This window comes from Corythoichthys intestinalis, chromosome 13, assembly GCF_030265065.1.
Source record: "Corythoichthys intestinalis isolate RoL2023-P3 chromosome 13, ASM3026506v1, whole genome shotgun sequence".
Taxonomy (NCBI): domain Eukaryota; kingdom Metazoa; phylum Chordata; class Actinopteri; order Syngnathiformes; family Syngnathidae; genus Corythoichthys; species Corythoichthys intestinalis.
In genome coordinates, this window is record NC_080407.1 from 22070064 (window position 1) to 22214242 (window position 144179).

General features: G+C 39.7%; 3 protein-coding genes and 1 pseudogene across 4 annotated transcripts; 2 read left to right on the forward strand and 2 right to left on the reverse strand.

Annotated features, from left to right (window-relative positions):
- Positions 1-6586: 6586 nt before the first annotated feature.
- Positions 6587-30723, reverse strand: LOC130928082 (oocyte zinc finger protein XlCOF6.1-like). Its single transcript, XM_057854309.1, has 2 exons — positions 30256-30723; positions 6587-12617 (listed from the first exon to the last, which is right to left on the reverse strand). Exons 1-2 carry the CDS (start codon positions 30389-30391, stop codon positions 11503-11505), a joined length of 1251 nt encoding a protein of 416 aa, XP_057710292.1. The 5' UTR covers positions 30392-30723; the 3' UTR covers positions 6587-11502.
- A 14612-nt stretch (positions 30724-45335) lies between these two features.
- On the reverse strand, positions 45336-61969 carry LOC130928065 (gastrula zinc finger protein XlCGF57.1-like). 2 transcript variants are annotated; one of them, XM_057854283.1, is made up of 3 exons: positions 61675-61969; positions 55558-55662; positions 45336-48493 (listed from the first exon to the last, which is right to left on the reverse strand). In XM_057854283.1, exons 1-3 carry the CDS (start codon positions 61679-61681, stop codon positions 47064-47066), a joined length of 1542 nt encoding a protein of 513 aa, XP_057710266.1. In that variant the 5' UTR covers positions 61682-61969; the 3' UTR covers positions 45336-47063. The 2 variants fall into 2 exon arrangements, with proteins under 2 accessions (XP_057710266.1, XP_057710265.1); XM_057854282.1 differs by having other exon boundaries at positions 55519-55662.
- A 511-nt stretch (positions 61970-62480) lies between these two features.
- Positions 62481-95624, forward strand: LOC130928051 (gastrula zinc finger protein XlCGF57.1-like; annotated as a pseudogene).
- A 10054-nt stretch (positions 95625-105678) lies between these two features.
- On the forward strand, positions 105679-107627 carry LOC130928093 (THAP domain-containing protein 10-like). Its single transcript, XM_057854326.1, has 4 exons — positions 105679-106180; positions 106531-106641; positions 106864-106951; positions 107022-107627. The coding sequence occupies exons 1-4, from the start codon at positions 105803-105805 to the stop codon at positions 107027-107029; spliced, it is 585 nt and encodes a 194-aa protein (XP_057710309.1). The 5' UTR covers positions 105679-105802; the 3' UTR covers positions 107030-107627.
- Positions 107628-144179: the final 36552 nt, after the last annotated feature.

Sequence of the window (144179 nt, forward strand, 5' to 3'; positions counted from 1 at the left end):
CGCATCCAATGAGTTTAGAGTGTCTGAAAGCACCGGGGCTTCCATGAATTGCACTATAAATTGCACGACAAATTGAAACCATTGAGAATACGGATAAACAATGACGGACAATATGGGGGCCAGATACAGTGACACGTCATTGTGTGACGTTGGTGAGTGGGGTCTATTGCTTTTGAGTGAATCTTTGACCACAAACTGAGCAGGAAAATGGTTTTTTCGCCAGTGTGGGCTCTTGTGTGTATTTTTTTAAGGTGCTCTTGTGACTGAATCTTTGATCACAAACTGAGCAGGAAAAGGTTTTTCGTCAGTGTGGATTCTAGTGTATTGTTTTAAGTGTTGCATTTGAGAGAATCTTTGGTCACAAACTGAGCAGAAAAAAGTTTTTTCACCAGTGTGGATCCTCATATGCGCATGAAAAGTTTGCTTGGTAGGAAAGGTATTCCCACACTGAGAGCATTTGCAGAGTTTGTCGTGACTGTGAGATTTCTTATGACCACCATCATTGTAAGGTGAGTGTGATGTGGTGCCACTTCTGTTTGATGGAGTAATGAAAATGCAATCCTTCTGTTGAGTTGCTGCTGCAGCCGTTTGGAGGCTCCGCCCCTCTGCCAGCCTCACTCGGACCATCTTCACTCTTCAAGGGCTCACCATTTGACCTCGTGATATGCTCCTCCTCTTCCTCTTTAACGCATGGCAGCTCATCCTCCTCCTTTTTAATTGGAAGTTGCTTCTGTTGACAGGGCTCTGGCTCCTCCTCCTCTTTGATTTGGGGGAGCTCAACATCCTCTTTAATGCCAGGAGATTCTGGCTCGTGCCACTCAGCAACAAGATATCTTCTCAAACCTGCCAGAACAAGTAAACTATTGATATATTTTATGGACTACCACCGCGTCTGAAACAAGTACATTGATCCCTTGCGGTTTCGTTGATTTTCAGTGCATGGTGCGGTTCTAAATTAGCAATTACATATTATGTAAATTCAACACATAACGGGTATTTTCAGTTATACAGTTATTGTAACAAAAAGTTCTATGCATACTGTAGATGTTTTTGTTGTTGTGACTTATTGCCTTATTCAAAGCTCTAATTATGTCATATGACATATTTGAAATTACTGTTACTATTGTTTATATATATATATATATATATATATATATATATATATATATATATATATATATATATATATATATATATATATATATATATATATATATATATATATACACAGCACAGTTAGTTGTCTTCATACCCCATTTTTTGGGTTTTTGTGGTCCTAAGTGGGGGGAGTAAAATTTAAAAAATTAAAAAATTACATATGTATGGATCGGTCTGATTACAATAAACAGTTTGAGTGATTGACAGAAAAAAAATATTGAAAAATGACTGAGTTATCACTCTTCAAAGTAGCAATTACATATTATGTAAATTCAACACACAAAGGGTATTTTCAGTCATACATTTATTGTAAAAAAAGTTCTATGCATTGATGTTTTTGTTGTTGTGACTTATTGCCTTATTCAAAGCTCTAATTATGTCATATGACATATTTGAAATTATTTTTTACATATATACAGGAGAGTTAGTTGTCTTCATAGCCCATTCTTTGGGTTTGTGTGGTCCTAAGTGGAGGGGGTAAAATATATATATTTTTAAATTACATATGTATGAATACGTCTGATTCCAATGAACAGTTTGAGTTATTGACAGAAAATAATATTGAAAAATGACTGGGTTATCACTCTTCAAAGTAGCAGTTACATATTTTGTAATTTGAACTTTTCCGCATTCAAAAAATTTTCATGGCACGGGGGTTAAAAAGTATTTATCAAAAAAAGATGCGGTTTAATTTTGAAGCGCAAGAGACATTGTTTTGCAAAGAGATGTGCCCGCAAATTCTGCGCTAAAAACTGTCGGCCAAAAATAGCTATAAGTGCAATTTCGGGTGAAGTGCTTTGAAGACGAATCGTGTGAAAAACCATAGTCCTCTTGTGATGACGTCATTAAAACAGCGTATTGCAAGCATTATTGACGCAAAAAGATTCATACTTGCATTCGTGTTCGTATATAAAAAAAATTGTCCCCATATTTACGCATTCGTGTTTGTATTTAGGCATTTGTATCTATATCCACCAAATACTGACGTCAGATTTTTTGGGGGGAGTGCATACATAAAAACTCTCTTTTCGACGACTAGGAATCTTTTCATGTGGACTAATTCAAGTTTACGGTCACGAATCAAAAGCGTTGAACTCCTTCACATTGGTCACAGGGAAAACTAATGGATCCCAAAAACAGCACATAACTATTAATGGTAATAATAACGGCGCATATGCCAAAAAACCATAACTGGCTGACTGCAGTGTTGTGCGCGGAGCTAACCTGTCAGTTGGAAGCAGGGCCGGAGTGGGACTCATTTTCGGCCCTGGAATTTCATGCCTCAGACCGGCCCACTCATTTAAAATAATGTCATTATGCATACACGTGTTAAGTTCAGTGTTCTCTAAAGCCGTGTACTGTAATTCTGTGTATTCCAATTCAGTGCAGGTAATGGTTGTTTAACAAGGTGGCTTTATTTTAACAAGTGCTACACAACATATTTTGAACAAATTTAAAAAAGGATTTAAAAAAAAAAAACTATATTAAATGATACATTTGAAAAATAATTTAGGGCTGTCAAACGATTGAAATTTTTAATCGAGTTAATTACAGCTTAAAAATTAATCGTAATTAATCGCAATTCAAACCATCTATAAAATATGCCATATTTTTCTGTAAATTTTTGTTGGAATGGAAAGATAAGACACAAGATGGATATAAACATTCAACATACAGTACATAAGGACTGTATTTGTCTATCATAACAATAAATCAACAAGATGGCATTAACATTATTAACATTCTGTTAAAGCGATCCATGGATAGAAAGACTTGTAGTTCTTAAAAGATAAATGTTAGTACAAGTTATAGAAATTTTATATTAAAACCCCTCTTAATGTTTTCGTTTTAATAAAATTTGTAATATTTCCATAAAATAAAAAAAAACTAGTAGCCCGCCATTCTTGATGTCAATAATTACTTACACAATGCTCATGGGTGCTGAAGCCTATAAAATCAGTCACACCCAAGCGCCAGCAGAGGGCAGCAAAACTCCATAAAACACAATTAACAAGCAGTTCACTGTACTGTCATTTAAATCTGTCTGAGCGGGGGGAGTGCGTTAATTGCGTCAAATATTTTAACGTGATTAATTTCAAAAATTAATAGTGCCCGTTAACGCGATAATTTGACAGCCCTAATATAAATTAATAAATAAGACATTTTCTGCAACATCAAATATTAACAAAATGAGTGCTTACAGATAAAACAAACATAGCAACATAACAATATGAAAAATAAAGAATACGTATTGCACATTGTAACAACTTCTAATGATACTATTATCCATTTTCCATTTCCACTTTAAAAACGCCACGTAATTGATTATATTAATTCTAATTTTCACTCGCTGAACGACATGGCAATCCTACCTTCCAGCTCTGCACCTGTGGTGTGTTCATTATGGCTAATGCTTGCTGCTACATATCCCTTGTGAGGTGCTACAAGAAGCCAAAAGTTTCCACAATTACATATTGTCGTTTCACACGGTGCAAGTCGCATTTTATTCGCCATCTGGCCTTACCACTTTTGTTGTAATCCTCTGTAGTTTGAGGCAGCAAGGTCGTTGCATGAAAAAAATTATCGCGCATTTTGCCGATTCTTTCACGAGTGCTTTTCTCTTTTTAATTCTTATTTTTCAGCGCCACCCTTGGTCTTTTTATCCATCCAAGCACCGAGATAGCAGCTAATTTGGCTCAATACGGACTACAATTAGGGGGCGGAGCTGCATGCTGTATTTTTCGTCTGCACACGTGAGGATGAGTCTGGAAAAAAAATACTGCATATATATGTATATATATATATATATATATATATTTTTTTTTAAAAAAGACGGCCCATAGGGACAGCGGTAACAGAATGTAAGTTATATTCAGTGACACTGTCATTAATAAATACCAAACAAAATATTATAACAGTGTAATTTAAAAAATAAAATAAAACCCGGACCGGCCCATCTGGCCGGCCGGCCCATCGGGAATCATCCATAAACTCCCGATTAGTCACTTCGGGCCTGCTTGGAAGCAATGAATCACTGGTGAAGTCAAAAACGTGCTTGTCTAATATTTATTGGTTGAATATAAGCATTTGATTCTGACTAAATGAAATGATTAGACTAATAACCCAATGACCGTAATTTTCGGACTATAAGGCGCACCTGACTATACCACCCATGAAAATTTGTGCAAAAACGGCATTTGTCACTGTCATAAGACCAAGTGAGCCTCCATGAAGCTTTGAACAAATTGGCTGCAAGCTTCATTTCTTCAACAAGCTTCATTTGGCAATCACTGCTCCCTTAGAGGAGACAATCAACCTCTGCTGCCACTAGCTGTCAACACTGTTGTTCTCCAACCTGCCTCCTAGCATGCATTACAGCGCTACAGGTGGAAATAACAATCCAAATTCATGTTTTGTGCTCATTTTTTCTTCAGTTACTGTTCCAGTTGTTTCATGAATTGCTAGTTATGGTATTTGGTGACACTTAATTTGACAGTGGCGCCATAAGACTGTCATAAGACCATCATAAGTATGGCATGACACTGCTATAACTGTTATTCAATGCTTTTCACTGAAATCATTCGGTGTCATCCGGCAAATTATCTCACTTTTGAATGGATGTAAAAGATCCGAGCTGGATATAAATGAGTTAGTGACATAATTTGCCGGATAACACTTAATGACATCTTTCATATGCACTCATTAACGCCCGTGATAGTGTCATGTCATAATTATGACAGTCTTACGGCAGTCTTATGATGTCGCTGTCAAATAAAGTGTTTCCTATTACCCTAATAAATCAAAAAATAAGCCGCATTGGACTATAAGCCGCAGGATTCAAAACAAGCGAAAAATTGTAGCGGCTTGTAGTCCGAAAATAACGGTACCTAAATTGTGATATCGACCTACCGTCGTTACCCTAATACCAGAGGTGGGTAGTAGCGTGTTACATGTAATCCGTTACATTTACTTGAGTAACTTTTTGAGAAAAATGTATTTCAAAGAGTAGTTTCACTAAGCTCTACTTTTTACTTTTACTTGAGTAGATTTGTGAAGAAAAAACTCTACACTTACTTCGCTACTTTGGGCTACACAAGAGTTGTCACATTTTTCCTCTTTATTCTACATATTAGAATCATTTTTGTTTTTTGCCAGCGATGCTAAGAGTCGAGACGTGCCTGGTGTATAACCGGGCTACCTCTACTTATTTCATCAATGAGACGTCGCAAAAATAATCTCAATACTCCATTATACCAATCAGACGCCATCTTCACGCCTGACCAATCATGTGGTGTCTTTAAAGCACCGTAAAATGAGAAGTATTTGATATAGATTGCTGCCCTCAACATGACTCGAAAGCTTGGATTTGAACCTCTCTCCCAGTTTTTAATTTGGCACCGATTGACCACGGAAAGCCGAAGCTATCATCCTTTTAATTTCAAAATAATAATTATGAAGGAACACTTCACTATTCAAACTCGGAAGTATTTTCTCCACTAGAGGGCAGTCATGCTCTTTGGAGGAATAATGCTTCATTGATTTATTTTTTTCCCCCTCTCGTTGGATTTCAATGATTTTTTGGGGGGATTTCTTTGGCTTAATGTAGTTATGTAATGTGTTATTGTACAGTATCATTATAACAACAGTCCATATAGATAATTTTGTGCTCAGTTTAAAAACCCAACAAAAGTATAAGCAGTTACTCACAATGTTACTCATGACTTGGGGATTCTTTTCACCAAGTACTTTTTTTACTTGTATTGAGTACATATTTTGAAAGTAACGCTACCTGACTTGAGTATTAAAATTTTGGGCTTCTCTACTCAACTCTGCCTAACACTGCTGATTCACACTCTGTTATTGTGCTAAAACCTTAAAATATGACCCAGACCAACAAGAGTACTAAATGTTGTTTAGTGCCAAGTTTACAAAATTCTTGATGAAAAATGCCTTGGGCGGCAATGTAGGTCAGGTGGTCAAAACTAAGACCTCCTAATGAGTAAAATTAATCAGTGGTTTTTCGCCGATTTAAAAAGAATGATTTGAATGCAGTTTATAAACTATTCAATTTTTGTGAATTCAGTTAAGTTACATTTATACTATGTATAGTATACGCATATTTATTCTGTAAATATTACTGAACCCTGATCAGTTTCTACAGTACATTGCACGTTTTATATTATATATATATATATATATATATATATATATATATACAGTGGGGAGAACAAGTATTTGATACACTGTCAATGGGTTTTCCCATTGGCAGTGTATCAAATACTTGTTCTCCCTGATCGATTTCTGATTAAAGTGAAATTTATGATAGTAATTTAGCGTATCCCTTTTTTTATTGCATTGTTTACAGACTGATTTCATACCTTATGCCCTGTGGAGTTAGAATTCCTCATTTTTTGTACATCAAGGACGATTTGGATGAATATTAAGCAAATTAAAGCCATTTAAATTCAGCAGTGGATTCATGTCACTTTTCTACCTGTGCTCTGATCGGCACACCATCCTGTTTACAATTAGTCCTTACGACGGTACACCTCAAGAACAGAACAGTTTTAATTCTCCTTTCCTTTAAATCATTCCAAAACCTCATCTGTTCCGATCTGCTGGGAGGGAGTGGATGATCTAGGGGCGTTTGTTGGCCTGAATTGAACTGTCACAGCATTGTCAACGCATGAAATCGCCCAGATATTGAATCTGTTGGCCTACTCCCACCTGCATCCATCTGACGAGGCTTCTCCAAAATATTCATTAAATCAAAAAAGAAAACCTTGCCTCGGCCCTGGGGAACTTTTTGCAAGTCTGCTGGTTCTGTGCCTGACCAGCAAGCAGCTGAAAGTTTTGTCTCTGAGTGCTTTTGTCTATTTGCGTGTGTCTCATCTGATAGCAGTATACTGACAACAGTCTTGCCAATTCACAGACTCTTCCACTCTAGAAGACCAGGAGCGTGAGGCAAGAGGGGAAGCCCCGAAGAAAAGGCGATATAAAGAAAATCATCAATACCAGTGCCAAAAATGTGGAAAGGCAAAAAACTAATCATAGCCAAGTAAAACGGAAATATTATTGTCCTGTTTCTGGACAAACCATACAGGAGTGGAAAAACACACTCTAAAAGTGCTGACTATTGTAAATATAATTTGGAAACATAATTGCTGATTTTTCAAAACTAAATATTGTGAATTTTGCTTGTGAATAATTGCCACTTTTTTTCATATATAAGTATTTGCTTGAAATTGCATATTGTACATACTGTTGGATGTGAATAATTCCCACTTTTTTCTTACATAATAAATATTTTTGGATATACATGATGTTGATACTTTTTGTTGTTGAACAATTTCCAGGTTTTATTATTGTTACATTCGTGGCCATGCATAATTGCTTTTTGTTTGAAGTGACATGATGCTGGAGGTACAAAAATGTCATTTTAATGTTTATATTACATTGTAAACATTTTTGGAGCTGCAAAATTGCAATTTCAAAAAAAATCTTTCACAATTATGCATTTTTTATTTCAACTGCAATTCAAATTTCTCCTTATTACATATATCTAGGCCCCAAACAAACACATAAAACAAAAACAGTCATGATGTGTTGTGTCAAGGATTAAAAAAAGAAAAAACACATGAGTGCAAGTCACCGCTGTTCTGTCTGGCGGTTCTTCGATTCCAGCTTGTGTCGCAGCTCACCTCAGTAGACATCTGCACAACCCCCCCCCCCCCACCTTTCCTTTCCCTTCTTACCCTACGTGGGCTGGCTTTTATGCCCTGGTCCCGGCATGGTGGAAGAGTAATTAGCATATATGCCTCTCAGTTGTGACTTTTGAATTTTGTAACAGTGCCTGTGGAGTTTTACGTCGGGTACTTCGCTTTCCTCCCACACCCCATCCCAAAAACATGCACACTAGGCTGATTGGACACTCCAGTTTGTCCATAGTTATGAGTGTTTGCGTGACAGATTGTTTGTCTCCTCGTGCCCTGTAATTGGCTGGCAAGCAATTCAGGGTGTACCCAGCCTACTGCCCATAGTTGGCTGGGATAGGCTCAGAAGATGAATGAATGAAAAAAATTTACAGTGTACTTTTTAAATGTATGTAAAATACATTTCTTAGTTTTTTATGTTTTTTTTTTTCTATTGTTGCTATTGTTTTATCTCTTTAGCAACAAGTACAACTAGTATTTTTACAAGTTATTATTCCTTTCTTATATGATCAATATTTTTAAAAAATAACTATTTGGGCCTAATGGCCATATGAACAGATCGTTTTTGATATTATTTATTATTTACTACTATTTACCTATACTAAGATACTCTATTACAGTTAATATAAATTATACAGTGAAGAAAATATGTATTTGAACACCCTGCTATGTTGCAAGTTCTCCCACTTATAAATTATGGAGGAGTCTGAAATGTTCATTGTAGGTGCATGTCCACTGTGAGAGAAATAATCTCAAAAGAAAAATCCACAAATCACAATGCATTATAATAATAATAATAATAATTTTTTTTTTTTACAATTTATGAGTGTGATACAGCTGCAAAGTATTTGTACCTGTCTATCAGCTACAATTCTGACCCTGAAAGACCTGTTTTTCTGCCTATAAAAAGCCCACCTCCACTCCATGTATTATCCCGAATGAAATGCACTCGTTTGAGGTCGATGGCAGCATAAACACACCTGTCCATCCCATACAATCAGTAGGACTCAAACTTGTAACATGGTCAATACCAAAGAACTGTCCAAAGACAAAATTGTTTAACTTCACAAGGCTGGAAAGGGCTACGCAGCAATTGCCAAGCAGCTTGGCATTAAAAGGTCCACTGTTGGAGCAATCATTAGAAAATTAAAGAAGCTAAACATTACGGTCAATCTATATCAGAGTGTAGCCCCATGTAAGATATCACCTTGTGGCGTGTCAATGATCCTAAAAAAGCCCAGAACTACACGACAGGAGTTGGTCAATGACCTGAAAAGAGCTGGGACAACAATTTCTAAAGTTACTGTTGGTAATACACAAAGACGTCATGGCTTGAAATCTTGTATGGCATGGAAAGTTCCCGTGCTTAAAACGCACATGTCAAGGCCCGTTTTAAGTTTGCCTATTACCATTTAAATGATGCAGAGGAGTCATGGGAGCAAGTTTTGTGGTCAGATGAGAGTAATTCCACTAACCGTGTTTGGAGGAAGAAGAATGATGAGTACTATCTCAAGAACACCATCCCGACTGTGAAGCATGGGGGTGGTAGCATCGTGCTTTAGGGGTGTTTTTCTGCGGATGGGACAGGACGAGTGCACTGTAATATCGAGGGGATGCCTGGGGCCCTGTATTGTGAGACTTTGGGGAACAAGCTCCTTCCTTCAATCAGAGCATTAAAGATGGGTCGTGCCTGGGCACGATAAGGTTCGAGCATAGCCTAGTCCAGAGGTTGGCAACCCAAAATGTTGAGGCATATTGGACCAAAAAAAACAAATACGTCTAGCGCCACAAAAAAGCCTTAAATAAGCCTAATCATGAAGGCAACACATGCTGTATGTATCTGTATTCGCTATATTAGCCTACGATCGAAATGACAGTCGGCTAAAAATACATAATGAGCCTTCATTATTTAATGTTTATTTTCCCTGCAGTGTATCCGACATACCACTGTGTGACTACTCTATTGTATGATGCTACCTCAAGTTTAACTTCATTATAATATTAATGAATTGTTTCATGGCTTTTAGGAAATTATAGAAATACAAAATCGAACGTGCATAACATGCCCCTTATCTGGGCATGTCTTTGATTTTATTTTATTTTTCAGTTTTGTTTTTAAAGTCTGCAAATAGGTGTTCCGATATGTTGATGAATGTCTCCTGGTGTGTACTCACCATCTGTGAACCGTTTTCCACGCTTTACTATCTCCCGGGTTGCAACAAAACATGCAGCAGTCGCAGTTGAGTTTAAAGATGCAATCCACTTCTTAAATTTATTTTTGCACTCCTCTAAGTTCTTCAGAAATAATGGAATCACACTTTTTCTCTCACTCCCAACTGGGTACTCTACTGCCGATTTGTTTACAATAGCCACCTACCTGGCATGCCCACCTGCTGATATAAACATGTGTCAAAGGCTATGACACAAATCTTAGTTGACAGAAATGTTGAAATTTGATATTTATTCTGCCCCTTTTTACAGCATTCGAAAACATTACGAATGTTTGTGTCACTTTTATCCTCCTACAGAAACCATATAAAAACAAAAAATATATTTCCTTCAACCATGTTTTTCCTTTTTCTAACATTTTTGAAAATGCTCCATGGAGCCACTAGGGCAGCGCTAAAGAGCAGCATGCGGCTCTCAAAACACAGATTGCCGACCCCCGGCCTAGTCGGTCTCCAGACCCAAATCCATACGCGGAGTTTAGGGGGGGACCAGCACACAGATAACAAACAGCGATCTACATGGCAGAAGCTAAACAGCAACAACAAATAATACTTTAGCAAATTTTTTTTTTTAAATCTACTTATTTGAAGACACCAACGATGGATTTCCTTTCTGGCCACCACAGTCTAAATCTGCAGCTAACTTTTCCTCACTGGGCACTATTAAAGAACTATCACCATAATCATCTTCATTTTCGACCTTCAACTGAATTTTAGAAAATTTGTCTGTTTTTGTATAGTAAAAAAAATCGTTTCTGCGCCATGGTAACGCCTCCTCTGTCAACAGTGAACTTTTCCGTTCCAATAGCGTCTTATTCAACGTGACCCTTGTCGCAAACAATGTATCAGGTGGTAACCATGTTATTAACAAACAAAAACATTTTCAACGTAAATTTCGTCTCTAAAGTTGAATACGCCAAATTTTGTGTGTTTTGTGTATTACAGTAGATATTAATTTTTAACAAAAATTAGATACCAAAACCCGCCCCCCATACCGTTTTTCTTTATTAGGCTCTCATACTCCGTTGTAACATGCCTCAGAAAATGACAAGTAGGAATGCAATAGTAATTGTTAAAAATGAAACAAACATTAATCCCACAACAAAAAAACTAATTTGGGAGCCAGTATTTCTTTCATTATAATTTTGCAACATTGAACAATATATCCTAATTTTGCATATTTATTTAATGACATTATTTATGAATGATTTTGAATTTTTGGAATTTGGGGTCTGCTGTTTCAAATAATTAAGGTTAACAGTATCGTTTCAAAGGGAGAATATTATATATATATATAAAATGCTACTTAACTTGAGAGAGTTCAATCAGGTGAGGTTTTGGCATTACGGGGAATGCACATCATACAACAATTGGATAAAGCAAGGCACCAAAAGTGCCAATCCTCAACAGGATTTAAGAAAGTTCAACGGAATACAATCGTCCGGCGTGCAAAATCTCATGAAGCCAGCATGGATGACAGGCAAAACAGTCACACCAACACACACGTGTGTCTTTATCCTATCCTTCCGAGTAAATCTTTGACCACAAACAGAGCATGAAAAGGGTTTTTCACCAGTGTGGGTTCTTGTGTGAGTTTGTAAGGTTTCTTTATGTGCGAATCCTTGACCACAAACTGAGCAGGAAAAAGGTTTTTCGCCAGTGTGGGTTCTTGTGTGTTTTTTTAAGCTTTGCTTTTGAGCAAATCTTTGATCACAAACTGAGCAGGAAAAAGGTTTTTCACCAGTGTGACTTCTTGTGTGTATTTCTAAGTTTTGCTTTTGAGGGAAGCCATTACCACAAACCGAGCAGGAAAAAGGCTTTTCACCAGTGTGATTTCTTATATGTGCTTTCAAGTATCGCTTTTGACTGAATCTTTGACCACAAACTGAGCAGGAAAAAGGTTTTTCGCCAGTGTGGGTTCTTGTGTGTTGTTTTAGGGTTTGCTTTTGAGCAAATCTTTGATCACAAACTGAGCAGGAAAAAGGTTTTTCACCAGTGTGGGTTCTTGTGTGTGTTGTTAAGTCTCCCGACTGAATAAAACATTTTCCACAAACTGAGCAGACATAGGGTTTTTCACCAGTGTGGATCCTCATATGCCTACGACAACTTTGCTTAGTAGCAAAGGTTTTCCCACACTGAGAGCATTTGCAGAGTTTGTCATCACCGTGAGATGTCTTATGACCATCATCGTTGTAAGGTAAGTGTGATTTGGCGCCATCTCTGTCTGATGGAGCGTTGTCAATGTCTGCTTGCAATCCTTCTGTTGAACTGCTGCAACTCCCCTCGCTTGGAGGCTCCGCCCCTCTACTGGCCTCACTCGGATCATCTTCACTCTTCAACGGCTCACCAGTCAAACTGGTGATACCTTCCTCCTCTTTACCATATAGCAGCTCCTCCTCCTTTTTGATTGGAAGGTGCTCTTTACAGGGCTCAGGCTCCTCCTCCTCTTTGATTTGGGGGAGCTCCACATCCTCTTTCATGCCAGGAGATTCTGGCTCATCAAGATATTTTCTGAAACCTGCAAGACACAAGAAAACCACCGATATATTTATTGACCACCACTGTGTCATCGGTCAGTCTTTTCTTTGTGCAAAACTTGGAGAAGATGACTACAGTGACCGAAAATTCGGCGCCAAAAACTATCGGCCAAAAATAGCTAAAGATGCAATTTCGGTTGAAATGTTTTGAAGACCGAAAGTTTACCATTGAATTGTGTGAAGAACCTTAGTCCTATTGTGATGATGTCATTAAAACACGGCGAGAAGCAACATGCTAACTGACGCCGTCTTGCAAAAACGCCTGGCTCACAGCCAAAATGTCCACGGTTTTGGAAGTACTTTCAGGTATCAAACATTTCGTTAACGAACATTTTTTTCATGACGGTGACGTCACGATGACTAGCTAAAACGTCTTTAATGACTTTAACGTGACGAAAAGATTGTAAATTTATGTCTGACGAGACGACAACATGAAACTGTGCCATCGTACCCGTCATATGTTCACAATGCGTGACATTTGATAGTTGTGCACATATATATAATTTTTTTTAATCACGCAGCACACCCTTTAACCTGTATTTGGATTGTCTCATAATACATAGTGTAAAGACATGTTGCTGTTCACCATAGGTTTGAAAATGACAGCAAATCTTAATTGACCAACTGTATTTAAGGTTGTACTTCGGATTATCATAACAGTCTATAACAGAGCCCATTTTTTTCCCATTGATTGAAAGTTAACTCGACTTGCATTGACAGTAATAGACGTCCAAACGTTTTACTCTTTTCATCCTTCTGCTGTGAAGTTGTCAGTTTGTAGGTTGGCAGCGAATATTAACATTCTTTGCCAGCTCTCTCACTTTTAATGAATTTGACATCTAGCGTCATCAATGGCAGCCAATGAGATTATATAAAACCCTCAACAGGCCAGTTACAGACTCTTTAGGCTTTTTCATGGTCGAGCCAATATGCGTTGAATTACAACATGCTTACTACTGTAAATATTCAGATACTCTTTTGGTGTATATCATACTGAATGTTTCAATTGGAATTGTAAATGCATACCTAGCCCTGCATCCAGATCCCTGAGGTTGAAATGCCTAGAGAACAAGACGTCAACAGGATACAGTCCTCTAGTATTGCCAGTGTCCAAATACAAGCCTGACTCATTGGAACAATGTGCCATAGAAAATGTGCTTGCTCTTTGGATTGGGCGTACTGGGCTACCTGCTTCCACAGGTGAGTTACTGCAGTGCAATTCAATTTGGACTTGTTCTGAGTGGGCCAGGAGTTGGTTATTAGTTTTGTGTTGTTTTACTTTTATCAGGGTTTGGCCTATTTTAATTTTCAACCATGTTATGTATGCTTCCTAAAGTTCTTTATAAATTGTAAGCTACATATGACTTGTACAACCCTGCACAGCAGGAATTATATTTTCGTGCATTCATTGTGTAAATTTCACCAAAATAAAGCTAGTGTTGTGAAATTATGTGTTTACTTGACCGTCAATGTTCATTCGAAATTGTTGGCAACCTTTAAATACCTGTCCTGTTCAGCTGATTGACACGGCCGATTGGTCAGTTTTAATGTATCACATGGGAGTATGACATACTCCTATTGTGATTATTCAACGTGCCACGTTTATTAGGTTTATTATTATGTACTACCAAAAAATAGACAAACACTGAAAATATCCAAAAATGTAAATTGTTGTATAATGGTCTGGTCACAATGTCATGACATTTACTGACAATTTTTGTTGCTGTTCATGTAGAATTGTTGTATATATAATGAGAATTATTATTGATGAGCCAACTCTGTTGGTCTCGTTGGTTGCCTACTGGTTTAGTTGTTTTTGTCTTCTTGTTTTTTTTCTTTCCCGTTTCTTCATTGTGTGGACTTAAAAGTTGAAGGACAGGAGTATCCCAGGAAATAAGACTGCTGGACGATGAGATCAGGGGTGGGATTAAATTACGCTATTTTTCGGACTATAAATCGCACAGGAGGATAAGTCGCATTTTGGGGGGAAATCTACTTGATAAAATCCAACACATAGAACAGATATGTCATCTTGAAAGGCAATTTAAAATAAAAATACAATAGAGAACAACATGCTGAATAAGTATACAATATGATAATATTACATGATGCATGAACAACGAAATGCGAACATGGCCGGTATGTTAACTTAACATAGCTATTAAGAGTTATTCAGATGACTATAGCATAAAGAACATGCTAACAATTTTACCAAACCATCAGTGTCACTCCAAAACACCAAAATAACATGTGAAATGATATACAGTGCCTTGCAAAAGTATTCGGCCCCCTGGAATCTTGCAACCTTTCGCCACATTTCAGGCTTCAAACAAAGATATGGGTAACACTTTATAATAACTATCCGTTTTACTAGTTAATAGATCATTAGTAAACTGTTGATAAATGATTTATTGTTGATTTGTGAAGTATTTGTTAACAGTTTGTTAAGCATTTACTGGGTGTTTTCCATAAGGTTGACCCCATTCTAAATGTTCATGCTAGTTGATGGCTCTTAAAACTATATACACTTTATGTTGAAGGTCATAAGTTTTATTTGTTAAATATACAAAGAAAAGTACAAATATTTGTTGGTTGTATGGCAGATTTTCATAAATGTGCAACATGAGCGCTGCCTGCAAAATGCCTTATCAAAATGCCTTTTCTTTTGAAGTGAACGGCATTTCTTAACCTGAAAAGATAGAAATGCTAAACGTTCCACACAAAAACTTGAAACGTTTCTACACAAACTGTGTTTCAGGTTAAGAAGACCCTGTAAATGCTCAACAAACTGTTAACAAATACTTCACAAATCAACAATAAATCATTTATCAACAGTTTACTAATGATCTATTAACTAGTAAACGGTTAGTTATTATAAAGTGTTACCAAGATATGAAATTTAATTTTTTTGTCAAGAATCAACAACAAGTGGGATACAATCGTGAAGTGGAACAACATTTATTGGATAATTTAAACTTTTTTAACAAATAAAAAACTGAAAAGTGGGGCGTGCAATATTATTCGGCCCCTTTACTTTCAGTGCAGCAAACTCACTCCAGAAGTTCAGTGAGGAACTCTGAATGATCCAATGTTGTCCTAAATGACCGATGATGATAAATAGAATCCACCTGTGTGTAATCAAGTCTCCGTATAAATGCACCTGCTCTGTGATAGTCTCAGGGTTCTGTTTAAAGTGCAGAGAGCATTATGAAAACCAAGGAACACACCAGGCAGGTCCGAGATACTGTTGTGGAGAAGTTTAAAGCCGGATTTGGATACAAAAAGATTTCCCAAGCTTTAAACATCTCAAGGAGCACTGTGCAAGCCATCATATTGAAATGGAAAGAGCATCAGACCACTGCAAATCTACCAAGACCCGGCCGTCCTTCCAAACTTTCTTCTCAAACAAGGAGAACACTGATCAGAGATGCAGCCAAGAGGCCCATGATCACTCTGGACGAACTGCAGAGATCTACAGCTGAGGTGGGAGAGTCTGTCCATAGGACAACAATCAGTCGTACACTGCACAAATCTGGCCTTTATGGAAGAGTGGCAAGAAGAAAGCCATTTCTCAAAGATATCCATAAAAAGTCTCGTTTAAAGTTTGCCACAAGCCACCTGGGAGACACACCAAACATGTGGAAGAAGGTGCTCTGGTCAGATGAAACCAAAATTGAACTTTTTGGCCACAATGCAAAACGATATGTTTGGCGTAAAAGCAACACAGCTCATCACCCTGAACACACCATCCCCACTGTCAAACATGGTGGTGGCAGCGTCATGGTTTGGGCCTGCTTTTCTTCAGCAGGGACAGGGGAGATGGTTAAAATTGACGGGCAGCCAAATACAGGAACATTCTGGAAGAAAACCTGTTGGTATCTGCACAAGACCTGGCAAGAATGTCAGTCTCTTGATGTGCAAAACTGATAGAAACATACCCCAAGAAACTTGCAGCTGTAATTGGAGCAAAAGGTGGCGCTACAAAGTATTAACGCAAGGGGGCCGAATAATATTGCACGCCCCACTTTTCAGTTTTTTATTTGTTAAAAAAGTTTAAATTATCCAATAAATTTTGTTCCACTTCACGATTGTGTCCCACTTGCTGTTGATTCTTGACAAAAAATTAAAATTTTATATCTTTATGTTTGACCCTGAAATGTGGCGAAAGGTTGCAAGGTTCAAGGGGGCCGAATACGTTTGCAAGGCACTGTAATAATGTGTTAATATTTTCACACATAAGTCGCTTCAGGGTATAAGTCGCACCCCCAGCCAAACTATTAAAAAAATTGCGACTTATAGTCCAAAAAATACGGTAGTTTTTCTTCTTCCTACTCCCTGTCGAGTGCAAATAATTACTCTGAGTTATATTGTATTTCTGTTTCTTTGTGCATGCTTTAAATAAAAAGCTTCATCATTATCATCAAAACGATATTTAGATTCTTGGTAAGAGCATATCAATAACATTTTGGGCTACAAAGTATCAAAATATATCACCTTTTTGATGTATTTTCACTAGAGGTGGGAATCTTTGGGCACCTCACGATTCGATTACGATTCAGAGGCTACGATTAAATTATAAATCAATTACTCATGCACAACGCCCCTGCCCCCCAGCTATTAGCTGCTTTTAATGTTTCGTACATTAGTTACAAAAATAGTACAAAAATCCAAAAATAGTACAAAAATCCTCCCAGGCTTAAATAAACTACTATTTCAATATCAAGCTAACAGTTCAAAACAGTAAATAAAATACTCAAGTCCCCATTCTGTATCAGCAGCTTTAAAGAGCATACGGCAGGAGAAAAAAAGTCTTAAATAGCATTATTATGTGAATTAGAATCATATTTTGAGACAATTAGACTATATACAACAATTTAGCAAAGCGCAGATGACGAGAAATTAGTCTTTTAATCTGCCGGTTAGCCACGCCTACCATTATAGGGCTCTAGCGTCCCCAACAGGTGGATGACATCAGCGGGAGACTGGGCTCATCGGTTTTACTATTCAACCCATTGAGGGGGAATTATTCAGAACGAGGAAAACGCGACGAAGAGAGCCGCATAAATAAAAAAATAAATAAATGGCATAGTCATGACAAATAACAGTCTTGTGCTAAATGGAATATGAAATAATAAAAATGCACTTATTCAGGATGACATGGCAAAATTACTCCATAATGGTCAAAACTGTCGACTTCACCTTTACTGTCGCACCTCCCGAACGATATTTTATGACAAATAAATCGGACATATGTCATTTCCCTTCCCCGGCTTCGGAGAATGTAAACAAACCAAAAGGCGTGACAACTAGCCGACATGCTAACCCGAACCGAGTGATGTTTCAAAGTCTTCGAAGCGGAAAATCACACATAACTAGCCTGGATTTATTGCCATGACGACTGGGTTGTCGATTGTCTTTGCGGATCGGCAAACCGCCTGGCGGAGAGCAATTTAGAGTTCATTCCCCGGAGAAGGGCGGCTGCAGTTGTTGTGCAGCTGACGTGCAGCTAATGTGCATGAGGAGAGCTTTTTACATGCCTATCAATGATCAAACGAAAGTTGTCCTTTATTTAAAGAAAGTTTGTAGTGTTTACTTTGTAATCACTGTATTCGTATTTGACATAATACAAAACGAGATCTTTACTCAGTTCCTCGTAAGTCCAATAGTCCCACAGTAGTAGGGCTTGTTTTGGCAAATATTCAAGGTGAACCTTTTGAAACTCCAAAAAGGCGCACACGCCTCTCCCTCATACGGCAAGATTTTTCTGCAGCCGTTTGGCTGGCGTGATGCGAAAAATAAACGTATTAATCCGAAAAATCAGCTGAATCCTTAGTCCTCATACACAACAGTAGGGCTGTATAGTGAAGAGGACGCCTTCATCCGTACGCATCACAGCGCCCTCCTCCTCAATGCAAGACCGAAGCTAGAAGTCACTCCTTTTCATGGCGCGGGATTAAAAAAACTAAATAAATATAGCGATCGCTTCCACACACATCCAAGCGGTCCATATCATTCAGGAGCATAAAATACCGCGTGTATTATGAAATAAACATGCTTTTTCGTGTCACATGCACTTTAAACTACATTCAATTAACTTCATGTAATGAATTAACCGTAAGATGTTAAAATTGCTCCCGTTATTCCATAATTTCCCTTCTATTTTCGACACGTGAATGTTTTAATACGGTTTCATCATTTCAAGATCGATTCAAGATTTTGCCAATTTAGGAGTATTTTAGATAAAAAGTTAATTAGGTTTGCTACAGCAGAGCCTTCCTGAGAAATCTACTGCTTTAAGATGGAAGCTGTTTACTAACGCCGGCGAATCGGTCATTTCGCATCTCGTTCTCGATACATGTTCTAACGCCGCCGAGTCTGTCATTTCACATCTAGTTCTATAAATTTGTGATATCTACCGTAGCGTTATGTGGGCGTAGTTTGTAGAACCGTAGGCGAAGTTTGTAGCAACTGGGTGTGGTTTGTAGCGTCTGTCGGCAGTTTTTTTATCTAGCGGCATAAGTTGCGGCGGATGTTTAGTCACTGTCCGTTCCTCATTGCGTCCCGAAGACAGCGCTGTTTTTTTAGTTCCGCTTTACTTAGCATATTTAAATAATCGGAACACGGATGTTTGTAAATCGTTCTCAAATCTTCAGCTACATTTTCCCTGCACTTAATGTTCGTTTTCAGCCCCTTCGTGTTTATTTTATTTTACCGTCATTTTCTGCCACACTTTGCCGGTGTTGTACCGAAATCTGCGATCCGTAAGAAACTGTGATGAAGGAGGGCGATGTTTGCAACAGCAAGGCCGACAGCAACGACGAAGAGGAATCGAAGAAGACCACTTACGCTAACAGCGTGAACTGTTATTTGCTACGTAAACGAGGCTTGCTACAAGTTGCCGAGGCTTATTTTCCCTTTCACGGTATAAACTTCATGACATTGGATCATGACCTCGTTATTAAGAAAATGTCTGCTTTAAAAAAAATGGCATGTTTCATGTGAATTTTTGACATTGTGAAATAGTTCGCTGTAATAAATTGCTATTATTCTTTATCATGATGAGGTTATTGTGTACATATCCCATTAAATAAATTACATAAAATGTACAGCTTTTGATGTGAAAATGTGCGTATTTCTAAATTAGGTACTGTATTGCATTTGTGATATTATGGTATTGTCCGCTCTTATAAATTACTTTTGTTATTTTAACTAATGACTCTTCCTTACACACACATGCACTCACAATTTTAAATGTATAAGAGCAATGATATAAATGTATATCAGAAGATCAGCAAAGAGCTTTAAGAGTGACTTGATTGTTCTTAGACACAAGAGAGAGGTATCACCATTTCTACTATGAAGGACCAAAGCTGCCAAAATTAAAAATAAAAGTAATTAAGAATAAATCAATAAAAGGCAAAATATAAACGACTATAAATACAAAATAAAAGATAGGATACAAAAATTTAAAAATAAATACAAAAAAAATATATGGAAATAAATAGCTACTTAAATAAAAGTAGAAATAAAAATGAATATATATACAAAAATAAGAAATTACATTAAAAATGTAAGAATAAATACAAAATAAATGTGGAAATAAATACAAAAATATATTGACTGAAATAAATGTCAATCAATAAATAAAAGCGCTTTGCCTTATATTTACTTATTTCATTGTCAGCACGACCGTGCAAGTGGAAATACTATTCAAATGAGGAGGCGTTCCTATGGGTGCAATGGGTTGAACTATTCGCTTATTGGTTGATCGACATTCTGAAATCTACTAGCCATGCCTGCCACCAAAGACGTGACTTTACAGTGAGCGATTTAGCCGACCTACATGGTGTGAAGTGAGAGAATATCCACCGTTGAATGTCAGAGCATGGTACAAGGTGAGTTTGTATGTAAGTGGCATTTTTTTAAATGAAAACTTGGTTATTCGTATGGCATGCTGCACTCTCTATACAGTATATCTGACTACCACGGGTATTAAAGCTATTTGTAACTGCTCCAGTGTAGCTTAGCAGAAGTTACAACTAAGTTCTCATGATAGCAAACGATATTCCTGCTCACCATGTAACGTTGTTTTTAGAGTTTCTGACTTGAATAATTCCACTGACATCGCAACGTTGGATGCTGGATGAATACAGAGATCCCAGGATCTCATCCAAATTCTGGGTTCAAAATGATGCAAGGACATCTCCGGTTCTGACGTACAACGGTTCAAAGTAAGTGAATGTCATTAATAATTTGACTTGGACTATAGTTTTCATTCATTCAAATGAAGTGTCAAGAGGAAATATTTGTGTTAAAAAATAACAACAAACAAGCCGAATCATGATTTTGCCATGAGGGTTAAACCATTTTATTAATTAAAGTCCTGTTTAAACACTAGAAATTACTTCTTCAGCTTTTATGCAATTCAACTTTTTGAATTGCAACTTGTTTTCCTGTTTTTTCATGGAGGACTTCGTATGCAACAATCCATGCCACGTCTGGATCCACCGGGAATTATCCGCACACTACAACTAAAAACTGTTCGCCATAGAAGATATTCTGTGCCAGCCCCCAACAGTCAAAGGCATATCTATGGCAACCATAAACTTATAAATTAAGGCTCTATGTTGGGGAACGAGGAAGGAAGTAGAAAAATTAAGACCATATTTTTTTCACCCATTTTGGAAAGATAAACCCATATATAGTATAGACCATTTTAAAATAAGTTTAAATATTTCATGCTTTTATTTATTTATTTTTTTTGGGGGGTGTCAAGCGCTGTCAATGGCAGCCAATGAGTTAAATGTTGATGTTTATGCCTTGCAAAAATAAGAAACCCTCAAATTTAATGTCTCAGAATAAAAATAAAAAAAATTCTGGGCCCTGCAACACATTGTCTGTTGTTGCAGAAATGTTGGTAAAGTTTTAGTTGCCACTTCTGCGAGATGATTGGATGAAATTTTACCCATCAAAATAAAATCATGAGGTTTGGCACGCCCTCTTTGCTTGTTGGCTCTTTGAAAACGGCTTAATAAGTTAAAATTCAAAAGGGATAATGTAAAGTGCACATTTCTCATCAAAAACATTACATCAAAAGTAAACAATAAAAGCATGAAATATCCCTGACCAAAAAATTGCACGATGTTCTCATATTTGAGTAAAAATGAGCTTAGATTTTTTTTTTTTTTGCCCAGCTGAAAAAATGCATGTCTGAATGGGTAATCTCAAAAATTTTGAACTTTCACCTTTAGGTTATGTGTAAAATGACCTAAAAGTAACATCTGAGTGTCACCCTTTCCATTTTGCAGTCTTGTCCATTGTCCTCAACCATTTTTTCCTTTTAATAAAATTATATAAATACGAACACTTTCACAGTCTAGTGCTAGACAGATACAGGTTAGGCTAATCAATAACTAAATTTGCCATATAGGATGTGTTCATGTTTAGTTATATTTTAGGACTAGTTGGTTCAACTTTTATTTACATATTTGGAGTTTTATGTGATGGTCCACATGGTCATCACCCCCATGTAGGTGTCAGTCCCTGAAGTGCAGCTGCGACAGGCCTCGACTCCTGAAGAAATTCAGCAGATGTCAGAATTTTCTAATGTATTGAATGTCTACAGCGAGACTATCCGTCCAGCGTCAAATATTTGGACTTGTTTGAAATGACAGCATAGCATGTTGGTTGTGGTTGATGTGACAGTACCTCAGCAATGTGAAGAAATAATAAAGGCAATGATTGTTTTTCTGCAAAGTAACATTTTATTGATGACCAGTGTAATACAATACAAATAATAAATAGGCAATTGATGTACAAAAAACGACTTCCAGCACAACTATCTCGTTCATCAATGCAAAAAAAAAAAAAATTGTCCACTGGACACCAACATGAGCCACTTAAGGTCAGTAACCTTTTCGCCTAATACTGGCACACTGCTCATCATCAGCATTCCCTGAAATGAAAATTAATTGTGTCTTCAGGGAGCTTTATGGTAAAAAAAAAAAAAGCATTTAGATAAGTGAGGACGAGAGATGTCTGTTATTGTTAACGAATGACACCCCAACCTTCCTCGGAAGTATCTAGAAGAAAATAAATGACAACACAACGGCAAAATGGTATAGCAGATTAGCTACGAAAGCATTAAACGAGCCCTTAAGAGCGTTAACCACACAAACTTGAATGTGTAAATTTTGCTTCACTTAATTGCGCTAATGCGAAACTATTCCTTGTGAGTTTAATGTTGTTAGCAGATTTATCCATGTCCCGCCTTGCCTCCCCTTCCTGAGACCCAATGAGAGGTATTAGCTTATGGAAAATGATATAGATTCAACATACTTCTACTTGACTTAAGTAAAAAGTTTTTAAAAAAAACAAAAAAACACCAAATTACCAATTTAATACGTACCTTGCCCTCATCCAACCGATTGTCAGCTTCCCGTAGCAGCTTGGACGCCGACCTTCTCGTCCCGTCCCATTATTTTACGAAGCTAGCAAGCAACAGGCAGGCCGGCAGGCAAAGTCGATCGAGAGGATCGCTGCAATAGACCCCAATCACCAACGTCACACAATCACGTGATCGGTGTGTTGTGTCGCCATATTGTGTGTCCGTATTCTCGATGGTCTCAATTTATCGTGCAATTTATAGTGCAATTCATGGAAGCCCCGGTGCTTTCAGATGCTGTAAACTCCTTGGATGTGTTGCATAAAAGGCGTTATGTGGAAAAGCTTTGGTCGATCAGTTCGCCAGATCCATATTTGATGCCTAAATCAATATTTTTCGACTCGCTGTCTTCACCGTCTCTGCCTGACATCTGCTACCCTGATATCTACAACTATCTTGTCCACAGAAACTCAGCCTATTCTCACGAAACTTTGAAAAACTTGAAGAGCAGCACTCTAAGCAACATTACCCCGTGTGACCCTTTACTTCCAATTTTCCAAAATGGCGACAATCAATTTAAAAAAAAGTTGACTGCGACGCTTCAAGGATAGGTGGATATTGGGACTATTTCTTCAATAAAATACGCAACAACTGTGTCTGCCTCATCTGCAAAGAGACAGTCGCTGTTTTCAAAAAGTTCGATGTGACGCGATATCAGTGACGTGCGGTGAGGTTCATGGTTGGTGAGGCACTGACTCCTTTAGTGTCAGATTTCCAAATATATAAACCAAAAAGGGTAGCTTATTCAATTGGCTACTGGTTATTTCATATCTCATCAGCATTCTTCACAAAACACGCACACACGGTACATATTATCGATGCGTAAAAGTAAGAAAATAACATGCATTTGCGATAATTCATGCAACATAAATGAGAGTAAAGAGTGGTGTACAAAACCACAGAATTCAATTCTGACCTTTAGTGAAATATTCAGTTTTTAAAACTTGTAATTCTGATACTTTAATCAATTTATTACAGATTGCTAAACAAAAAGTGTGAAAAGAAAAACAAAGAATATTTTATTTAAGGCCAAAATTTAGTTTTTAAATATTCTATTGTATTTTTCTTAGTCTAAGCTCTTTTTTTTAATTTTTTATTTTTTTTATAAGATTGAAATGAAAACTGTTTGTGGTCTTGCGCCTGTCCTTCACCACAAAAACCGCCGTTACTTTGGAAGAGCATAGGTTTGGTCTCAACATTCGTAGGGACGATATAACAGCATAACCTGCATGTAGGTACACTTTTTGCTGGGGACGGGACATTAATAAGACCAAACAGATTGGATGAAGGGGGCAAAGGACCACATTTCTCATGTATAAGAACTTAATTAATTAATAGGCAAAATGATCAATGCAAAATAAATCCTTATTTACTGATAATAACTTTTATGTGCATTGGTTCAGATGATACACTGTTCGATTCAAACCTTTGTTTTCAAAAAATACTAAAGAAACATTTTGAAAACTTCCTGAATAAATGTCTGGTTTTTATTAGGGCTGTCAAACGATTAAAATTTTTAATCGAGTTAATTACAGCTTAAATATTAATTAATCGTAATTAATCGCAATTAATCGCAATTCAAACCATCTATAAAATATGCCATATTTTTCTGTAAATTATTGTTGGAATGGAAAAATAAGACAAGATGGATATATACATTCAACATACGGTACATAAGGACTGTATTTGTTTATTATAACAATAAATCAAGATGGCATTAACATTATTAACATTCTGTTAAAGGGATCCATGAATAGAAAGACTTGTAGTTCTTAAAAGATGAATATTAGTACAAGTTATAGAAATGTTATATTAAAACGCCTCTTAATGTTTTCCTTTTAATAAAATTTGTAAAATTTTCAATCAAAAAATAAACTAGTAGCCCTATTCTGTCCTCAATGTGTGTGAGTACACAAAAATAGACAGATAGCGAACATAAGTTCCAAAAAGAAATTAGACGGTGTGGGAAAGTTGCATGGGCTTTACTGAAGTCATCTCTTTTTGACAGGAGCACGTTTCTTGTATTTTTGTAAAACTGAAAATAACAAGGCAATGTGTCAATAACTTGCATAAATCACAAAATAACATAAAATGTATACACACGTGTCCATTTGTGCAGTAGCACTAGCCAATTAGCTCACAAGCATCTAACAATGTAACTGCATTTCACCATATATGTGAACAAACTCAAATACACATCATCAATAACTATCGAATGCTCATGAATATAAACAAAGGAGGAATATAACTCACAAGCGATGCATGTATTAGACACAAACAGTGTGATGGGGCTATGAGAACTGCCACTGAATACTGGATGCGGACGTTAGCTGGTCTGAATAGCACTGTCTATTAGTGTGAGTTCGCGTCGACATATAATCACGTCAGAAAAGCGCGCCGAAACCCAAATAATCAGCTGCACTGAATCGCCAGCAGAGGGCGACATTACGCTACATAACATATGCAAGTCACACCCAAGCGCCAGCAGAGGGCGGAAAAACTCCACAAAACACAATTAACAAGTTGGCCTTTCACTGTACTGACATTTAAATCTGTCTGAGCGGGCCTAGTGCGTTAATTGCGTCAAATATTTTAACGTGATTAATTTAAAAAATTAATTAACGCCCGTTAACGCGATAATTTTGACAGCCCTAGTTTTTATTAGCATAAACATAATGAAAATAATTCACTTAATAATGGTAGGGTCAATTCTATCCTTACAACATATGGAACTATTGAAAGATCTAAATTCTCTATATAACTGAACATTATATCATGCAAAAAAGGTAAGGTTGCTTAAACGTTGGTGGGGACAATTTTAGCATCCTGAAAAGTTGGTAGTGTTATGTCCCTACCGTCCCTATGCAAACCTACGCCCTTTTTGTAAAAGTCCTCCTTATTTTCCTTTACTTTAAAAAAATCTCTCCGCCTCAATGGAGAGGATTACTTCAATTAGATCGCTGTGTTCTATTTGACAAGCCAGAACACACAGTGGATGTGTCCAAATGTCTAGCTAACCTTTCATCTTTCTCAGCAAAACCATGTAATCGTTCTACATATATGCCACGTTTAGAAGAGCTTACACGCTCATTGTTACCACGAAATGTTAACTCCTGTTTAGCTAGGATGCAGGTTGCATTAATGAGGTATTTAAAACTCTTTACCTTAGCATTCTGGATGCTACCGTTGAGCTTCCGCTGTTCGTCAAAGCCAAATCGATCCTTCAGCTTCTAAAAGTTTTTAAAGCAATCAGGCTTTGAATGTGAGTGGTCGAGCTCTCGTGTTTGCTGAGGCTTCGTGGTAGTTTTTTAATGTCACAATATCTCGTGTTAGTCCAGACATTGGCACAAGTTGAGAAAAAAAGGCAGGGAAAGCAGCAAAGCCGATTTTTTCGAAGGACAGCCACATAGCCAGTCTTTTCGGGTGTACCAGTCCGTTTGAAAAGCGCGAGTTATCTTCTGTCCCGTAGTTTGAAGCAAACATTTTAGCTCCGGTGTTGTTAATCGCATCCACTTTTGACGGAAAGTCCAGTTTCACGTACGCCCCCTTTCAGTGCGGCAGAGTACTATCTGCCGCAACCTGTGCCTTTTCACTGCGGTTTTATTTCCCATCAGCAAAACTAAATATGTCGCTAACAAAAATTAAACTTTAAGGGTTAAAGACATTAGCCAGACTGTGGAAAATCAGGTCAAATAAACGTATCTGGAAACATTATAATGGCGACATGCAGATGTACGGCAACCAGCACGCTCCAATTCCATGTATCAACCCAGTTTGTTATGGATTGCGCAATCAGAGTTGAGGCTTTACTCGTTGCTGCCGCACCTCTCGTTTCATTTCGTTATTTGAACAGGAAATGGGCAAATTCAGCGATTTTGACTATAAAAAATGTTTGAAATGAGTCATACATAAAGAGCAATGGACAAATATTAATATAAATTTGATGCTATAATTATTTTTTTGTCATGATGACAGGTGAGGCTCTGCCTCACCTGCCTCCCCTGACCGCACGTCACTGCGCGATATTACCAAACAAGACACGCTGACATGTACGACAACATTACAGGTAATATACGCAGCAAGAAATTATAGCAACTTGAAGCTAGTTTAATTTCACAGCAGCAGTATTTCGCAAGAGCCCGAGTGTCGAAAGAGAACGCCACAAAGGCGAGATTGTTGAAATTATGAATTAAAAAAAATAATAACAAAGCAAATGTGACACACAGAAGGGCTCGCTAAAATTTGTTTAAATATATTGTTCTACGTAAATCAGCCAAGGTAGCCCCCCACATTTTTACCACACCAAATCTGGCCCCCTTTGCAAAAAGTTTGGACACCCCTGTTTAACTGATGATCCTGAGACGAGGCCAGCTTCTTTCACTTGGTACCAGCTAAATATTATTCAAAAAATAATGATGGCGGAAGGAATAAACATCTACAATTTTAAACTGTATGTTGTCGGCGATTAGCCTCGCAATGATCTTAATTGTGCTTGTCAGCCCCAAACCCTCTAAATATATATTAAATGCATCTTACCAGGTATAAAATGACTACTACATAGTTTGGTGCCCAGTTTTCTCGTTGAATTGCAGCAGTCCTCTTCGGGTCTCTTGAAATACGGTAGAACTTCAAGTCCAACTGCCACACACGCCTTCACCATTTTGATTATTAATGTTAACGAGCAGAAAAACACGCCGCAATAGGAGGCATGTACGTAGCGGTAATGTGTAAACACGACGAGCTGACGGACAATATGGCGACTCCAGTCAGGGGGGCGGAGTTGTGACGTCATGTGATTAAGGTCTATAGCGTGTCGATCGACCAATGGGTGAATAGTTCAACACATGTAGGAACGCCTCCTCATTTGAATTACATTTCCACTTGCAAGTTGGCGCTGACAATGAAATAATATAGGGCAAAGCGCTTTTATTTATTTACATTTATTCCAATCAAAAAATTTATTTTTGTAGTTATTTCCACATTTATTTTTGTATTTATTCTTACATTTTTAATCTAATTTCTTATTTTTGTATATATGTTCATTTTTATTTCTACTTTTATTTAATTAGCAATTTATTTCCATATTTATTTTTGTATTTATATTTAAATTTTGCATCATATTTCTTATTTTGTATTTATATTCGTTTTTATTTAGCCTTGAATTTATTGATTTATTTTTATTTTGGCAGCTTTGATCCTCCATACAGAAGAGGAGCCTACAACCCAGTCAAGTCTGCATAATGTGTGGCTTAAAGTGCTTGTGACACGAAAAAGCATGTTTATTTCATAATACACGCGGTATTTTATGCTCCTGAATGATATGGACCGCTTGGATGTGTGTGGAAGCGATCGCTATATTTATTTAGTTTTTTGAATCCCGCGCCAGGAAAATGAGTGACTTCCGGCTTCGGTCTCGCATTGAGGAGGAGGGCGCTGTGACGTGTACGGTAGAAGACGTCCTCTTCACGCTACAGTGTACTGTTGTGTATGAGGACGAAGGATTCAGCTGATTTTGCGGATTAATACTTTTATTTTTTGCATCACGCCAGCCAAACGGCTGCAGAAAAATCATTCTTTATGCGGGAGAGGCGTATGCGCCTTTTTGGAGTTTCAAAAGGTTCCCATTCACCGTGGATATTTACTGTGGGACCATTGGACTTACAAGGAAGTGAGTAAACATCTTGTTTTGTATTATGTCAAATACGAATACAGTGATTACAAAGTAAACACTATAAAATTCCTTTAAATAAAGGACTACTTACGTTTGATCATTGATAGGCATGTAAAAAGCTATCCTCACGCTCATTAGCAGTTAGCTGTTAGCACGTTAGCTACACAACAATTCCAGCCACCCTCCTCCAGGGAACGAACTGTAAATTGCTCTCCGCCGGGCGGTTTGCCGATCCGCAAAGAAACTCGACAACCGGGTCGTCATGTCAAATAATCCAGGCTAGTTATGTGTGATTTTCCACTTCGAAGACTTTGAAACATCCCTCGGTTCGGGTTAGCATGTCGGCTAGCTGTCACTCCTTCTGGTCTGTTTACATTCTCCGAAGCCGGGGAAGGGAAATGACATATGTCCGATTTAGGTGTCATAAAATATCGTTCGGCAGGTGTGACAGTAAAGGTAAAGTCGACTGTTTTGACCATTATGGAGTAATTTTGCCATGTCGTCTTGGATAAATGGATTTTTATTATTTTATATTCCATTTAGCACAAGTTATTTGTCATGACCATGCCATTTATTTAGCAATTGGGGAAAGTACTTGGGTAAAAAGAATATCCTGTAAAAATATTGAAGTAAAGAGACAGAATCAATGACATTTTGCCGCTCTCTTCGTCGCGTTTTCCTCATTGTGAATAGTTCCCCCTCGACGGGCTGACTGGTCCTTCTCAAGCCATTTATATAGCTATTGGGGAAAAATACTTGGATAAAAAGAATATCCTGTAAAAATATTGAAGTAAAGAGACAGAAACAATGACATTTTGCCGCTCTCTTCGTCGCGTTTTCCTCATTGTGAATAGTTCCCCCTCGACGGGCTGACTGGTCCTTCTCAAGCCATTTATATAGCTATTGGGGAAAATACTTGGATAAAAAGAATATCCTGTAAAAATATTGGGAGTAGAGAGACTGAAACAATGACATTTTGCAGCTCTCTTCGTCTCGTTTTCCTCGTTCTGAACAATTCCCCCTCAATGGGCTGAATAGTAAAACCGATGAGCCTAGTCTACCGCTGACGTCATCCACCTGTTGGGGACGCTAAAGCCCTATAATTGTAGGCGTGGCTAACCGGCAGATTAAAAGACTCATTTCTCGTCATCTGCGCTTTGCTAAATTGTTGTATATGGTCGAATCGTCTCAAAATATGATTCTAATTCACATAATAATGCCATTTAAGACTTTTTTTCTGGTGTCGTATGCTCTTTAAAGCTGGCAAACGAGGCAACAAAACCGAATGCACTGAGAGCATCATGCCTGCGACCAAGTCAAGTTTTACGAAAGGCCGCTGTTTTTTTTTTTTTTAAAGGTTGATTCCGCGTATGGAGAGCTACATTTTCCGTGCACTTAATGTTCGTTTTCGGCCCCTTTGTGTTTATTTTACTGTCATTTTCTGCCACACTAGTGAGAATAAGGCCCACATCACACTGGTCCGTATCATTAAAAGTGAACCAACCTTCGAGTCTGCGATGAACAACCTTTCCGTGCATTATTTTGCACACAGTTGAATCCTTGTGACGTCGGGGCTCCTCTTTTACTCCACAGAGTTCCTCTTGGAACTTATATGCAGCCGGTGTAGTTCTCGCGAACATATTTTGATTTCTGAACGCTTGACGTCGTGCCTTGCAGCTTTGTTAGCGGTTGGCCAGCTAGGCTAGGCTATAGTAGGCGACAAAACTTGAACGAGTGCCCAGACTTGAAGACTGATGTTTGACTCCGTAATGTGGCTAATGCAGGACACGTCGTCGAGACTTCGATTTAGTTAAGTGGCTGAAATCTAGGAGAAACAATACGTCCACAAAGAAAAAACTGCTCCGCCTTGGCCAGGCTTTTTCATTTCCGACCAGGATTGCATGATGGGAAAGACAGTCTCTTTCCAGCTCAATCACACCCGCCTAATTCAATAATAAAAAACAAAAACAGCCCAAATTACAACTTCTCTTTCAAAATAAAATTGTTTCTCTTATACAACTCGATCTATATTTTGACATAATAGGAGAAAAAAAAATCAACAGTGGGATCGTAGCGTTATCATTTCTCCTATAAGGATCATGGGAGGTGTAGTTCTTCACCGGAATCATTTAGTGCGTTCAGCACCGCCCTCTGGCGGTATTATTTTAATTTCAAGAAATACAATGATATTTAACGGTCTACATATTCATTCTTAAACAACTGTAATACTTTTGACTTGTAAGCCCCACTTTGCAAGCTGTGACTGTATCACCCTCATCAAGGAGTAAGTAGAATCAGTGTATGGCAACCGTTATACCTTACATTCAAACATTTGATATATATACATTGGGATTTTTTTGTCACATATAATCTGTATTTTGTGTGCACTGAAGCGATAAACCTATGCAGCCCTGAGTTTGAAGCATGATGGAAGTTCAAAGCGAAATGAGAAACTTGTGCAACTGTAATGAATCAAACAGTTGATGGTGCAAAGTAGACAACATAATCATAATCACAAAATGTCAGATCTGGTAAGCCACAGCAAGAATTCGATTCACGTGTTCTTTTTTCCTGATATTGGGATCGTCGGGGATGGCAACAGCAGTGGCGCCCCCAGGGGGTGGCCAGGGGTGGCCACGGCCACCCCTATAAATTGGTTGGCCACCCCACTGGCCACCCTGCTTGCCAGTATATCGTTAGATTGTTGTAGCATCAGTTATGCATTTCATCCCAAATGAATGCATTTATTATGTTTCGTTAAATGTCGGGCTGTCAAATTTATCGCTTTAACGGGCAGTAATTAATTTTTAAAAATTAATCACGTGAAAATATTTATCGCAATTAACGCATTTGCGGTACGACTCATTCACGCATTGCCGCAAACAGCCTACAATGGCGCCGTTTTACTTGTATACAGAGATAAGAGGCAGTGTCAAGTGAGTGGAGTAGATATAAGCATTCATTGAGACCGTGCTTTTAATTGGCAAAAGCGTCGTCATCTCTCCCACAGCAACTATAAATATTGTGGGAAGCGACGTGGGGAAGAATGACAGGAGTGGATCTTTTTCTTAATACCCTGTTGTGTACCCAATACAGAGAAGATATAACATTTGCAGCCACCACACACAGTCATGGTTGCACCACTTCCCATCATGCATTTGGGCAGAACAGTTAAGTCGCTACAGTATCATTTACTGAAAGCTCAACAAATACACTAGATGGCAATATTTAGTCACAATGTACAAACTCACATTTTGATAAGTCTTTCTATCCGTGGATCCCTTTCACAGAAAGAATGTTAATAATGTTAATGCCATCTTGTGGATTTATTGTTATAATAAAAAAAATACAGTACATATGTACAGTATGTTGAATGTATATATCCGTCTTGTCTTATCTTTCCTTTCCAACAATAATTTACAGAAAAATATGGCATATTTTAGAAATGGCTTGAATTGCGATTAATTACAATTCATTTTTAAGCTGTGATTAACTCGATTAAAAATGTTAATCGTTTGACAGCCCAAGTTAAATGTACACCTTATGCTTAATATACTGTATACATAACACAATAAAACAGAATTGTTGTAGAACTCAAAATGTTGACTGGACAGTTATGGACTATTCACATTAAATCATGAGTAACATCAAATATTACACAATACACCAAAGTATATCAGTAGCCGTGTCCTTAAGTCTTTCTGATAGTTTTCCCCTGACCTTTTTACTGCAATAATATAATGAAAACCCGAAATTATGGCTTTTAGTTTTGGCCACCCCAAGATTTTAAGTGGCCCCATCTGGCCACCCCTATGAAAAATTTCTGGAGGCGCCACTGGGCAACAGCTGTCCTCTGCTGTTTATCCATGATCACGATGTCCAGTTGGTTGGCTACGACCACCTTATCAGTCTGTCCCACAGGATCTTAGCCCTCTTTTTCCCACCACCTTGGGAGAGTGTATAATATACACGCATATTACATTTTTGAATCAGGAGAAAATACTTTTACTTTTTATTTGTAAATTTTAAAGCAGGTTCTTTTGTAGTTTTATGTGGTCCATGTCACGTGGATAATTATATATCATACGTACTCATTACTTAAGTACTCAAGTAATTGTTACTTAAGTACTCGAGTACTCAATGCTTAAGTACTCGAGTACTACATACGTAATGTGAAGTAATGAGTACTCGAGTAATTATACTTGAGTACTCATTACTTCATTACTCGTGTACTCATTACTTAAGTACTCGAGTAATCCTTACTTCAGTACTCAAGTGCATCTCCCGATTGCAGGGTGGAAGCCAGACGTGGGAACGACAACAGCTGCGAGCAATCACAATATCTACCGTCGCCAGCTACGGCAGCGTGTCCGTGCGCTGCTGCGACCCTCGCGCACACGCGATATAGAATAACATTGTTATTATTTTTATATATTATAAATTATTATTATTTTATTATTATTATTTTTATTATTATTATTAGATAATACAAATTTTTCGTCGTAGCGCCCAGCTAGGGTACATGAACGTAAAGTGCGCAGCGGTTTACCCGATGTAATAATTTTATTGTCGCCGCACCAGTACAGCTTTAATCTCGTCGTCCTTTGTTTTTTTTTTTAACTCCCTGATTTGGCCCTGATCCTCTGTCGTACTTTTTGCTTCAATGTAAATACATTTTTTTTTGCCTCGACGTGAAAAAAATGTTTTTTGCTTCGATGTAATTTTTTTTTTTGCTTTGACCTCTATTTCTATTTCTATTTCTATCTATTTAGTATATGTGGACACAAAATATTAAAATAACTATTTTGATATTATTTAATAATTGTTATTTAATTTATTATCATTTGTAAAAGTTATCAAAAAGAATTCAGTGACTTATTGTACTTTAAAAATGTTGAAATTACATAAAATGCACATATTACTTGTATTTTTTAGTTTTATATTGTATGGCTTTCACAGAATTACATTAAAAAATATGTGGTGCTCATGGCTCTCTCAGCCAAAAAGGTTCCCGACCCCTGCACTAGATGGTACTGCTCTCATGGGAATGTCATGCCGTGATTAACCAATAATGATCCATATATGTCGGAAAACACTCAGGTGACTTGAAGTTCCTCTCCGAGACCCCCAAATTTCAAAATTGTCCGATATGCATGTGTGATACATCATTGGAAAGCTTAAAATCTCAATTTTCTCGGGAAGAAAAATTTTGGACAGGAGGGCATTTTAAAAAAAAAAAGTCTTTTAAACAGCAAAACCCTATCTGGAGGTGAAAGCACGCGAGAGCAAAATTACAGACGCCATGACTTTAACAAGATATTATCACGTACTTATATCGTTTCGATCCAAAAACTCCATGTCGCATGTATCACTGAGTGTCAAGACACAGCTGTGAATGACCACAGCTGGATTTTTTGGGGATTTTATCGGTAAAACATGGTAATATAACAGGGGTCGCGATGCAGAAATCGCAGACATCAAGGAGTGGTCGAAATTTTTTCATATATTTACCCTTTTAAAAATTTTTTCCCCCCAATTTTTCTTTGTCTGGATCAATTATTTATCAACTAACATATCAAGGAAAATGCAACTGTAACAAAAAATACAATTTTAGCGATAGTTATGAGGTAGATATCCGTGACTTTTTTACAGACACCATTTTTTTCATTGTGACATAATTTGTTTAAAAGTTTAAAATATGCGAGAGAATAATTTTTTTAAGTCGTTTTTCTTTTTTAAATGAAATATTAGACATCAATTAATAATTCTAAGCTAAAAATGACAGACATTTTGAATAATAAATATAATTACTTACTTTGTTTTCATGGCTGGGTTAAAACAAAAACAGTTGCGCGACGTCTGTAAAAGGTGGTTTTGAGGGTAAAATGGGCAAATTAAAAATAGTTAGGGGGCTTAATGTGCCATGAATCTGCTACAGCAGCATATAGACATATTGTTCTATCAAACACAACAGTTGTTTTGGCTTAAAATACAGCAATTTCTTTTAGAGAGGAGTGCAAGAGCAGAAACTGTCTTTTTCAGTCTTGTCTGTGTTTTCCGCCATACAGACACATCGGATTATAAAGCAATACTTTTGAGAAAATTGAAGGCTTTTAAGTGCGATGTATAGTGCGAAAAATGCGATAGGTAGGTGTTAATTTGACAAAAAACATTTGCGGTTATAGTCCCCCCCGAAAAAATGTAACCGTACAATTCGAGCAATTACAGCTGCCATTATTTTATATTACCGTAAATTTGTTGTTGTGATTACCCCACTGTTTTTAGTCCACATACAAAATATTGTACCAATTGATACGAACCTCCTCATTTCGGTCACTGTCGGATGAGTTTTTTTATGATTCCGTACATATGTATAAGCATGATCTTCTTCTCCAAACCACTGACAAGTGCTCCCTCAGACATGCTGACAGATGAATCATCAGATAATGGATCTTCACAATCCACTTGAGATGTTGAAAATCTCAAGCAAAATCTAAGCAGCCTCAGTTTGGTCTTTTCATACAGTCTGCCAATTGTTTCATTTAGAAAAATCTCCTTTCTTTTAAAATCACAGACCTCAAACGTAAAGTCACCAACTTCTCCTTTGGATGAAATTCCATCTGGGAAAAACAACTCCTTTCCCAACTCCAATTTCCATCCAATTTCAATCATTCTGCAAGTCTTTTCTGCAGAGACTTGTTTTTGCCGTGCGATTACCATTCCCTGACCCCCATTTTTGGGCACACCAGGTACACCTTTTTTTCTTGAGCTTATTTTGTCTCTTAAACTTTGAAAAATAGTTTTTTATTGGTGCTGGACATTTTTTGTTGGCAGAAGGAAAGGGTAGCTACTCGATCACCATATGAAGTGATATATTTGCCAATTTGCTCATCAGTCATGATGGAAATTACTGCCATATCAACCTGCAAACAGAAAATTTGAGTAAATACATCATATTTAGCTCAATAAAGATAAATTCAGAGAGTAGTGGCACAAAATTACAACAGCTTTAAATACCATATTACACATAATTGAAAGTGTCAGCACATTTAAGATATTTTTGTATGAAGTGTTAATTTAAAAAGTCAATAGTCGCCTACTGCTAGAATGAACGACGGCCTCACGGTTTGTAACCATATCGTAATAATATTCCATGATATACACCTAGGAGCTCTGAAAGAAGACATACAGAGCATTTTCTTGACGCTTAACAATGCATGCGATAACCTAATTTACATTACAGACCAGGGGCTGTCCAGACACCGATGGAGGGGTAGGTGCTCATAGATCGAAAGGGGCACATGAACAAGTATTTAATATACCTTACAACAACATAACTTCCATTTTAATCATTTTTACAGTTTAATTGGCAGTGACTGTGACAGACGTTAATTGGGAGGGGGGAATAGTGAATAGAAATCTACACCGTCATCACTTTCTGGCTGTGGCTCAGTCAGTCCTTGCCTCTTTTCTTCCTTCAACCTCTACATCAAAACTTCCTTCCTCAACTTGTTGTTCATGTGAGAACAAACCACATCAGATGGTCACTGAGCCACCTTCAGCAGTTTTTTCAAAACTACTATTTCATTACTATCCATATTAGACAACTGTGGCACATATAGTTGTGGTCAAAAGTTTACATACACTTGTGAAGAACATAATGTCATGGTTCTCTTGAGTTTCCAGTTATTTCTACAACTCTGATTTTTCTCTGATAGAGTGATTGGAACAGATACTTCTTTGTCACAAAAAACATTCATGAAGTTAGGTTCTTTTATGACTTTATTATGGGTTAACAGAAAAAGGGATCAAATCTGCTGGGTCAAAAATATACATACAGCAACACAAATTAGCAATTTCTTGTGAATGATTATTGACTTGAACAAGTCAGGAAAGTCACTTGGAGCCATTTCAAGCAGCTGCAGGTCCCAAGAGCAACAGTGCAAACAATTGTTTGTAAGTATAAAGTGCATGGCACTGTTTTGCCACTGCCACGATCAGGAAGAAAACGCAAGCTATCACCTGCTGCTGAGAGGAAATTGGTCAGGAGGGTGAAGATTCAACCGAGAATCACCAAAAAGCAGATCTGCCAAGAATTAGAAGCTGCTGGAACACAGGTGTCAGTGTCCACAGTCAAGCGTGTTTTGCATCTCCATGGACTGAGAGGCTGCCGTGCAAGAAGGAAGCCCTTGCTCCAAAAGCGGCACCTTAAGGCTCGACTGAAGTTTGCTGCTGATCACATGGACAAAGATAAGACCTTCTGGAGGAAAGTTCTGTGGTCAGACGAAACAAAAATTGAGCTGTTTGGCCACAATGCCCAGCAATATGTTTGGAGAAGAAAAGGTGAGGCCTTTACCCCCAAGTACACCATGCCTACCGTCAAGCACGGTGGTGGTAGTATTATGCTGTGGGGCTGTTTTGCTGCCAATGGAACTGGTGCTTTACAGAGAGTAAATGGGATAATGAAGGAGGATTACCTTCAAATTCTTCAAGATAACCTAACGTCATCAGCCCGAAGATTGGGTCTTGGGCGCAGTTGGGTATTCCAACAGGACAATGACTCCAAACACACATCAAAAGTGGTAATGGAATGGCTTAAATCAGGCTAGAATTAAGGTTTTCGAATGGCCTTCCCAAAGTCCTGACTTAAACCCCATTGAGAACTTGTGGACAACGCTGAAGAAACAAGTCCATGTCAGTAAGCCATCAAATTTAACTGAACTGCACCAATTCTGTCAAGAAGAGTGGTCAAAGATTCAACCAGAAGCTTGCCAGAAGCTCGTGGATGGCTACCAAAAGCGCCTAATTGAAGTGAAAATGGCCAAGGGACATGTTTCCAAATATTAGCGCTGCTGTATGTACAGTATATTTTTGACCCAGCAGATTTGAGCACTTTTTTCTGTTCACCCATAATAAAGTCATAAAAGAACCAAACTTCATGAATGTTTTTGTGACAAAGAAGTATCTGTTCCAATCACTCTATCAGAGAAAAATCTGAGTTGTAGAAATAACTGGAAACTCAAGAGAACCATGACATTATGTTCTTCACAAGTGTATGTAAACTTTTGACCACAACTGCAATAATTAATAAAGCAATGACATTAAATGTTATCGAGCAATAACATTGTGATTGTTTATAATTGTTGTATTCTACACCTGAATATCCTTGCAAACTGTTGGTCTTACAAATTGTGCTATTCACCCAGCTGATGAGGGATTCACTACCGTTAGCAGGCTCATCCAGCTTCCTGTTTTTTTCATCCCTCAACCTCCTTTCCTTACGAGGCATGCATACAAAATGAAATATAAATCTTAAATTTAAAATATCAGATTCCCCGGTGGCTTTTATTTTTAAAGGTTTCTTAATTTCTTTCTGTCTCAATAGACCCTACCCACGTGACGTCACAACTCCGCCCTCCTGACTGGTGCCGCCCAATTGTCCGTCAACACATCGTGTTTACCTGTTACGGCTATGTACATTCCTCCTATTTACGGCGTGTTTTTCTGCTCGTTAACATTAATAATCAAAATGGTGAAGGCGTGTGTGGCGGTCGGTTGCAATAACAGAGAAGATAGACGGAGAGACTTGAAGTTCTACCGGATTCCGAGAGACCCGGAGAGGAGAGAGCGAGATGGGCTGCTGCAATTCGACGAGAAAACTGGGCTCCAAACGATTACCACAGATTATGTAGTAGTCATTTTTTATCTGGTAAGATGCATTTAATATATATTTAGAGGGTTTTGGGCTGACAACCACAATTAAGACCATTGCTAGGCTAATTGCCGACAACATACACGTATGTATGTAGTGAGAGTGCTATCGCTAAACCATTTAAATGTTAAAAGCCCTAGCTCCATTGACAAATGACAAGAAATACATTAGACTTGACAATGGATGTTAGCAAGAACAAAAGATTTTGAATTGAAAATTTCGTAACTCACCTTTCCAAGCACAAGATAGATTCCTGCCGAATTTTCGTGGACGAGGACCTGTTTCACCCAACCAGCAACGAAGTATTTATAAGCCTCCAAGCTCTTAAAGTTTTTCAAACTTTTGTGAGAATAGGCTGATTTTGTGTGGACAAGATAGTTGTAAATATCAGGGTAGCTAGCAGATGTCAGGCAAATACGGCGAAGACAGCGGGTCGAAAAACATCGATTTAGGCATCAAATATGGATCTGGCGAATGGATAAACTGAAGCTTTTCCACATAACGCCTTTCATGCAATGCATCAAGTGAGTTTATGGCATCCGAAAGCACCGGGTCTTCCATGAAATGCATTATAAATTGCTCGATCAATTGAGACCGTTGATAATACAGACACAAAATGACGGACAAGGGGGCGGAACAATACAGCGATCACGTGATTTTGTGACGTCGGTGGGTAGGGTCTATACCTATGGAGGTAGATTTGTGTCTTTATTATTCAATCAAAAAAAGTTGCTTCAACTAAAAAGTTGTTTCAATCAAAATATACATTTTTAATTTAAAAAAATGTCACTTCAAGCAAAAAAAAAAGTGTTTGAATGCAAAAATAAATTTGAGGCACAAAAAGGGACAACATGGTGCTTCAATCAAAAAAAATATTTTCAGAGAAAAAAAATCATATACAAAAATAAAATTCCCATGTTATGGCCGTTTAGCGGCACGCAGACCTTTTTTTATTTTAAAGGTGTTTTCAGTGGTCAAGTAAAGTACACGTTGGTGTGCCTGCACAGTCGGCCAGGACACATATACGCACAAAAAAAAAAAAAGCCCAGTCGAAAGGGGCACTTTGGGCATGTAGGGGAAAGGGGCAGGTGCTCAAGCACCCTCCGCCCCCTCCTCTGCACGTGCCTGCTACAGACACAACGGTAGCAGCAACATACAGTATGAGGTGTCCATGTCCATGCTGCTGTTTTGACATCGATAATGTTGAGAGTGTAAATACGCACCTTGTCTGTTTTCATTCGCGTAATAGCCAAGTGAGGGATATCTATTGACCGCAAGAACCTTTCCAAGTCGTCCTCCATGTCGTCTTGCTTCGGCTTACTTATAATAATAATAACAGTTCATGCAGATGAAGTTGTGCTGAAATAAAATGTTTAACAAATACCATAAATAAATCTATAAATACCATTATTTAAAAAAAAAAAAAAATCTGACATAGTAAGTTTTTCAAAATATTACTCATTACTTGAGTATTCTTTTCAACAAATATTTTTTTTTACTTATACGTGAGTACATTTTTGGACGACTACTTTTACTTAAAGAAATATTATTTAGAAGAAACGCTACTCTTACTTGATTAAAAATGTTGGCTATTCTACCCACCTCTGAATATTAGGATAAAATAGGAAAAGTACATTTAAATGTAGTGGACTGAATAAAAACAAGGTATTAATTATGAATAAAAATAAACAAGTGCTGAGGTACAAGCACTTTGAAGCAGAGTCAAGAAATTTTCATCGGCAGGGGCTGGTACAGGGGCATCGGAAGTCACTCACAGCAGGGGGTGCTGAGGATCTGTTTTAGTTTTTCCCATCAAAAAACAGCCGTTTCAGTCCAAATTTGTCAAGCTCGCTTGTTTTCTCCCTACAAGGCGTGCACGATGGCAGTACACACACATGCCGAAAGTTTACGTGATACTACTAGGCTTCTATAAAGACAGCGCTTGATTTCACATAGACTTCTGGTATTGGAAATACAAGTGCCCATGTATTATTATGCAAATCCCCGCAGCTAGACGGCGCAATGACACACGATCACAATTGAAAACTAAAAGCTCCAATAAGCCTCCGTGTAACACCCCCTTTTCACAACACAAAAAAAAAAAAAACACGAATAAACAACAACATATATTATGGCTACAAAACATATCCGACCTATTCAAAGACACCAATGATAGATTTCCTTTCTGGACTCCACAGTCTAGATCTGCAGCTAACATTTCCCTACTGGGCACTATTATAGAACTATCAAAATAATCATGTTCATTTTCGACCTCCAATTGACTTTTAGAATTTTTTGTATCGTGAAAATTCATTTTTTGCGCCATGGTAATGTTTATCCACTCCCCAAAAACTCATTTGTGAGCCAGAATTGATTTTTTTGTGATTAGTATTTTTTTCACTTTTGAACAATACATTCTAATTTTCCATATTAATTTAATAACAGTATTTTTAATTATTTTGAATTTTGGGAGCCTGCTTTTTCAAATATTAAATGTGAGAAGTGTAGTTTGAAAGGGAGAGTATGATATAAAGAATGCCACTTAACTTTGTAATCAAACGGCGAGCCGCATAATATGGATCCAACACAGATGAGGAAGTTCGTGTAGAATTTATTACCAAAAAAAAAAAACATGGCAACAGTGAACTTTGCCGTTCCAATAGCGCCTTATTCAATGCGACCCCTGTAGGTGTCAGGTGATGACCATGCTCTTAACAAAAATATTTTCAACACAAAACATTTATAATCTGCAAAGTTAAATACAGAAATGAGTCTGTGTGTTTTATTTCTTTCGATATTTATTTTTAACAAAAATGATATACCAAAACTTGACTTGCTACAAGGGAAAAAAAACTATTGTCGTGAAAACACGACTTTACTGTCAGTCCTTTTTTCTTGTTCTTCACTTTTCTTAATTTGGCCCTCATATTCTGTCAATCACGAGTAGTAATAGTAATTGAAAACAAATGATATTTACATTAACCCCCACACAAAAAACTAATTTGTGAGCCAGTATTTATTCATTTATTTATTTTTACAATTTTTGCAATATTGAACAATGTATTCTAAATTTCCATATTTATTTAAAGGGTATGACAACACCTGGGGAAATGCTAATATTCCATCATTTATCCATCAACGCATGCCTTTTGAATTCATATCATGCTACTTCGTGTAATTACACACATCGCAACACCAAGAAAATGATAGAAATTGGTTCGATTGTCAAGCTAAAAGGACCCGCCCCCGAGATGCCGGAAATTTAGCATATTGTGTGCGTGATGACGTCACTTTCGGGAAACAGCCGGCTCAGTGCTTAGTACTGAATGGCGGCGACGATGGCGGACAATTTTGTTTCTATTTGCAGCGACGAATCCGACGTAACGAACATTCTTCTAATGGTGAAGAGGAGAGTTATGAACCTTTCTTTGGCGTTTTGGGTTATCAATTTGAGCCCAAACGAAAGCCAATGCAGCCTAATGAAAGGATCATTGAGGGGAGCAATCACACTGATGAAACACCGGCGGCAACAGAATCACCGAATGGTTTGTTTTGCATTTCTTTTTGTGAAGCTGATACACCGTGACCGCAAAATAAAGTAATGTATAGAATAATTATCATTTAATATGCTATCATCGGTTTCGCTCTGCCAACCGACACAAATATGAATGGGATTAGAGCAGGGGTCCCCAACCTTTTTTGCACCACGGACCGGTGTGATTTGGGTCTTTTTTTCACGGACCGGTGTCCCTCTTTTATATTTAGTTGGACTCTCAATGTTATCCAATGGTGCTAAAAAACTATTTACATCACAAACATACATGTGCAACACGGAAATGGCCTAAATTAACGCTGAACGACACGACGAAGTCGTTAAGTGAGAGGGCTACGTGCAGTTGTTGGGTGCGCCAAACATGGCAAACGTAAGTTAATATTCCATTCTTTAAAGAAAGTTTGTAGTGTGTACTTAGGAATCGCTGCATTCGCGGTCCTTTTTAACGTTACGCGCATGCCAACTTTGTCAGAACACCGGCAATGTGCGGCAGAAAAATACAGCAAATATAAAATAGCATTTGTTTTTAGCCCCGTCGTGTTAAGTGCAGGGAAAAAATACAACTCACCCGCTGAATCAGTGGGAGGGCTGAGTTTGTTTCGTTGAGACGAGATGGTCCCGAGATGGGAGAGTGAGAGAAGCTAGCATCACAAATACACGATGCTGGAAATTGTAGCACAGTTTTCAGCGCGGTCCTAGCGATGTCGGGATATTCCGAAATGACTTTAATCCAGAACTTCGGTAGAGTTGTTGTCTCAAATGTACGTTTAAGTCGCTGTGATTTGCGATCTCTACAAGCTGATATTCCTGTTCCACAGACATGCTCGAATCACTAGATTTATTCACATACGGGTCACGAATTCACTCCTTCGCAGTTCGTGGGTCTTTAGTGATTGGGAAGTAGCATAAATTTTGTTTTCTTTGAGGTTGTAGGCACATCTTCTGGCTCGTCAGGTTCCCGTTTCCCTGTAAAATTGCAAAATTAGCCCTCTTAGCACTGACGAACTTTACTCATTGTCTGCGTAGTCCAGCTCTTTTTCTCACGTTCGGGAACTCATGGGTACCACATTGCGACAAATGGCTATTTGTAAACCACATAGCATGACAGTTTTGAACCATTTTAGCGATTTTTTGATAAAACACGAACGCAACTCTCTCGTCGATAAACAACAATGGCACCTGCCTCGACCTTTTGTTTCCTTGTCATCACTTTCGGAAATGTTTGTCATTTTTGATCTATTTTCGTTAATTGCTCATTAATGTGATTGATTTTTTTGCGAACTTTATCAATATTTGTTATCTTGGCACATAACGGTTCTATTGATGTCTCACACCCCTTTTGCGTTTTCATACCCTTTAATGACAATATTTATGAATGATTTTGAATTTGGGGTCTCCTGTTTCAAATATTAAATGTGAAAAGTGTAGTTTGAAATGGAGAGTATGACATAAATGATGCCACTTAACCTTGTAATGAAACGGCGAGCTGTATAATATGGATCCAGCACAGACGAGGAAGTTTGTGTAGATTTTATTACAAAAAAAACACAGGGGAGCACGCCAGAACACGTGAGAAAAACTACAAACAAAAAGAGGCACGAACAGAGTTGGCGAGAGAACCAAGGGAAAGGCATCGATGGCCAGAAAGGGCAAAAAACAAAGTAAACACGTAAAGTAAGCAAACGTCTGACACTCGCACACACGAGTCTTTAAATAATGAGCGCTTCTAATGCGTCGCAGGTGTTTTGCACAGCTCCGTCCATCCAGATAAATCATGTGCTGGAATGGAGAGTTCAATCAGCTGAGATTTAGGCAATTGGGTGGATGTACATCATACAACAATTGGACAAAACAAGGCACCAAAAGCGCCAATCCTCAACAGGATTCTGCGGAATACAATCGTCCGGCGGGCAAAATCTGATGAAGCCAGCATGGATGACAGGCAAAACAGTCACTGGCCTTTGCTTCTCACACCAACACACACTTCTCTTCATCCCTTCCTCCCGAATGAAACTTTGACCACAAACTGAGCAGGAAAAAGAATTTTCGCCAGCGTGGGTTCTTGTGGGTTTTGTTTTTTTTAAATTGATTTTCATCAAATGGAACCATACAAAAGACAAGAACAGACAGAACAAAATAAGGCAACCCGACAATAACATGCAACAGCAAAAACAGCTAGCTGGGAATAGTAAACAGGTACATTATGAAAAGGAGTGCAATACAATGAAAGGTATACAAGGGGGAAAGTACATCATCACACAAATGCCCTCATCAGAATGGCAGAAACATTGTCGTGAGTGAATGGTTTCCATGATTGTTCAAAAACATCTGTTTTGGAATGCGAAAAACAAGTTATTATCCTGTGCCATCCCGATACGGAGGGGGCCTTATCCATGATCCAGTGCATGAGGATATTTTTCCGGGCACAAAAAGTCAAAATATTATAAAGTCTTTCCTGACATTTAGCATTAATATGGTCATTTGTAAGACCCAGGAGAAGGGGAACTGGGTCCAAATCAAGCTGTGTTATTTAAATTTTCTGTATTTCAGACAGGATATCACTCCAATATTTTTTTATTTTAATACAGGACCAATAGCAATGTGTCAGATCACCAATTTCTGTCTTTCATTTAGGACAAACAGGAGAAACAGCTTTCCTATATTTAGAGAGACTGTTGGGAGCAACATTTGCTCGATGTAAAATCTTTCATTGAGTCGCTCTTATTCGGTTACAGTTGTATATTTTAATTTCGTCCAAATGTTGTCCCACATTTCTGCAGCTATTCCAACACCAAGTTCCCTCTCCTAGACCCCCCTAAGTGACTCATTTCCTGAGCCTGAGCAATCAACCAAACTAGCATAGAAGGTCCTAATGGCAGCCTTCCCCTGGGAAAGAAGTACCTGTTTCTCTATTTGTGTAACACTGATATCTACAAGCAAAGATGTATCTTTAGCAATAAAATTTCTGACCTGAAAATAACAAAACAACAGTATTTTCAACTGCACGACCAGATAATTGAGCTAAAGCTCCGTCAAAAAATCAAGTGGGTGACGTGGTGGGCAATATACATTGAGGAAAGCAAATTTCTCCCCGTGTAGAGAGGCTAAAACTAATACAAAGCGTCCATATTTATCTTTAACACATTTTGACACCTTAAGTGGTAATTTTTTTCTGATGATCATTGCCACCCCTCTGCTTTTGGAGGTGAATGATGAAAAATAGACGATCAAAACCGCATTGTTGCAGCTTTAAATGTTCCTCATAATTGATGTGTTTCTTGCAGCAGAGCAATATCAACTTTTTCTTTCTTTAAAAAACTCCTTTTGATGGAGAGTGGCTTCCCTTAACATTCCAGGTGCAAAGCTTCAGTGTGTTAGAGGTCATGACATTTTTAACAGAGTATTCGGGCTTCCAAATGTACTACACTCTCCAGGTAGGTCATGCACCATACTATAACCCAGCTGAGAAACAAAAAAAGACAAAAAACACCAATCACACACAACAAGTGTGCAGACAGCACTGTGGGAGGGAACTTCCCTTTTTGATAACCAGGGGATTACCTTAACTTTCTCCATTTCTCAACTCTAACTCGGAAAACTTTTCTGAACCCCAATAGTACCACCTAAATGGTAGCATCCACCCTTATATAACATTGGGCAGGTTCTTAAACAGGGCAATAGGAAAAAAAAATCACTTCAAATTGCCCAATCAAGACTTTATGAGACACCAGTCTTCACAAAAGTTAAATATAGAAACCCACCACAAATAAATGTAATATAAAACAACATATTCTTATTTTTCAAGCTCGTTAACCTGCCATAGACATAAACAGACCGTTTGGTGACTCACGTAAAGTTTACTTGAGTGTGTCCACATAAGTCACTGCCTTAGCGGGGGAGTCGAAGTTTTTAGCCTCCCCACCGAGGATTACTTTCAGTGCAACCGGGTAAAGCATCATGTATTTGGCGCCCAACTCTCGCAGTCGCCTCTTCACATCATCAAAAGCCTTCCGTTTACGAAGCACCGCCGCCGACAAATCATGGAAGAACATGATGGAGAATTCCCGGCGCTTCACGGTCCCACAGCGTCCAACACCCGCAGTTTGTCGGCGAAGTTGTGAAATCGGATCAGGACGGGTCACGGTCGCTGGTTCAGTCCCGGCTTCGGCACTAAAGTACTGTGAGCCCTCTCAATTTTAAAGCTGCCGTCTTTCGTCTCCATTCCGAGCATGTCGGGTATCTAGCTCTCAAAAAACTTTGTAGAGATGCTCCCCTCCGTGTCTTCTGGTAGTCCAATAATGCGTACATTTTTCCTCCTGCCTCTATTTTCGAGGTCATCAATATGCTCGGCCATGCTTTTTATCTGCTTCTCAAGCTCGTGCACCCGAGTATTCACGTCCTCGCAGGTATGTTCGGCCCCAGCAATCCTGTTTTCGGCCTCGGCGGTATGCTCCTCTATCATTTTTAATTGCTCGCCGTGAGCCAGTACCATTTGAGATCGCGGCCCAAGCTTTTCATCAATCACCTCAGTGATGTTCGGCGTTATTTCCTGAATAGTTTGATGAAAGGAGGCATCGAGGACAACCCCGGTGTCCGGTTAAACCTGTTGTTGCGCTTCCTCTAGCATGCTAGCAGAAGCTTCTGGCTCGCTCGTCTTAGCTGGGTTACGATCCTCTCTTGGCAGTATCTTGTCCCGGAATCTCAAAAAGTATTCATCAATATTCATGATGAAACCTGCAACTTGAGAATTGTTGCAAATATTAAGGTGGGTGGAGTTTTTCCATGAAAAATCAATACGGTGGTGCGAAGCTCAGAAAGAGCCAACCATCTCTTACGCCACCATCTTGGATCCTCTTGTGTGGTGTTTTAAGTGATGCCTCTGAGCGAATCTTTGATCACAAACTGAGCAGGAAAAAGGGTTTTCGCCAGTGTGGGTTCTTGTGAGTCGTTTTAAGTTGCTCTTTTGACTGAATTTTTTACCACAAACTGAGCAGGCAAAAGGTTTTTCGCCAGCGTTGGTTCTTGTGTGGATTTTTAAGTTTTCCTTTTAAGTGAATCTTTGATTATAAACTGAACAGGAAAAAGGTTTGTTACCAGTGTGGGTTCTTGTGTGGATTTTTAAGTTTCCCTTTTGACTGAATCTTCGTCCACAAACTGAGCAGGAAAAGGGTTTTTCGCCAGTGTGGGTTCTTGTGTGTCGTTTCAAGATGCTCTTGCACCTGAATCTTTGACCACAAACTGAGCAGGAAAAAGGTTTGTCACCAGTGTGGGTTCTTGTGTGGATTTTTAAGTTTTCCTTTTGAGTGAATCTTTGACCACAAACTACGCAGGAAAAAGGTTTTTCGCCAGTGTGGGTTCTTGAGTGGATTTTTAAGTTTTCATTTGTAGTGAATCTTTGACCACAAACTGAGCAGGAAAAAGCTTTTACGCCAGTGTGGGTTCTTGTGTGTCGTTTTAAGTAAATCTTGCAACTGAATCCTTGACCACAATCTGAGCAGGAAAAAGGTTTTTCTCCAGTGTGCGTGGTTTCGTGTATTTTTAAGCTTGTCTTTGCAGTGAATCTTTGACCACAAACTGAGCAGGAAAAGAGTTTTTCACCAGTGTGGGTTCTTGTGTGCCGTTTGAAGTTGCTCTTGCACCCGAATCTTTGACCACAAACTGAGCAGGAAAATGGTTTTTCGCCAGTGTGGGTTCTTGTGTGTCGTGTTAAGTAGCTCTTGCGACTGAATCTTTCACCACAAACTGAGCAGGAAAAAGCTTTTTCGCCAGTATGGGTACTTGTGTGTCCATTTAAGGTGCCCTTGCAACTGAATCTTTGACCACAAACTAAACAGGAAAAAGGCTTTTCGCCAGTGTGGGTTCTTTTGTGTCGTTTTAAGGTGATCTTGTGACTGAATCTTTGACCACAAACAGAGCAGGAAAAAGGTTTTTCGCCAGTGTGGGTTCTTGTGTGTACTTTCAAGTATTGCTTTTGAGCGAATCCTTGACCACAAACTGAGCAGGAAAAAGGCTTTTTACCAGTGTGGCTCCAAATATGCGTCCGACAAGTATACTTATTAGCAAAGGATGTCCCACACTGAGAGCATTTGCAGAGTTTGTCGTCACCGTGAGATGTCTTATGACCATCATCATTGTAAGGTGAGTGTGATGTGGCGCCATTTCTGTCTGACGGAGCAATGAAAATGTCTGCTTGCAATCCTTCTGTTGAGTTGCTGCTGCCGCTTGGAGCCTCCGCCCCTCTGCCGGCCTCACTTGGACCATCTTCACTCTTCAAGGGCTCACCAGTCAACCTGGTGATATGCTCCTCCTCTTCCTTCTCTTTAACGCATGGCAGCTCCCCCTCCTCCTTTTTGATCGGAAGTTGCTTCTGTTGACAGGGCTTGGGCTCCTCCTCTTTGATTTGGGGGAGCTCAACATCCTCTTTCACGCCAGGAGATTCTGGCTGCCGCCGCTCAGCACTAAGATATTTTATGAAACCTGCAAGACACAAGAAAACCATTGATATATTTTATGGACTACCACCGCGTCTTTCCTTTTCGCAAAACTTGGGAGAAGACGAGTACAGGGATCTCTTGCGGTTTCGTGGATCCAGAACATGCTATGGTTTTGAAAAGTATCCACAAAAAATAGTAGGAAAAAATATGCGGTTTCATTTTGAGCCGCAAGAAACATTGTTTCGCGTATAAATGCGTCCAAAAAATTTGGCGCCGAAAACTATCGGCCAAAAATAGCTAAGAATTCAATTTCGGTTGAAATGTTTTGAAGACCGAAAGTTCACCATCGAATTGTGTGAAGAACTTTAGTCCTCTTGTGATGAGATCATTAAAACACGGCATTAAAACGGGCTCAGCCTGAAAAGACTGTTGTAATTAAGGTTTTGAACCAGAAGTTGCCAGTCTTCGCTTCTTGGCGTGCATGTGCAATAAGAGTTCGCATTTTAGAGCGAATAAGAAATGTCCCTTCTATGCTGTAATGCGAGACAGACGTTGTTAAAAGTATTTTTTTCTTGTTTCAGGTGAGAAAAAGAGTATAATTTGACTGTGGATTGCTTTATTTTAGGATGATTGTGATGTGTACTGTGTGTTAATATAGCTCAGAAATATGTTAATGGTTATGTATGTTTATGTATGACTGCAAATGTGTTCGTAATGGCGAGCGGACAATGTGTGAATGCTAGTAGTGTCTAAAATGCAGAAGTTAAATGTTTTATCACAAAAACTTTCATTTATTTATTTTTACAATTGTATAAGAATTCACATTTTTGAGCGAATAAGATATGAGCGGTCTGTGTGCAGCAATGCGAGACGGACGTTGTTTTTTTTCTTGTTTCAGCTGTACAAGAAAAATGAAAATAAAATTAAATTAAATGTGTAACAACAGACTGACGCATTTAATCTCTGTCCACACCACGCCACAGATGCATAGCTATAATTGCAACTGACTGCTACACACCTCATCAGACTTTTGCGTTCTCCAATGCCGCACCTGTCCTGAATATCGCCTGATCACTGGCTTGCCATAGGAAAAAATGTGAGCGCCTCTTACTAGTTGCTCTTTTTAACGCTCCCCCTGTGGCCCTTACGCCCGCCAGATTTTCCCCGAGGTCCTAGCGCCCTTCCCATTGCATAACAAACTTAATTTTTTTTTATTTAAAAAAAAAAAAAATTTTTTTGGGGATTTGTCTGCGAGCCAGATGCAGCTGTCAAAAGAGCCATATCTGGCTCGCGAGCCAGATCCATAAGTTCCCGACCCCTGGTCTAGTTGGTTGTCTATTGGTTTAGTTGTTTTTGTCATCTCGTTTTTCTGTTTTTTTTCTTTCCTGTCTCTTCATTGTGTGGACTTAAGTCAAAGGACAGGAGTATCCCACGAAATAAGACTGCTGGACGATGAGATCAGGGGTGGGATTATATTAGTTTTTCTTCCTCCCACTCCCTGTCGAGCACAAATAATTTTTCTGAGTGTTATTTACTCATATGTTTATTTGCATGCATTATGTAGCCTTTTATTCTTAGTTAAAGCAATCATGCATTCACATTAGAGATGTCCCGATCCGATGTTTGGATCCGTATGGGATCGGCCGACACGGAAAAATTCCGATCCAGTTTTTTTAAAAGTCTGGTCCGGGTTTTCCAGCGCACCGATTTACATACTCCATTCCAGTTTTTGCTTCGGTTTCCCTAAAATCCGGTCCGCATTTTACGGCACACCTTCAACACACTACATTACTGTCTCCCAATTTCCGAGAGACTTTATCGGTAAAAATGTCAGCTGTGTGGGATCATTTCACCTTGAAGGACGACAAAGAAGAAGAGGCAGAGTGCAACATATGCCACAATAAAATCAAGCGTGGTGGTAAAGCTGTAAGAAGTTTTAATTAGGGCTGTCAAAATTATCGCGTTAACGCGCGGTAATTATTTTTTTAAATTAATCACGTTAAAATATTTGACGCAATTAACGCACATGTCCCGCTCAGACAGTATTTTGCCTTTTGGTAAGTTTTACAGCAAGGCTTTTTGTGCTGTCTAACAGCGAACTCTTGTGGTCGCTTTGCGACATGGTTTATTGTTGTCTTGCCAGTTCAATATGGCTGCACGACGTCTCGGGCTGATACCTACGTTGTAATGTTGTGCTTATATGATCCTTGGACAAGATTTGTCCGTAAGTATGGTTGTTGTAAATAATGTACATATTATGTTAGTAAGCGAAATGTTATATTTTTTGTATGAGACGCTTTTTGTTTATGTTTAGTGGACCTGTATAGCGTGCTAAGCTAACGTTGTTGCTAATGCAATGCTTGTGTACTTTTTTTTTGTAGTTTTACGACGGTCTAAAGAGGACAATGGCTTGAGGCCATTTTATTAATAAATCAGATGAAAAAGGAAGAAGTCTTGATTATTATGACGTCGTTCACTAGCTGTCTAGCTTTGGAAAAAGTAGACGCTTTGGAGTGAGGACAGCATAGACAGATTTAAATGACAGTAGAGTGAAATGCCCACTACAGTCCTTATGTACCGTATGTTGAATGTATATATCCATCTTGTGTCTTATCTTTCCATTCCAACATTTTACAGAAAATATATATAATTTACAGAAAATATATATAATTTACAGAATAATATTGCATATTTTATAGATGGTTTGAATTGCGATGAATTGCGATTAATTACGATTAATTAATTTTTAAGCTGTAATTAACTCGATTAAAAATTTTAATCGTTTGGCAGCCCTAGTTTTAATACATCCAACCTAATCAAGCATTTAGCGAAATACCACCATGTATGTTAAGAAAACCGAAGACAAAAAGAAAGGTCCTACGCAACTAACACTAGCAGAAACTTTTGCTAATGGTGAGAAACTGGCACTCGAAAGTCCCAAAGCCCAGGGAATAAGTCATTGCCGAAGAATTCATTCTGGATGACGAGCCATTATCTCTCTTGAGTAAAGACGCACCAACACTTAGAACCACGGTACAACATGCCCAGCCGTCATTACATCCTTAAGCGATTCAGCCGTGGAAGATTCGAGAACGATTCACAAACATCCAAATTCCGATTATTGAAATATGTCAAGTAAAGCGGAACTAATACACAGCGCGGTGTTCGGGACGCAATGAGAAACGGACCGCATTGCGTCCCGAGAGTAAACATCATGCTTTTCATAGACCCGGGTAATGCCAATACTCAACTCACGGCTTTAGCGCAACTCATGCCGCTGGATAAAAAACACAAGAATACCTGACTGCTGCTGACAGCCGCTACAAACTACGTCAACATCGTAGATACATCAGTAGATAATAGATATCATATGTACAGTGGGGAGAACAAGTATTTGATACGCTGCCAATGGGAAAACCCATTGGCAGTGTATCAAATACTTGTTCTCCCCACTGTATATAGAACTAGATGCAAATGACAGACCTGACGGCGTTAGCAACATTGAAGTATTGAAAACTAGATGCGTAAGTAAACAGCCGCCATCTTAAAGCAGAAGACTTGCCTAGTAGGCTGTTGTGAACCTTCCAAGCGAACCTAATTAACTTTTTATCGAAAATACTCCTAAATCGGCAAAATCGTGACTTGAATCTATCTTCAAAACAGTTTTAAAACTTTCACATGTCGAAAGTAGACAGAAGGGAAATTATGGAATAACGGGAGCAATTTTAACAACAGTTGATTCACAAAATTAAATGAATTGAATGTAGTTTAAAGCTGCTGATACAAAATGGGGACTTGAGTATTTTATTTACTGTTTTTAAATGTTAACTTGATACTGAAATAGTCGTTTATTTTAACCTGAGAGGCTTTTTATACAATTATTGTAACTAATGAATGAATGAAATTCATTGTCATTGTCATCATCATCGGTATCATTGACATTTACAGAAAGTGGGATAGTTTGGCCAAGAAAGAGAATCAGTGACAGTCACAGAATATGGAATAATTTGCCCGAAAAGACGATGACAGACAAAGAAAGACGGGAAAAAGCATATGCTTATCAATACCCGTCCCCCAGCAGCCCGGGACGCACAGTCTAGCATGGTAGAGTTGCATAGTCACATTACATGAGCGCTTATTTTCCGTTTTTTTTTCTTCCTTATTTGTCCATTTTTTTACTCATATATCTTCCCAAAAGTCATTGATTGCCATGGCATTACGCAATATTGTCAATTTGAGTAGGTTCATTGGATAGGTTGCTTTTCAAGTTGGTGTAGGGAGGGATGGCCGGGGGTGTCATGGAGGCCCACGTCTGCTGTATCCGCTCCGGAAGATTAGTCATCATCCGCCCTTGCCCGGTTCCCGCGAGCGAGCCTTTCTTGCTCCCGGATCTCGGTAGCATCACTTAACGCTGCTTGTTCCTTTCACCTGGGACAATTCGTCGTCGTTGTTACGAGCAATCTCCATTGCCTCTTTGTGTTGACGCTTCATTCTCACCGAGAATCTGTGTACCCAGAGGGAACCAAGAAGCAGCGGGAGGGCGAGCGCCATCAGTGAGCCAAATATAAAGAGGTCTTCGACGTCCTCAATCTGGAGAGACGTTAAGCATATGGGCCTCCATTTTCCCCCGGCATCCTCTGCATATCCAGACGCAAAGGTGTTGGCTGGACATGGCCGTTGGTTTGGTGTAGGTCGCATTGTAGAAAATATTTTGTCCAATGAGCTTAGTGTCCAGTCAAGCAGCTCCATTTCACAGAAGGTTAAACACAGCCCGCACGTTGCAATAGCAGATCAGTGATCTAAGTTTGCTGGAGGGCATATCTTCAGGGCATGCAATGTTATGTCTTAGTCTCTGTCCATGACATTTAATCATCCTTTTGTTGCCTTTTTGTTGTGGGAACATTTAGTTGCGGATGTGTGTGTGCAGTGCAGCTATGTCTCATTTAGGTTCGAATAGCGATTTAGAATGGTTCCCTTGTACATCTTTTTGAAGTAACTAAATGATTCTATACTCGTAAGCGCTGCATCACATATATTCCATAGGCGAGCCCCGATGTTCGTAATCGAGAAAGATTTTACTGTGTTTACTGTAATGCACGAAACATTAAAAGCATCTAATAGCTTGGGGGGTTTGTGGGATTTTTCACTGAGGTTGCTTGTTTGTTTTGCTTTTTTAAGACAGTTTACAATAGTATTTGCACGTTTTACTGACGGACTATGCCATTTCTGTTTGTTATTTATAATGTTTTGTGTTTGCCACTGAATAAACAGGTCAGTTTCTTGTTACCAACCGTTGTGTGTTATTCAAACTCACCTAATTCAGCTGGTTCGTTGTTATCAAGAGTACTAAAACCCTTTTCAACATGAGTCTGACAACTAAGTAAGGAGGCTAAGTAACTTTAAACTTTAATACATGCTCAGATAGGCCGGTATCGGATCGGAAGTGCAAAACAATATCGGTATCGGATCAGAAGTGCAAAAACCTGGATCGGGACATCCCTAATTCACATTCTGGTTAGTTTTAACAAATACCATTTCATGTCATAAAAGTAAGCCCAGTTATTTTAGTCCTTTGAAGAACTCAAAGGTGTGACACGATCCCCCTTAGTCTACTCAAGTCTTTGATAATCAAATCAGGGGAAGTCACATACGACCCCCAGAACTGTTGACCAATGGTTTGAATGATTAAAGTAAATGCCAACTAGATTGTAAAATATGAGGTATGTAATGGAGTCAGATTCTGAAATGTGGGTGCCTCATTCCTTAAAACCTGTGTTTATTGTTTGACCACATCCTGAGACTCTCAGTATTTCTATGTCGACTCTGTTTTTATGAAAGCCTCCAGAACAGAAAACGAATGCATGGTGTTGTGAGTACGAGGTCGAGAGCCAACGCCATCATGAGTTAAATTGTGTATCTGTTTCTTTGTGCATGCTTGAAATAAAAAGCATCATTATCAAAAGGATATTTCGATTCTTGGTGAGAGCATATCGATAACCTTCTGGGCTACAAAGTATCACAATATATCGCCTTTTTAATATATTTTCACTAGAGGTGGGAATCTTTGAGCGCCTCACGATTTGATTATGATTCAGAGGCTACGATTCGATTATAAATCAATTATTCATGCTCAATGTCCCCCCCCAGCTATTACCTGCTTTTAATGTTTGGTACATTAGTTACATAAATAGTACAAAAATCCTCTCGGGCTTAAATGACCTACTATTTCAGTATCACGTTAACAGTTCAAAACAGTAAATAAAATCCTCAAGTCCCCATTCTGTATCAGCAGCTTGAAACTACATTCAATTAATTTAATGTCGTGATTTAACCGTTAAAACCGTTTCATCATTTAAAGATAGATTCAAGTCAAGATTTTACTGATTTAGGATTATTTTAGATAAAAAGTTAATTAGGTTCGCTACAACAGAGCTTTAAGATGTCTGTCATTTCGCATCTAGTTCTGTATCCATGTGATATCCACCGTAGCATTATGTGGGCATAGTTATTAGCAACGTGGGTGAAGTTTGTAGCAACTGGGTGTTGTTTGTACCGGCTGTCTGCGTTATTTTTTTTTTTATCTAGCGGCATGAGTTGTGGTGGATATATACTCTCGGTCCGTTCCTCATTGCCTAGCCAAGACCGCGCTGACTGTGTTTTAGTTCCGTTTTACTTAGCATATTTAAATAGCCGGAATATGGATGTTTGTAAATCGTTCTCGAATCTTCAGCGGCCAAATCGCGAATAATCTAAGAATCAGAAATTTCACACACCTTTAACTGTCACACCCCTATGAGTAAATGTTCCACTTGATTTGGTGTGGTTGTTTGCGCTAATCAGTGTGTCTGTTCTACACATGTAATTGCGCGTAATATATCTACCTCATGTAATTACTTGAAAAAAAAAAACAAATTTGTTTTCATAGAAAAAACATCTTTATCTGCAAACAACAGTCAAGTCAATGCCGTGGCGCAAACCTTATGTCGGTTCACAAGTCCATTGCACAGCTACTAAGAAAGCGAATCTACTATTTTAGACTGAGACATTTTCGTACTTATGAGAAGGTACCATTTTTGATTTCTGCCTCAAAACAGTGCTTGGGATGACCTTTAATGTGAACGGACTCCTCCTCCTCCTTGATGTATGGCGACTCCCCCTTGACGCATGCAGACTCCTGGTGCTCAAGACAATGGGCTTGGCTGACATATTGATCTGAAAGACCACAAACAAATCGTATTTCTTAATTTGCAAGCTTGTGTCCCCAAATTTGTTTTCTGTTGGAGAAAATTCCTCCTTGCCCATTTTTTTGTTTATTCATGTTTTGTTGTCATCCAATCCAACACAAATAAATTCGAAGTGCTTGAGACCACATTAAAATCAGGAAGACAGCAACAAAAACAGTCTCATAAAATACATTAAAAAGGAATAAAAGCATAAAAGAGCCCAAGCCAAACGCTGTTGCAAGGTTCTTGCACTATGTTAAAAGTCAAATTGAATGCTTTTTAAGACCATCAAAATATAATTAAAAACCAAAACATGTCGCAACAATTTGTGATGAAGAAAAGAACCGATTCTAAAACACAAGATTTTTTCCACTTTTATTCTTGTACTATTAATTGGATATTTATTCTCTTGGTAACAGTTGGACTTTTTTCTCGTACTATAACGACAAGAATAAAAATTGCATTATTACATAGGGCTAATCTAACTGAATAAGCAGCTACGTACTTTATGTAGCACATTGCCGCCTCTGTTAAAATCAACAATATTGAAGGTATCTTGTGTTTTTGACTCGGTTTTACAAATAAGGAAATGCTTCCCCAGATAGCAGAAAGACATTGAATAAATGTTGATTTTCCATTAAAATCATCAGTATGGTTGACATCAATATTTTCGACGTCAAGTGACTTTGAAAAAACGTTGCTCTATGTTATGTCAGGCGATGGTTGGGTTAACAGTGTTTTGTAGTTGACGAACTAATGTTGACAAATAGTTGATTTATGATTGACCGGGAAATATGATTGAAAAGCCATTGAATTATGGATGGGCAGGCGTAAAATTGATTCAACATTGCTTCAATAATAATAATTGAAATGACATTTAGGTTTTGTCAGGATTTCAATGTTGAAACAACATTAATTGAGGGTGCAAAAGTGACATTGATTCGACGATATAAGATCGATAACGGAATGTTGATCCAACATCTTTTCAACGTTGGTCTGCTATCTGGGTCAAATTTTGACTTTGACAATAAATGGATCACCTAATTGCTGATTTCCCTCACGAAAGAGCCCTCATAATTGTTTTGTTAATCCAGGAAAATCGAATGTTCACAGGCAGAATGGAAACTCTGCAAATAGATCTATGTTATGGTTCTTACTGGAAAAAAATAAATATTGTTAAAAAAAAAAAAAATTCTAATTTGTCATGAAATTAAACAATTTTGCACTGAGAGCATCATACCTCGTGCACTTAATGTTCGTTTTCAGTCCCTTCGTGTTATTTTATATTTAATGTCATTTTCTGTCACACACTGCCAGTCCATGAAAATAGGGCCCACTTCACACTTGTCCGTGGAGCAAAATAGGTTGGGGACCATTGATGCACAGTATACGAATCATCGAAAGTGAACCAACCTTCGAGTCTGCGAAGAACAACCTTTGCGTGCATTATTTTGCACACAGTCGAATCTTGGTGACTCGGAGGCTCCTTTTTTACCCCACAAAGTTCCTCTTGGGACTTTTCTGCAGCCGGTGTCGTTCTCGCGAACATATTTCTCAATTGATTTCTGAACGCTTGACGATGTGCCTTGCAACTTTGTTAGCGGTTGGCCAGCTAGGCTAGGCTAAAGTAGGCATCAAGACTTCAACGAGTGGCGAGACTTGAAGACGGATCGATACCAAAAATACCAAAGATACCAAAATATCGATATTTCGATCCAGCACGTTAAGTTTTAGGTATCCCCAAGCAAAATTATCGATATTTGGAATAAATATATATTTTCTTTGCCTGTTTTTTGGGTATATTTTTGTGCACTTTTTGTACGACTTTTGCCTTTCGTGTTCTACACGCACGTAAGCAGTGCGCGCACATACTGTAAGCAGAGCACCGTTGTCTGCTCCCGCCCCCATTTACGTCCCTATCATATGTCGATCAGCATGCTTTTCCTTCGCCCCTCTCACGAGGCACCAACAAAGTCACACCAAACAAACATTTGGAAGCTAGTACTACCAGCCTCGACGACGGATTGTAAAAGAAGTCTGGTTTGGACATATTTCATTTTAATAAATAGCAACGAGGCTAAGTGCACAGTTTGTGCCGAAACTGTCAGATATTCTGGTTATACCAAAAGCCTCACGAAACACTTAAGAAACGTGCATCCCGAAGCACACGACGAATTAAATGAAAAACATGCCGCTCAAGCCGAGGAGGACACGAGAAAAGACAAGAGCACGCCGCCGAAGCACAGCAAAGTACTTTAGAAGGGGCGATTGCGAAAGGCAAGACGTATCCAGGTAACGTAGGTGCTAATAGATCATCAGAGACGATATAAGCCTTAGTGGCTGATGTGCAATATGAAACGATAAATATGGCGTTTTTGTCATCTCACATAAAAAGAACTTTGCAGCACTATTGAAGATGCTTTGTAATGGAAAGTTACAGCTACATCTTGTTGGTGAAAAGCAAAGTTCATACCGCATGATATAAAAAAAAAAGTAAAATGACCATAGTGACATATTCAACAGTGAAGTATTACTGTAACCTAAATGTGAGTCTCCATTATATTAATTTATGATACAATGAGGACAAATCAGCCCACATCACATTCCATAGGATAGTCAAGTGAACTACTAGCAAGCAAGTTGGGTATGAAAAATATATGAATTATTACTTAACATTTTAAATACACACATCTCCCCTTATTGTATTTCTAACATTAGCTATCATTCCTTTTTTTTTTTTTTTTTTAAATTGCAAGTGACTATTCTTTATTGGATTTGTTTTTATTGGTCTATCATTAGAGGGCGGTAACATGCTACTATTAATTCCTTCTTTAATTAGATTCAAAATATTTAACTTAAGTAGATTAAAATTTGATCAAATACAACATGTAGCAGGGAAATGTTCTGTGCATATGAATGTAAGTGTCATGTTTAAAGAGTGAGACTGATTAATCAGGTTTTGTTGTTGATGGATTGGTTTGTGAGTTTGTAGGGAAACTGTTTTGCTAGTTATTAAAAGCAGCAGTTTTTCCATTGCAATGCATATCTGACACAAAGAGACTTTTATTAGTTTTTGATTGCTTGCTGTTGTTGTACATTAGATATCATAGGAATGGCTGAGAACTCTGCAGGGTTGTATATACATATACATACATATATACAGGGGCGGACTGGGACTAAAAAGCAGCCCTGGACTTTGACTCAGCCCAGCCCACAAGAATTGCTATACGAAGGGAAACACCGACCCCCTAGGGGGTTCGGGGGCATGCCCCCTCCCGGGGATTTAAAAAAATTTTTTTTTTTTTTTACACATTTTATTGTAAAATGCATCAATTTCGTGCACTTTGAGAAAAAATGAAGAAAATGTGTCTAGACTGTGACTGTCTGACTTGAGGCGCTCAAAGTACTGCAAGGCTGAACTGGAGTTTGATTCATTTTCTGTACTAGCTCTATGATCAACCTGAATAAACAAATGAAAGAATTTATTTTTCAAAGCAAGTTTTATGTATCCAATTGATTATAATATATCTCTATATATCTCTGTCTATAAAATGACTTCATTGTTTATGCCATAATTCAGTGGTCTCCAAACTATTACACATAGGGCCGCAGCGGGCGAGGGATTTCATTCCAACAAAACAAGACAACACGTATCCACCAATCTGGTGTCTTACAAGTGTAATCAGTTGATTGCAGTCAGGTGCTGCTTGTTTTAGCAGAAACTTCTTTGGTTAAACTGTCGGTACTCGATCGGTTGAAACAAAAACCAGGCCCCACAGCGTCCCTTGAGGACCGGTTTAGAGACCCCTGTTGTGTTGATTTAAATGTGATTTTTATGGTCTTCATGTGATGTAAAGCACTTTGAATTGCCTTGTGTTGAATTGTGCTATATAAATAAATTTGCCTTGCCATAATTAATCTTGCCATACAAATAATAAATTTCAATGAAAATACAATAAACATTTCAAGACAAATCCTGTATACATAACCTTCATTGGAAAGTATTAACCTTAAAACAAAACGATATATAAATGATTAATATATATAACATCAATTTAACTACCTAAACTTTAAAGTTTATTAATATTTTGTTATATTTCTTCTGAATTAATATTGCTGCTGCGTGTGCATACGTTGTTTTACAGCTAAAATATTTTTCTTAGGAGAGTGCTAGTAGGACTAGCATACTGTAACTTGACACGATTGCAAACGGGTACATGGGCTAGCTGGCACTAACCCTTTAACTGTCATTTATTTCATTTAAAATGTAGCTACCTGGTGGATAACTGCCAGTATACCGAGCAAGTAACCCTCTTCATCACTACTTACTTTCCCTGCGTTTGTCTGGGGAAGTTCCATATCGTTACCCCCCTCCCTCTTCTTTTCTCTCTCCCTGCACCGGTTGCACGTCAGAGCGGCTGCCGCTCCCACACTCAGCATCGCCGGGGGCTGGGCTGTTGACTTGTTACCCGACGTGGCCGTTGCAGCTTGCGAAAATATTTGTCAATTTATGACATTTTAATGCTTCGCTCTCCAGTTCTTTAATTTTTTCTCCCTAACCTTCTCAGCGCCACCCTTCTCTTTTCTTTTTTTGCCACCACCATTCGTATTGACGCATGTTGTTATTTTGCTTCCACAAGGATCCAATGAAGGCTACTCTGTGCTTTCTTCGTTCTTCTATCAGATTGGCAGTGCCAGGCGCATTGCTGCCACCTGTCGGATTGGATGCGAACTGTAGTTAATCAGAGGATAGGGGGGATAAAAACAGTGATGTATAATGAATGGCGGCCGCCGGCCGTCCAGGGCACCGGCCGTTCTGTGATCCTCCAGAACCCACAGATTACCAGTCCGCCCCTGCATATATATATAACGCTGTTTTCTAGGATGCCTTCACGAAGGAACCGAGGAGACTTTGTGGCTTGTGTTGACAGCTTTTTTATTGTTGACAATTTCTATGCATTTGCAGCAAGGGGAAAAAGAAAAAGGCAACGTCACGTGGGCAACAGAACCATCTTGAGAACGAATCCACGACGACTAACTTTCAATATTGTGATCGTATAGTGATACATTTCTTTTATAATAAACAAAAATACACTGTAGTTTCCAACAAATAAAGCAACTTTTTTTTTTTCCATTTTACACTGAGCAATTGCAAATTGAATACAAAATAATGTTTTCACAAACTTCTGCAACCTACCTATGCATTTGCAGCAAGGGGAAAAAGAAAAAGGCAACGTCACGTGGGCAACAGAACCATCTAGAAAAATAGCATTGCGTTAGCATTTAGCAGGTCAATACTTGTGAATGGCTTCACTCATGTAGTGGATAAAACGGTGCAATATACACAAAAAACAATGAACACTGATAGCACCTAGAGACTCACATACGCTAACTAAACGAAGCCAGCCACTTGAATTTTCTTATTTCTCAATTAAATCATGAAAACTTTGCCCACAGACTTCAGCAACATGTTACCTTGAGAACGAATCCACGACGACTGAAGTGGATACATTCCCACAACCACTTGCAGCAAGTGCACCTGCAATTACGCGGTTGCACCACAAGATGACGCATTTCTCAATTTAACTGGATTTTGTAAAACTCTTTTATTTAACTATGTTACATATATACACACACACACACACACATATATATATATATATATAAATAAAATATGAGCTTCCGGTATCGATATCGGATCGGGATCGCAATATTTGGCCTTGGTATTACTTGGTATCGGATTGAATCCAAAATCACTGGTATTGCCCATCACTATTGTTTACATCCGTGGTACACTCAAAATGGCGCATAGGGGCGTGTCCGCTAGTTTGGGCACGTGACTGACAAAGACTCTACATCACATTAAAATTAGAGACAAAAACAGTGAAGATAGAAAGCCACAAATGGGGTGCTGCGTGACAGCACTAATCAGACATTTTGTGTGTTTAAACATTCCAACTGTAATGTATAGTATTTGCGAGTCAAAAGTGAACTTCCTCACCTGACATTTTGGGACTTGATGTTTGCTTGCTCGGCGACGTGTTTATCACAGGCGCGTTGTTTCTCTTTGTTAGCTGCTAAACTAGGCTAGGCTAACAAAGCAGGCCTCGACGTTTCAACGTGCACCCAAACGACTCGAAGCAGTAGCGAAATTGAACGGATTCTTGTCCAAAAATATCTGACACCTTTCAGTCGATTACATTGCGTCGTGGGGCTTAGTGGATTGTCTTCAAAGTACCACTTTTCCAAAGCAATCGGACGGCTATTCCAGCCACTCACATCTTCTACGTTATGACGCGCACGACGCACGTACACGACAACGCTTGCTTTTTTTTTTTTTTTTTTTTTTTTGCGTACTTTTAATTGTCCAACGTAGGGAGCCCCTGGCCTACGTATGCATGTTGATACAAATTAAACACGCCGGGTTTTGGCTGGAAGGAAACTTATTCTCCGTCAATTATTTCTACGAATGCAACGTTTAGCTGCAACCACGTTAAATATTATTGTATTTCTTGAAATAAAAGTAACACCGCCAGAGGGCGGTGCTGAACGAACTGAATGATTCCAGTGAAGAACTACACCTCCCATGATCCTTATAAGAGAAATAATAACGCTACGATCCCACTGTTGATTTTTTTTCTCTATCATGTCAAAATATATATTAAGTATAACAGAAATATTTTTATTTTGAAAGGGAAGTTGTAATTTGGGCTGTTTTTGTTTTTTATTATTGAATTAGGCGGATGTGATTGGGCTGGAGAGAGACTGTCTTTCCCATCATGCAATCCTGGTCGGAAATTAAAAAGCCTGGCCAAGGTGGAGCACGTTTTTCTTTGTGCACGTATTGTTTTCCCTAGATTTCGGTCTCTTAACTAAATCGAAGTCTCGACGACGTGTCCAGCATTAGCCGCATTACGGACTCAAACATCAGTCTTCAAGTCTGGGCATTCGTTGAAGTTTTGTCGCCTACTTTAGCCTAGCTGGCCAACCGCTAACAATACTGCAAGGCACGTCGTCAAGTGTTCGGAAATCAAGAGGGTAATATGTTCGCGAGAACTACAATGGCTGCAGAAAAGTTCCAGGAGGAAGTTTGTGAAGTAAAACAGGAGCCCCCACGTCACCAAGATTCGACTATGTGCAAAATGATGCACGCAAAGGTTGTTCTTCGCAGACTCGAAGGTTGGTTCACTTTAGATGATACGTATACTGTACTGTACAGCAGTGTTCCCCAAGCTTTTTGCGCTACGGACCAATGTGATGTGGGCCTTATTTTCCTGGACAGGTGTTGTGCCGAAAAATAGCCACCCCGCGTGAAATGTCCCCCCTGACGGGAACGCTTATTTATAACGCTTTATCGGGAATGGGACGTACTACGTCATTGTTTGGATACGCCTCCATGCTGGTAATATCCTTTACTTCCGGTCCGGCAGACTCAACGGGGATTGTAACGTGTGCAGACCTGTTAAGTTTCACGATTTGGTCGGGAGACTCCCGATTTTGACCCCAATCCTCACGCCTCACAATTAGAAAGCCAAATCTCCCGATTTTCCAAAAATGTCAATTTTTTTTTTTTTTTAACGTTTTTGTTTGTCACCGTTTTGTAACGATACCATTCGGCCCGATTCGGAAAGTGACCAACAACGAATAGCCTGGCCGTCTCCGACTTCCCTGCCCTCACTCCCCTTCAGAGCTGGAAAAGCCCAACCAATCATCTGACAGGGAGGGAAGAGGCGAAGCACCACCGACTTCCCAAGATGCTGGCACTAATAAACCGGCTTTTAGACTGGTTCAAGTCTTTATTTTGGAAGGAAGAGATGGAGCTGACCCTGGTCGGCCTCCAGCATTCGGGAAAAACGACGTTCGTCAACGTAATTGCCGTAAGTCTTACCTGCCAGCGAAAGCTAACTAGCCTAATGCTAATAGCATTAGAGCTAATGATGGGAGAACGATGAGGAAGAAGTCGCTGCTTTACTCTGTGTTTTCGTGGATCAAACATCATGGAATATTAAACCACTGCGGTCCTACCCCCACAATATATGAATTTAAGTGAGAAAGCATATCGTTACTTACTTGAAGTTTAATCATTTAGATTCGCTATTATGCTAAAGCTAAAGTGTATACTATACACTTTATTACATTATATCATTATTACTGTGCTGTAACAAAAAATATAAAGTTTCAATTCTAGGTTACAATTCAGTTAAAAAACTGCCATGACAAAGATACTTTTAAAAACAAATATGATTAATTTTCTAAATGATGTAATTAATGTTTTTAATCTTGCTGATTTAGTCTGACGAAACCCTAATTGGAGTGATGGTTGATGAGATGAAGAGGCTGCTGAGGAAGCTGATGTCCAAATTTGTGCAAATGGATGTGATCAGGAAAGCTGAGGATATCCTAGATGTTGATTACAGGAACAAGGAGAACTGGCATGACACAGGCAACATAGCAGTATCACATGATGCCAGACAATACATGGAGCAAGTTGAAGACTATCTCTGATGCCACCAAAAAGAGGTTCTTTGACAGTGTAGTTAATTTTTACACAAGTGTTGTGACCAAAATGAACTTGAAAAAAAATGGTTGCATTTTGTCTTAGCGATTGTCACGCGCGCGCGCGTCATCGGGGTTGGCAAACACAAATCTCCCTATTTGCAATTTCTACAACTTAACAGGTATGCGTGTGGTAGTGCTAAACTAATTCCTTCGATGTATTTGAAATACAATATGGGTGTGTAAAGACCCTACTCACCAACGTAACAGAATGACGTGTTGCTGTATCCGGCCGCCATATTGTCCGTCATTGTTTATCCGTATTCTCAATGGTTTCAATTTGTCGTGCAATTTATTCAAGTTCCAGTTCAAGTTCAGATTTATTGTCAAATATGCATATACGTAGCATTTTTACCACACCAAATCTGGCCCCCTTTGCAAAAGGTTTGGACACACCTGTTTAACTGATGATCCGTAGACGAGGCCAGCTTCTTTCACTTGGTACCAGCTAAATATTATTCAAAATGTAATGATGATGGAAGAACTAAGCATCTTGAATTTGAAACTGTATGTTGTCGGCGATTAGCCTCGCAATGATCTTAATTGTGGTTGTCAGTCCAAAACCCTCTAAATATATATTAAATGCATCTTACCAGATATAAAATGACTCCTACATAATCTGTGGTAATTGTTTGGAGCCCACTTTTCTCGTCGAATTGCAGCAGTCCGTCTCGCTCTCCTCTCCGGGTCTCTCGGAATACGGTAGAACTTCCAAGTCTCTCCGTCGTCTATCTTCTCTGTTATTGCAACCAACCGCCGCACACGCCTTCACCATTTTGATTATTAATGTTAACGAGCAGAAAAACACGCCATAATAGGAGGAATTTACGTAGCGGTAATGCGTCAACACGACGAGTTGAAGGACAATATGGCGCGGAGGCGTGGTTGTGACGTCAAGTGAGTAGGGTCTATAGACCCCAATCACCAACGTCACACAATCACGTGATCGCTGTATTGTGCCGCCATATTGTCCGTCATTGTGTGTCCGTATTGTCACTGATTGTAGTTTCTAAAGGTGGATTCACTTGCAAATTATGAAAGCCCCGGTGCTTGCTGACGCTGTAAACTCATTGGATGAGTTGCATAAAAGCCATTATTTGGAAAAGCTTTGGTCGATCCAGTCGCCAGATCCATATTTGACGCCCAAACCGATGTTTCCTCCCGTCCGGTCCCGTCCCGTGCGTCAGAGCTCGTCCTGAGACCACAAAATTTCCAATCATACTCCAGTTTATGTCACGATGAGGAGTCGGGTACCCAAAATCGGCACCGGCCCGAATATAAACCGACATTTGGTCAGCTGAGCGTCACCGTTGTCACGATTGTAAAATGAAACTTGATTGACAACGGGCCGGTGTGTGCCGAAAAACAGCTGCCCCGCGTGAAATGTCTTATTTATAACGCTTTATTAACGTGAAAACATCAAATGTTTTCATGGACGCATTACAGTAATGGATTAACGACTAAGATCTGTTTTAAATAATTTACACAAAATATTAGTACTGTATTTTAGTAACAAATCGTGGACTGGGCCACATAACTATTGTTGAACAGAAATGTATTAGTCTACAGCAGGGATGTCTAAACTTTTTGCAAAGGGGGCCAGATTTCGTGTGGTAAAAATGTGGGGGGCCGACCTTGGCTGACGTCCTTTACGTAGAACAATATATTTATGGTAAGCAAATTTTAGCAAGCCATTCTGTGTGTCACATTTGCTTTATAATTTTTTTAAATGAATAATTTCAATAATCTCGGTACTAGCCTTTGTGGCGTTTTTTTTTTTCGACTCTCGGACTCTTGCAAAATACTGCTGCTGTAAAATTAAATTAGCTTCAAGTCGCTTCAATTTCTCGCTACGTATCTTCCCTGTAATCTTGTCGTACATGTCAACGTGTCTTGTTAGGTAATATCGCCTCACATTGAACTCTTTAAAAACAGCGACTGTCTCTTTGCAAATGAGGCAGACACAGTTGTTGCGTATTTTAGTGAAGAAATAGTCAAATTTCCATCTATCCTTGAAGCGTGGGCCATCATTTTTTTTGTTGATTGTCGCCATTTTAGAAAATTGGGAGTAAAGGGTCACACGGGGTAATGTTGCTTAAAGTGCTGCTCCCTTTTAGTGGGTAAATGAGGAGCAGCATTTAGTGTGTAAACTACTTCATATGCTGGAAGCAGTGCTGATGACCAATTTATTAAGTCTGTGTTCGGGCCTGACGTTATTGATTTTATGACAGAGGCTGAGGGCCGGATGAAATTTGACCACGGGCCGCATTTGGCCCCCGGGCCAGACTTTGGACATGTCTGGTCTACAGGTTTTCACTACCATATCCCAATGACAGTCACACAGGTATGACATTTATTAGTTCAAGCAGAGTAAAATAATACATATTCACGGTACAAGAAAGTCATTTCCGTGTGGGCGCTCCCGTCAGGGTGGACATTTCACGCAGGGCGGCTAATTTTCGGCACAACCCCTATTGTTGCACTCACCTTCTTGCTGCGTGACCGTGGCAACGAGCGCCGTAGTCTCCGTCAATAAACAAACCGTGCTGCTTTCGAGATTTGCCCTTTTAACAATGGGCACACAGCAACTACTAAAATGACCGTTTATCTTCTCTGTTACTGCAACCAACCGCCACACATGCCTTCACCATTTTGATTAATCAATGTTAACGATTGTCAGGAAGGTTTTTGGGTTCGTTTACTAGGCGGTGATTCCTTAGACAAGCAGAAAACACGCAGTAATAGGAGGAATGTACATAGCGGTAATATGTAAACACGATGAGCTGACTGACAATATGGCGGCACCAGTTAGGGGTGTGGAGTTGTGACGTCACGTGATTGGGTTCTATTGTTGTGTTATCGGGTGCAACCGCGTTTCTCACGACAAATAAAGGGCAATGAAAACTGGACTCACTTTTCACCGTTTTCCTGCATGGAGGACCAAATATCAGATCACGAAGACACGACGGATGGCTTGGGTCGCAGCGGTTTGTCGCAAAAGCACTTCTTTTGATTATATATTTCTGCTGGAATGAGAGTGTGTTCCCGTCATCTCTACTCTTTTAAGTTGAACGATTTATCCACTGTTTTGGTTTCAATACGTTTTTTTTTTTTTTTTTTACCATTTTGTAAATCTGCCTCGGTTGCAATGCTACTACTGCTCACCTACCTGTTGTGTTCCTGGGTAAACCTGCTGACAACACATCCCGATTGGTCACCATCTCTCTTCTTGGATTATTTGACAAAGAAATTTGTTCAATTGAGTGGTTCCATTTGTCTTGTGTCGGACTCAAACAAGCCCCTGCAGCAGACGCCATCTGGGTCTGCCCTTCTTGTCAATAGACTGTGGGCTTTTAACTTGTGAAAATGCAAGAACTTTAATGCACATATTTATTCTGCCTGGCTATTTAACTAAGGCCAGTGAATTGTTTTTTAAATTTTTTTTTTTTTTTTTTTTTAACCACTTTGACAAAGACACGTTTCATTGTATTGTTGAATTTATATATTCTATTATGGTTTATAATTTATAATATATTATTGTTTGCACTAATGTAGACTTTAGACTGTCAATTCAAATAGTGTTGGAAAAGTTACCTAAAATAGAAATGAAAGAACTGTAATGTGCATATTTATACACCTTTATTTACCTAAGGCCACTGAATGTTTTTATAACTGCTTTGAAAAATACAGGTTTTGTTGTGATCTTGTATTTATATAGTATATAGCTTTTTATAATGTATTATACTTTGTATTATAATATTTGCTGCCCCCTGTCAGAGTGTGGGCCAGTTTGCACTGAAAGGATTTTAAACTGTCAGTTCAAATATTGTGTTGGAGTACTTGCAATACTTAAAATGGAAATGCAATTTAAAAGCACATTTATTCTGTCTGGCAATTTACCCATGGCCAGTAAATAGTTTTTTTTAACTGCTTTGACAAAGACACGCTTATTGTAATCTTGTATTTGTATATTACTTATATATTTGCTGCCTCCGTCAGAGGGTGGGCCTTGTTTGCACTAATTTAAAGATTTTAAACTGTCAGTCCAAATATTGTATTGGAGAAGTTGCATTACTTGAAATAAATCTGAAGCTCCCTCCGGATGTTGCAATCCGGATGTTGCAACGAGCGCAACACGAAGTTTGATTAAAAAACAGGGTTTAATTCGCTCTTGACAACTAGTGTTGCACCGATAACATTTTTTGGCCCCGATACCGATACCTGGCTGTGCAGTATCGACCGATACCGATATCATACCGATACCACCCCGTTTATATATAATTTTTTAAATTTACCCCCAATCCCCCCCACCCACCCCAAAGAGCTACATAATTGGATGTGAAATCATTGCTATCAAGTCTTTGTCAGGCTGTTGCTTACCTTTGCAAAATAGGAAAAAGACTAGTACAAAGTATAATACTAGCCCAACAGTAAGAAAGTAAAAATAAGTTCATAATAATAAACTCTGAATGAACTGAGTAAACTCTTTTAAACCTCTGAAAGGCCAAACAGTGCAACTTTCATGAAATTATTGTCACATTCTGCTGCTGGTTAGATTGTGTTTTGTTGCTGGGCTGTTAGTGGGGGCGTTCCTGACGTCGCACCTGAATCCAATGCGGGCTCATCAACGCAGCATTTAAGCACGGGTGAGCTCAGAGAAGGCTGCCGAGATATTTGCTTTGCTGATCGCCATTTGACATCTCGCACTATAGTCTCGCTACATTTGCTTGTTACGCCCCTGCATTGGGGTTTTTTTCTGTTAGTGTGCTGCACTCGTTTGTAACATCTACCCTGTGCAGGTATTTGAGTGTTTTTATTTGGGCTTTTTGGCTCGCTGCCTATCGTCGAGTTTGTAGTATTGAGCTCCGTCGACCTGCAGTCACGGACTCCTTTTGTTATTTCTACTATCCCGCGATCACGTGTAATTTTTTGTTTGCAATTAAACCCTTGTACGTATCCCCCGCTTGTTGTCCGCTTCGAGGTCCAACCTTGTTTCCGCATTTGCGGACGCTAACAATTATAAGTAATAATAATTGACCACAGCATCCCGTCTCTCTATTAGCCTCCTTTTTTCGGGAGGGGGGGGAGTCCCTTATTTCTATTTCTAAAAGGTGGCAACCCTACTTTGGAAACAGGTCCCAAATTACTGCGTCATTTCTTTCATTAAAAGACAATAAAAGTAAAGCAGACGTAGTAAACTGACCAGAGATTGTTGCTCCGGTCCTGCGCCCTTCCTCTGGAGAGCAGTCCTGCTCTTGCAGGCTCAAACTCGTTGTGTTCGTTCACATTTCGTCTTCAAATGTTTTATCAGGTTCGAGGTATTGAAACTGGCCGATTTAACTCCACATCTCGAAACTTTCAGGCCGCAAATCTTGCATGCAGCCATTGATTTTAATTGACGGGGTTTCTATTTTGAAATATTCCCCGACCGCCGCCATGTTGGCAGCGCCGACATAGCGGCCTTGTCATTGGTCAGGAGTGGCTATTGGCCCGTTCTCATTGGTCTGGAGCAGGCCAATAGCGATAGCTGCTTGGTGTTCACACAACACAGAGACAAAGTGTAGTGAGCGCCAGGAGAAAAAAAAAAGGCTGCGGTCAAATGTTATAATAATGGACCGGTAAATGGTATCGGCGCAGTCTTTGTTGGTACTCGCCGATACCACCATTTTGGGCCGGATTGGCGCCCCCTGCCGATACTAGTATCGGTATCGGTGCATCTTTATTGACAACTTTTGACAAGCCTTGGCAATCCGTGAGAACTGGTCAAACACATACACAATGAAAAATACACAAGAAAATATACAGAGATAATTGCAAATCAAATAAAGAAAGTGCACAAACCTCGTGGGCTCACATCCACAAGGAGCTAAAAAGTTTTTCTCCAAATTCTTAATGCAGTTTGAACAACAACAAAAAAGCAGCACTGAGTTTGCTACCATCCGACCGCTGGCTCGCCTTTTCCTTCTCCCTCGCTTAATGATTGCGTCAGCCAAAAAGCATCGAGTTGAACAGTTATGCTCTAATTAAGTTCCTCTTCACATATCACCACCAGATGACGGAAATGTGCAAGTGCAAATAAAATAAACGAGAATATGAGAGACTGTAACAAAATCTAAACATTGTCAATGCATATTCCAAATAGAATAACAACTAAATCACCTGACTTTGTAATAATTACACCTGTTTATTATGAAGACCTGAAGTAAACAACAAGCAGTTACAGTTTGTCAAGAACTTGTTCAAGTCATGTTTTGGTATTCACATTTTATTGACTTTTCACAACAACACGTGGGCTCATGTTTGTACAGCAAACAGAAGTTTCAGCGTGCACTCTTCGCCTTTCCAACCTCTCATAACGCGCCGATGTGGTGCGCTTGACCTCAGAATAACCCAAGAAGAGAGACTGAGACCAATCGGGATGTGTTGTCAGCATTTCATATGCAGGTTTACCTAGGAACACAACAGGTAGGTGAGTAATAGTCGTAGGTGAGCATTGCTACCGAGGCAGACTTACACAACGGTAAAAAAAAAAAACGTATTGAAACCAAAACTGTGTATAAATCGTTCAACTTACAAGAGTAGAGATGACGGGAACACACTCTCATTCCAGCAGAAATATGATCAAAAGAAATGCTTTTCCGATATACCGCTGCGACCCAAGCCATCCGTCGTGCCTTCGTGATCTGATATTTGCACCCGGTAACACAACAATACACACCCATATTTTCTTTCTAATACACCGAAGGAATTAGTTTAGCACTACGACACGTTATAATTCCCGTTGAGTCTGCCGGACCGGAAGTAAAGGATATCACCTGCATGGAGGCGTATCCAAACAACGACGTAGTACGTCCCATTCCCTATTGAGGTGGAAACCTCAAATATTTTCATGGGCGCATTACGGTATTGGATGTACGACAGTAAAATCAGTTTTAAATAAATAAATTACACAAAATACTACTACTGTATTTTAGTAACAAATCGTGGACTGGGCCACATAACCATCTTTGAACAGAAATGTATTAGTCTACAGGTTTTCACAACCATATCCCAATGACTATCACACAGGTATGACATTTATTAGTTCAAGCAGAGTAAAATAATACATATTCACGGTACAGAAAATCGTTTCCATGTCCATCGATTGGCAAGAAAAAGCTATTTGTACGAATGACGTGTGGGCGATCAATAAGTAAAATAAATAAACAAATAAATAAAATAAAATAAACGCTCAATTAAGCGTTATAAATAAGTGTTCCTGTCAGGGGGGGACATTTCATGCGGGGTGGCTATTTTTCGGCACAACACCGGCAATGTGTGCCAGAAAATTACAGTAAATATAAAAAAAACACAAAGGGACTGAAAACGAACATTAAGTGCAGGGCAAATGTAGCTTTCCATACACGGAATCAACCTTTTATTAACAGTGGCCTTTCCTAAAACTTGACTTGGTCGCAGGCATGATGCCACGAAGTATAATGCTCTGAGTGCATTCGGTTTTGTTGCCTCTTTTGCTAGCTTTTAGCCACATAGCATGTATAATGGACTCTGATGTAGGCTCTTTCCCCGTAAAAAAGCTGTCCAAAGACGTCGTTGCCTGCAGCACACAGCCAAGAGCAGCTAACGTTGCTTACTGTTTACATTGCAGGCGTTCCCCTAAGATTTTTTGAAGCTGTTGTGGTAGTGGTGGGTTGCATCGGAGGCGATCAGCCCCACCAGGTCGTGACGCAGCAAAATTGTTTCATTTCATGACAAATGAGAATTTTTTATTAACATTTTTTTTCCCAATAAGAACCATAAAAAAGATCTATTTACAAAGTTTCATTCTGCCTGGGAACACTTGATTTTCCTGGATTAAAAAAAAAAAAAAAAAACACGATTTGAGGGCTCTTTCATTAGGGAAATTGGCAATAGGTGTATATATATATAGTCAAAGTCAAATATGAAGGATTTCATCATTTGTAAAAGGGTTAGGTAGGTGGATGGCGAGATAGCGTAAAGCGCTTTGAGGGCCTTGAAAGGTGGAAAGGCACTATACAATATAACACCGGCATTTACCATTTAAAAATACTGATGTCTTTGGACAGCTTTTTACGGGGAAAAGGCCACCTGACGAGAAGTCCACTCTGCATAATATGTGGCCAAAAGTTAGCAAAAAAGGCAGTGAAGCCTTCAAAGCTGCGTTGGCACATAGGGACGAAGCACACTGAAATAATGGATAAGCCTTTAGAATTTTTGAAACAAAACAGCACGAAGGACAGAAACAATTATTGATGGCCTGCATTCAACAAAAGCGAATACACTGAGAGCATCATACCACGTGGCGAACCATAATGCTAAAGCCAAGAAACCTTTCATGATTGGAGAGGAATTGATCATGCCTGTGACCTAGGATATTTGCCGTCAAGTTTAATGAGAGGCCGCTGTTAAAAAAAAAATAAAAAAAGGTTGATTCAGCGTGTAGTAAGTTACATCTTTCCCACACTTAACGTGCTTTTTTTAGCCCTGTCGTGTTATTTTATTGTATTTTTCTGCCGGTCCGTGGAAAAAAAAAACACTTCACACCGGTCCGTGGTGCAAAAAATGTTAGGGACGACTGGTTTATAATGTATGTAAAGTGCGTAATAAAACAACTTATTTTTTCTGGTAGCAATAGTACAACTTTAATCTAGTTGTTCTTTTTTTTTTTTTTTTTTTAATTTATTTTGCCCTAATACTCTGTTGTACTATATCACCACAGTAATTATAGTCCTTCTGTTAACGGACCCTCGTACGTTGAGAACTTTTATCTTTCCAAAATACTCATCAATACAACTAGTGACGTAGTGCTAGCACGCGACGATTCAGGTCAAAGACGTAAAGATAGACGTATATAAAGAACGTAAACGTTACGTCAATGTCAATATTAAGGTTGTTTTCACAGGCTTCAAACAGAATTACATTCATTAACTTGAAATGCCTTTCTGTGGATCTTTCTCCCAATTTCCAACTCTGCGACGACGTCGTCAGGCACAAGCTTGCCAAAGAAGAACTAATGTGATTTTCAAAATAAAGAGTGTAAGGGAAGAATTCGTATTTGATGTGCTATTTCAGACGACTTCTGGCAAATTAGTGCGTAAATAATGAGCTAAATATATTTATATAGATGTCATGTTAAATTTTACAAATTAAAAGTGACTAATAACAATGTTTCTTTTAAATGCAGAAGAAAACATCTCATTTGCAAGACGTGGCAGCTTTTGTTATGGTGTGGTAGTGCGCCACACCCTTCATTGACTGACGCTGGGCTGGTATAGGCGTGAAAACACGCCAACAACAAGAGGAAGACATACATAAATCACTAGTTGGATTAATCATTTGTCTCAACATTTATTTCAATTTGTATTAGATATTTTTTCATTTATTTCAATATTTCATTCTTGCACTCTCGTTCCCCTTGTAACTGCATGAAACAATTTTATCTGTCATTGGCTCATCAAACTCGATGGACGAGGTTTGAGTTGATCGAGTCGAGCTATTTCTCCTTCTTTCCCAACATGGGAAACATTGTTGAGGCTGGCCTGATCTCAGTAATAAACTAAATTCCTTTTTTGTAAGCCGAATGCTCAGGGTCCGAATTTTCTGCGTCAACATATTCTGCGACGTCTAATAAATCCCGAGAGAGCTCGTGCAGAACCTTAGCAATCGCTGCCATGTGGTGAAATTGAAATAAAAGATAACATGATTTTATGCAGTACAGAGGGAGCAAGAGTGCAAGAATGAAATAAATAGAAAGTGAAATAAATGTTGAAATAAATATACATATGTTGGAATAAATGATTAAATAAAAAAATTAATAAATAAATAAAACGTGAAATATATAAATGAAAATTGAAATGAATACATAAATATTGAAATTAAAAAATGAATATTGAAATAGAAGCATTTTAATGACACATTTAATCATTTAATTTTTGCACATCTGGACAACCAAACAAAGCCGTTGAGTCGCACATGAGAGGAAAAAAACACCAGCACCTCTCTGTTTACATTGAAATAAAATGAGTTCTTTTCTTCATCACAAATTGTTGCGGCATGTTTTGGTCTTCAATTATATTTTCATGTCGTCAATGGGTTAGAGTTGAGAACCCTGTTGAGATTTATTTTCACTCTCTGTGGATTACATTCAAAATGGAAATGGTGTCGAGTCTGAAGTTTTCCAATGTTTTAGGCATTCATTTCAGAATGTAAAAGCCGTTCATTTGCTACCCTACGCACATACGCAATACAGTATATGGCTTGGCCTCTTTTATGCTTTTATTCCTTTTCAATGTGTTTTATGAGACGGTTTTGTTGATGTCTTCCTGATTTTAATGTGGTGTCATTCACTTTGAATTCATTTGTGTTGGCTTGGATGACAGCAAAACATGAATAAACAAAAAATGGGCTAGGAGGAATTTTCTCCAACAGAAATCAACTTTAGGGACACAAGTTTGCAAATGAAGAAATAAGATTTGTTTGTGGTCTTGCAGATCTATATGTCAGCCAAGCCCATCGTCTTGAGCACCAGGAGTCTTCATTCGTCAAGGGGGAGGAGGAAGAGTCGCCATACATCAAGGGGGAAGAGTCCGTTCACATTAAAGGTCATCCCAAGCATTGTTTTTTTTCTTTAGATGAGGCAGAAATCAAATATGGTACCTTCTCATAAGTACGAAAATGTCTTCCAGTCTAATATAGTGGATTTGCTTTCTTAGTAGCTGTGCAATGGACTCTTGAACTGACCTAAGGTTTGCGCCACGGCATCGACTTGACTTTTCTTTGCCGATAGAAAGATTTCTTTCTATGTAAACAAATTATTCGCGATTCGGCCGCTGAAGATTCGAGAACGATTTACAAACATCCATATTCCAAGTCTTTAAATATGCTAATTAAAGAGGAACTAAAATACAGTCAGCACGGTCTTCGGGACGCAATAAGGAAAGGAACGAAAGTAAATATCCACCACAACTCATGCCGCTAGATAAAAAAACGCCGACAGCCGCTACAAACAACGCCCGGTTCAGGCATGAAAATCTCTCACCTTTCGGCGAAATTCGCCGTTTTGAAGTCAAAAAGGATGACCTACGTGAATCGTGTAGATCCGAGGAGAACATTTTTAAGGGGGGGGGCGGGCGAATGTGGGGATGTGCCGGTTACCTTCACGGTTTACCATGTTATGAAAATGTTGCGGTTACAAAACCACAAAAATTTTCCGTCATACAGTAGTGCATATTCGCTATCCTTCATGTGTCAAAAATTCAACCAGAAGCGGCTTGGCGCGGCAGCGCTTACCCCTTCTGCTGTTTGATCCCGCATGTGTCAGTGACGCTATTCCAGCGAACCCAAAAACAAACACTCTAAACACAAGGCGTACTTTTTTTCAATTTATTGAGCTGTCAAAATTGTGGTAACTGAAATATACCAAATGAATACATTTAAAACGTTGTACAATAGTATTTTTCCACATGTGATTAGCTTCAACAGGTTAGCTTCATGAAAATTTCGCCAAAAACAAAACACACATTTTCCTTTCAAATTCAATATACAAACTAACTAAAAACTTACAAAGACGAATTCAATTCAATTCAATTTTATTTGTATAGCCCAATATCACAACAGGTTTGTCTTAAAGGGTTTTGCAGTGTCATTTTAATACACAGTCGAATGTTAGCCTAGGGTTAGCTGGGAGAGCAACTTTGTTGAGGTTATAATCACAGCCGCTGAGTGAAAAAAAATTTTGAAGTGGAAAAATGATAGCGTCAAAGATCGCTAACTGCGACAGGTGATCGTGCCCTAAGCACAAATTCACGTTCGCTGGACAAGGAGAGGTCTCACACCCAATGTTTTTTTTAAATGAATGCATTTGCCAGCATAGTATTGAATTTGGTGAGTAATGGTTTCAATCTTTTTCATATTTTGCGGTATAACAAAGTTACTGCCGTTCATTGCAGCTTGCGTTGAACACTGACAGAGCTAGCCAAATCTCCGGTGAAAAAAATAGCTCCCGTTAAGTTAGCGTCAAGCTTGTGTATTTAACAGTAATATAAAAGCAGTGTTGTCATCTGATCACTTTCTTTCAGTAAACAGCAATTTAACGCGTTCATTTTTCTAAATCAGTAATCTGATTAAAGTTACTTTCCTTGATGCCTGTGCACTACTATTTTGTTATTGCCTCATAATGTATGTAGAATGAAGAATACTGTAGTCATTAAGGGTGTAACGGCACATGTATTTATATTGAACCGTTTCGGTACGTCGTGTTCGGTTCAGAATGGAGGCGTACCGAACGAGTGTCTGACGTAATATAACCCTTACTTTTCGAGGCTGTGAGTCGATCGGGTTACAGTTTCTTTGTGTAGATTATATTTACTCCGTCTTTTCTACTATAATGAGGACCAACACGGTAGGACAGTATAACCCAGAAACGTCAACGGCGCGACAAAGTGGCCGCCGCGAGAACGCAGTGAAACGCGGGCGTTAAAGTCAATCAGCCAATGCACACCAGTCGCAGTATGGCCGCTTGTTAGACGCGTCCCAGAAGCGGCTCAATGCTACGCACGAGAAAAGAACGGCAGAGTTTATTATTTGACGCGAGACGCAACCTTCCTGCGTCAATACTACTAGCTAGGATCGGGCAGACCGGAACTACATCACATTTTCGGGGGTGGTGTGGCTCAGTGGTAGAGTGATTGTCCCCCAACCCAGAGGTTGTGGGTTCAATTCTCCGCCCTGATGAACTCACCTAAGTGTCCTTGAGCCAGACACTGAACCCCACGTTGCTCCTGGTGCTGCGTCACCAGTAGGTGGATGGCGAGATAGTGTAAAGCGCTTTGAGCACCTTGAAAGGTGGAAAAGCGCTATATAAGTATAACACCATTTAACACCATTTGTAAAATATAAACACATAATAAAATAAATAATAGCCCATTTAAATAAAATAAATTGAAATGAGCTAAAACACCTGTAATTAAATAATAAGAATAATACACAGATCCTGCTTACACAATTAAATTTATTAATTTCTGTGTGGCGCTTTAACTTGAGAAAATCCACCAAAAAAACTTTTGAAAACCATTCATAAGAAAAAAAAATTCATTGAGGCATTTCATTTGTAAAATACATGTTAAAATCTTTGTCATTAGGATTGCTTTTCCCTTTAGCACAGGACTTTTTTCTTCTTTCAGAAAGAAAGCTGTCCAATCGTCTGAAAGGCAAATTGTTGTTGGATTATCTTTAAATACCCGCTAATTTTTGAGCAGAATTCTAGCTTTGTATAGGCTAATGTTCCTATTGTTGAAAGCACAAAGGTGTGTAATAAACAACTAGCACATTTATATTTTGCATTTTCTTTTCTTACTGTACCGAAAATGAACCAAACCGTGACCTCAAAACCGAGGTACGTACTGAACCGAGATTTTTGAGCACTGTTACACCCCTAGTAGTCATGGGAATGACATCACATGTCACATTTTCTAATCGGAGATGGGGGGGGGGACGGGTCACGTGTATTACCGTGCTGCATGAGCCGTGAGCGCTGGGAATTAGCGGCCAAAGCAACATAGCCTTGCTACCTTGCCAGGATGCAATGAAAGAGGCTTGGAGATATAATACAAACGGCTGCATTTGCTCACTGGAAACACAGCCATTACATCACATTGTTGTCTAGTAAAGATGACAAAAATATCTCCGTGTGTTGCGAACTTTGCGCTGGCTCAAAAAGACTGTCAACCGCTAACAGCATCCAATTCAAGCACCACTTGGAATTACAGCACAATGCGACAAAACTCGAAACAAAGGCTACATGTAACGAAACAGCCAGTACTTTCTTGATACTGCTATTACTACAACTATTGCTACTTCTGATACTGAAAAATAATTTGGACCCATTATGAAATACTTTGAAGGATTCTTGTTCATTTCGTTCATTTTTGTTGTCTGTTATATTTAGGGCTGCAGCTATCGATTATTTTAGTAGTCGAATAATCAATGAACCATTAGTTCGAATAATCGAGTAATCGGTTAAGGAACATGAAAAATTAAATTACCTGAGCTGAGCCTCAAATGATATAAGAAATAAATAAATGAGGATCTACGTACAACAAACACCTACATAGCAAAAGTCCGCTAGTTTAAATGCTATAAAATGCTAATTTTTTTACATTGCTCTTAACAAATGGTTCAGACACCTATTCCCACAAAAATAGGCTAAAAATACCTTTAAACTAAATAACGAATGCATTAAAAAAAAAAAAAAACATTAGCTCAAACAAAATTGTAGCTTATGTTGGTCTTAACAGGGAGCACCTGGATTCAGCTATGTGAAATGAGGCAGACTAGAAGGCAGAGTATCCACCCAAATCAATAAAAATAAATGCAAATACTTTCAAAATAAACCATTACAAAGTCACTTAAACGAATACTCGAAGCAGCAAAATTTAATTTGAATCTTTTTTTCTAATCGAATACTGGAGTTAATCGATTAATCGTTGCAGCACTAGTTATATTGCTTCAACGCTTTTATAGACAACATTTTAATGGCTATATTTAATGGTCTTTATTTTAAAGGGAAAGTTAAGATTTTTTGACATTAGACTTAATCTTTGAGTTAGCCAGGGTTTAATTAGTCGTTGGAGTTGATTCGAACAAATTCTGTGCAGTTTGTCAGTTTATTTGTTAGTTTCAGGGCTGCGGAGTGGCTAAGCTAAGCTGGCGTGAGTCAATGGTGGTTAAAATCAACTCTTTCAACTAATTAAACCCCTGCTAACTTGACTATTAAGCCTTATGTGAAAAATTTGATTTCATGCAATTACATTTTTCTGCTGTCATTCTTATATTGAGGCCGCGAAGGGAGAAAAATTGGTAAAAAGTAACTGACCGATTACTTTTAAAGTTACTTAGGCTAGGTTCATACTACAGGTCTTAATGCACAAACCCGATTTTTTGCCATATGTTTTTTTGGCGTGCCGTTCAGACTGCCTTTGTCCATTGAGACGTTCAAGTTTCACGCATGTGCACTAATTCGCAGTCCGAGATGCGCTCAGCAAGGAGACCCGCATGCTCAGAAGCATCAAAACAAATTACACATGCTAGCTCTGTCATTCCAGGGTGATCATAATTGATTTCCAAAAAGAGGACACACATAACATACATTAATAATCCCGTTTAGTCTTATATTCAAAGTTTATATGGCCTGATAGAACGCATACACGCACACATTTGAGCCTTGACGTGTGTGCGTGAAAAGACGTGGGTGCGTCAGTTTGCTTCGACTCGGCCATGTGTGCAATAATGATATATTGCTCATTCGGCGCACAGAATGAAAATCGAAAATTGTAAGGCTTATCCTTCATTTTATTTGTTTATGCCTGTGGTCAAGCCCGATTCGTGCTTAAAAGCAGAATTCAAGCTAGGCGCTAATGCCTACATCGCTGCCGCCTCCGTGCCTCTTGCTCTTTGCTGACGTAATTGCTGCATGATTCCGATTTTGGAGTCTGACAGTTCAGACCGCCAGCCACATTCTGGAAAAATGTGGCCCAGATCGGATTTGAACCACATACGAAAGTGACCCAGATAGGATTTTAAATGGTCCACTTCTATGCGACTTGTCCTGTTCTGACTGTTAAGTTCATGTCTCACTCAAGTTGGAAAAACACGAAAAAATCAGATTCGTGCATTAAGACCTGTAGTATGAACCTAGCCTTAGTTACTTTTGATAATAAAGTAGTCAGTAAAGTAACTACTTTTTTGAAGCGTAATCAGTAATCAGTAATTAAATGACTTTTTCAAGTAATCCGTGACAACACTCTATAAAAGAAGAAACACAAGCTTCTTTCTAATATCGCTGTAATGGTATTTCAGGGATGCGTGGCCCCTTTTTTTCAGCGTGACATTCGTGTAAAGCAGGGGTCAGCAACCTTTTTGGTGTGAAGTGCCACTTTCAAATTTTCTTGTCAATCAGTGTGCCACACCGAGATTAATGATTATCCAACAGAGCTGTAATATTACTCCAAAGAAAACAACATGAACACACATTGAAATAGTGTAACTACCATTCTTCTTTTTGAATTAAATAAATAAATAAATGCATATTGTAGAAAATGTAAAAACTTGAAAATAAGTGCAACAGTTCACTAACTAGTTGTTCACTAGCAACTTAAACAGTTAATTATATGCACAATTTTAGATATTCTTTTATATTACAACTATAAAAGATGCCTGCCTTAATGTGATCCCTGGCCCTGTTTTCTTTGGCTCAGCTCTGATCTCGGGATTGTACTTTGTGACTTTTAGCTGCTTATTCATTTTTTGATTGTCTCTTTGTTAGTCAAGCCATCTAACAAAACCTCTGAGCTCGACAAGATCACCTCTTTGATATATTCGCCATCAGTAAATGGTTTTCCGTGCTTTGCAATGCAGTGAGCAAAGTGAACGCTTGCTTTGGTGGCGGTGTTTTTAGCAGTGACAAAGGTTTTCAGGGTGTGTTTCTTTGCTGTACCTAGACACAGCACGTTTTAATGTCTCTGCCTTGTCAGACTCATCCTTGAATGAATTTTCATGTTTTGTCTCGTAATGGCGTTTGACACTTTTTCTCCCCGGGGAGAGGCGCGGGCCCGGGTGGAGCCGCCGCGGCCCTGGGGAGGCTGGCTCTTGCGGTGCGCACGAAAGGGCGCGGGCCCGGGTGGAGCCGCGAGGAGCGAGCCTTTCCTCAGGGAGAGAAAGGCTCCCTATCGCGGTTAGTCACGTAGCATATTTAAATCGTCCTTATTTGATGTAACTCATTTAAGTATTTTCTTAAGGCATTTTTTTAAGTACGTTCTGACTGTATGCATCTAAACCAAACAAGCTGAGAGCGCACGGTAGTACTTTGGGTGTCAAATTCGTGTAGACGCTTTGCCGATGTAGGACATTTTGGCAGAACGCTGGAACATATTTCCTCCACACCCTTCTCACCTTTTTAACTCCTGATCCATTTTCATGCCTATTAAGTATCCAGGAATGCAAAAAAAAAAAGTCTTAATACCACTTGAAATTGTCTAAAAAAAATCAAAAATAACAAAAAACTTCCTAGTCAGGGAATAACAAAAATAAATAAAAATGGAGCCTACCTTTAGGAATAACACTACTGCTTTTGTCCACTAACACAGCCAAACTCAACAAAAAATGATTTTAAGTTTTGTGGTTTAAAGACCACTTAAGCAAAATAAAAATGAAAACTGGGGAGAAGGGGGTAAACCTTGGTTCACTAAATTTCTTACAGCTAAGGAGAATTCACTATATTTCTCACAGTTTAATTAACGTTAACATAGTAGAAAACACATACAGGAGGACACTTCTCCTAAGCAGCTTCCTACTCAGGGTAGCAAGTTCACACATTTTAATAAAATGGTAATACTAAACTGTGAAGCAGGTCGGACTTTCAGTAGCAAAGAGCGGGCGGAGGAGGCGGCATGTCGACATGTGACGTACTCTGAGAGTGCGTGCGTGTGTGTTCAAGTCATCAGCCGATCAAAAGTGCGTTTGAGAAATAAAACATGGACGACTTCCGGTGGAGAGGCAAATGGAGTAGGGACGTAGGTTTGAACGCTCCCGCTCTGACCCGACATTTCAATACCTTTTTGTAACCCGTGCCCGCTCAAACTCAGCGCATTCAGTCGCCCTCATTTTCTGATTAAACTGATGGCATCTGGGACCAGACAGGCGAGAGATAAAGACGCCAGGAAGGAGGATCCTTCTACCGCTAGCCACATTAGCATGTCGGCTCTGACTAGCTTGCTCGAGGATCATCGTCAATCAATCGCTGCTGCGATGTCGGCGGAACTTAAATCCGCGTTTTCCTCCCTCGAAGTCAAATTGGACTCTTTACAGAGCACTGTGAGTGACTTTGGCGAGCGACTTACGAGCCTCGAGACTAATTTTGGCATAGCTGAGGAGCGCATCCACACGCTTGAAGTTTCGTGCGCTTCGCTAGCTGAAACCTGTATGAAACTTAAAGCTCGGAATGCAGACCTGGAGGGGCGAAGCCGGCGAAATAATATTCGGATCATCGGTCTGCCAGAGTCGGTGGAAGGTCCAAGACCCACAGATTTTTTCGCGGAGGCACTGAAGGAGATTTTTGGTGCACAGCTGCTGCCCTCCCCGCCGGAATTGGACCGGGCTCACCGCAGCCTCGCCGCCAAGCCAAAACAGGGAGACAGACCAAGACCGGTGATCGTGTGCTTCCATCGTTACCAAACGAAGGAGCTGATTGTCCGCGAGGCCCACCGACGGAGGAACGTGTTGAAGTACCGCGACTCGTCGATTCGGATCTATGAGGATTACTCGCCTGACGTCTTGGAGCAGCGTTCGGCCTATCGTGTAATAATGGCAAAACTATACGATCTGGGTCTTAGGCCGGCTCTGCTCTATCCGGCGAAGCTCCAGATTACCAAGAAAGACGGTAATAGACTACGATTTTCCTCTCTCGAGGATGCTACCTCCTTTCTGCACTCTCAGTCTTCTGCCTAAATTTTTATTTTTTACTTCTTATTTCTCCTCACTTCGCCAGGACGGCCTTTGTTTTGTTAAGCTTGGACTACGTACTAGGGGTGTGCTTTAATTGTACTGGTGGCTAGCAACCTGTTAACTATGTCATTAACCAGTAAGAGTTCTTTACACTCTTTATTTCTTCTTATTATTATTTATTTTTATTTATTATTATTGACACACCCCGTGGGAAGTGACTATAGAGTGTTCTCGTTGATTTGTGTAATTTTGCGGACAAGTCAACATTCGTGGACTTGTGTCTGTTTAGTACTACTTTTTTGTTTTGGTGCGCATTTCTTTACGCTTTATTACTTATTTTCCCCTCTTCCCTTAATCCTCTTAATTGCAAAGGATCCAAACGGATTTTCTCATCAGTTTTTTGTGTTATTTATTGGTTACACATCCCTCCCCCTCTTTTTTGTGTTGGGGCTTTTGTTAGGTGGGATGTAATCATTTATTAACTATTATTAATATTATTATGATTAATTTGTTGTTGTTGTTTATTTTAAGAATTATTGCAATGATTATTTATGTATATTTGCTTGCCTTTACTTTTCTTATTATTCAAAAAAGAACAAAGGGGAAAAAAAGGGGGGGGGGTTGTACATTTCTGCTAAAATTCTCACTGAGGGGGTATCCTGTGTTGAGAGGCTGGGTTAATGTCACGTCCGGTGGGAGCGACATTGGTATGGGAATTAGTAGGTATGGTAGAAACTGGAGGCTACATAGATGTATGTTTGAAGATTGTTGTGGTAGTTATATTTTTGTTTTTGTTTTGTTGTTTGTTTGTTTTTTCATTAGTTTTGTGCCTTTTTCCCTTCCTTTTCCAATTGTGCAGGGCATTGTTGCTATGCTTACTTTTATAACACATTAGTATGTCCATCCTTCCTACATACAAAAGTAAAGGCTGCAGGTTTGTGTCTTGGAATGTTAGAGGAGTTAACGATACAATTAAAAGGGGCAAAGTCCTTTCACATCTAAAACAGCTGAATGGAGATATTTATTTTATTCAAGAAACTCATCTTAAAACATCTGAAGTTGCTCGTCTTAAGAAACCCTGGATGAAGCATATGTATCACTCAAAGTTTTCGGCGAGGTCAAGAGGTGCAGCCATTATCATAGGCAAAAATATACCCTTTGAGCCATCAAAATCCATTGAAGATCCAAATGGTCGATTTGTCGCTGTTTCGGGCAAGTTATTTGACATTCCGGTAGTCTTAGTGAGTGTTTATGCCCCAGTATGGGATGATGCCCAGTTTATTGCACATCTGTTTTCCCCCTTGCCTGATATAGAATCTTGCTACCCTGTTATAGGTGGTGATTTCAACCTAATTCAGGATCCGGTTTTGGACAGGTCTTCATCCAAATCCTTCACTCTATCTAACTCCGCTAATACATTAAGAGCTTTTGCGGATCAGTTGGGAATCAGCGACCCTTGGAGACATCTGAATCAATCCAGCAAAGCGTTTTCATTTTTCTCCCATGTCCATCATACTTATTCAAGAATTGACTTTTTTTTAATAGACAATAGATTTTTGGAATGGGTAATTAAGAGTGAATATCACAGCATAGTTGTTTCAGATCACTCACCTGTTTCACTGGATATACATTTTCCCAATTATAAACCACCGTGCACTCAATGGAAACTCTCATACTTTTTGTTGAAAAACTCAGAATTCAAACAGTTTTTTCAGCAAGAAATAACAACTTTCTTTGAGATTAATGATACTCCTGAGGTCTCTAGGGGCAATTTGTGGGAAGCTTGCAAAGCGTATTTGAGGGGACAAGCTATTTCGTTTGCATCTTACCGGAAGAAGGCAGACATGGCTAGGATGACCTGGCTCGCTAATCAGATATCAAAAGTTGACGTACAATATTCTGCCGCCCCCACCAATGTTCTTTACGACGAACGTTTAAAACTGCAAGCTGAGTACGATTTATTGTCCACATCAAAGGTTGAAATTAAATTGCTACACACTAGACAGCGTTATTTTGAGCATGGTGATAAGGCAGGTAAACTTCTCGCTCACCAAGTTAGATCTACTGCCCTTTCAAGACTGATACCGCGAATAAAATCAATTTGTGGGACGGTAGTGTCAGATCCCTACCTAGTGAACAGAACTTTTTTAGAATTTTATTCAGATTTGTACACGAGTGATTCCTCGCCAGAGGTCTGGGATGGGGACAACCCGCTGGAGAGGCTTAGCTACCCAAGAGTCAATGCTGAGTTGGCTTGCAGAATGGGTGGCCCGGTTTTGCTATCGGAAGTGCAGGAAGCACTCAGTCATCTACAGAACGGCAGATCACCAGGGCCGGACGGATTTGGCGTGGAATTTTATAAAACCTACGCCGATGCAATCTGTCCACACCTAGTTAACGTCTTCAATGATGCCTTTTCTCTTGGCAGACTACCCACAACTTTCTATGAGGCCAACATTTCTCTTTTATTAAAGAAGGAAAAGGACCCTATTGAATGTGGTAGTTATAGGCCCATTAGCCTTTTAAACGTTGATCAGAAGATCCTTGCTAAGGTCCTTGCAATGCGTCTACAGCAAGCCCTACCTACTCTCATCGCTGCCGACCAGACAGGTTTTATGGCCGGTCGAGATTCATCGTTTAACACCAGGAGACTTATCAACATCATCGGTTCTCCTAGCTGTGATGTACCTGAAGTGGTGATCTCGTTGGACGCGGAAAAAGCATTTGATATGGTGGAATGGAAGTATTTGTTTTACACTCTAGCAAAATTTGGTTTTAGTGATGATTTTATTAAATGGATCAAAATGCTCTATCAGTCTCCTACTGCTCAGGTTCTCACAAACGGGGTACGGTCAGTTTCATTTTCCCTCCAGCGGGGCACCAGGCAGGGTTGCCCCCTCTCTCCCCTTCTGTTTACCATAGCTGTGGAACCACTGGCTATATGGCTTCGTGAAGAGACACGAGTAGTGGGCATTACGAGGAATGACGTCACCCATAAACTATCTCTTTATGCAGACGATTTGTTGTTGTATTTGTCAAATCCAGTTTCATCCATCCCGGTTGTTGTTGACATTTTAACTCAGTTTGGCAAATATTCTGGATATAAATTAAATTTCGGGAAAAGTGAACTCCTGCCAATTAACACCTTATCAAGAACGATACCTGTGTCCTCGTTTCCATTTAGAGTCACAGCTGAGGGATTTCGATATTTGGGCATTTTTATCCCCACTTCGTTTGATGATCTTTTCAAGTACAATTTTCGCCCGTTAATTGATAAATGTAAGCATGATATGGCACGCTGGTCAGTGCTCCCACTCTCACTGACTGGCAGAGTTAATTTGATCAAAATGGTCGTACTTCCTAAAATTCTCTATCTCTTTCAGCACATCCCGATTTTTCTAACGAAATCCTTTTTTCATCATCTAGATAAAATAATTTCTGCCTTTTTATGGCTTGACAAGCCCCCTCGTATTAATAAAACAACACTGCGGTTGCCAAAGAACCAGGGAGGCCTGGCTCTTCCGAATTTTGTTCTTTATTACTGGGCATGCAATATTGTGAAAATCAATAATTGGCTTTTGGAAGACACTGACTTATGTCCCTCATGGGCCCGGATTGAGCTAAAATCTTCAAGGTTACCGCTGAAGTCTCTCCTAACTGCGAAGCTTCCTCTAAAGATTCATCATCTCTCCCAAAATCCTGTCGCCATCAACTCATTAAAAATTTGGATTCAGTTTCGTAAAGACTTTGGTCTGGTGGGTCCCTCAATTCTCGCACCAATAGCAAAAAAACATTTATTTCCTCCATCCAACCTTGACCCTACCTTCATGACTTGGCACAACTCAGGCCTGGTACATATTCAAGATTTGTATGAAAATGGCCACCTCATGAACTTTGAGGAGCTAGTGAATAAATTCAACCTTCCTCAATCTCACTTTTACCGTTTTTTACAAATTAGGCACTTTATTCATACTACATATCCAGTCTTTCCCAACCTGCCACCAACAACTCTGATCGAGTCAGTGCTTAACTTAGACCCGGCCCGCAGGTGTACTATCTCATCTATTTATAATTCTTTAGATTGTCAGAGCCCTTTACATATTCGCTCTTTAAAGCAGAAGTGGGAGGAGGAGACTGGGACCACTATATCGGACAATCGGTGGAAGCAGATATGCAAACTGGTTCATTCTTCTTCAATTTGTGCTAAACATGGTCTGTTGCAGTGCAAGGTAGTTTTTAGAGTACATTACACCAACGCTCGTCTTGCAAAAATTTACCCCACTACCATTGACAGATGCAATAGATGCAAACAATCACCCGCTAACCACACGCATATGTTCTGGACATGTCCTAACCTTGCTGGTTTTTGGCGCCAGATTTTTGACACTCTGGAAAACATGACTGGCACAAACTTGGCAAACGATGCATGTATAGCACTTTTTGGCTGCCCTCCCCTATCTCCCACTCTACCCGCGCCAACACGGCATCTAATCGCTTTCACGACCTTATTAGCGAGACGTCTTATTTTGCTTAAGTGGAAACATGCACTTCCTCCATCATTCAATAGTTGGCTCAAGGAGGTTCTGACTCATTTAAAGTTAGAAAAGATAACTCTCACTCTCCGGCAGGGAAAATTTTTTTCACGAAACCTGACAGCCCTTTAGAGACTACCTGGATGGATTAATAATCTCCGCAGAATAGCAACCAGATTCCCTGCCCCACCCCCTCCCTTCTTAAATTCATTTTGAGGCTTGTTTTTTTGTTTTTTTTTGTTATTATTATTATTTATTATTATTTTTTTTTTCTCTCTCTCTCTCCATAGCATTCAAGCCTACCTACTGTGCTACGGTATGCTCGAATGGTGCGTTTTGTTTTCCTTGAATTTTATTTATTTTCCTTTAAAATTTCTATTACTATTATTTTGTTTTTGTGTGTGCGGGTATGTGTGTGCGTATGTGTGGTTTGTGTAAAATAGATGAGGACTTGCTCTTGATACAGCCAAACATAACTCCCGTTTTGTTTCTTGTTTTTTCTCTCTCATGGCAAAGACAAAGTGTTGTTATCAACCTATCTTTTGTTAATATTATTATTTTTTATTTTTTATTTTTTTCTCCTATCTACATCAAATGTGCCATGATAAAGACTATCTGATCTGTTATCTCAGATGTGGCTGAGAACTACTAAATCATGTCAATGTATTCCAAAGCTCAATAAAAAGATGTATACAAAAAGAGAAATAAAACATGGACTGGCTCATTCAGCAAGTGTAAAAGGGGTAAACTAAGTCTGAAAATAATGAAAATAATTCACCTAATAATGGTAGGGTCAATTCTGTCGTTACAACATATAGGAAGACAATCTAAATGACATATATATCTGTACACATTATACTGTATAATGTAAATAAGGTTGCTTAAAAGTTGCTGGGGACAATTTGAGCATCCTGAAAAGTTGGTAGTGTTTTGTCCCTACTGTCCCTAAGCAAACCTATGCCCTTGCCTTATCACTTAAATATACCGTATTTACTTTAATATACTGTATTTATTTGTATACATTTGTCTGCTTAGTCAGCAGACTTTAACGATTTGTCAACTGTTATTAGTTACTAAATATTTTTTTTGAAATATTGAATTTTTGTTGACGCTTATTAATTCACAAAAACATTTTGGAAGACTTAAATTCTCGGCATTTAAGTAATATTATGTAATATTGGCCAGAATCTCGTCATAATATTGTGAAACTATAGGATATAACTATAACAATATATATACACATATTCAATACTCAATATTCAACAAACTACACAACACGCTTATTATAGACAACTATTATATATATACCACAAATTGCTTGAGCTTCTAGCATTAGCGTAGGCTGGCTTCTATAACACAACAACAACTTAAGACGTTTTGTACATACAACTTTTCTGCACAGAGATGTACATATACTGCCTATTCATGTTATTATAAACATAAAATACTTAGACATATTACCGAGGCAGAAACGTAACAGAAAGCATTCACGAGTGTCAATGCCACCGCCAGACACCAGACTGTGTAAGTGAGTGAGCCAAACTGTGACAAAAAGAAGATGCAACGAATTATTCTGACCGGCAGGTGGCACCAACGCATTGCGAATGGTCAACTGATTTCCCATACTGGTGCATATAGGCAACACACTGTGACTTCACCTTTCCAACATGATTATTAAACAGTTCTTTCAAAAAGAATTACATATCTAAAATATGTAGCATTAATATTATAGTATACTACTACAAGTAAAGTTGTGTAACTAATTATTGAACCCCAAAAGTAGATGGTGTTTTTGCAAGTTTGACATTCATTTTTCATCTTGTTTATAATCACATCAAATAATGACACATCAAATAGAAAAATACATCTGAAATAACCAAAATATTTTTGGGAAGATTCCAATTGATGGCCTTTCTGTGATTACTTCATTGACAAAATTATTCAACCCCTTAGATATGTAGAACTTAACTACTTAGTACAACATCCTTTGCAACAGTGACATCCTTTAGACGTGAAGCATAGCTTGACACAAGTTTCTTGAAGTGATCCACATGTGCCTTTGCCCATTTCTCATGGGCAAAGGCCTCCAGTTCCTTAACATTTTTTCACTTGTGTGCTGTAACTGCCTTCTTCAAGTACCACCAGAGATTTTCAATTGGATTTAAGTCTGGTCATTGCGATGGCCACTCTAGAATCTTCCAGCACGTCTTTTTCAACTAAGATGTGTTAGATATTGACGTATGCTTAGGATCATTGTCCTGTTGGAAGGTCAAACCTCACTTAAGCCTCAGCTTTGTCAATGAGTGCATGACATTTGCATCCAAGATCTCCTGGTATTGAACTGAATTCATAATACCTTGAATGCGCTGAAGATTCCCTGTAGCTGAAGAAACAAAACAACCTCAGTACATGCCCCCCCACTGTGCTTCACAGTAGATAGGGTGTTCTTTTCTTCGCAATACTTCATTTGGGGACATTCTTGAGTCACTTCCTTTTCAGCAGAGGAGGGTAGCGTAGACAAAAATTTGACTCAAGTAAGACTAGCGTTAATTCAAAATGATATTACTCAAGTAAAAGTAATCATCCCCCAAAAAATGTACTGAAGTACAAGTAAAAAAGTATTTGGTGTGAAAAATACACAAGTCATGATTAAAATTGGAACTGCCCACATTTTGATTTTTTTTTAATCAATAAATTATAATAATAGAATAAATAAAATTGCCAGTGCTTGCGCCTGAAGGATTAGGGCATGTCAATGCACGATGACTAACAGTCAATAGGTGCATCGTTGTCATGGGAATCATAGCCCAGAATGCATCTTGTACGCGCGCGTATATACCAGAGGTTGCGCTAGACTTTTTCGTTGTCTGTCATTTTGACTGACAGTGTCATAAAAATCAGGTCATAATCTATTTTTACCCGTCACTTACATTTTAAAAATGATAATAATGACATATTCAATAGTATTTAGTTTTCATTCGTTTTTAATTAATATTCCGTCCGAACAAGCTTAACAAAAGGCAAACAGACAGCGGAGTGCACCAATCAGCGACGGGCAGACGTGCCGTTAGCAAAGCGACGAGGGCAGGAGGGAGGGACTTGCGCGTGGAAGTAAACATACGAGGAGAACGGAGTTTATTCAACATGGCTAGCGCGAGACAGACTGTTGTCAATGACTCGTGTCGATGTGTTTTAGCTCATTTAAAACTGAATTTACCGTGGATTGGAACATATTCTCGGCTCTCCCGTCGCCATCAGTGTTGATGTAGAGACGACTTTCGGCGCGCAAGAGTGACGTTGCTCGTGAAGAACACGTCACGCAAATAAACAAATCTGATTTGTCGACTGATTTTGTACCTACTCGAGAGGTTGTGTCCCAGACTTTTCTCTCAGTGTTTGAAAAATACAGGAAGAACAGTCTGGCCGTGCCAGGCAAACACTCAGTTGCCTTGACATTTTTCCGAGTAAGGCCAACGACGTCATGCATCAAGAGAGACAATAGCTAATTAATATGCTCACTCGCCACCCTGTGGTCTGGGGTGTGAATTGCAACCTGTCAAAATGACGGATGGACTTCAGTTTTTTCCGTCACCGTTTTAAAAAAATGGTCAACGACGGAAAATATTCGGTTAACGCGATCCCTGGTATATACACTCTTTCACTTGCTCTTTCAGCCAGTCTAACGTCACGGCATAGTAGCTGGATAGGTGATCGATAAAATATATCATTTGTCTTCTTGTGTCTTGCAGGTTTCAGCAAATATCTTGGTCATAGCGCTCAACAGCTAAAGAGAGAAGTACAACTTCCAATCAAAAAGGAGGAGGTAGAGCTGACATACATTAAAGAGGAGGACGATATCACCATGTTGACTGGTGAGCCCTTGAATAGTGAGGATGGTTCGAGTGAGGCCAGCAGAGCGATGAAGCTTCCAAGCAGCAGCTCAACTGAAGGATCGCAAGCACACATTTTCATCGCACCATCAGATAGAAATGGCGCCACGTCACACTCACCTTACAAAGATGATGGTCAGAAGAAATCTCACTGTGACGACAAACTCTGCAAATGCTCTCAGTGTGGGAAAACCTTTGTTAATAACTATAGTTGTCGTATGCATATGTGGAGCCACACTGGCGAAAAACCTTTTTCCTGCTCAGTTTGTGGTCAAGGATTCAATAGAAAGCAACACTTAAAAATACAAGAACACACGCTGGTGAAAAACCTTTTTCCTGCTCAGTTTGTGGTAAAAAATTCACTCAGAAGAGCCACTTAAATCAACACACAAGAACCCACACTGGTGAAAAACCTTTTTCCTGCTCAGATTGTGGTAAAACATTCAGTTACAAGCACATCTTAAACACACACACAAGAACCCACACTGGTGAAAAACCGTTTTCCTGCTCAGTTTGTGGAAAAAGATTCACTCATAAGAGTGCCTTAAACACACACAGAAGAACCCACACTGGTGAAAAACCTTTTTCCTGCTTGGAATGTGGTCGAGAATTCGGTTATAAGAGTGCGTTAAAAAAACACACAAGAACCCACACTGGTGAAAAACCTTTTTCCTGCTCAGTTTGTGGTCAAGGATTCGCTCAGAAGATAAACTTACAAAGTCACGAAAGAACCCACACTGGCGAAAAACCATTTTCCTGCTCAGTTTGTGGTAAAAAATTTACTCAGAAGAGCCACTTAAATGAACACAGAAGAACCCACACTGGTGAAAAACCTTTTTCCTGCTCAGATTGTGGTAAAACATTCAGTTACAAGAACGTCTTAAACATACACACAAGAACCCACACTGGTGAAAAACCTTTTTCCTGCTCAGTTTGTGGTAAAAAATTCAGTGATGAGAGTGCCTTAAAAGTACACAAAAGAACCCACACTGGTGAAAAACCTTTTTCCTGCTCAGTGTGTGGTCACAGTTTCAGTGGAAAGGCAAACTTACAAAGACACACAAGAACCCACACTGGCGAAAAACCTTTTTCCTGCTCAGTTTGTGGTCAAAGATTCCTTCAAATTCGACACTTAAAAGTACACACAAGAACCCACACTGGTAAAAAACCTTTTTCCTGCTCAGTTTGTGGTAAAAAATTCAGTGATGAGAGAGCCTTAAAAGTACACACAAGAATCCACACTGGCGAAAAACCATTTTCCTGCTCAGTTTGTGGTAGAGGATTCACTCAAATTTGCAACTTAAAAGTACACACAAGAACCCACACTGGCGAAAAACCTTTTTCCTGCTCAGTTTGCGATAAAAAATTCGCTCGCAATGATCGGATTAAGAGACACGTGTGTATTGGTGTGAGAAGTAGTGACCAATGACTGTTTTGCCTGTCATCCATGCTGCCGTCATCAGATTGTGCACGCAGGTTAATTGTAGTGTGTAGAGTTTGCTCAAACGTGAGAGTTCGTCACTGTCGACACAGTAACAATAGGAACTATTGTTATTTGGGTTTGAGTTTCCCGAGGGACAGATATAGTTGACGGCCACAGGAAGTCTGTGTGCTTAGGTTTGGTCCGAGTTGCGGAGCTGCAATAAACGTTGACTCAAATGAGTTCAAGAAACTAAATTCTGTGCTCGATGAAGAGTGACAAAAAAAGAATTTAACACAGACGAAATCATTCGGCCGAATAGTTTTACCGAAACAAAATGGTGACGTCACGTACCGTAATGGTCGGGAACAGGTTTCTGCATACGTTTCTTCAACACAACGTGGCCGTGTCAATAAAAAAAACTGGTTTGTATGTATATATATATATATATATATATATATATATATATATGTAATATATATATATTTCTGTCTCCATCCATGTACCCGTTTATAATGCGCAGCATGATTTTACAAGTTGATTTGGGGGAAAAATAGTGCGCGTTATATTCGGGAAATTACGGTAATATTTGAAACGGTAGACCCCAAATTACAAAAATTCTAAATCATTCATCAATAATATAATTCCAGAAATATAGAAAATTATGATTGGTTTAAAAATATTAGTTTTTTGGGGGAGGGGTGTTTATATATAGTTTTAAAAGTTACTACTCTTGATTGACAGTGACATATTACGACAGAGTATTGGGGCCAAATAAAGGGAGGGAAAAAACACTACGAGATTAAAGTTATACTCTTACTGCAAGAAAAAAAAGTATTAGTATGTAGGGGTCATGTAGCTGAATAAGGGACTACGTACTTTATGTACATTTTCCTTAGCTGGGAGCTCCGACAAAGTATTCGTACAAATCCTTCGATTGATTAAAATTTGATGTAGATGAGCTAAAAGATAATGGATTTCCTTATTTTGGAACCTGATTCTAAAACACAGCCCCACAAGATGCTTTCATTATCGTTGACTTTATTGGAGGCGGCAAAGCGCTACGGAAAGTACGTGGCTGCTTATTCAGCTACATTACCCCTCTTTTCTGTATTTGGCCTAATACTTTGTCGCACAACTCGTACAATGATTATTAAATTTGTTTGTGCTCTTAATCATTTCGGCCCCCGTCGATGAAAACCGACTCTGCATCGGATTTTAAAGTGCTTGTACTTCACTGTGCTTATTAGTTTTATTCATTATAAACAACGTTTTTATTCAGTCCTAGCCTCCTCTTCCTTTTGTTCACAACAAGCCTAATTATAATATTATAACTCAAAACTAGGGTTGTAACTAAAACCGATACTTTGCTACCAAGTAGATTCTAAGATTCAGAAAATGTGATGGGAATGCCTTTTCTGCAATACCTGAAGTATCACCAGTACCGACGTGGCAGATCTGGCCGCTTCTTTTGTGTGACATACGAGGCTGCACAAGTTGCCTGACAAGAGGTCAATTACACCACTAAAATGGGGGTTGTAAATTAGCGGTTATATGACAACCCACGCTGTGCTAAAGAACGAGAAAAACAGTCAATGTATGCAACATGGCAGTAAGGCGCATTTACGTCGTGTTTTTTTTTTTTTTTTTTTTTTTTTTAATTTTACTTTAGTTAAACCCCTTTAACACCTAAGCCTTTTTTTTTTTTTTTTCAAAAGCTGCATACTGCTGATGCTGCCTTTATATTTCAAAGAGAGAAAATAAAAATCACAATTGCCAGATTGAGTCCCTTTTTAGGACACCATAACCTTCATGTCTGTTAGGTCTAAACTCACTTTTGTAATTAATTAAAGACCCAGAAAGGGACGGGAGAAGGATCAGACCAGGAACGCAGACATGTTTTCACTGACGGCCCGTCAGGGAGAGAGCTTGACTCGCAATGTCAGTAATTCTCTCTCACTCTCTTCCTGGGGCTCGCTGCTTTTGTTGAGGACTTGTTGATGAGCAGAGTACAGTTACAACACTGTTGTCCAACGTGGCAAGTTCGGTCGGGCAAATTCCTTATTCTAGTCAGTGATTGAACAGTCACACTTCCTGATTAAACCTTCCTGATTGAATTACCTGAGTAGGCAAGATATCAAAGTACTGTAGCTTGATGGAAAAGTACTGAGACGTTGTGTGATGAATCAACATGTGTGTGCATCTACTTATCAGTAGGTTGTGATCAATCACCGGTGAGCACATGATCATGGGCTAAAACTGTATTCTTCATAATAGCTTGGGAGTGCGCGTATAATAGCTGTAGGTGAGCAATATATTTGGCACCCAAAAACAAGCTTATCTTACAGTTATAGCTATCAGTTTTAAACACACATTATTAACCTTAGCGTGCAAAAGCATTAAAGCACATCTTACAATGTCCAAGCTGTTGTTTTCTTCAACCAATTATAATCAACATTTTGCACCAAAAAAGACAGCAACAACAAAAAACGGCAGGTATGGTCAAAGGCGTTTTTGTCCTTTCTACATATTATGGTCAAAACAGGTTACATACAGGAGACCAACAGTGCAAAATAGTGACTATATAAATACATATTTATATATAAAATGAAATATAAAATTAGTTAAAAACGTTTCCTCTCGATGTGCAAAACAGGCCATAAAATGAAAACTATATACATTTTTTAGTCTTTGAGTCCTCAAAAGCCTTGGTATAACTGCCAGTGGCAGTTCTTCTCTGGCTGGAGACACAGGCCCACATTGCATGTCTCACACATCCAGTCAGTTCTTTTCTGCAGAGTTGGCGCCCCATACTGGCTCTCTACGATTTTGGTCTATGACCACACTGGAGTCTCCACAGTCCTCTCCAGGACGTAGGTCAGGTAGAAGACGAGTACTTATTTCATTGTCATTTCATAGCACATGCACAGTATATCTGTTCCTCATCACAACACAAACTCTAGCAAAGTAGTAGCAGGGGTGAATGTGGCTAGTAATTTCTTGCCAGAACTCCCTGACATGACGGTCGCCATGGAGCCAGAATCTTTTTTTTTTTTTTTTTTTTTTTTTTTTTTTTTTTTTTTTATTTTGCGGGGGTTGGGTCAAACCTCGGAAAACCACTGAAATGCAAACAAAACTGCTTTTGGCTCAGTTATTCCTATAACACTAACACATAATCAAAATTGTATTTTTTTTTTCAATGATTTTCAAAATAAAAGTTAACACAACCAGCAGTAACCCCAACCTCCATCTCCTAATTTCCCCCCCACATTTCCTAAATGCAAAACCTCCATTTTAAGAACTTAAGAACATTGGATGTTCATTAAAATAGCATACCGCACGTAACACGTCAGTCACCTTTGCTCAATAATATTCATGACGTTAGCAAATGCCAAGGGAGTCAAACATGCATCTGTCCCTCATGCTAGATGCATGTAAATAGTGTATGTACAAGATGCTTACAGAGCTAAACCTACCAATTCTGTCCAAAAATGGTGTCCCTAGCAGAGGTTGCACTAGACATTTTCGTTGTCTGTCATTTTGACTGACAGGGTCATAAAAATCCGGTCATAATCTATTTTTACCAGTCACTGAAATTTTTAAAATGATAATGATGACATATTCAATAGTATTTAGTTTTCATTCATTTTTAATTTTGTAACGCTTGCTTGGCGGCGAAAAATTAGACACTGAAGTTGTATTTTTCTCCCTCTTTTTACTCTGCTTACCGCCAACAACACCAACAAAACAACTCCACTCCCAAAGAAAAAGAGGCAACCATATAGACCCCAACAGGGCCGGAGTGGAACTCATTTTCGGCCCTGGAATTTCATGCCTCAGACCGGCCCACTCATTTAAAATTATGTCATTATGCATAGACGTGTTAAGTTCAGTGTTCTCTAAAGCCGTGTACTGTAATTCTGTGTATTCCAATTCAGTGCAGGTAATGGTTGTTTAACAAGGTGGCTTTATTTTAATAAGTGCAACACAACATATTTTGAACAAATTTAAAAATGGATTTAAAAAAAAACCTATATTAAATGATACATTTGGAAAATAAATTAGGCCTGTCAAACGATTAAAATTTTTGATCGAGTTAATTACAGCTTGAAAATTAATCGTAATTAATCGCAATTCAAACCATCTATAAAATATGCCATAGTTTTCTGTAAATTATTGTTGGTATGGAAAGATAAGACACAAGATGGATATATACATTCAACATAAGGTACATAAGGACTGTATTTGTTTATTATAACAATAAATCAACAAGATGGCATTAACATTATTAACATTCTGTTAAAGCGATCCATGGATAGAAAGACTTGTAGTTCTTAAAAGATAAATGTTAGTACAAGTTATAGAAATTTTATATTAAAACCCCTCTTAATGTTTTCGTTTTATTAAAATTTGTAAAATTTTCAATCAAAAAATAAACTAGTAGCCCGCCATTGTTGATGTCAATAATTACTTACACAATGCTCATGGGTGCTGAAGCCTATAAAATCAGTCGCACCCAAGCGCCAGCGGAGGGCGGCAAAACTCCATAAAACACAATTAACAAGTGGGCATGTCATTGTACTGTCATTTAAATCTGTCTGAGCAGGGCATGTGCGTTAATTGCGTCAAATATTTTAACGTGATTCATTAAAAAAATTAATTACCGCCCGTTAACGCATTAATTTTGACAGCCCTAAAATAAATGAATAAATAAGACCTTTTCTGCAACATCAAATATTAAGAAAATGAGTGTTTACAGATAAAACAAACATAGCAACATAACAATATGAAAAATAAAGAATACGTATTGCACATTGTAACAACTTCTAATGATACTATTATCCATTTTCCATTTCCACTTTAAAAACGCCACGTAATTGAATATATTCATTCTAATGTTCACTCGCTGAACGACATGGCAATCCTACCTTCCAGCTCTGCACCTGTGGTGTGTTCATTATGGCTAATGCTTGCTGCTACATATCCCTTGTGAGGTGCTACAAGAAGCCAAAGTTTCCACAATTACATATTGTCGTATCACACGGTGCAAGTTGCATTTTATTCGCCATCCGGCCTTACCACTTTCGTTGTAATCCTCTGTAGTTTGAGGCCGCAAGGTCGTTGCATGAAAAAAATTAGTTATTTTCGCGCATTTTGCCGATTCTTTCACGAGTGCTTTTCTCTTTTTAATTCTTAATTTTCAGCGCCACCCTTGCTCTTTTTATCCATCCGAGCACCGAGATAGCAGCTAATTTGGCTCAATACAGACTACAATTAGGGGGCGGAGCTGCATGCTGTATTTTTCGTCTGCACACGTGAGGATGAGTCTGGGAAAAAAAATAATAGTTTTTTTTTTTTTTTTTTTTTTTTTAAGACTGCCCACAGGGACAGCGGTAACAGAATGTAAGTTATACTCAGTGACACTGTCATAAATAAATACCAAACAAAAAATGATAACAGTGTAATTTTTTTTTTTTTAATAAAACCCGGACCGGCCCTTCTGGCCAGCCGGCCCTTCTGGAATCGTCCAGAAGCTCCCGATTAGTCACTCCGGGCCTGGACCCCAATCACCAACGTCACACAATGATCTTAATTGTGGTTGTCAGCCCAAAATCTTCTAAATATATATTAAATGCATCTTACCAGATATAAAATGACTACTACATAGTCTGTGGTGATCGTTTGGTGCCAAGTTTCCTGAGCGAAATATGGGCGCCGCCATCTAGGAAAATTTCTGCTTCGCACTTCCGGTCCGGTTGAGTAGCAGTGTATTAGCAGTGTATTGACGACGATAAAACTACTAAATCAAGCCAGAGCAACCCATGGAATCTTCAAAAATTGATTCAGCACGACCGAGATGACACGTAGATGAGATTGGATAGCAGTTCGTGTCACTTCGTTGATCATTCGTGGACAAAATTATTAACAACGGTCAGCCTGTGTTAACGTGAGGAATGGATTGATACTACGGCCATTAGTGACCAAAATGTGGTGAAATTACAAGTTATATTACATTTGCCGACTGCAGAAGGGCTGACATGGATTGTTTTGTTACAAGGAAATGCTACAAGGTTATGTACATATGATGTTAACACAGATAGTATGTCATTCTTTTTTTTTTTTATTGCAGGCATTGATCGCAATAAAACATTTAGACATGATTCCATTTCTTGTTTTTTTTTTTAAACGATTGGTGCACTCCAAATCAGGGCAATAAATCACATTTATAAAAGTATTGCAAAAATAGCATACGAGAATGTGATATCAGACCGCAGAGCTCCGGAGCCTCGTGAACAAATACCGACATCACGGAGGCCCTCGGCGGCATTTAGATGTGCTTTTTTCCCGTCCTCGGTAATTCCAGCTCCAATAGCATATATTTAAAGACGCTGCTGTTCACAAGTTCGTAGTTGGATCACGGCGATCTCGGCGAACCACAGTCTGTCACAATTCCTGCCTCTCTCGGCCTCTCCTGTCATCATCATTGTGGAACGCAAACGATATATGTTCGATATATGTCCATCAACGTACAAGTCAAGTTGTCTTCCCTTTTATAACAGCGTTTCCCAGCTGTAAACAAACGAATAAAAACTTGTAACACTTGATTTATGCGGTGCATTCAAACACGATTAGCAACAGGCGGATAGCAGCAGTAGCAGAAGCTAGTTGTTGTAAAAACAATTAAACTTCGTAATTACAATCATCATCATCGTAATATCAATAGCAAAGGCAACAAGTCGTTTCATGCGCCAGATTTTAGGTTTCGTATTTTTAGAGCACATTACCTTCCATAACAGCGGGGGCATGATTGCAGGAGCTATCAGTTTTGTACATCTCCTTCCGTCCCTCCTGTATGACGAGTACGAGCACCCATGGTTTGGAAATCAACATGGTACGAAGCATGGAGGCCTTGGCTTGGTTTTCCACCCGCCTACATCAAAATAACATTCCCGGGATCTTGTATAAAGACCTTCCAACTTCGATTCCACCGCCATTGACTTCAATGGTAAACAGGCGGAAACGGAAGGGGAAGGAAGACATAAGGAAGTAAACCGGTGTTCTGCCAAAATATGCTACATCGGCGAAACGTCATACATTAGTCGAATTTGAGACCTAAAGTACTACCGTGCGCTCTAAACTTGTTTTGTTTAGATGCATACAGGAATAAGGTACTAAAAAAATGCCTGCAGAAAATACTTAAATGTAGTTATATCAAATAAGGACGGTTTAAACACGCTACGTGACTAATGTGGTCAACTGCTTCAAAGCTAACACAAAAAAACACAATGGTTAAAAGTATGAGAGGGTAATACATGCAAAAAGTATCTTTGAGGCTGTGAAAAGGTTCTAAATAACTAAATAAAAACAAAAATAGTAATCGCCGCCTCTAACAGATGTGCGCATGCATTCAAAAATAGTAATCGCCGCCTCTAACAGATGTGCGCATGCGTGTGAATGCATGCGCAAGCGCCCTGAGCGTTGTGTAGGACGTTTCGCCGCGTAGTAAGGAATGGCCGAACACCGGTACCTCGAAAACTTGTCTATACACAGGCGGCAATCTAGTCCACCAATTGGATCACGCGCTGGCACACCGGGTGCACCAATAAGAACCTCGCGTTGATGTGTCAATCACGGTGCTTCCGCCAGATCCCGGTGACGCTACAATATTGTGACAGAATAGCCAACGACGTCATGCATTAAGAGAGACAATAGCTAATTAATATGCTAACTCGCCACCCTGTGGTCTGGGGTGTGAATTGCAACCTGTCAAAATGACGGGCGGACTTCAGTTTTTTCCGTCACCGTTTTAAAAAAACGGTCAACGACGGAAAATATCCGGTTAACGCGACCCCTGGTCCCTAGTGCCAAATTCACTGGTAAAGATGTGGAAGAATATACTAATGTTCAGTTAAAGAAATGGTTTGAGTGTCGAGGGCCAAAAAAGATGGGAAAAAGAGCCGACCTGATCCAGAGGTAGCCTTACGCCACTGACAATGACATTCCCCTGTTTTAACAAGCTATCCTTTACCACCATTTGCCCTGTCTTTCTTATACAGTGCCTTGCAAAAGTATTCGGCCCCCTTGCACCTTGCAACCTTTCGCCACATTTCAGGCTTCAAACATAAAGATATAAAATTTTAATTTTTTGTCAAGAATCAACAACAAATGGGACACAATCGTGAAGTGGAACAAAATTTATTGGATAATTAAAACTTTTTTAACAAATAAAAAACTGAAAAGCGGGGCGTGCAATATTATTATTATTATTATTCGGCCCCCTTGCGTTAATACTTTGTAGCGCCACCTTTTGCTCCAATTACAGCTGCAAGTCGCTTGGGGTATGTTTCTATCAGTTTTGCACATCGAGAGACTGACATTCTTGCCCATTCTTCCTTGCAAAACAGCTCGAGCTCAGTGAGGTTGGATGGAGAGTGTTTGTGAACAGCAGTCTTCAGCTCTTTCCAGAGATTCTCGATTTGATTCAGGTCTGGACTTTGACTTGGCCATTCTAACACCTGGATACGTTTATTTTTGAACCATTCCATTGTAGATTTGGCTTTGTTTTGGATCATTGTCCTGTTGGAAGATAAATCTCCGTCCCAGTCTCAGGCCTTGTGCAGTGGTCTGATGCTCCTTCCATTTCAATATGATGGCTTGCACAGTGCTCCTTGAGATGTTTAAAGCTTGGGAAATCTTTTTGTATCCAAATCCGGCTTTAAACTTCTCCACAACAGTATCTCGGACCTGCCTGGTGTGTTCCTTGGTTTTCATAATGCTCTCTGCACTTTAAACAGAACCCTGAGACTATCACAGAGCAGGTGCATTTATACGGAGACTTGATTACACACAGGTGGATTCTATTTATCATCATCGGTCATTTAGGACAACATTGGATCATTCAGAGATCCTCACTGAACTTCTGGAGTGAGTTTGCTGCACTGAAAGTAAAGGGGCCGAATAATATTGCACGCCCAATTTTCAGTTTTTTATTTGTTAAAAAAAGTTTAAATTATCCAATAAATGTTGTTCCACTTCACGATTGTGTCCCACTTGTTGTTGATTCTTGACCAAAAAATTAAATTTCATATCTTTATGTTTGAAGCCTGAAATGTGGCAAAAGGTTGCAAGATTCAAGGGGGCCGAATACTTTTGCAAGGCACTGTATATTATATCCTCTGGTTGTCTTACGTCTCTGACAGTTCTTCGAGGTGATTTATTTAGCTAATTTTGTGTAGCTATCACAAATGCTACTCAGTGACAGCCAACAGACAATACTAATAATATCAGATTTTATTCATTGTGTCCAAAAAGGAGTAGGATGAAGCATTTGCTTATTAAAACCTACACCCTCTTTTCTATTCCATAATCATATCAGTCCGCCTTATTTAACGAGTCCTCATATCAACAATGAAATAGAGTTAATAACCATATACATAAGATGCAAGAGAAACAAAAATCAAATTAAAAAGGACCAGACAATAACAGATGTGTGGAAACTCCCAACAATTAAACCCCTTCTTCCCTATACCCTGTGAAAACAATGTGATTGTACTACTTCCTAAACTGGGTCATGCTTGGAGGTTGCTTGAGTCCCTCATCTACTGTAACTTAATCCACAGCCCTCACTCCACAGACAGAAACACAAAAACCTTCTAATGCAGTCCGTACCCTTTGATGCTGTCAGTGAAGCTCCCCCCTCAAACTGTATTGACCATCTCTGTTAAAAAACAATGTCTGTATATTGGCACGAAGTGACCTGTGTATACATTATGCATTATGTACTATTCTTATGGCTCATTTTTGCAAAATGGGAAGTGATTTTTATTGTACATTTATAAGTGTTACACAAGACCTCTGCACAGTAGTGTAAATATGGCAGGATTAAAGAACAGTTAGGAATATGTATGGAGATAGAATAGTGCCAAAAGAAGTGAGGTTGTAAAATGAAAATTATACCTGTAAAATGACCAATTTTAACTAAAAAACACTTGTATTTCCAAATTTTGCGTTGTGTAATAAACATGAAAAAAACACGATGTAAAAAATAAATTCTACAAGTGTTTTTTTTTCAATTACAAGTGATTTTTTTGTTCTACAGGTTTTTTTTCTTCACTACGGGTTAAAAATTAGCAATTACAAGTGCACAAGTTTTGTCACATTCTTGTCGAGTTTTATGAGCCAAAAAAGATACTCGTAACCTAGTTTTAAAATAAAAACATACCTGTAAAATGACTCATTTTAACTTGTAAAACAAAAAAACAACAACTTGTATTTCCAAATTTTGCGTTGTGAAATAAACATGAAAAAAACACAATGTAAAAAATAAATTCTACAAGTGTTTTTTTTCCAATTACAAGTGATTTTTTTGTTCTACGGGTGTTTTTTCTTTTGTTGTATGAGAATTCGTATTTTAGAGCAAATAAGATATGAGCCGTCTGTGTGCAGCAATGCCAGATGGACTTTTTTTTTTTTTTCTTGTTTCAGCTGTTCAAGAAAAATGATAATAAAACAAAATTAAATGTGTAGCAACAGACTGAAGCATTTCATCTCTGTCTGCACCACGCTACAGATGCATAGCTATTATTTCAACCGATTGCCACACGCATCATCAGACTTTTGCATTCTCCACTGCCGCACCCGTCCTGAATATCGCCTTTTCACTGGCTTGCCAAAGGAACAAATGTGAGCGCCTCTTACTCGCTGCTCTTTTTAACCCTTCCCCTGTGGCCCTTACGCCCGCCAGGTGTACCCGAGGTCCTAGCGCCCCTCCCATTGCATATCGAACTTTTTTTTTTTTTTTTTTTTTTTTTAAATAAATATTTTAAAGATTTGTCTGCGAGCCAAATGCAGCCGTCAAAAGAGCCATAGGTTACCGACCCCTGGTCTAGTTGGTTGTCTATTGGTTTAGTTGTTTTTGTCATCTTGTTTTTTTTAATTTATTTCCTGTCTCTTCATTGTGTGGATTTAAAGCAGAAATGTGAAGTAATTTCATAACATGCCAAATAGGGTCACAAGTAAAGTAATTAAACATTGTCCAACAAATAAAGCATGAAAAAATAATTTATATGTTGTATATATGACAAAATAATCGCGTTTCCGAAGTTCGAGCCTGAAAAGGGACGAACCCGGAAGTGATACGTCACACCGGGAACAGCGATGGCAGCTCCATACATATGGCCGCCATACAAAGCCCTTCAAACAATGATTCAAACAGCGATATAAGCGATAGATCGAGCGCAAGGGAGGAGATCCAAATTTATGAAGAGTTGGAGGAAGAAGAGGTTGGAATTTTATGTTGTACCTAGCATGTATTAGCCAGACGCTAATCAGGATGCAAACAATGTGCCTAGACTACCTGACATGGAATGTATACAAGACCCATCGAGATTACAAGATTGGTAAGATTTAGGCTGTTATTATTTTCATGATTTGAAGATGCAGGCATTTGCACATAATTTTATGTTATTGTCTATCTGATGACATTGTTAAAAAACATGAACTTCATGTTCATTTTGGCAGATCCGGCAGCTCTCGTGCATATAAAATAATAATATAAAAACGTTGGGGGGAAAGAAGGAGATGAGTCGTTGATGGCTTTCTCCACTTTATTGTGGCAACAATAAGAAAACAAAATAATAGCGGACTGCTGCCACATTCGACCGCAAAGTTTTGCTTCTCGCTGATCTCCTCCTCGCCTCCTACTACTCCAGCGTCTCTTAAACGGATCGTGCATAGTGTCGTTATGAGCTTTTTGTTTACAAATGTACCGAACACACGACGTGCTGTCAACTTTGTTTCTTTATTAACACATGGAGCTAACAGTAAGAATACAGCTCGGGGCTCTCGGGAGGAAGTGGCGTCTAATGGCATGAGGAAATGTAGTTTTTTCACACAAGCGAACAGATTACAAAGCACCACTTCAGTGTTGTCCCAAGACTACATTTCCCATGATTCATTGCGTGACTTGAGCCGCTCGCTGATTCGCTGCGAGATTAACTCAATGCCAACACGCTAAATTGTCACCTGTCAGCGGCTCTCGCGAAACACAAACTAGAAGGCTATCAAGCGATCACCGTGAAAGAAACGCCGAACCGTACAAATGCAATGCAATGCTTGAAGCATGAAGGTGGAAATACATAATACAAATACAAATAAATGTGCACAAACTCACCGGCGGTGTGTGTCTCTTACGGCAACGTGACCGTGAATTACCGCGACATCGACCCGCTTATATGCACATCCACACCCTTTTCCCGATTGACAGTGGATTAACCCTTTCGGACAATATTGTAGATGACGCACAATTTAAACACGCTTAACCTAGCGAACGCAACAACAACTATGATCGGGGATTGCCACGAGTTAACTTTCGGCTAACGTCACTAGCTTATACTGTTCATTCCACAACAGTTGGCCGCTCTGCTTTTACAAAGTCACCAGTCATCTATCCAAAAATCACACTTACTTTTTGGCAAATACTTGATCATAAGCAGACCTGTTAAGGAAGCAGGCATCTTCAAAGTGTTTGCAGCAGAGAACACTACTCGATGATGGCGTGAAATTCATTCACTTCGTGCGTATAAAAGATGTCCATTTACGTGCCCTGCTATCCTTTGGCCACTCATACAACTTTTCGTTTGAGTGAGAACAAAACATCGCCACACACCGCCATGGCATCTTACCGAGAAGCAATGCAACAATACTGTTCTATGGCGGACTTCCCTCGCACTTCCCGGTGTGACGTAATTTCCCAAGATTGCCGCAGAAAAGCATTTTCGTTGTCAAGGGCGTTGCTATGGGTTAAACAAATAATCTGGAAGGGTTGCGTGAAAAAAAATAATGAAAATATGCTTATAATTGTTTAGCTATTGATATTATTCAAAAACATGGTTGGCCAACCTTAGTTCACATTTCCCCTTTAAAGTGCTTGTGACACCAAAAAGCATGTTTATTTCATATTTTCCGCGGTATTTTATGCTCCTGAATGAAACAGACCGCTTAGATGTGTGTGGAAGCGATCGTTATATTTATTCAGTTTTTTTAATCCCGCGCTACGAAAATGACAGACTTCCGGCTGTGGTCTCGGATTTAGGAAGAAGGCGGATGTGACGTGTACGGTAGAAGACCTCTTCGCTAGCTACCCGTGCTGTTGTGTGAGAAGGACTGCGGATTCGTCTAATTTAGCAGAGTATTTCCTTTATTTTTCGCACCATGCCGAAACGATGCGTTGCAGGCTTTTGTTCCAACGTCACGGGGAGTGATGTGAGCCTTTTTCGGTTCCCAAAAGATCCCGTTCGCCGGGAAGCATGGGTAAAGCAAGTACAACGAACGAGGGACAATTGGTCACCATCCAAATCCTCAGCGTTGTGTTCGGATCATTTTACTGAAGACTGTTTCGACCCTGTTCCTCTGCGGAAAGTTGAGATGGGACTTTCAGTGCAACATGCCAGAACCCTACTTGACACAGCTGTGCCAACAATTTCCCCCCGTCCTCAACAGGGAGCTAGCGGCAGTGGGCAAAGCGCTCACAAATCTCTGAAGAGGAAGTCCGCTGCCATTGATAAGCGGACGAAAAAGGCTGCAGTTGAAGTAAGTAAGCGATGTGTTTTATATAATGTAAAATACTGTAAACCTATTTCAGTGTGCTGCCATTAAATTAGCTTTAATTAAAAATCATCAAACAAAAAAATCACATTTGTTGCTGCTGTAATTATTTGCTGAATTATTCGCGCTTTACTATCAAACAATTCGTCTTGTTGACCTCAGAGGCTAGTGGTTATGGTACCTCATTTCATGCTTTAAATGATTTCTCTCATCACGTTTTGTGAATTTTGCGGGCTGCTAGCGCTAGCTGTGGGCTGCTAGCGATAGCTGTTCTCCTACAATTGTAATCGCGTGGCGTTTATTCGAGTGATTGAATTGTCTCCTTTTCTTTTCAGTCGATGATACAAGAATACCAGGCCCATTCAAAGACACAGTGCGAAAGTGTTAATCCAGACGCGGATAATCCTGAGTTGGAAGAATTTGCCGCTGGGCCAGCTCCTAAATCGGTACGTGTAATGTGTTTTACAAAATGTTGTAAAACATTTCCACTCAAAATATGACTTTTGACACCTGGTGTATGTGTCATAATAACATTCCCTAAACCTTTCTGTCTTTGGTTTTGGGGAGAATTCTTATTTTGCCATCTAGTTATCAAAATATGATTACATAGTCAATACATTTGAGGCTAATGAATAACTATAAACTTGATGTTGTCTGTGTACCCATAGGTCGACGAGTCCTGTCAGGTTTGTCTTTTGCCACCAAGTCGGACTGTTGCTGTTAGTGCTGCTTTGCAACATCAAAGACGACATAAAGGTAATTCGAAGTACATTTTCTTTTTTTATTTTTTATTATTATTTTTTTTAATAAAACCTGTCCTGTTCAGCTGTTTGACACAGAGAATGGAAGTCTAAGTGCCCGGATTCTGAACAGTTTTAATGTTTCACATGGAGAGTCTGACATACTCCCATTGTGATCATTCAAAATACCTTTTTATTATGACAAAGCAGCGAACAGGAAGGGATTATGGGGGGACAGAAGAAAAGAAATACAAGAGAAGAAAGAAAAGAAACACATACACAAACAACAACAAGAAATACATTGAACATCTAAACTAGTTACTAATATGCTGGTGCTATCGTCAGCGAGATGTATTTCCGGTTTACACCATGTGGGGGCCAAATGGCCAGTGAAAGAGGAGAATGGGGGTGGGGGTGTCTATAAGACTATAAGCTAAGTGATTGAAAAGGGTAGAGTGTACACAAATCAGTTCTGTGATCTAGAACCCAGTAATCGTGTGAATCTCTTATGAGTGTAAGCCCGTTGGCGACCAGCCCTACGCCGCCGCATCGCCAATCCCGGCACCGGAACCCCCAACCCGAGCATGCCCTACCACATCCAGCAGCACGCAAGCCCCACCGGGCGCGCGACAGCCACGCAGACGGGCGGAGAGACCGCGCGGGCGCCAACCCAGGGCCACGGCCCCCACCCAGCCAGCCCGGAGAGGGAGGGAGGGCGGGCGGTGGGGTGGGGGGCCATGCGCAGCCCATCCCTCCTCCCGCCGCCCAGCAAAGGAGCCACCGTCCCCCCCCCGGGACCCAGGGTGGTCCCCCGGGCCACCCGCGCGCCCATCAACCGGCCTTCAGGGATGGCAGGAGGGGACGCATCACCAACCCCACGCCTACACCCACCCCCGCCCGCCCACCCGGGCCACGAGCCACAGCCACAGCCCCCCAACCGGCACGGCACGCCACGGGACCCCCAGCGGCCCACCAAGCCCCAGGCAAGGCAGGGTCCCCCGCCGGTGCAGGCGACACCCCGCTGATACACCGGCGCCCAGCCAGCGACCCGCGACGGAGCGCAGGGCGGATGCCCAGCCAGAGAAGAGAGGGGAAGCCGGAGGCAGGAGAACGCCCAGGAACTGCCACGGGGCGATGCAAGATCGGAGACCCGACCCCCCAACCCACTCCCGCGGCCGGCAGCCGAGGCAGAGGGGAGGCCACACCCCGGGAGCCACGCCATATAGAAAAAGTGTGGGACCCACCTACCACCCTATTACTGTGGCTGCCAGGTTCCCGACTGGCAGCCATCACCCAGCACCGTGATGGGGGTGTGAGGGGAGGGTAGTGCAATGTATGCATTAAAATAGGAGAGCTTGGCTTGGGGCAGTGGGACCGCAGCATGGAGTTTCTGTCCAGCCGCCCGTCCCACCGCCCTTTGCCGGAGCTCTCCTGTGGAGTATGATGTGTGTGGTGCATTTAAAAAAGGTGCAGGGATGGCGGGGCCTGTGGTGAGGAGGCAGCCGTGAGCCCCCCCCCCCCCCCCCAACAGGTCCCAACCATCCCACAGCCTTGGTGTGTGGTGCATTAAAAACAGGGGGGAGTCGGGCTGGGACTGTAAAGCCCCGTCCCAACTCTCCCCGGAGAAATGTATGAGCATGTAAGTGCCAGGGTGAAAAATATTTACAGTGCCGAAGTGAGAAGTGCGTGAGTTAAGAGGCAGGCTCCCGCGGGCGTGGCCCCGTCCACCAGAACCACCGGCCCCAGGGCGGAAGAAGCGTCAGGGCCCCGATCAATCCCCGCCCCAGACCACCCACGGCGCCTCCGCGACCGCCCACCCCCCTCCCACCCACCGAGCACCCACCCCGCACCCCGAGCAGGCGCCACACCAAGCGCCGGCGACCAGGGGGCGTTCACCCCACCGGCAAGGGACAGCGAGCCTCACCCTAGGCCCCGCGGGCCCCAAGAGGCCCCGCCAACGACCCCACCGGCCGGGGGGCAGCCGCGGCCTAGGGAGGCAGACAGGGCCGGAAACAGACCAAGGGGAGGGAAGCGCACCCCCCACAACCCACCCCCGGGCCAAGAGGGGCGCGCGGTATGGCACCAGAGGGCACCTCCCTGGCACCCGGTACAGGGAGACGCGGCTCCGGCCGGGCGGACCTGGGAGGGAATCATGGCTGCCGCATGCACCCCCCGGCCCCCACCCCGGCCGGCCGGGGAAGGGCCGCGGCCCCGGACCGGCACCCGCGCGGCCCCCCCACCCGCCCACGACACCAGCGCGCGCCCGACGGGACCCCCGCACAGCCAGACGCAACCAGACAAGCCCCGGCCGAAACTCCCGGGGGCCAAGACCGGCGACGGGACGGCCCAGGGCAGGACGCCAACAAACTCCACCTGTAAAGCTGACAGAAGAAGAGGTTTATCAAACACCATTAGATGTATGCCAAGGACCGGTGAAGTATTATTTACGCATAGTTCCTTAATTGTTCCAAGTCTGATAATATATAGGGTGTTCCAAAAAAAAGTTGCATATGTTCCCCAGCAGCTGGAAACCAAATTGTCTATGAGTATCCTTGTAAAATAAGCCCATTGACCGACTAAACTGTGAAGGAAGAAAATGTATTTATTACATGCTGTTGGGAGTGTATAAAACAGTTCGGATTTAAACATGTCCTGTTTCCAGCTGCAGAAGGATGCATACAACTTCCCTGGACACCCCGCATACATCAATTTATGTGTACATTTTTATTATTTTTGTGGCATTCCTTCGCAGGTGAGAGAGAATCCTTATTCTATGTTCATCATTCTTGCGACCGTTTCCCACTGTTGTTCGTATTTGTCCATTTTATTTGTCTGTTTGGCAGATATTTTCTCTAATGTTATATATTCAATGATTAGATTTAGCCATTGGTTAATGCTAATGTTTTGTTTGTTTTTCCAATTCAACAATATTGTTTTTTTGGCTATCGTTAGACTTGCTAGTAGTGGACGGGTTTGATGGATAGAGATATTCACTGTATTCAGATCGCCAAGCAGACAAAGAGTTGGAGACAATGGAATCCTGCAGTTCAATAGGAAAGAGAGTTTCTACGTTACCTGTGCCCAGAAATCTTGTATTGGTTTACATTGCCAAAGAGCATGAAAGTATGTATCTGAAGTATCTTCGTTGCAGTTTGTACATTTATCGGATTGGGAGAACCCCATTTTGTGCATTTTAGATTGAGTAATATGCCATCTGTGCAGTATTTTGAACTGTATAAGCTGAAGGTTCTTATTCTTTGTCATTATAAATGTATTTTTACAGATGTTGGACCAATAGTTATTATCTAATGTTACCGAAAGTTCGTTATTCCATTCTTCGATTGGTAGGCAAGTAGAGTTGTTACATGAGAGGGCTTTATATACTTTTGAAAGTATTTTTTTTGTTGAGGATGTATATTTATTATTTTATTTACGAAAGGTGGTGGGTCTAACGTACCCGTTAGTGATGGAAATTTGCTTCTGATGGCTGCCCTGATTTTATTGTATTGCAGGAAATTGACCCCTTTGATCTGGAAATCTTGCATTATTTTTTCATATGACATGAATGTATTATCTTTAAACAAATGCTGTAACTGGTTTATTCCCGTATCATCCCATGCGCTGAAATAAATAGGAATTTTATTAACTCCAAAGTCTGGGTTGTGCCAGATTGGTGAGAATTTACACGGGGCTTGTTGTGATTGCGTAATTTCCATACCTTTCCACCAGGCTTTCAAGGTACATGCTATCATTGGGTTTTTGAAGCAGCTATGGTGCTTAATACTAGAGCTAATAAAGGGAAGGTTTGCCAATTGTATTTGGTTGCAGTCTGTTTGCTCTAATTCTAACCATGACTGTTGTTCAGTGTTAAGATATAACCACCTAATAAGATATTGTATTTTATTTGCTATATATATTGGAAATTAGGGGCCTCTAGACCCGCCTCTGGCTTATTTCTTTGCAATTTGGCAAGGCTAATTCTGTTTTTCTTGTTCTTAAAGTAGAATTTTGTGACGGTTGAGTCTAGGTCTTGAAACCATTTTGAGTGGGTTTAAAGGGGATCATTGAGAACAAATAGTTTATTTGTGGTAATACTTTCATTTTGACTGTTGCTATCCTGCCCAAAAGTGAGTTGGGTAGATTATTCCAGTGTGTCAAATCTTCACATATTTTTGCTAAGAGGGGTGTATGACTTAGTTTAGTTAATTCTGTAAGTTTTGGTGAAATGTTGATTCCAAGATACATTATATTCCCTATTGGAATATTGTGATTTAGATTTTGATCTGCAGGATTCCATGAGTTTGTTGATAAGGGCATTATAATTGATTTTGACCAATTTATAGCATAATCTGATATTTGTGAAAATGTCTTTATTAGTTCAAAAGTCTCATGTAGGGAGGATTCTGGTTTTTCTAGATATAATAGTATATATCGTCTGCGTATAAGTTAATTTTGTGTTCTGATGTTTGCGAGCAGATCCCTTTGATATTAGCATTTTGTCTTATTGCAATTGCTTATGGTTCAATAAATAGAGCGAATTATAGGGGTGAGAGTGGACAGCCTTGTCGAGTTCCCCCTTGAAGACAGAAACTTTGTGAAATGACCCCGTTTGTGTTGACAGTGGCTTTTGGGGCGTTGTAGAATATTTTTATCCAACGGATAAATGGCTCACCGAAGCCAAATCTTTCCAAAATTTTGAAGAGAAAAATCCAGTTGACTTTGTCAAATGCTTTTTCTGCGTCCAAAGAGAGGATAATTGCTTTCTGTTTATAATTCTGTGCAATATTAATAAGATTTAACAAGCGTCTTATATTGTTTGTAGAGGTACGTCCTTTAATAAAGCCGGTCTGGTCTTTATAAATTGTAGTGGGAAGAGTTTGTTCTAATCTAGTAGCTAAAGCCTTTGCAATAATTTTAATATCTGTATTTATTAAGGATATTGGTCTATAGTTTGCTGGTTGGGTTAGGTCTTTCCCCGCTTTTGGCAGTAGTTTGATTACTGCAGTGTTCATATTGTCTCTAATTTGACCCTTGGCACTGATTTCTTGAACCATTCTATAGAAAAATGGTGCCAGCATATTCCAAAAGTGTTTAAGATATGATGTCGAGAACCCGTCGGGCCCCGGTGCGCGACCTGTTGGCATGTACTTTACGGCATTCCATAATTCAGCGAGGGTAAGTGGGGTATCTAGCAATTGTTGGCTTTCTAAAGTTATTTGGGGGATGTCAAGATTTTTAACGAATAGGTCAATATCTTCTTCGTTATGATCGTTTGTCACCGAGTATAAGTTTTTGTAGTAGCTATAGAAAGTTTCGTTATTTTTTTCTGGTGATTGTGTTATTATGCCGGCTGAATTTTGTATTGTTGTAATTAATGTTTTTTCTTTGTTACGTTCGAGTTGGTTTGCTAAATATTTCCCGGATTTGTTATCATGCTCAAATTTGGTATATCGTAGTTGTTGTAACAGAAACTGAGTTTTTTTAGACAGAATACTATTGAGCCGTTCTTTGGTGCTGAACAGTTCTTTTGTGGTATTGTCTGTGGGATTCTTGGCGAATTCCTCCGTCAATTGTTTGATTTTTATTTCTAATTCGTTTTCTAACTCCTGTTCTTTTTTTTTTTTTTTTTTATATGATGAATATGAGATCATCTTGCCTCGAATTACGCATTTTCCTGTTTCCCAAAGCAATGATGGTGAGATGTTTGGGGAATCGTTAAGTTCCATAAAGTCTTTCCATTCTTTCTTAACGAAGGTATCAAATGCTGGGTCATCTAATAAGGAATCATTACAGCGCCAGGTTGCGTGGGGTATCGTGCGGGAGTCAATTTTAAGGGCTAAAGAAATTGGTGCATGATCACTGATGATTATTGGATGCATTCTTGGCGAAATATTATTAATAGCGGAATTATTCGCTAGAAAAAATCGATTCTTGAACACGTACCATGGGCTAGGGCAGTGCTTCTCAATTATTTTCTGTCACGCCCCCCCAAGGAAGACGTAAATGTTTCACGCCCCCCCAAACTCTCTGCCGCCACTGTAAATAGTATCATTTGTCTACAAAATTACTATTATAAATACGCATCTGCCTAACATTGTGTCCTTTTTTTCTAATAAAGAAAAAAAGTAACATAGATCAACTTATAATAAAGTATAACTTTATTAACATTGTTTTGTTTGTAACAGAGAAGACTTGACATGCATCAATTTGCCTGAATTTTAAAAAAAATTCACATCCAAACTAAAAAATACACTCAAGGTACATTTTTGACCATTTGATACAGAAAAATAAAATGTAATAAAATCAGTAAATAATAACAAATTAGAATTGATTAGAAACATTCACTCATGAGGATAATGTGCCAAAAAATTTGACCGAAAAAACAAATCTGAATAAAAGAAGAAAAAAAAAAGTGTCCTTGGACAGGACAGTTTTTATTTTTGCTGCTCACAATATTTACCTCCTTCGCAATGGTGTGGAGTTATTTTGCAATTAGCATGCCAACAATTAGGCTCGAGCATTTACGTCACAGCAGCACGGGATCGTGCGAGATTTGCGACAACACAGCCATTGCGGAAGCACGTCTGCATCACGGGACATTTAAACTTAACGGCAAATACAATTCAACTACGAGTGCCAAAGATGGAAAAATGTAGGGAAAACTTGCCAGTTCGAAACAGAGACAAACTTGTTACCACGGCGAAGGACAGATATGTGAGCAATTTTAAGGATGTGAACAATGTTGACCCTCACGAGCAAGCCGAACACAAATGGAATAAAGATGTCGACAAGCTTCCACCACTACGCGAAATGGACATCATGCTGTATTTAGTGTTTGGTATATGTTACAACACTCATCAGCAATTCCGAAACTACAAATCGCTACAAAGCTACGAACTGTTTTGCTGCGGATGGGTGCAGGATCTTCACTTTATGACCATAGCAAACGGCAACACCATCTTTCTAGCAAAGGTAGGCAATGTGTGTTTACATTAGTCTGTGACCACGGATGTACAAATCTTTTGCTGCATAAAATGTAGCCTTTGTACAAATTATTTGCCACTCTCTCACGTCAAAATATTACAGCTTTTTCATTTAGCAACGACAGGAATTATGTCTTATGAAGACAATGCACATGTATGCATGCTAGTTGTTTAGCTGTAGCAATAGCTAACAACAGGCCGACTTAGGGCGTAAAGTTACTGAAATTTGCGTAAACAAACGAAATTAACTTACCGGAGTGGAAGTGCATAGAGCAAACTCAGTGTGTAACTGGAGAATCAAACGTTATGCCCTTCCTTCTGATCGAGGCCACCCATGCCATTCTTCGACGTTTGGTAAGTTCAGATATGAGCTTTCCCTCGCCTTTTCTCCATGTAGGGATCCGGAAGAAACTCAATGGTGTTCCGTCGAGCTGTACATTCTCCTTTCTATTCGATCGGTTGTTGCAATTCTTTATCACACAATAATTTCCAACCATTTTTAAAGAGCGACCTGTGTTGAAATGCCTCACTGTTTATGTTTCTCGCTTCCACAATGGCGAGAGCGGCGGAAACCTCGCGAGTGCCACGTCATACGCTCGAGCCTAATGCTCACTGGCTTACTGATATAACACTGAATAAGCAGGACGATTGTTGGCAATATTCGGCATGTTTCCACTGAAAAAATCAAGCGGCTTAACAATGAGATTGGGGTCTAATGTCTTTAAGTGGCGTCTTAATTGATTTGGCTTCTGGCTGTCTGCTATAATTATTTTTAGACACAGTAAACAGTGGTCTTTCATCATCACCCACTGTATTAAAAGTCAAAGCTAAAAGGCAAACGGCACGAAAAAAGCGCATTCACGGCGGCCGAGGTAGAACCGTAGCTGAGGGCGGTCGTCGTGACGATCCCAAGCCGAAAATGGCACTTCTCGGGCGGCGACGTGAGAACCGGACAAGACAGTGGGTCGCTGCGTGAGTGAGTCCGGTCGGAAAACGGCTTTCGAAAACGGCGGTGGCACACTGCTCTTCATATCTGTTGTCTGTGTGTGCTGAGTGCTCTTCCTTAGTTCAAAAATACTGCGCGCAGTGCCGCGCACTCTGAAAATGAGAGCGCCACTGCCACCTACTGAGTGGATGTGCAAGTACACTTTATTCCAGTACGGCAAAAAAAAAAAAAAAAAAAAAAACATGCTCCCCGAGGTCACATGCGCCCCCCCTGGCATCGCTCTGCGCCCCCCCAGGGGGGCGCGCCCCACTATTTGAGAAGTACTGGGCTAGGGATTGAAAGGTATATTCCCTTTTTGTTAAATGCTTTGCTCTCCAGACGTCACTTAAGCCGAAATCGTCCATATATTTCCTAATGGTTCTTGCAGTTTGTGACTGTTTAGTGAGTTTAAAATTGGAGCAATCTATGCTTGGATCAAGTGTTGTGTTAAAGTCCCCTCCTATAATAATTGTTGAGTTCACTGACATGTCACTCAATTTACCAAAGATATTGTGTAAGAACTGTGTATCCTCGTTGTTTGGGGCATATATGTTCACTAATGTGAACAGTTTATTACTTATGGTAGCTTGTATTATTATGAATCTAGCTTCCGGGTCTGCAATTGCATTATTTAATGTGAATGAGATTCTTTTATTTATTAATATTGATACTCCTCTTTGTCTGCTGTTATAGCTGGCTGAATACATCAAGTTAAAATTTGAGTGTTTAAGATATTTCTCTTCGGATTTGGCTAGATGTGATTCTTGCATAAAGAAGAGGTCTGCCTTTAATTTGGTGATGTATTCCATAATTTTAGTTCTCTTTGCCTGCGATCGGAAACCATTCACATTAAATGAAACAAAATTTATATATGTCATATGCGGATATTTATAAGTATCTTAAGGAAAGTAATGATCTCGGGATGTGTGTTATAATATTCGGTCCTGAATGTCATCAACCATTCATATTCATTAGAAGCCATACGAGTATGTAATAAATCAAATTCTCATAGAACTGAATGCAATTTTTTGTAAACCACTTGGCATAATTCACACGACATTAAGATGTTGTTAGAAGGATTAAATACATGGGTAGCATCAACACTAAACATTACAATTTTAAAGCGTGTACTTAGTGTGTGTTTGAAAACAGCGGTGTGGAAAAGGTGAAACAAATAACCCTGAAAAAGAAGAAAAGATATGAGCGCCAGTACAGAAATGTGTAGTGTGAGACATGTGTGACTCTTATAGACTAAGTGATTATCATGCAACCCTGATCTGTACATGTGCATTGTTGAAATCAAATCGACTTAATATGGCATTATGTACATATTGGAAGTGTTTAGGAAGTACAGACAAAGTGATTATCATGCAATCCTAATCTACACATGTGTCTTGCTCAAACAAAAAACTTAATTCAGCATTATATACGAACTGGAAGTGTTTCGAAGGTATAGACAAAATAGTTATCGTGCAGCCCTAATCTACATATGTGCCTTACTCAAACCAAAACAATTTAATTCCGCATTATATGCGTACTGGAAGTGTTTCGGAATAGCAAACTAACTGTTAAGCATCCCTAATCTATACGTATGTCTTGCTTAAATCTAGACAGACAGACAAAAAAACGAAATTTTATTGTTTATTTGTAGGCCCGAGCCCCAACCCCCCCGAAAATGTACGTTTTATTTATAGGTCCGAGCCCATTTTATTTGTGGAGACTCAGGCGGAGGAGGAAATGCCAGAATGCGATGCATGGTTGCGTTTTGTGTGATCACATTTGTGACGATGCCTATGTGCATCATGATAACAAATTAAAGCCTGTCTTTTCTAACAAAATCTCCCAGTGAAACAAGACTGTAAGATGCATATTCAATAAACATTTATATCTTTTATATTTGTTTGTCCGTTCTACCAGGTGGATAGTTCATGCGTCATTTCCTCGGCAAAATGCAATACATTTATTTTAATTTCTTCAAGTTGGCAGAAAAAACGCAAGTTTTCTTAATGTTTAAATAGTCTACATATTTTTATGATCATTATAAATGCATTTACACAACGAAATAACGCTGGAAAGGTTTGTTAAATGTATTTCTGTGTGGGATATTGTGCTCACTATACGCGCCTCTCTGACATGGAGAGGAACAGCAGCATATTCAAAAATAAACAAATACTTTTAAATAACATTCTTTATTCTAATGACTCGCATCAGAACACACAAAAGAACAACCTGCCTTAAGGAGCACTGAAAAAAAAAAAAAAAAGATGTTTTAAGGAAAACCACGAACTCCACGATGTCCTGCTTACCACGAAGAGGTGCAGCCCTTGAAACAAATGATAATAACGATGTTTGACTGATATCTTTTGGGCCAGTACAGTTTTTAAAATGCCTGCTCAGCGTCATTGTGCCAGTCTTTCTGCTCTCGTGCGAGAGCAAAGCGCCACATTTGTTGCATTCGGCAAGGCCGACAGTTTTCTGCATCTTCCACTATCAATTTGAATCCTTTCCACACACCACTCGTGGATTCTTGCCTTTTCAATCCCACTGTCTTTAGTTTGCTTTTCACCTCTTGCAGCTCTATATCGAAATTCAAAAAGGAAATACCAGGATGCAGCGTTGCAGATTCGCGGAGAGCGCCAAGAGCGGGTGGGGAAAATTAAAAGGAGGGCGGGGCCACAGCGTTCATGTGCGCAAACAATGCACTGGCTCATGTTTGTGATTACCAAAGCTCCTTCTCTCCGTTTTATCCAATTTATTTATTTTATAACAAGTACTCCTTAATTTAACATCCATACATCGTTTTAGTATACAAATATATATTTATTAAAAAAAAAAAGTTGGTGAGAGAGAAGTCCGGCCCGACCCGAACGTAAATGATTGACATTTTGGGCCCGACCCGGCCCGAAATTCGGTCGGGTCGGGTTCGGGCTCAAGAGTTCAGCTCTACTGTAGAGGGAGCTACTATACATTCAAATATCAATCCATTCCCCGGACTGATATTGCGATAATGATGCTGCTGCACTACAATATTTTCTTTGTCGTTTTCTTTAATATTTACTTGAATATTTTTGTTGATGGGTCGTTGTGACTAAAATACAGTGACTGTTATTACTGATTTTGCACAGGAGTTCAGATGTTGCACTGTGTGAAAGGCTGCTCCTGTGTGTAAAAATAAAGAGAAAGCCCTGGTCTCATTCAAAGCACTAATTAAATGCTGTGATCTGTTTTTTTTAATTTTTTTTTTAATATATATATATATATATATACTATAGACCCTACCCACGTGACGTCACAACTCCGCTCTCCTGAATGGTACCGCCCAATTGTCCGTCAAAACATAGTGTTAACCTGTTACGGCTACGTACATTCCTCCTATTTACGTCGTGTTTTTCTGCTCCTTAACATTAATAATCAAAATGGTGAAGGCGTGTGTGGCTGTTGGTTGCACTAACAGAGAAGATGGAAGGAGAGACTTGAAGTTTTACCGTATTCCAAGGGATCCAAAGAGGAGAGCGAAATGGACGGCTGCAATTCGACGTGAAAACTGGGCACCAAAAAATCACCACAGACTATGTAGTAGTCATTTTATATCCGGTAAGATGCATTTAAGATATACTTAGAGGGTTTTGGGCTGACAAATAACCACAATTAAGATCATTGCTAGGCTAATCGCCGACAACATACACGTACAGTGCTGCTCAAAAGTTTGTGAACCCCCTCAACATTTTGGAATTTTCTATTATTTCAACCTGATTTCCTAATCAATCAATTCAGTAGTTTTTTTTTTTTTTTTTTAACAGTTGTGTTGTCGAGACTAAATTAAAAAGAGTTTTCATCAACTGATGTAGGTGCAAAATTGAACTGTTTGGTCACAACCAAAACCGCCATGTCTGGCGAAAAGTCAACACTGCATACCACCAAAAGAACCTTCTCCCAACAGTGAAGCATGGAGGTGGGAATGTCAAGATCTGGGCTTGCTTTTCATCCTCAGGACCTGGACAACTCCACATAGTCCAGGGAATCATGAATTCTGAGGAATATTGTCAAATCCTAGAACATAACCTGACGCCATCTGTTTTGAAGTTAAAGCTTGGCAGAAGGTGGATCATGCAACATGATAATGATCCAAAGCATTCCAGCAATACAACCAAGGAATGGCTGAAAAAGAAGAAGATTCGTGTTCTGGACTGGCCCAGTCAAAGTCCTGACCTAAATCCCATTGAAATGCTGTGGCGGGACCTGAAGCGAGCAGTTCATGCCAGACGCCCATCAAACCTCTCTCAACTGACTGCGTTCTGCAAGGAAGAATGGGCAAAAATCCCCCAAAGTAGATGTGAGAGGCTGATTAGTCACTACAGAAACCGTTTGGTTGAGGTAATCTCTGCAAAAGGAGGCGCAATATCCTATTAACTGAAGGGGTTCACATACTTTTGCACACATGATATCTGAGTTTTTCTTAAATCAACCACTTTTGTTAAATAAAGAATGACAATATAACTATTTCTTTTGTTTCAGTCCATTATTTGGAATGTCAGTATTGTGGATTTGGGTATAACTTAACATTTAATAAGGTTATTTTAGTTTTTTTTACAAAAAATCTGACCATCGCTGTGGGGTTCACAAACTTTCGAGCAGCACTGTATGTATGTAGTGAGAGTGCTATCGCTAAACCATATAAACAAATAAAAGCCTTAACTCAATTGACAAACGACATGAAATACATTAGACTTGACAGTGGATGTTAGCAATAACAAAAAGATTTTGAATTGAAAATTTCGTAACTCACCTTTCCAAGCACAAGATAGATTCCTGCCGAATTTTCGTGGACGAGGACCTGTTTCACCCAACCAGCAACGAAGTATTAATAAGCCTCCAAGCTCTTGAAGTTTTTCAAATTTTCGTGAGAATAGGCTGATTTTGTGTGGACAAGATAATTGTAAATATCAGCGTAGCAGATGTCAGGCAGACAGGGCGAAGACAGTGGGTCGAAAAACATCAATTTGGGCATCAAATATGGATCTGGCGACTGTATAGAACGAAGCTTTTCCACATAACGCCTTTTATGCAACACATCCAGTGAGTTTACGGCATCAGAAAGCACCGGGTCTTCCATGAAATGCATTTTAAATTCCTCGATCAATTGAAACCAATGCTAATACAGAGACAAAATGACGGACAAGTGGGCGGAACCATACAGCGAGCACGTGGTTTTGTGACGTCGGTGGGTAGGGTCTATATATATCTGAAAGTATACTATTTTCATTTGACTTCAACCAGGAGTGACACAAGAGCCAATATAAATTTGTTTAATGTCTGACCGCTTGTGTTGCCTCATGATTCACGAAAAATATGCTTTGCTTTAGAATTTGAATGCATCCCAGGCTTTAATGCATCGTGATACATTGCCGAATCGAATCGTGACCCTCTGAATCGAATCGGATCGAATTGTGGCCCTCCGAATCGGAATCGAATCGAATCGTGAGGGCAGTGCCGGTGCACACCTCTACTATTTGGCATGTTATGAAATTACTTCACATTTCTGCTTTAAGGTTATCATACTGTCACTATCTCATACTGGCACATGCCAATTGCCTTGTAACATGGGATTTTTTTTTCGGGAACCCCAGCTGTAACATGGATGCGGAGTGTCCCATTCATGACAGAAAATAAATATCAATATGAAAAAGTTTTAAAAATGCAGAATCTAAAGATAGTCATGGGTTTAAGTCGGGGACGGGAACCTTTTTTGACCGAGAGAGCCAAAACACCCAACAAATTTTAAAAAGAGCACTGTTTCGTTCTTGAACTCATTTGAATGCATCAGGAGCGCGTGGTCACACTCTGCTTTTACAAGTAGTCGCAGAATTGCAAAAGAAATCTTGAGGAAACGAAAAAGTTTAACATCTTTACTTAGAATGTTACAATCAATGCGCACTCAACACTTGGAAGATGATGCCTCTCGGAGCGGCTGTTTAGTAAGTCTCGCTCTCTCCTGAAAGTGGCCTGGAAGTCCTTTTCTTCTGTTGTATTTTCCCTTGGCAAACCAGCTCGTTACATTACAGCGAACTAGTCAATTTAACGGTGAAGGAGTGCGAGTAGATGAAAATAATACTTGCACAGGCTCTAATTTTAGGAGCAAAATGCTCCCATTTGGGGCAGTCTAGAGCCCTGGATTGAAAGATAATTTTTTTTTTTTTTTAAGGGATTTTTCTTTTGAAAACATTTTTTCTTTGTTTGAAGCAACTTCTTATTTTGGATAGAACTGTTACATTACTTCAATCAAAAAGTTGTTTCAATCCCCAAAAACTTCACTTTAATCTATGGCAGTCCCAAACAATTATTTTTCTCCCGATTAATCTGCTTTAACGATTAGTCGACTAGTCTAATAATTTTTATTTTATTTTTTTTTACTTATCTTGCAATAACATTTTTGTTGACGATTATTAATTCACAAAACATTTTGGAACACTTAAATTCTTAAAGTACAAATAAACACATAAATGACAAACAATGAGGTCAAATGCTGCTGGCACTACTAGTGCAGAAGAACGGAATGCAAACAGATTCAGAACACTGCGACTTCCCTTTTATTTTCTCTTTTTGTGATATGTTTATATTGTTGTCAGCATTAGAGCGAGCACCAGCAGAGTAGACAGTGTTGAAATTCGCACCCCCCGGCCAAGGCGCACGGGAACAGCAACGGCCGAACAAAGTGCCGCTCTGCCGATGCGCGCCGACTGGGAAGGCTGAACTTCGCGCGTTCTTTTCTTATTTTTAACGCTTTGTACTGACTCCATGTTTCAAAAGTTTGAAGAACACTCACCGAAAACAGGTCGACAATTTATTCGTCGACAATGGCAAAAAAACAAGGCAAAAACAGACGACGGAGGGACAATTCTGGATTCAAAACAAGGCTACATGTTTCCGAGCAGCAAAAATCTGTGTTATCTCAGTGTCCAGTCTTTTTAAAGTCTTTGCTGAAGCGGGCCGTGTCGAAGACGTTTCTGGGCGTTGCTTTTGGGTCTTCCCCTCTGTGGCTGGTTTTGGGCGGGTTAGGTTCGTGCGCGGATGGGACGCCCGCTATCAACTTTGCTGTCCGGGCTGGTTGTACTTGTTTTAGGACAAAGCGCTTTGTCCTTGGAGTTTGCTGGGAGAGCTGATTGCAAGAGTTGGTACGTCAATCTTGTGATAAGACGGCATTGTGTATCTCTTCTATTTCTTCTCATTACCTTGGTCTTTCCAAGGGAAAGAACAAGGTATTGTTATTGTGCAACTTTATTATTATAATAATTATTATTATTACCTTGGTCTTTCTGAAAGAAAGAACAAGGTATTGTTATTGTGCAACTTTATTGTTCTTATTACCTTGGTCTTTCCTATGGAAAGAACAAGGTATTGTTATTCTGCAACTTTATTCGCCTTATTATTATTACCTTGGTCTTTCCAAGGGAAAGAACAAGGTAATGCTGTTCTGCAACTTTATCGTACTTATTTTTATTATTATTACCTTGGTCTTTCCAAGGGAAAGAACAAGGTTATGTTGTTGTACAACTTTATTGTACTTTTTTTTATTATTATTACCTTGGTCTTTCCAAGGGAAAGAACAAGGTTATGTTGTTGTACAACTTTATTGTACTTTTTATTATTACCTTGGTCTTTCCAAAGGAAAGAACAAGGTAATGATATTCTACAACTTTATTGTACTTATTATTATTACCTTGGTCTTTCTGAAAGAAAGAACAAGGTATTGTTATTGTGCAACTTTATTACCTTGGTCTTTCTGAAAGAAAGAACAAGGTATTGTTATTGTGCAACTTTATTGTACTTATTATTTATTCATCTTATTCTCCGCGTTTTTTTGAGCCAACGCACAGCCCAAACCGTAGCACCGATCGGCACAGTTCAAGTATCGGCACGACCGGAATTTTCGCGTGACGATGGGAATTTTTCAAACCGCCACGAAAAATTTTCCGTTCGCCCGTAAACGGCAATTTTCCGAAAAATAAAAAAAGTTTCAAAATGTATCTAGTCCTACAATTTTTGACCAAATCACATAATTTGGGCATCAAAAATTCCGGGACGGTGAGGGGCATAAAAGTTGTATACAGAATTTGGCAAAAATTTACGGTTCCCCGGAAATTTGCCAAAAACTTTCCTATTCATTTTGAATGGAAAAAAAACGCGCGCTTCACAGCCCGAACCGTTAGACCGATCGGCACCGTTCAAGTATCGGCACGACCGGAATTTTCGCGTGACACAGGAAACTTTACAAATGGCCCCGAAAATTTTTCCGTTCGTCCGTAAACGGCAATTTTCCGTGAAAAACAAAAAAGTTTCAAAATGTATCTAGTCCTACAATTTTTGACCAAATCACATAATTTGGGCATCAAAAATTCCGGGACGGTGAGGGGCATAAAAGTTGTATACAGAATTTGGAAAAAACTTACGCTTCCTCGGAAATTTGCCAAAAACTATCCCATTCATTTCGAATGGGAAAAGTTCCCATTCACTTCCAATGGGATTTCCAATGGAATTTACATTGCATTGATGCCATTGACGACCATGCATGTCGAATCTACTGATGCCAATGTACTTGGATTCAATTGACTATATGGATGTCGATGCCATTGACTGCCATGGACGTCCAAAATTTTTCCCATTCATTTTCAATGGGGAAAAAACAAAATTACCCCAAATCAACAGAAAATGACCAGATATCAATAGGACGTGTCCCCCAAACTTCCCCAATTCCATTGACGCTTATGAAGGGTGCCGCCATTGACTTACATGGACGTCCAAAATTTTTCCCATTCATTTTCAATGGGGAAAAAACTAAATTTCTCCAAATCAACAGAAAATGACCAGATATCAATAGGACGCATACCCCAAACGTCCCCAACTCCATTGACGCTTATGGGGGGTGCTGCCATTGACGTCCATGGACGTCCAAAATTTTACCCATTCATTTTCAATGGGAATTTTTTTTTTTCCCCAAATCAACAGAAAATGACTAGATATCAATAGGACGTGTCCCCCAAATGTCCCCAATTGCATTGCTGCTTATGGAGGGTGATGCCATTGACGTCCAGGGACGTCCAAACTTCCCATTTATTCCAATGGCATTTCTTCATGTTTGTTCATTCTATTGATGCCAATGTACTTAGATTCCATTGACGCTTATGTAAGTTGATACCATTGACGTCCATAGACGTCCAAAATTTTTCCCATTCATTTTCAATGGGAAATTTTTTTTTTTCCCCAAATCAACAGAAAATGACTAGATATCATTAGGAAGTGTCCCCCAAATGTCCCCGATTGCATTGCCGCTTATGGGGGGTGATGCCATTGACGTCCAGGGACGTCCAAACTTCCCATTCATTTCCAAAGACATTTCTTCATGTTTGTTCATTCTATTGATGCCAATGTACTTGGATTCCATTGACGCTTATGTAAGTTGATACCATTGACGTCCATGGACGTCCAAAAATTTTCCCATTCATTTTCAATGGGAATTTTTTTTTTTTCCCCAAATCAACAGAAAATGACTAGATATCATTAGGACGTGTCCCCCAAATGTCCCCGATTGCATTGCCGCTTATGGAGGGTGATGCCATTGACGTTCATGGACGTCCAAACTTCCCATTAAATCCCAATGGCATTTCTTCATGTTTGTTCATTCTATTGATGCCAATGTACTTGGATTCCATTGACGCTTATGTAAGTTGATACCATTGACGTCCATGGACGTCCAAAATTTTTCCCATTCATTTTCAATGGGAATTTTTTTCCCCCCCCCAAATCAACAGAAAATGACTAGATATCAATAGGACGTGTCCCCCAAATGTCCCCGATTGCATTGACGTTTATGGAGGGTGCTGCCATTGACGGACATGGACGTCCAATTCTCCCAATCTTTTCTAATGGCTTTTACTTTGTTTAGTGCCATTGACTGGCATTATGGTCCATTCTATTGATAGACCTGAGTGGGGCTAAGATCTGTATCTCCACAGAGGAAAGACCAAGGTGTGTAATTTCTCCCGAAATTGCAGTTTCTAGTTGTACTTATTATTTATTCATCTTATTCTCCGCGTTTTTTTGAGCCAACGCACAGCCCAAACCGTAGCACCGATCGGCACAGTTCAAGTATCGGCACGACCGGAATTTTCGCGTGACGATGGGAATTTTTCAAACCGCCACGAAAAATTTTCCGTTCGCCCGTAAACGGCAATTTTCCGAAAAACAAAAAAAGTTTCAAAATGTATCTAGTCCTACAATTTTTGACCAAATCACATAATTTGGGCATCAAAAATTCCGGGACGGTGAGGGGCATAAAAGTTGTATACAGAATTTGGCAAAAATTTACGGTTCCCCGGAAATTTGCCAAAAACTTTCCTATTCATTTTGAATGGAAAAAAAACGCGCGCTTCACAGCCCGAACCGTTAGACCGATCGGCACCGTTCAAGTATCGGCACGACCGGAATTTTCGCGTGACACAGGAAACTTTACAAATGGCCCCGAAAATTTTTCCGTTCGTCCGTAAACGGCAATTTTCCGTGAAAAAAAAAAAAGTTTCAAAATGTATCTAGTCCTACAATTTTTGACCAAATCACATAATTTGGGCATCAAAAATTCCGGGACGGTGAGGGGCATAAAAGTTGTATACAGAATTTGGAAAAAAATTACGCTTCCTCGGAAATTTGCCAAAAACTATCCCATTCATTTCGAATGGGAAAAGTCCCATTCACTTCCAATGGGATTTCCAATGGAATTTACATTGCATTGATGCCATTGACGGCCATGCATGTCGAATCTACTGATGCCAATGTACTTGGATTCAATTGACTATATGAATGTCGATGCCATTGACGGCCATGGACGTCCAAAATTTTTCCCATTCATTTTCAATGGGGAAAAAACAAAATTTCCCCAAATCAACAGAAAATAACCAGATATCAATAGGACGTGTCCCCCAAACTTCCCCAATTCCATTGACGCTTATGAAGGGTGCCGCCATTGACTTCCATGGACGTCCAAAATTTTTCCCATTCATTTTCAATGGGGAAAAAACTACATTTCTCCAAATCAACAGAAAATGACCAGATATCAATAGGACGTATATCCCAAACGTCCCCAATTCCATTGACGCTTATGGGGGGTGCTGCCATTGACGTCCATGGACGTCCAAAATTTTACCCATTCATTTTCAATGGGAAATTTTTTTTTTTCCCCAAATCAACAGAAAATGACTAGATATCAATAGGACCTGTCCCCCAAATGTCCCCGATTGCATTGCTGCTTATGGAGGGTGATGCCATTGACGTCCAGGGACGTCCAAACTTCCCATTCATTTCCAATGGCATTTCTTCATGTTTGTTCATTCTATTGATGCCAATGTACTTGGATTCCATTGACGCTTATGTAAGTTGATACCATTGACGTCCATGGACGTCCAAAATTTTTCCCATTCATTTTCAATGGGAAATTTTTTTTTTTCCCCAAATCAACAGAAAATGACTAGATATCATTAGGACGTGTCCCCCAAATGTCCCCGATTGCATTGCCGCTTATGGGGGGTGATGCCATTGACGTCCATGGACGTCCAAACTTCCCATTCATTTCCAAAGGCATTTCTTCATGTTTGTTCATTCTATTGATGCCAATGTACTTGGATTCCATTGACGCTTATGTAAGTTGATACCATTGACGTCCATGGACGTCCAAAATTTTTCCCATTCATTTTCAATGGGATTTTTTTTTTTTTCCCAAATCAACAGAAAATGACTAGATATCATTAGGACGTGTCCCCCAAATGTCCCCGATTGCATTGCCGCTTATGGAGGGTGATGCCATTGACGTTCATGGACGTCCAAACTTCCCATTCATTTCCAATGGCATTTCTTCATGTTTGTTCATTTTATTGATGCCAATGTACTTGGATTCCATTGACGCTTATGTAAGTTGATACCATTGACGTCCATGGACGTCCAAAATTTTTCCCATTCATTTTCAATGGGAAATTTTTTTTTTTTTCCCAAATCAACAGAAAATGACTAGATATCAATAGAACGTGTCCCCCAAACTTCCCCGATTCCATTAACAATTATGGAGGGTGCTGCCATTGACGGACATGGACGTCCAATTCTCCCAATCTTTTCTCATGGCTTTTACTTTGTTTAGTGCCATTGACTGGCATTATGGTCCATTCTATTGATAGACCTGAGTGGGGCTAAGATCTGTATCTCCACAGAGGAAAGACCAAGGTGTGTAATTTCTCCCGAAATTGCAGTTTCTAGTTATTATTATTATTATTCAATAATTGTCGACGTTTTTTTCGGCGCGCCGTGCAGCCCGAACCGTACCTCCGATCGGTACCGTTCAAGTATCGGCACGACCGGAATTTTCGCGCGACGATGGGAATTTTTCAAACGGCCCCGAAAAATTTTCCGTTCGCCCGTAAACGGCAATTTTCCGGAAAAAAAAAAAAGTTTCAAAATGTATCTAGTCCTACAATTTTTGACCAAATCGCATAATTTGGGCATCAAAAATTCCGGGACATTGAGGGGCATAAAAGTTGTATACAGAATTTGGCAAAAATTTACGGTTCCCCGGAAATTTGCCAAAAACTTTCCTATTCATTTTGAATGGAAAAAAAACGCGCGCTTCACAGCCCGAACCGTGAGACCGATCGGCACCGTTCAAGTATCGGCACGACCGGAATTTTCGCGTGACACAGGAAACTTTACAAATGGACCCGAAAATTTTTCCGTTCGTCCGTAAACGGCAATTTTCCGTGAAAAAAAAAAAAAGTTTCAAAATGTATCTAGTCCTACAATTTTTGACCAAATCACATAATTTGGGCATCAAAAATTCCGGGACGGTGAGGGGCATAAAAGTTGTATACAGAATTTGGAAAAAAATTACGCTTCCTCGGAAATTTGCCAAAAACTATCCCATTCATTTCGAATGGGAAAAGTTCCCATTCACTTCCAATGGGATTTCCAATGGAATTTACATTGCATTGATGCCATTGACGGCCATGCATGTCGAATCTACTGATGCCAATGTACTTGGATTCAATTGACTATATGGATGTCGATGCCATTGACGGCCATGGACGTCCAAAATTTTTCCCATTCATTTTCAATGGGGAAAAAACTACATTTCCCCAAATCAACAGAAAATGACCAGATATCAATAGGACGTGTCCCCCAAACTTCCCCAATTCCATTGACGATTATGAAGGGCGCCGCCATTGACTTACATGGACGTCCAAAATTTTTCCCATTCATTTTCAATGGGGAAAAAACCAAATTTCTCAAAATCAACAGAAAATGACCAGATATCAATAGGACGTATACCCCAAACGTCCCCAACTCCATTGACGCTTATGGGGGGTGCTGCCATTGACGTCCATGGACGTCCAAAATTTTTCCCATTCATTTTCAATGGGAAATTTTTTTTTTTCCCCAAATCAACAGAAAATGACTAGATATCAATAGGACCTGTCCCCCAAATGTGCCCGATTGCATTGCTGCTTATGGAGGGTTATGCCATTGATGTCCAGGGACGTCCAAACTTCCCATTCATTTCCAATGGCATTTCTTCATGTTTGTTCATTCTTTTGATGCCAATGTACTTGGATTCCATTGACGCTTATGTAAGTTGATACCATTGACGTCCATGGACGTCCAAAATTTTTCCCATTCATTTTCAATGGGAATTTTTTTTTTTTTCCCCAAATCAACAGAAAATGACTAGATATCAATAGGACGTTTCCCCCAAATGTGCCCTATTGCATTGCTGCTAATGGAGGGTGATGCCATTGACGTCCACGGACGTCCAAACTTCCCATTAATTCCCAATGGCATTTCTTCATGTTTGTTCATTTTATTGATGCCAATGTACTTGGATTCCATTGACGCTTATGTAAGTTGATACCATTGACGTCCATGGACGTCCAAAATTTTTCCCATTCATTTTCAATGGGAATTTTTTTTTTTTTCCCAAATCAACAGAAAATGACTAGATATCATTAGGACGTGTCCCCCAAACTTCCCCGATTCCATTAACAATTATGGAGGGTGCTGCCATTGACGGAAATGGACGTCCAATTCTCCCAATCTTTTCTAATGGCTTTAACTTTGTTTAGTGCCAATGACTGGCATTATGGTCCATTCTATTGATAGACCTCAGTGGGGCTAAGATTTGTATCTCCACAGAGGAAAGACCAAGGTGTGTAATTTCTCCCGAAATTGCAGTTTCTAGTTATTATTATTATTTATTCATCTTATTCTCCGCGTTTTTTTGAGCCAACGCACAGCCCAAACCGTAGCACCGATCGGCACCGTTCAAGTATCGGCACGACCGGATTTTTCGTGTGACGATGGGAATTTTTCAAACCGCCACGAAAAATTTTCCGTTCGCCCGTAAACGGCAATTTTCCGAAAAATAAAAAAAGTTTCAAAATGTATCTAGTCCTACAATTTTTGACCAAATCACATAATTTGGGCATCAAAAATTCCGGGACGGTGAGGGGCATAAAAGTTGTATACAGAATTTGGCAAAAATTTACGGTTCCCCGGAAATTTGCCAAAAACTTTCCTATTCATTTTGAATGGAAAAAAAACGCGCGCTTCACAGCCCGAACCGTTAGACCGATCGGCACCGTTCAAGTATCGGCACGACCGGAATTTTCGCGTGACACAGGAAACTTTACAAATGGCCCCGAAAATTTTTCCGTTCGTCCGTAAACGGCAATTTTCCGTGAAAAAAAAAAAAGTTTCAAAATGTATCTAGTCCTACAATTTTTGACCAAATCAAATAATTTGGGCATCAAAAATTCCGGGACGGTGAGGGGCATAAAAGTTGTATACAGAATTTGGAAAAAAATTACGCTTCCTCGGAAATTTGCCAAAAACTATCCCATTCATTTCGAATGGGAAAAGTTCCCATTCACTTCCAATGGGATTTCCAACGGAATTTACATTGCATTGATGCCATTGACAGCCATGCATGTCGAATCTACTGATGCCAATGTACTTGGATTCAATTGACTATATGGATGTCGATGCCATTGACTGCCATGGACGTCCAAAAATTTTCCCATTCATTTTCAATGGGGGAAAAAACAAAATTACCCCAAATCAACAGAAAATGACCAGATATCAATAGGACGTGTCCCCCAAACTTCCCCAATTCCATTGACGCTTATGAAGGGTGCCGCCATTGACTTACATGGACGTCCAAAATTTTTCCCATTCATTTTCAATGGGGAAAAAACTAAATTTCTCCAAATCAACAGAAAATGACCAGATATCAATAGGACGTATATCCCAAACGTCCCCAATTCCATTGACGCTTATGGGGGGTGCTGCCATTGACGTCCATGGACGTCCAAAATTTTACCCATTCATTTTCAATGGGAATTTTTTTTTTTTCCCCAAATCAACAGAAAATGACTAGATATCATTAGGACCTGTCCCCCAAATGTCCCCGATTGCATTACCGCTTATGGAGGGTGATGCCATTGACGTCCATGGACGTCCAAACTTCCCATTCATTTCCGATGGCATTTCTTCATGTTTGTTCATTCTATTGATGCCAATGTACTTGGATTCCATTGACGGTTATGTAAGTTGATACCATTGACGTCCATGGACGTCCAAAATTTTTCCCATTCATTTTCAATGGGAATTTTTTTTTTTTTCCCCAAATCAACAGAAAATGACTAGATATAAATAGGACGTTTCCCCCAAATGTGCCCGATTGCATTGCTGCTTATGGAGGGTGATGCCATTGACGTCCACGGACGTCCAAACTTCCCATTAATTTCCAATGGCATTTCTTCATGTTTGTTCATTCTATTGATGCCAATGTACTTGGATTCCATTGACGCTTATGTAAGTTGATACCATTGACGTCCATGGACGTCCAAAATTTTTCCCATTCATTTTCAATGGGAATTTTTTTTTTTTTCCCAAATCAACAGAAAATGACTAGATATCATTAGGACGTGTCCCCCAAATGTCCCCGATTGCATTGCCGCTTATGGAGGGTGATGCCATTGACTTTCATGGACGTCCAAACTTCCCATTAAATCCCAATGGCATTTCTTCATGTTTGTTCATTCTATTGATGCCAATGTACTTGGATTCCATTGACGCTTATGTAAGTTGATACCATTGACGTCCATGGACGTCCAAAATTTTTCCCATTCATTTTCAATGGGAATTTTTTTTTTTTCCCCAAATCAACAAAAAATGACCAGATATCAATAGGACGTGTCCCCCAAATGTCCCCGATTGGATTGGCGCTTATGGAGGGTGATGCCATTGACGTCCATGGACGTCCAAACTTCCCATTCATTTCCAATGGCATTTCTTCATGTTTGTTCATTCTATTGATGCCAATGTACTTGGATTCCATTGACGCTTATGTAAGTTGATACCATTGACGTCCATGGACGTCCAAAATTTTTCCCATTCATTTTCAATGGGAATTTTTTTTTTTTCCCCAAATCAACAAAAAATGACCAGATATCAATAGGACGTGTCCCCCAAACTTCTCCAATTCCATTGACGCTTATGAAGGGTGCCGCCATTGACGGCCATGGACGTCCAATTCTCCCAATCTTTTCTAATGGCTTTTACTTTGTTTAGTGCCATTGACTGGCATTATGGTCCATTCTATTGATAGACCTGAGTGGGGCTAAGATTTGTATCTTTCTATTGATGCAAATGTACTTGGATTCTATTGACGCTGATGTAAGTTGATACCATTGACGTCCATGGACGTCCAAAATTTTTCCCATTCATTTTCAATGGGAATTTTTTTTTTTTCCCCAAATCAACAGAAAATGACTAGATATCAATAGGACGTGTCCCCCAAATGTCCCCGATTGCATTGCTGCTTATGGAGGGTGATGCCATTGACGTTCATGGACGTCCAAACTTCCCATTCATTTCCAATGGCATTTCTTCATGTTTGTTCATTCTATTGATGCCAATGTACTTGGATTCCATTGACGCTTATGTAAGTTGATACCATTGACGTCCATGGACGTCCAAAATTTTTCCCATTCATTTTCAATGGGAATTTTTTTCCCCCCCCAAATCAACAAAAAATGACTACATATCATTAGGACGTGTCCCCCAAATGTCCCCGATTGCATTGACGCTTATGGAGGGTGCTGCCATTGACGGACATGGACGTCCAATTCTCCCAATCTTTTCTCATGGCTTTTACTTTGTTTAGTGCCATTGACTGGCATTATGGTCCATTCTGTTGATAGACCTGAGTGGGGCTGAGATCTGTATCTCCACAGAGGAAAGACCAAGGTGTGTAATTTCTCCCGAAATTGCAGTTTCTAGTTATTATTACCTTGGTCTTTCCAAGGGAAAGAACAAGGTATTGTTATTGTGCAACTTTATTGTTCTTATTATTATTATTATTATTATTCATCTTATTCTCCGCGTTTTTTTGAGCCAACGCACAGCCCAAACCGTAGCACCGATCGGCACCGTTCAAGTATCGGCACGACCGGATTTTTCGTGTGACGATGGGAATTTTTCAAACCGCCACGAAAAATTTTCCGTTCGCCCGTAAACGGCAATTTTCCGAAAAATAAAAAAAGTTTCAAAATGTATCTAGTCCTACAATTTTTGACCAAATCACATAATTTGGGCATCAAAAATTCCGGGACGGTGAGGGGCATAAAAGTTGTATACAGAATTTGGCAAAAATTTACGGTTCCCCGGAAATTTGCCAAAAACTTTCCTATTCATTTTGAATGGAAAAAAAACGCGCGCTTCACAGCCCGAACCGTTAGACCGATCGGCACCGTTCAAGTATCGGCACGACCGGAATTTTCGCGTGACACAGGAAACTTTACAAATGGCCCCGAAAATTTTTCCGTTCGTCCGTAAACGGCAATTTTCCGTGAAAAAAAAAAAAGTTTCAAAATGTATCTAGTCCTACAATTTTTGACCAAATCACATAATTTGGGCATCAAAAATTCCGGGACGGTGAGGGGCATAAAAGTTGTATACAGAATTTGGAAAAAAATTACGCTTCCTCGGAAATTTGCCAAAAACTATCCCATTCATTTCGAATGGGAAAAGTCCCATTCACTTCCAATGGGATTTCCAATGGAATTTACATTGCATTGATGCCATTGACGGCCATGCATGTCGAATCTACTGATGCCAATGTACTTGGATTCAATTGACTATATGAATGTCGATGCCATTGACGGCCATGGACGTCCAAAATTTTTCCCATTCATTTTCAATGGGGAAAAAACAAAATTTCCCCAAATCAACAGAAAATGACCAGATATCAATAGGACGTGTCCCCCAAACTTCCCCAATTCCATTGACGCTTATGAAGGGTGCCGCCATTGACTTACATGGACGTCCAAAATTTTTCCCATTCATTTTCAATGGGGAAAAAACTAAATTTCTCCAAATCAACAGAAAATGACCAGATATCAATAGGACGTATATCCCAAACGTCCCCAATTCCATTGACGCTTATGGGGGGTGCTGCCATTGACGTCCATGGACGTCCAAAATTTTACCCATTCATTTTCAATGTGAAATTTTTTTTCCCCCCCAAATCAACAGAAAATGACTAGATATCAATAGGACCTGTCCCCCAAATGTCCCCGATTGCATTGCTGCTTATGGAGGGTGATGCCATTGACGTCCAGGGACGTCTAAACTTCCCATTCATTTCCAATGGCATTTCTTCATGTTTGTTCATTCTATTGATGCCAATGTACTTGGATTCCATTGACGCTTATGTAAGTTGATACCATTGACGTCCATGGACGTCCAAAATTTTTCCCATTCATTTTCAATGGGAAATTTTTTTTTTTCCCCAAATCAACAGAAAATGACTAGATATCATTAGGACGTGTCCCCCAAATGTCCCCGATTGCATTGCCGCTTATGGGGGGTGATGCCATTGACGTCCATGGACGTCCAAACTTCCCATTCATTTCCAATGGCATTTCTTCATGTTTGTTCATTCTATTGATGCCAATGTACTTGGATTCCATTGACGCTTATGTAAGTTGATACCATTGACGTCCATGGACGTCCAAAATTTTTCCCATTCATTTTCAATGGGAATTTTTTTTTTTCCCCAAATCAACAGAAAATGACTAGATATCATTAGGACGTGTCCCCCAAATGTCCCCGATTGTATTGCCGCTTATGGGGGGTGATGCCATTGACGTCCATGGACGTCCAAACTTCCCATTCATTTCCAAAGGCATTTCTTCATGTTCGTTCATTCTATTGATGCCAATGTACTTGGATTCCATTGACGCTTATGTAAGTTGATACCATTGACGTCCATGGACGTCCAAAATTTTTCCCATTCATTTTCAATGGGAATTTTTTTTTTTCCCCAATTCAACAGAAAATGACTAGATATCATTAGGACGTGTCCCCCAAATGTCCCCGATTGCATTGCCGCTTATGGAGGGTGATGCCATTGACGTTCATGGACGTCCAAACTTCCCATTCATTTCCAATGGCATTTCTTCATGTTTGTTCATTTTATTGATGCCAATGTACTTGGATTCCATTGACGCTTATGTAAGTTGATACCATTGACGTCCATGGACGTCCAAAATTTTTCCCATTCATTTTCAATGGGAATTTTTTTTTTTTCCCAAATCAACAGAAAATGACTACATATCATTAGGACTTGTCCCCCAAACTTCCCCGATTCCATTAACAATTATGAAAGGTGCCGCCATTGACGTCCATGGACGTCCAATTCTCCCATTCATTTCTAACGGCTTTTACTTTGTTTTTTGCCAATGACTGGCATTATGATCCATTCTATTGATAGACCTGAGTGGGGCTAAGATCTGTATCTCCACAGAGGAAAGACCAAGGTGTGTAATTTCTCCCGAAATTGCAGTTTCTAGTTATTATTATTATTCAATAATTCTCCGCGTTTTTTTGAGCCAACGCACAGCCCAAACCGTAGCACCGATCGGCACCGTTGAAGTATCGGCACGACCGGATTTTTCGCGTGACGATGGGAATTTTTCAAACCGCCACGAAAAATTTTCCGTTCGCCCGTAAACGGCAATTTTCCGGAAAATAAAAAAAGTTTCAAAATGTATCTAGTCCTACAATTTTTGACCAAATCACATAATTTGGGTATCAAAAATTCCGGGACGGTGAGGGGCATAAAAGTTGTATACAGAATTTGGCAAAAATTTACGGTTCCCCGGAAATTTGCCAAAAACTTTCCTATTCATTTTGAATGGAAAAAAAACGCGCGCTTCACAGCCCGAACCGTTAGACCGATCGGCACCGTTCAAGTATCGGCACGACCGGAATTTTCGCGTGACACAGGAAACTTTACAAATGGCCCCGAAAATTTTTCCGTTCGTCCGTAAACGGCAATTTTCCGTGAAAAAAAAAAAAGTTTCAAAATGTATCTAGTCCTACAATTTTTGACCAAATCACATAATTTGGGCATCAAAAATTCCGGGACGGTGAGGGGCATAAAAGTTGTATACAGAATTTGGAAAAAAATTACGCTTCCTCGGAAATTTGCCAAAAACTATCCCATTCATTTCGAATGGGAAAAGTCCCATTCACTTCCAATGGGATTTCCAATGGAATTTACATTGCATTGATGCCATTGACGGCCATGCATGTCGAATCTACTGATGCCAATGTACTTGGATTCAATTGATTATATGGATGTCGATGCCATTGACTGCCATGGACGTCCAAAATTTTTCCCATTCATTTTCAATGGGGAAAAAACTAAATTACCCCAAATCAACAGAAAATGACCAGATATCAATAGGACGTGTCCTCCAAACTTCCCCAATTCCATTGACGCTTATGAAGGGTGCCGCCATTGACTTACATGGACGTCCAAAATTTTTCCCATTCATTTTCAATGGGGAAAAAACTACATTTCTCCAAATCAACAGAAAATGACCAGATATCAATAGGACGTATACCCCAAACGTCCCCAACTCCATTGATGCTTATGGGGGGTGCTGCCATTGACGTCCATGGACGTCCAAAATTTTACCCATTCATTTTCAATGGGAATTTTTTTTTTTTCCCCAAATCAACAGAAAATGACTAGATATCAATAGGACGTGTCCCCCAAATGTCCCCAATTGCATTGCTGCTTCTGGAGGGTGATGCCATTGACGTCCAGGGACGTCCAAACTTCCCATTCATTTCCAATGGCATTTCTTCATGTTTGTTCATTCTTTTGATGCCAATGTACTTGGATTCCATTGACGCTTATGTAAGTTGATACCATTGACGTCCATGGACGTCCAAAATTTTTCCCATTCATTTTCAATGGGAATTTTTTTTTTTTCCCCCAAATCAACAGAAAATGACTAGATATCAATAGGACGTTTCCCCCAAATGTGCCCGATTGCATTGCTGCTTATGGAGGGTGATGCCATTGACGTCCACGGACGTCCAAACTTCCCATTAATTTCCAAAGGCATTTCTTCATGTTTGTTCATTCTATTGATGCCTATGTGCTTGGATTCCATTGACGCTTATGTAAGTTGATACCATTGACGTCCATGGACGTCCAAAATTTTTCCCATTCATTTTCAATGGGAATTTTTTTTTTTTCCCCAAATCAACAGAAAATGACTAGATATCATTAGGACGTGTCCCCAAAAGGTCCCCGATTGCATTGCCGCTTATGGGGGGTGATGCCATTGACGTCCATGGACGTCCAAACTTCCCATTCATTTCCAAAGGCATTTCTTCATGTTTGTTCATTCTATTGATGCCAATGTACTTGGATTCCATTGACGCTTATGTAAGTTGATACCATTGACGTCCATGGACGTCCAAAATTTTTCCCATTCATTTTCAATGGGATTTTTTTTTTTTTCCCAAATCAACAGAAAATGACTAGATATCATTAGGACGTGTCCCCCAAATGTCCCCGATTGCATTGCCGCTTATGGAGGGTGATGCCATTGACGTTCATGGACGTCCAAACTTCCCATTCATTTCCAAAGGCATTTCTTCATGTTTGTTCATTCTATTGATGCCAATGTACTTGGATTCCATTGACGCTTATGTAAGTTGATACCATTGACGTCCATGGACGTCCAAAATTTTTCCCATTCATTTTCAATGGGAATTTTTTTTTTTTCCCAAATCAACAGAAAATGACTAGATATCATTAGGACGTGTCCCCCAAATGTCCCCGATTGCATTGCCGCTTATGGAGGGTGATGCCATTGACGTTCATGGACGTCCAAACTTCCCATTCATTTCCAATGGCATTTCTGCATGTTTGTTCATTCTATTGATGCCAATGTACTTGGATTCCATTGACGCTTATGTAAATTGATACCATTGACGTCCATGGACGTCCAAAATTTTTCCCATTCATTTTCAATGGGAATTTTTTTTTTTCCCCAAATCAACAGAAAATGACTAGATATCATTAGGACTTGTCCCCCAAATGTCCCCGATTGCATTGCCGCTTATGGAGGGTGATGCCATTGACGTTCATGGACGTCCAAACTTCCCATTCATTTCCAATGGCATTTCTTCATGTTTGTTCATTTTATTGATGCCAATGTACTTGGATTCCATTGACGCTTATGTAAGTTGATACCATTGACGTCCATGGACGTCCAAAATTTTTCCCATTCATTTTCAATGGGAATTTTTTTTTTTTTCCCAAATCAACAGAAAATGACTAGATATCATTAGGACGTGTCCCCCAAATGTCCCCGATTGCATTGCCGCTTATGGAGGGTGATGCCATTGACGTTCAAGGACGTCCAAACTTCCCATTCATTTCCAATGGCATTTCTTCATGTTTGTTCATTTTATTGATGCCAATGTACTTGGATTCCATTGACGCTTATGTAAGTTGATACCATTGACGTCCATGGACGTCCAAAATTTTTCCCATTCATTTTCAATGGGAATTTTTTTTTTTCCCCAAATCAACAGAAAATGACTAGATATCAATAGGACGTGTCCCCCAAACTTCCCCAATTCCATTAACAATTATGGAGGGTGCTGCCATTGACGGACATGGACGTCCAATTCTCCCAATCTTTTCTAATGCCTTTAACTTTGTTTAGTGCCAATGACTGGCATTATGGTCCATTCTATTGATAGACCTGAGTGGGGCTAAGATTTGTATCTCCACAGAGGAAAGACCAAGGTGTGTAATTTCTCCCGAAATTGCAGTTTCTAGTTATTATTATTATTATTCAATAATTGTTGACGTTTTTTTCGGCGCGCCGCGCAGCCCGAACCATACCTCCGATCGGTACCGTTCAAATATCGGCACGACCGGAATTTTCGCGCGACGATGGGAATTTTTCAAACGGCCCCGAAAAATATTCCGTTCGCCCGTAAACGGCAATTTTCCGGAAAAAAAAAAAACTTTAAAAATGTATCTAGTCCTACAATTTTTGACCAAATCACGTAATTTGGGTATCAAAAATTCCGGGATGGTGAGGGGCATAAAAGTTGTATACAGAATTTGGCAAAAATTTACGGTTCCCCGGAAATTTGCCAAAAACTTTCCTATTCATTTTGAATGGAAAAAAAACGCGCGCTTCACAGCCCGAACCGTTAGACCGATCGGCACCGTTCAAGTATCGGCACGACCGGAATTTTCGCGTGACACAGGAAACTTTACAAATGGCCCCGAAAATTTTTCCGTTCGTCCGTAAACGGCAATTTTCCGTGACAAAAAAAAAAGTTTCAAAATGTATCTAGTCCTACAATTTTTGACCAAATCACATAATTTGGGCATCAAAAATTCCGGGACGGTGAGGGGCATAAATGTTGTATACAGAATTTGGAAAAAATTTACGGTTCCCCGGATATTTGCCAAAAACTATCCCATTCATTTCTAATGGGAAAAGTTCCCATTCACTTTCAATAGGATTTCCAATGGACTTTACATTGCATTGCCATTGACGGCCATGCATGTCGAATCTATTGATGCCAATGTTCTTGGATTCAATTGACTATATGGATGTCGATGCCATTGACTGCCATGGACGTCCAAAATTTTTCCCATTCATTTTCAATGGGGAAAAAACTACATTTCCCCAAATCAACAGAAAATGACCAGATATCAATAGGACGTGTCCCCCAAACGTCCCCAACTCCATAGACGCTTATAGGGGGTGCTGCCATTGACGTCCATGGACGTCCAAAATTTTTCCCATTCATTTTCAATGGGGAAAAAACTACATTTCCCCAAATCAACAGAAAATGACCAGATATCAATAGGACGTATACCCCAAACGTCCCCAACTCCATTGACGCTTATGGGGGGTGCTGCCATTGACGTCCATGGACGTCCAAAATTTTTCCCATTCATTTTCAAAGGGATTTTTTTTTTTTTCCCCAAATCAACAGAAAATGACTAGATATCAAGAGGACGTGTCCCCCAAATGTCCCCGATTGCATTGCTGCTTATGGAGGGTGATGCCATTGACGTCCACGGACGTCGAAACTTCCCATTCATTTCCGATGGCATTTCTTCATGTTTGTTCATTCTATTGATGCCAATGTACTTGGATTCCATTGACGCTCATGTAAGTTGATACCATTGACGTCCATGGACGTCCAAAATTTTTCCCATTCATTTTCAATGGGAATTTTTTTTTTTTCCCTAAATCAACAGAAAATGACTAGATATCATTAGGACGTGTCCCCCAAATGTCCCCGATCGCATTGCCGCTTATGGAGGGTGATGCCATTGACGTCCATGGACGTCCAAACTTACCATTCATTTCCAATGTCATTTCTTCATGTTTGTTCATTCTATTGATTCCAATGTACTTGGATTCCATTGACGCTTATGTAAGTTGATACCATTGACGTCCATGGACGTCCAAAATTTTTCCCATTCATTTTCAATGGGAATTTCTTCTTTTTTCCCCAAATCAACAATAAATGACCAGATATCAATAGGACGTGTCCCCCAAACTTCCCCAATTCCTTTGACGCTTGTGAAGAGTGATGCCATTGACGTCCATGGACGTCCAAATTTCCCATTCATTTCTAATGGCATTTAATTATGTTTTTTCATTTTATTGATGCCAATGTACTTGGATTCCATTGACGCCTATGTAAGTTGATACCATTGACGTCCATGGACGTCCAAAATTTTTCCCATTCATTTTCAATGGGAATTTATGGGACGTCGGCGTCATCCGCACGTTGGACTTCGTCGACTGGACGTCGGCGTCATCCGCATGTTGGACGTCGGCGACGTTTGCTAGTTGGACGTCGTCACCGTCCGCTCATTGGACGTCGGCGCCGTCCGCTCGTTGGAAGTCGGCGCCGTCTTTATGTTGGATGTCGGCAGCGTCAGCACTTTGGACGTCGGAAGCGACAGCAATTAGGACGTCGGTGACGTCCGCTCGTTGGACGTCGCCAAACTTTGGACGTCGGCGTCGTCCACTCTTTTGACATCGTCACCATCCGCTCGTTGGACGTAAGACGGCGCATTCTGCACTTTTGACGTTTGCTTGTTGAACGTCGTCATTGTCCCACGTTGGACGTCGGCACCGTCCGCTTGATGGACGTCGGCAGCGTAAGCACTTTGGACGTCGGTGACGTCCGCTCGTTGGACGTCGGCGCCGTCAGCAGTTTGGAAGTCGGTGATGTCGGCTCGTTGGACGGCGCATTCTGCACTTTGGACGCCGGTGACGTCCGCTCGTTAGACGGCGCATTCTGCACTTTTGACGTTTGCTTGTTGAACGTCGTCACTGTTCCACGTGAGATGTCGGCACCGTGCGCTCGATGGACGTCGGCGTCATCTGCTCTTTTGAGGTCTTGGACGTCGGTGACGTCCGCTCGTTGGACATCGTATTCTGCACTTTTGACTTTTGCTTGTTGAACGTTGTCACTGTCCCACATGGGATGTCGGCGTTATCTGCTCTTTTGACGTCGATGACGTCGGCCTCTCACGCTAACTTTTGACGTCGGCGCCGTTTGCTCGTTGGACGTCGTCACCATCCGTTTGTTGATCGTCGGGGACGTCGGCGTCATCTGCTCTTTTGACGTCTTGGACGTCGGCTCGTTGGACATCGCATTCTGCACTTTTGACGTTTGCTTGTTGAATGTTGTCACTGTCCCACGTGGGATGTCGGCATCATCTGCTCTTTTGACGTCGGTGACGTCAGCCTCTCGCGCTAACTTTTGACGTCGGCGCCGTTTGCTCGCTGGACGTCGTCACCATCCGTTCGTTGATCGTCGGCGCTGTCCTCTCGATGGACGTTGGCGTCATCCGCTCTTTTTACGTCGGCGACGTCCAATCCACTCTGAGGTATACGCATAAAGTAGGAAACTGACCGGGGATCGAACCACCATCCTCTCGTACCATGGTCAGCGATATTAACACTGAGCTATCCATCTGCTAAATGCAGTGTTGTGTGATATGTATATAAAGTTATCATGTATGTGATACAGGCATTGACAAAAGCTAACTTGGTATTGACAGAGGTTCGATCCTGCGACCTCCCGCATCAAAGTCATTTTCAATTGGAATTTTTTTTTTTCCAAAAATCAAAAGAAAATGACTAGATATCAATAGGACGTGTCCCCCAAACTTCCCCAATTCCATTTACACTTATGGAGGGTGATGCCATTGACGTCCATGGACGTCCAAAATTCCCATTTATTTTTAATTATGTTTTTTCATTCTATTGATGCCAATGTACTTGGATTCCATTGTAAGTTGATACCATTGACGTCAATGGACGTCCAAAATTTTTCCCATTCATTTTCAATGGGAATTTTTTCCCCCCCCAAATCAACAAAAAAACGACCTGATATCAATAGGACGTGTCCCCCAAACTAGTCCAATTCCATTGACGCTTATGAAGGGCGCCGCCATTGATGGCCATGGACGTCCAAATTTCCCATTCATTTCTAATGCCATTTAATTATGTTTTTTCATTCTATTGATGCAAATGTACTTGGATTCTATTGACGCTTATGTAAGTTGATACCATTGACGTCCATGGACGTCCAAAATTTTTCCCATTCATTTTCAATGGGAATTTTTTTTTTTTCCCCAAATCAACAGAAAATGACTAGATATCAATAGGACGTGTCCCCCAAATGTCCCCGATTGCATTGCTGCTTATGGAGGGTGATGCCATTGACGTTCATGGACGTCCAAACTTCCCATTCATTTCCAATGTCATTTCTTCATGTTTGTTCATTCTATTGATGCCAATGTACTTGGATTCCATTGACGCTTATGTAAGTTGATACCATTGACGTCCATGGACGTCCAAAATTTTTCCCATTCATTTTCAATGGGAATTTTTTTTTTTTCCCCAAATCAACAGAAAATGACTAGATATCATTAGGACGTGTCCCCCAAATGTCCCTGATTGGATTGCCGCTTATGGAGGGTGATGCCATTGACGGCCATGGACGTCCAATTCTCCCAATCTTTTCTAATGGCTTTTACTTTGTTTAGTGCCATTGACTGGCATTATGGTCCATTCTATTGATAGACCTGAGTGGGGCTAAGATCTGTATCTCCACAGAGGAAAGACCAAGGTGTGTAATTTCTCCCGAAATTGCAGTTTCTAGTTTATTACCTTGGTCTTTCTGAAAGAAAGAACAAGGTATTGTTATTGTGCAACTTTATTGTACTTATTATTTATTCATCTTATTCTCCGCGTTTTTTTGAGCCAACGCACAGCCCAAACCGTAGCACCGATCGGCACAGTTCAAGTATCGGCACGACCGGAATTTTCGCGTGACGATGGGAATTTTTCAAACCGCCACGAAAAATTTTCCGTTCGCCCGTAAACGGCAATTTTCCGAAAAATAAAAAAAGTTTCAAAATGTATCTAGTCCTACAATTTTTGACCAAATCACATAATTTGGGCATCAAAAATTCCGGGACGGTGAGGGGCATAAAAGTTGTATACAGAATTTGGCAAAAATTTACGGTTCCCCGGAAATTTGCCAAAAACTTTCCTATTCATTTTGAATGGAAAAAAAACGCGCGCTTCACAGCCCGAACCGTTAGACCGATCGGCACCGTTCAAGTATCGGCACGACCGGAATTTTCGCGTGACACAGGAAACTTTACAAATGGCCCCGAAAATTTTTCCGTTCGTCCGTAAACGGCAATTTTCCGTGAAAAAAAAAAAAGTTTCAAAATGTATCTAGTCCTACAATTTTTGACCAAATCACATAATTTGGGCATCAAAAATTCCGGGACGGTGAGGGGCATAAAAGTTGTATACAGAATTTGGAAAAAAATTACGCTTCCTCGGAAATTTGCCAAAAACTATCTCATTCATTTCGAATGGGAAAAGTCCCATTCACTTCCAAAGGGATTTCCAATGGAATTTACATTGCATTGATGCCATTGACGGCCATGCATGTCGAATCTACTGATGCCAATGTACTTGGATTCAATTGATTATATGGATGTCGATGCCATTGACGGCCATGGACGTCCAAAATTTTTCCCATTCATTTTCAATGGGGAAAAAACAAAATTACCCCAAATCAACAGAAAATGACCAGATATCAATAGGACGTGTCCCCCAAACTTCCCCAATTCCATTGACGCTTATGAAGGGTGCCGCCATTGACTTACATAGACGTCCAAAATTTTTCCCATTCATTTTCAATGGGGAAAAAACTACATTTCTCCAAATCAACAGAAAATGACCAGATATCAATAGGACGCATACCCCAAACGTCCCCAACTCCATTGACGCTTATGGGGGGTGCTGCCATTGACGTCCATGGACGTCCAAAATTTTACCCATTCATTTTCAATGGGAAATTTTTTTTTTTCCCCAAATCAACAGAAAATGACTAGATATCAATAGGACGTGTCCCCCAAATGTCCCCAATTGCATTGCTGCTTATGGAGGGTGATGCCATTGACGTCCAGGGACGTCCAAACTTCCCATTTATTCCAATGGCATTTCTTCATGTTTGTTCATTCTATTGATGCCAATGTACTTAGATTCCATTGACGCTTATGTAAGTTGAAACCATTGACGTCCATAGACGTCCAAAATTTTTCCCATTCATTTTCAATGGGAAATTTTTTTTTTTTCCCCAAATCAACAGAAAATGACTAGATATCATTAGGACGTGTCCCCCAAATGTCCCCGATTGCATTGCCGCTTATGGAGGGTGATGCCATTGACGTTCATGGACGTCCAAACTTCCCATTAAATCCCAATGGCATTTCTTCATGTTTGTTCATTCTA

Excerpts from the sequence above, each read along its gene's own strand:
- LOC130928093 (XM_057854326.1), top strand. The coding sequence starts at position 105,803 with ATGCCGAAACGATGCGTTGCAGGCTTTTGTTCCAACGTCACGGGGAGT. Across the intron at positions 106,181-106,530 it reads CGAAAAAGGCTGCAGTTGAA|TCGATGATACAAGAATACCA; the intron begins GTAAGTAAGCGA and ends TTTTCTTTTCAG. Across the intron at positions 106,642-106,863 it reads CTGGGCCAGCTCCTAAATCG|GTCGACGAGTCCTGTCAGGT; the intron begins GTACGTGTAATG and ends GTGTACCCATAG.
- LOC130928065 (XM_057854282.1), bottom strand. Across the intron at positions 48,494-55,518 it reads TGAGGCAGAAATCAAAAATG|GTTTCATAAAATATCTTAGT; the intron begins GTACCTTCTCAT and ends TGTGTCTTGCAG.
- LOC130928082 (XM_057854309.1), bottom strand. The coding sequence starts at position 30,391 with ATGTTCGCGAGAACTACACCGGCTGCATATAAGTTCCAAGAGGAACTC. Across the intron at positions 12,618-30,255 it reads TGTTCATCGCAGACTCGAAG|GTTTCAGAAAATATCTTGAT; the intron begins GTTGGTTCACTT and ends TGTGTCTTGCAG.